The sequence below is a fragment of the Nymphaea colorata genome, chromosome 12 (assembly GCF_008831285.2).
Source record: "Nymphaea colorata isolate Beijing-Zhang1983 chromosome 12, ASM883128v2, whole genome shotgun sequence".
In the NCBI taxonomy this organism is placed as follows: Eukaryota; Viridiplantae; Streptophyta; class Magnoliopsida; order Nymphaeales; family Nymphaeaceae; genus Nymphaea; species Nymphaea colorata.
Window position 1 is genome coordinate 2309806 of NC_045149.1, and position 144179 is coordinate 2453984.

General features: G+C 38.7%; 3 protein-coding genes across 5 annotated transcripts; 1 reads left to right on the forward strand and 2 right to left on the reverse strand.

The window, feature by feature from the left end:
* Positions 1-40660: 40660 nt before the first annotated feature.
* LOC116265807 (anaphase-promoting complex subunit 5) lies at positions 40661-110917 on the reverse strand. The gene is made up of 20 exons (XM_031646752.2): positions 110423-110917; positions 108681-108840; positions 108465-108586; positions 107081-107351; positions 105134-105323; positions 104978-105056; positions 104791-104876; positions 88650-88782; positions 88533-88565; positions 87014-87268; positions 77698-77775; positions 77354-77616; positions 70636-70695; positions 70407-70474; positions 68569-68674; positions 68279-68420; positions 62285-62383; positions 61945-62209; positions 41173-41240; positions 40661-41095 (listed from the first exon to the last, which is right to left on the reverse strand). The coding sequence occupies exons 1-20, from the start codon at positions 110591-110593 to the stop codon at positions 40943-40945; spliced, it is 2802 nt and encodes a 933-aa protein (XP_031502612.1). The 5' UTR covers positions 110594-110917; the 3' UTR covers positions 40661-40942.
* Positions 43917-47170, forward strand: LOC126410601 (uncharacterized). The gene is made up of 2 exons (XM_050080773.1): positions 43917-46430; positions 46724-47170. The coding sequence occupies exons 1-2, from the start codon at positions 45395-45397 to the stop codon at positions 46765-46767; spliced, it is 1080 nt and encodes a 359-aa protein (XP_049936730.1). The 5' UTR covers positions 43917-45394; the 3' UTR covers positions 46768-47170.
* Positions 72312-77347, reverse strand: LOC126410600 (uncharacterized). 3 transcript variants are annotated; one of them, XR_007574888.1, is made up of 4 exons: positions 75161-77347; positions 73189-75042; positions 72894-73098; positions 72660-72797 (listed from the first exon to the last, which is right to left on the reverse strand). XR_007574888.1 is itself a non-coding variant. In XM_050080772.1 (3 exons), exons 1-3 carry the CDS (start codon positions 73712-73714, stop codon positions 72524-72526), a joined length of 1005 nt encoding a protein of 334 aa, XP_049936729.1. In that variant the 5' UTR covers positions 73715-77338; the 3' UTR covers positions 72312-72523. The 3 variants fall into 3 exon arrangements, 1 of the variants encoding a protein (XP_049936729.1); XM_050080772.1 differs by having other exon boundaries at positions 72312-72797; positions 73189-77338; XR_007574887.1 differs by having other exon boundaries at positions 73189-77347.
* Positions 110918-144179: the final 33262 nt, after the last annotated feature.

Below are 144179 nucleotides of genomic sequence, written 5' to 3' on the forward strand. Positions count from 1 at the left end.
CTATTTATGAACCCAGTCCCTCCATGTAGAACTATTCAACCTCTTTAAAATCCCAATCATATGAGATGAATAAAGTCCATATCACAAAAGGTATGATCTTACCATGATTAAACCACTTTATCTCAATTAAGCATGTCTCCAAGTAGGTTCAAACCTAGTTTAGGCCAGACTGAATCTAGTCCCTTTGACCACCTATCCTTAGCTCATTCAGATCTTGGATTTTAATTTAGGGTATTAGGTTAAAATAGTGATCTAAGTCATGATGTTAAACCCAATTCTCGCACATTTGATTTTAGATTTCAAGTATCGGATATCAGATATTGGACTCTAAATATTGGATAATGGATTTTTGATCATAAATCTTATATTATGTCAGATTTTGGATCTCAAACCTTTGGTTTTGGATCATGGATTTTAAATCTTGGATTTTGGATCAAATTTCAAAGAAAATGAGCATTTGATCATAAGCCTTGGATCAACTCTCATAGAATCATGCCCAATTCAAGATTTCAAACCATGACAATCATCAGTTTGAACTGTTCTTTCATAATTTGGATTTATAAGACCAAATTATAAGATACAAGTTCAAATTTATTGGATCCCTGACCATTGTATCTTGGATCATGAATCCTGAATCTCCGTAACATGGCAATATTTTAGACCTCTATAATATTTTCTATCTGAATTTAACACAAGAATCATATAATCAATCAAATCATAGTTACAAGTGCTGGATTTGGAACAAAATTTTCTCCCAATAGGTCCACGTCCTATACCCAAGTCTTAGTAGAGATTGGCCTCCAAGTATACATGACATAGATTTTGCAAGCATCATATTATATTTAGGACACCAATTTGATGATTCAAACATGGACATATATCATGATCTAATTCTTCTTGTTCATAAGTCTATTTCGGAGATCTACTTATATTTCAAAACATGCATGAATTTAAACTAGGGCACATTTGCTTTTCTTAGGATTTGGATGACATTTAGACTTACGAATTAGAACATTTTGTCTCGTCCTTGGTCTAATTACCCATGGTAAAGTTGCCAAGAATGGCTGGACCTCATACTATCAAGTTGGGTCCCGCCTATTTGACTCCCTCAAAAGGAAACAAAGGCGAGTACATGTGTTGTCACTAATTTGCTATGGTTTACAAGTAAGATTGAAAAAATTTATATGTAAAAAATCATATACTGGCTTAGGAACAACCATGTCATTGCCTATGCTTGACGGTAGTTAAAATCACATGATCGAAATTACCCATCTCAAATATGTTTTTTCTCAAAAAAGAGTTCAACATGAGACAATGGAGATGGATGGAATACCTAAAGGACTATGATTTTGAAATTGTTTATCATTCAGGTAAGACTAACATTGTGGCAAATGGGTTGAGTCATAAGGAAAAAGGAACAATACTTTGTATGTCAACCAGCAATGGAAACTAATTAAGAACTTCATAGCTTGGAAATCTTTCATGGCTACTGAGTCTATGATTGTTTTGAATGCACTCATTGTCAAAACAGACATTATAAATGAAACAAAAGGTAAACAAAAAAAGATCCAGATTATGAGCACCTAAAAGACATGTCAGAAAATGAAAAATCAGGTTTGTCTATAGATGAGAATGGGGCAATGTGCTTCCAAAATCATTTATGGGTGCCAAACATTGATAAGTTGCACAAGGTTATGCTAGATGAAGCTCATGAGTCTGAGCACACTATTCATCATGGCAGCACAAAGAAATATCATGATTCACATTAGAACTTGTGGTGGGAAGCTATGAAGATATTGTTGAGCATGTTTCTAAGTTTTGACCTGTCAACAAGTGAAGATTAAAAGTCAATGTTCAGGAGGTGTGATGCAGTACATTAACATACCACAATGGAAACATGAAGATATCATCATGGATTTTTATTGTGGGACTTTCGACGACCTATAAAAAAAACACAATGCAATATGGGTAATTGTCGATAGACTAACCAAATCTACTCACATTCTTCCTATTTGCACTAATCAGTCCTTAAAGAGTCTTGCAAAGTTGTACATTAAGGAGATAGTCAAACTTCATGGTGTGCCACGGTTGATACTTTCAAACAAAGATCCATGGTTTATTGGTGCGCAACAAGCTGTGGGTACATGTCTGAAATTCAGTACAACCTTTCACACTCAAACTCATGGTTAATCAAGACATACAATGCAAGCATTGGAAGATATGCTATGTGTATGTGCACTTGATTGGAAAGGCGAATAGGATAAATATATGAAATTGGCAGAATTATAACTATAACATTAGTTATCATGTGAGCAACAAATATGGGCGACCATGTCGATCACCTAGTTACTAGTCTGGTATTGGAGCTAAAAGTATTGATGAACCTATGGTGATCCAACATTAATCTGAGCAAGTACAAAAGATCAGACAATGACTCTCATTTACACAAAGCTAATAGAAAGAGTTATGCTGATAACCATTGTCAAGGACTTGTCTTTTATGTTGGTGAGCACGTTTTCCTTAAGGTTTCTCTGACAAAAGACTTTTTTTGTTTTGGAAAGAAAGGAAAACTCAACCCACGATATATCAGACCATTCAAGATTTTGGACAAAATTGGTGCTACTCCTTACAAATTAGCTCTACCACAACTTGAGCATATTTACAACATGTTCCATTCTTCAACATTGCAAAAGTATTGCCACGATCCAGACATGTGATCAATCACGTAGACATCTCAATAAAAGAAGACTTAACTTTTGAAGAAATACCTACAGAGATCGTGGATAATCTCACAAAAAGCTAAACAATGAAGAGATTCCCATGGTGAAAATATGATGGTTGCACCATGGAATTGAAGAATCTACATACGAACAAGAGGACACGATGAAGAGACAATACCCTACATTATTTAGCAACTAGTTTCTTTTTCTTTTTTCCTTTTTTGTTTTTAAATTTTGTAGACAAAATTTAATTAGGGGGAGGATAATCGTAAGACCTTCATTTTTATACACATTTCTTAAATGTGTTTATATTTACTTCTTTAGAATTACATTGCTCATCTATAAGAGTCTGGATGCTCATGGGTAGAGCACCGAGTGTGCTTCATGTAGGCTTGATGGGAATACGAATTAGACTTGTATGTTCCAAATTGTAGTAAACTTATCAAGAGGGATAAGGATGTCATTAATGATAAGCTAAGGTAAGGTAGTAAATTACCCTAGGAGACATGAAGAGAATTTTTGAAATTGTCAATGGTTAAATTAGGTCTTAAAAAAATGCTGGGACATGAACAAAATTTCATAAATTGACAAGGGCATTTTGATCCAAGTAAAAGATTAGGGTCTAAACACTAATTAAGTTAATTAAAACATGTTTTTATTAAGCTAAATAGGAATAATGAAAATTGAGCTTAATAGAATAAAATATAATATACTATATGATAAGTGTTAAAGATAGCACTGTCCCTTAATCGAAGGTGCCTTTACATGTGAAAGATTAAAGAAAAGGGGAGGAGAGAAAGAGAGATAAGAGAGGGAAAAGAGAAAAGAAGAGAGAGAAAATAGAAAAAAGCGTACTTGTGATAGAGTGAAGACTATGTAGATGCTTGGTAGCCTAGGTATCACCCTACGCACATGTGTACGGTTTAAAATTTTTGAAATTGGTTTTCTTTTGTCAAAAATAGACAAAAGGTGATTTTTTAGGTTGTACCCCATCTGTTTATGTTTATGAATGAATATTCGGGTTCCTCACCATTTACCCAGTACGCTCATGCAGGGACACTTTTGTAGTTTTAAGCAAACGGTCTAACTTATGAGAACAAAGGTCATGCCATCAGACTCATTTCATGATGCTGAGTCCAACCATACCACCTAGCCTAGTGTTGCCCATTGGCACTTGGCTGGGTTCGGTCAGCCGACACGAGCTGGGCAAGCTAGAGTTGACTGGCCATATTAAGCTAGTCGACTATGGCTAGCTGGCCGTGGCCATGACCAAGCCAAGGGTACGCCAAGCTAGACAAGCCAGGCCCAAGCTCGAGCCTAATGAACCTTGTTTAACCTCTATCTTACATTATAAAAATATAATTTTGTGGTAAAGTTAGTTTAACCTAATGGTGTTTAGTTTGCTTAAACTCACAAACTTAAGAGATCACCCATGTCAATTGTGAGCGAAGTGGTTAGGTTTTTCCATATCTATCTTCGCGTGCAATTTGATTATTATATTTAATGCTTAGCTTATAGTATATTGCTTGAAATGAGTGGCACATGCTTAGCATAATTGTCATTCATGTATGGGGAGTGAAAGATCATGCATTGACTATTAATCAAATGAATTAGAAGCTCGATGGTGAGCGGCACAGTTCGGAGGGTAGCAAACGATGGTTTACAGCTGTAATTGTACTAGGACAATGGTTCTTTGTCATGTACCACTGGAGAATACTCTTTGGGAGTGGTCCCTTGTAAAAATTAGGGTTGTTCATGAGCGAGTTCAAGCCGAGTTAAGCCAGCTTGAACTTGGCTCGTTTGTCTTGAAAGGAACTCGAACTTGCCTCGAGCTCGACTCGACTTGAGTTCTTAAAGCTCGAACTCGGCTCAATTCAGCTCAATTAAGCTCGAGCCGAAGATTGGCTTGAGCCAAGCCAAGCATTTTATTAAAAAAATTAATTTTTTTAAACGAAAGGGAGCATACAGACTTGAACATGGAACCTCCCACATACCAATTAAGTGTACACCCATTTGAGCAATCTACCTTTTTTTTATAATTTTATGAGATGTATTTTACATATTTTCTTTCTCAAGCTTAACCGAGCTGACCCACTTAACTCGAGCTCGACTCGTTTAGGTTGTCGAGTTCATTTCTTAACTCAAACTCGACTAGTCTAATAAACAAGTCAAGTTCGAGTCAAGTTCATCGAGCGAGTTCGAGTCGAGCTCGAGTTAGCTCGACTCGTTGAACAGCTCTATGTAAAATATGACCTTAAATGTCACATTAGCTAGTCATATTCCAATTTTCCATCCCCTTTATCACAACTTCCATTTTTGTTAATGAGCTTGATTATTACATAACTATAAACATTGTTTCTACAATTATTTTCAATCATTTTATGCTTTCCATGGGTGTATGTATAGCTTGACTTGATAGAGTTCTGGCTAGATGTTGTTCTAGGCGGCACCTTAAGGTTGAATGCATATTGTCACTCTGGCTTTTATTGAAGAAACATTTGTTCAACCTACTCATGACATTGTCCTACCTTGTTTTGTTATTGACTTAGGTGAATCACAAAAATCTATTAACAACTTCAATAAGGTCATTAAAATATACAAAATAAAAACAAGGGCTCCTCAATTTCTTTTGCCACTTTTCACTAAAAATTGCCTAGGGAGATTAGGTGCTTGGTTTTGGTTCTATGAAGATAACTAAGGTTTGAAAAAGAAACCCAAGTGTGAAATTTGGGATTGATATAGAATCAATAACATTGAAGTTAATCCACAAATGCCCTTCCTTAAGTGTGTAATGTAACTAGTAGAGATGATTGGTCCTGTGCAGCAACTATACTTCATTCCAAATGACACGTATCTGAGCCCAACAACCCTCTATCTCTACATTACATGCAAAATTTTTCATGGAAATTTGAGGCAAATTTTTGTAGATTGTAATGAGAAAACTTGGACTCACCAATTATTGAAACATTTTCGAGCATCTAATTTTTCAACATTTGTAGGCCATGCAGGCATGTTTGCTACCATCTTGCAAGCATTCCTTGCAAGGACTTCGGAAAACCAGTCAATTCCCTCTTCTGCAATGGCAATGCCACATGCTTGTCAGCGTTGATTTTTAGTTTAGACAAGCAACCGCCCTTCTAAGCTATTTGAGCAAAGATCTGCTTCCCTCTTAGCAACCTTAAGCATTTAATTTGGAGATTTTAAGCTCTCTCACTGTTGACTAGTTTTGTAGTTTGCACTGGGGTACGATTGGCTCCACAGTCAAAGAAAACCCCCTTTTTAGGGGAGAGGGCCCACTCTTTTTTTGAAAATATTAATGTCTTTGTACTTCAAGGATATTTTCTAAACTGCTTTTGCCTCCTAAAAGGTGTTGCTTCTCTTTGTTCTCCATAATTGGCAAGGTATGAGCTTAGACTAGGGCTGCGTTTGATTGTAAGGGAAAAACTTGAGGGGCGGGTGAAAACTTTACGATAAGGGAAAGATTCAACCGCTGTGAGGTGAAACCATCAAACGCCGGAAATTTTAACGCGGATTTTTCGTATGACAGGGTGAAAATTAAAGCAGAAAAAAGTCGGACCTCTGAGGTCCGACTTTTTTCCGCAGACAAATTTTTGAGCCGTTAGGGCTCAAAAATTCCCCCCCCTTCCGCCGAAGTCCTCGCGTCTTTCCCCTTCTGCCTATAGCCCTCTCGTCTTTCCCCTTCCGCCTGAAGCCCCCTTCTCCTCTGTCGCTGCCTGAAGCTCCCTTCTCCTCCGTCGAAGCTGTCCATCGCCGTCTCTTGCCAAAGCTGTCCTCTTGGGAAGTAGGAAGAGGAGAAGGAGGAAGAAGACAAGAAAGAAGGGAAGTAGGAAGAGGAGGAGGAGGAAGAAGACGAAAAAGGAGGGATAGTAGGATTCAGGAAGAAGGCAAGAATCGAGGTTTTTTTTTGGGTGATCATTTCATGTGACGGAGTTGATCGAGGGAAGCCATGGCTAGGGCACGGAGATTGACCCTGGTGAGTTGGACGAGATAATCGCCCGTCTACTCAAGGCACGATCGTCGTCGAGGGCTGGAAGGCAGGCCCGCCTTACGGAGTCTCAGATTCGGCAGCTTTGTGTTGCTTCCAGGGATATCTTCCTCAGGCAGCCTAATCTCTTAGAGCTCGAAGCCCCGATTAAGATATGCGATGCGGTTTCTCGCTCTCTGGATTCTCGAATTCTCACTTCATTTGCTCTGTGCCTTGGATATTATGCTGTGGATATTTCGGCCTTATGGTGTTCTCTTCCATATTGCTCTTGGTTTTGTGGGATTTTTTGACCGGTATATCTGCTGGAAATTGCAAAGTCCTTGTGTTCACTGTGGATTGCTTGCAAATTTTCCTGTTATTAATCCTATATATTTCTGCCTTTGCTTCGACCGGCAATGCTTATACATGGTTAAGATACTAAAAGGTATCTCATCTTTCATACCATCATCTTTCGACTGTCTGGTAATCATGTGAATAGGTCTTCAGTTTCTTCGGCCTAAAAGCCTCTGTTTGCCAAGCTCATTGAACTGAGGAATGAGACAATTTGTTTGGTAGAGATACTTAATATGGCTATTCATTTTTCAGATAAAGCAGATAGTAACTATGTTGATGCACTAACACCATAGAATCAGAACTTGAGACCGATTCTTTTTGGTAATTGTGCAAGGTGTTTCTTGAGAAAAAGATGGAAATCTCAAAGTTTCAATTTTTATTTACGTGAAATTGGAGGAGAATCAATAAAACAACAATTTCTAACGGTCAGGAAAAAAGTCTCTCCTAATTTTTACCCTGTGCATCAAACACAGTTAATCTTACCCTGCAAAAATCTACCTTGTACATCAAACACAGTTAATTTTACCCTGCAAAAGACTTCACTGCAATCAAACAGGGACTCAAATCGGAAGAGGGCTAAATTTCATCATGTATTTTTTTTCAGAAAAATTTACCGTGGTAAATTTACCACGTTAAATTCTTCCTTGCAATCAAACGCAGCCTTAGTCTTGCCAAAATAGATATTCATTAGTAATGGTTCTTCTCCTATCACGTTTCAATAAGGTTGAAGACCCCATTTGGGCAACTTGCCTTTCCATTCCCTCCTTCCACTTCATTAGTGGACTTTTGCCAAGACGTTGGGAGTTACATGGAGGAGTAGAGAATCAGGGTGATATAGGCCGAGCCAACCTTGGCCTTGGCTGACATTTGCGTCAGCTACGCAAGCTTGACTAGCTTGAAGATGATGCATTTGCCGGTGGATTCAGACCAGACTAGTATGGGACAACTTGATCTAGACCTGCCAACACTTTTCATGTTGAATTTGGATCTCGTAGCAAGGTGTGCCCCAAACACATCCTTGGATCCATACCACAATGGCCCCCACCACATCAGATGCATAGCTTGGCTTGCAGTCACCGAGATGGCCAGTGGTGTGTGGCTGTTCTAGCTAAGCACCCTATCTCTACAGCCCAACAGCTCGATGATATGACTCAAGCTGCTTGGTGCCGCACTTTATGGTGAAGTGACATGGACCCTCCCCGATTTTATAATCCAGAACACTAGTGCCTACAACATTCTACCGTGGCCCACTAGCCTTCTTCACCAGCTGCATAAACCAACTACCATTTTAAAGTCATAAACTATGATCTTAGTTAACCACATTTGCTGCATGAGAATGGTGATGCTCTATCCTATCAAATATTTTATGTTCTTGTGGTTTGTCTTGGTAATAAAGTATCTACCTAAAGTATATGGTCTCAATTTCCTTACTTCTATCCTATTGGCTAAAATTTATTTGTCGTAAATTTATGATGGTTTAGCTCCATATGTCAAGGTTTTGCTATCCGAAGGTCACTATCTGTTCCTATGATAAACTCCTGAAAATCAGGTAATGCTAAGATTAGCCTCTTATATAGCATATTTCTACTTGTTAAAATCTTTAGATGCTTTCCTGCTCCAGAGGAAGGAGTTTTTTTCAAGAGCAAGTGCAAATAAAACACAACCTTGACCACTAGCTTCAAGCAGTTTAAAAGGTTGTTTGGACCCTATATGCTTTTCAGAAAACGGGGCTTTAAACAAGTGTTTTTGTTTCATTTGGTAACGTCATAGTCATCTTGTTAAAATCCCATGTTACTTAGCCTAGGGTCATAAGCCAGTGCATTCCAATAAGAGTATTATCAACTCCTTTAATGGGTAATACATATAAATCCACTTCAAAATTAGCTTTCTTGAGTTGAAGATTCACATCCCTACCCATGTATTGACACCTTAAATGGGCCCCATCTCCTACAATAATATCAAACATAGATTGCTCCTTAAGTGGGTAGCCAATGGTTAGAGAAATCTTCTCATTGATAGAATTGCAGGATCAACCTAAGTCTACCGATGTGCTCTTATTTTTGTTTTCAAAAAGATGCGTGCAAAATTCATTCAACTTCAAAAAGATACTTTTACAAGTTGGGTTCAAATTTTTTTTATCAGGCAAACATAAATTATTGTTGTAGTTTTGAATTGGCCTTTAATTCTTCTATTCGATGTTAGCTCCTTTACAGGAGATTTTCTTCTTCATTTTCATCATCATTGTCTTTCAGAAGGAATATCGCGCGGAGTTGTGCCATCCATCTAATGTGACAGGTGCCCTTGTGGCACAGATGCAAGGATGTGTCGAGCTACACCTTGCTCCAAGTCCACATCCAACACAAAGGGTGCAGTTACCTTCCTTCTGATGCTACATCCAACAGTGAGAATTCAGGCAGTATGAGAGAACGCCTAACTTTATTGGATTTACAAACTTGTATTTCGGTACACTCCAAACTATCTGATGGGACGCTTATATAACTTTACGCAACAAAGAGTATAATAACTTAGGAATTTAGGGTTAGGTGTCGAGAACACACTATGGAGTAGCGAAACATGAATCGAGATCCTTCTCCAGTTTCAATCTTCTAAGAGCACAAAACCTATTTTTGTAAACCATGCTTTTAAGGAAGGGGAATTTTAAATCCTAAGCTCATCTCTTGACATGAGTTTAGTCATTTTTCTCACACTACACATTGAGCTTAAAGTGGCTTATTGACCTACACCTCTCAAATAATTTGATCTTTGACTTGTACTAATTTGCTTAAACAACCCTTTACCTTGAATTTAACTTGGATAGGGTTGATGATGAGAGACACTTGTAACAACATTCAGGCTTTTCCAAATTTGCCTTGCCTTTAATATAATTATTGATAGACACAAAACTGACTTCGATCAGAGAGCTGAAATCCGTGTTAAATTTCTGATTCCTAAATTGGGATGGTAGGTAAGAGAGCATTACCCAAATGAGGATGGTGTCGGATGCTTCTACTTTCTATATTCATCCAGGCAACACTTATTGGCAAGGAAGCATCTTCCCCAACATTTCCATCTCCTCATAGAGAGAATAAAATTTATCTTAGTTTCAGATGAAGGCCTAATGAGAAGTTTCCCTTAACCCTACTACGGTAAGTCTCACATATCATAACATCTTAATAGAGCATCTTTAGGGAGTTAAAAGATAAATGTCTACTCGAACCTATCCCATGCAATTTCTCCTACAAGCACATGATGGGTCAATTATATGCCTTCATGATAGATTTTGAAATTGACTTCACTTTGTTGTTGACTTCTGTATTCTCCAACTATGTTTGCTTCTCCACCTTTAATAATCTCCACCCATGAATGAATCTTGGATAGAACCAAGGCTTCATGATTGTCCTTCCTACACATACCTCCAAGGGCTTTGTTTGTGGGTTGAGTCCTATGCTCACCATCAGGTTGCTGCACTTGACATGACCAATGTTGCAAAGGAGCCTTGGCTTGGCATGCTCCATCTCTTTGCTCATGGCTCTCTCAACTTACCATCGCCTTCCCACACTCTGCCTAGCAATCAGTTCATCCTCAGTATGTTCTTTTTTCTTTTCCCTCCCAATAGGCAGACAGGTCAGCCCCTCTTTGTGAGTTGTGACCATTAATCATGTACTCTTTCCCAATATACTAAACTCATGTCAAGAGATGAGCTTAGGATTTAAAATTCCCCTTCCTAAAAAGCATGGTTTACAAAAATAGGTTTTGTGCTCTTAGAAGATTGAAACTGGAGAAGGATCTCGATTCATGTTTTGCTACTCCATAGTGTGTTCTCGACACCTAACCCTAAATTCCTAAGTTATTATACTCTTTGTTGCGTAAAGTTATATAAGCGTCCCATCAGATAGTTTGGAGTGTACCGAAATACAAGTTTGTAAATCCAATAAAGTTAGGCGTTCTCTCATACTGCCTGAATTCTCACTGTTGGATGTAGCATTAGAAGGAAGGTAACTGCACTCTGTGTTGGATGTAGACTTGGAGCATATTATTGATGTACCAATGGAAAATGATATGGAGAGGGGCTACAGTCAGCCTTCCGCTCTCAGACATACGCGCGCTCACCCAGAGGGCTATTTGTACAACCCATTTTCCATCATGAATTCACCTAACAGTTCCTATCTCTCGTTAAGCATTCACTCCTTTGAAGACACGAAGAGGGGCCGACCTGTCTGCCTATTGGGAGAGAAAAGAACATACTGAGGTATATTTGTTTTATTATAGTGTTCTCATTCATTTCCTTCAAAACTTTTCATTTTTAGAGGGTTTGGAGATCAACTATTTTTCTTTTACAAATCCTTTCATTTCATTTCTTCATAATTAGACATTCAGGCACAGTTTTGCCTATTGTTTCCCTTTTCTTTTTCTTCTATTTTCCATTGTGTTTACATGTAAAAGTTTAATCTTACGCACGGACCATATAAATGAGATGTAATTACCTATACTCACCTCCATTTCTTTAATAAGCGAGATTCCAAGAGACCGGACCAGCCCATTAGTAAGAGGTCTGAACATTCCTGACATAGTTCCTGACATATTTACTATGCGTAATCTGACCAAAGAGTAGACTAAATGTTATAAATTTCTAAGTCTAAATGAACAAAATGAGAATCAATTTGATATATTTTTCATGTCCAGACAGTCATAGATCAATGCAAATTGATGTCCTAAATCCAATATGATGCATGTGAAACTAGATCACATAGACCTAGAGTTTGGTCTCTACTGGGGACTTAGGGGTCATTCATGGACCTATCAAGAGGGAATTGGGTCTGAATCCAGGAATTCATGATTGAGATATACTAATAAAATTCTTGTTTTGAGTTGATTGAAGAGATCCAAAACACCATGTTCTGATCTAAATTTCAATATATGAAATCCTTGATCCTTAATCCAATCCTAGGAGGATAGAGCTAGGGTTTAGGGTCCAATGTTCAATGTCCCAAAATCTGTATTTCGAGATCCAAAATCCAAAATCCTAGTTCAGACATCCAAGATTTAAAATTTGAAATTTATGATTTGAAATCTGGGGTCCAATATCTGAGATCCTAAAATATAGTCCTTGAGTTCTAAGTCCAAATATGTGCGATTTGAATTCCATATCATGATTAGGATCCATCAAATTCAATCTCCTTTTGAATATGGATCCGGATTTTAAATAACTAAAGCTAGGTGAGTCATACATTGGGTTTGATCTTGCACTGGGCCAGGTTTGAACCTACTTGTGATAGGCTTAAAATAGGGTAGGTACACTTGATCCTCGTGAAACCATATGGTTCATAGCGTGTGCTTCACTTATCTTGTGTATATAAGTTTTAAAGAGGTCAGCTAGGTTGAGGCTATGGGACTTGGTTCATAGATGATGGGCTCTAAAACCGTTCATGGGTTAGGTCTTAGAGGACTTATACTATGTTTAGAGTCCAAGCGTAGATGATCTAGGCTTTTGAAGTACTCATGAAAAGCTCATTTTGAAAACATTTAAGAAAACTGTGATTTTGAAAGTGGTCTTTAGTGCGGACTAGGTCAAGTCTAGGTGTTCACATGTTAGGGTAAAGCCAAAGGGCATGCCACTAAACTGACCAGGTTTAGCTTCAGATAGGAGGTGCATGTGGGTGCAAGGTGATCTACATGCATGTTAAAGAAATTATGCAATGTTTGATGTTTAATTGAAGAAAAAATGAGATCTATATGCATTGGTAATTAAAAGGAAGAAGGGACAAGAGGGGCATACCTGACCCACGCGTCCAACCTAAATGAAATTAATTAAATATATCCTAGAGAAATAAATAGGCTCAACTATAGCAAATAAGAAAACCTAGGAACTAAGTAAGAGATAAACTAAGCTAAGCATGCTAAAAGCAAAAAAGAAAAATTAAAACATGCATAAAATCTAAGAAAAAAAGAAAAACACTAATTGCAAATAATAAAAGAAGCTGGAAGATAAAAGAAGTTACATGAACTTGGAGACCTGACCAAGCGCGCTCCCATGACGTCTACAATGAGACTGGTTGAGTCTACGTTGAGCACTAATGCAGCCTAAACAAAGACTTAGTCCAAGCCTCTAAAAAAATTAATTTGCGCTGAGCCAAGATTTTTAGGCACCAAACTTGAATTTTCCAAGTTTTATTGGGCCTTTTTAGATATGGAGAGAGAGGGGGTGTGACCCCCTTTTATAGGAGAAACAAGGGTCTATCCTCCTTGGAAGGATCAATACATGACTAAACTTCTCTCCTCCTCTTCTTCTCCAAGAGCACAAAACCATATTGTAAATTTGTGTTTTCAATCAAAAGTTGTTCGTTGTTATCTCATACTTAGTCTGATTCGATTTCATGAAAAGCAATGTTTGCATGGAAAAGTGTTGGTTGATTCATGATAAAGGATTCAGATTGACGTTGAGCATGGAGATTGAAGGGTATGAGAATATGAAGCAAAGAAAGCACACATTTAAAAGCACAATTTTAAATAAATATATTGGAGAAAAATGTTCATTCTGACCACATATGGACACAAATTCAGATTCCGTTTGTGCTGGAGTGCTCAAAAAAGAATTTTGCATGATTCACTTTCTTCCATATGGATGACATTAAGCATGGAATGAGAAAATTATGCTGCATTTTTTAAATATAATGTGCATTAAGCTCACATATGGATCTTGGATCTGAGTTGACACTGGGTATGAAATTGAGATTTGGATCTTGATCTAATACTGAGATCTGGAATATTAAACACTGGATCTATGAAATAGATTACGGATCTGAAATTTGGATATGAGATCCATATATGAAAATTGAACGTGAGTATGAGAGTTGGATTTAAAATCTGAAATGAAGATCCAATATGAGATTTGGATTTGAAATGAAGACTTGGCTCGACTTGGGTTAGGTGTGTTCATGTTGGGTGGCATGGGCTAGACTTGGGCTAGGTTAGTTTTGAGAAGTTGGTTCAGACCTAGGTTGGGTGCAGGTTTACTAGGCTTAGCCTAGGTGGTACTTTTGAAAACTCTGGTTCTGTAAAAATTGAGGTGGAACTAATCCTAGATTCGAGCCTACTCGGTTCATGAGATGAAATGCTAACATAGGTTCATGTGGCTCCTAAGTTAGGTTTCATGAAGAATACGTGGAAAGTAGCAAATGACCAAAATACCATAGCAGGAAAATTGAAAGTGGCAGGTCGTGTGGGTGATCTGACCAGATTCAGACATGTGCAAGGTGGAAATAAGGCATCCTATGAAATTTGGTTGAAAAATGACATCATTTCCCCTTCAAAAACACAAAAATTAATTTTATGAATATCAAACCGACTATTTTCTGAATTTTGGGCAAGGGCAAAATGGAAACTTTTGATTTAAGTCATATTCATCCAATCCAAAGCTAGCAATACTCTCTTGAAGTGTTGCTGATCGCAATCATTTCAGGAAATCAAGAAATTGACTCTTGAATTGATCAAAATTGAGCACGAAAGATTGAACTGCACCAAAAGTTGGACGTCTGAACCTTATTAAATTTGTAAAACAGAAATTGAGCTCAAATCGTGATGAACAAACTGAAGTCCAAGTCCAAAATATTCAGATTGACATTGAAGACTATGATCCTAACTCGACATAAGTTGACATGGGGTAGATTGTGAGAAATATAACTTGGACCTACTAGAGCTGGTGAGAGAGTGTCATTCTGATTTTAAGACAAAGCTCTAGAACTTGAATCTGGATTTCGGAAGTGAAAGTAACAAAGGAAATACTTTGTATGCATTGTGGAGAGCTTATATTTAGCTCAATTGGGATTGACATGGTCTCAACATTCCAAAATTGGTAGGTGAATGATCTTAGTGAGCTGATTGAGCTAGAATGAGCTAGCTTTGAGTTGAGAAGACTCTAACGAGCTAACTCTAACAACTCCTAAGGTCATGTAAAGTTGAGAAATGACCTAATTACTCAAATGTTAGGCAATTCTCGAACATCTGGTGAAAATCCCTGTTTTCAAATCTGGGTAATAGGCCACATAGTAAAATGATAGTGTTCAGCAATGGCGACCTAATATTAGTGGAAACATGCTTGCTTGGTCCAAAAACCACTATTGTACTTGAACTTTGGTTTTTATAAACCAATTTGAAAATTTCATGGTGAAGGATAAAACAAGCATTTGGACTTGTAAAAACTTTGAGTGTTCACAGGTGCCCCTCTTTTCTATGGAGCCAAAGAACCATGTTGAGTGGCAATGATAGAACAGCGACCATGATGAGATGTTGAAATTGGAATTTCAAAAGGAAAAACTTTTTGATATATAAAAAAAGTGCTCCAGTAAAAAAATATTGGTGCGATGCTTGTGAAGTGCTTGAGAAATTCATGCATGGGTGTGCATATGCTTGTATGCTTGTGCACTGAGATTCAAAATCTCACGTCAAAATGCTTGTAACATTTTAACAAAGATTCCTTTGCTTGTACTTCTTGTATCTTGTAAGGATTTATATGATCTCATTCTTGTAAGGACAAAATCTCTTCAACCAATGTTATGAAGTTCATCTAAAATGAATGTTCTTTCATTTCCAAATGATAAGCCGAAAAGTATTGCTCTCTATGTCATAAGGTTTCTTAGTACAAGAGTTGTCACTATAAATCTAACTCCCTTTGGGATAACAAGAATCACATTGGATCATCAGAGAACTTTTGGCTTGAGCAACTTTCACTTTCAAGCGGATATTTTTGCTTCTTTTTTTTCTCATTTTCTTGTACATGGCCATTTTGGCTCTTGTTCTTATGGTTCTTGTTTTCTTATTTTTCCGGCCAACCTTCACCTACATGGGAAAATACCTCACCACTCTACAAGCTACTACAAAGATCCATTCCTTTAATAGTCATGTAGCTTTGTCATGTGCAATGTCATGTTTATTGAGCTTTCTATTGTACTCTTGTAATGGGTTCTGAACAATTTCTATCAAACCAATTGGTCGTAGGGTAATAGAACACTTCTTGGATTTACTCAAGCTCAGAAGGCTTTAGAAGACATAACTAAATAAAATTTCATATATATCACATAACATTGCAAAATAGGCATAATTCTTGATTTATGCCTGCTTGGTACTCTTGATTACTGATCCAGTGAAACAACTACACTTATCCTAAGGATGATTCTTTCATTGAATCATTGAGCATAACAATAGCTCACTGACCTTGAAATTTCGTTTTATTATAGATTTGGCATAGTGTCGGGCTAACCTATGCCTACCTCTACATGTTCTATTGTTTGTAGTTTATACTCAATGAGCGCTTCTAACTATAGCATTCGCTGCTTGTGATACTGATCCATAGGAAGTTTAATGAGGGATGCAAACTTGTAGGCTGGTTTTTGCATGTGGATAGTCATACTATACATCAGTTCTGCTGGAGTGGCATTGGTGGGCATTCTGTAGGCCCACAAAGCATCATGTAGCTTCTCATGCTAGCCTCAGCCAGTTTCTACGTCCACGATCTAGATCAAGATCTTATTTGTTGTTTTTCCTTGGCCACTACTTTGTAAATTGTAGGGTGCTCAAAAAGTGACGCTTGATCCTGAATTATGAACAAAAGTTGTGCATCCTTTCATTCGGGAAATGCATTCCATTGTCAAACACAATGTCATGTGGCATCTAGAACCTATACAAAATATTCTTGTGAATAAAAGAGATGATGTACTTGCCTTCCATGTTCATCAGGGTGATGGCGTCCATACACTCAGTGAAATATACAATTTCAGCAAGGAGGTACTTGTGCCCATTCAATGGCAAAGCCATATGTAAATCCATTGAATTCCCTCTTGATGTGAAAAAGATATAATTCCTCGAACTATTGTACAAGAACTCGAGTGACTTCCCGATAAGGTGTCAATTCAGGTCTTTTACCTTCCATTCACAATTGACTTGGTTTACAATGAGTAGGGAATCACCATATGCATGAACTTTTCTGACATTGAAGCCGAGTAGCATTTAAGTCAATATATCAATGCTTCGTATTCAACCATGTTATGTGTACACATGAACTTATGAGAGAATAAGGGATCATCCCCTTTTCAGGTGTGAGCAAGAGTGTTAACACCCCGAATTTTTCCATCTTAGTTGATAGATGCAATTTCAAAATCTTACAAAAGAATTTCACAAAACAATTGTGAAAAACTTCAATTTCAAAGCCAATTTCGAATCTAAACACAACTTAGGTTCAAATCATGAATTTAATTCATAACACAAATCCCAAGACAAAATTATGAGTACAAATCCTAATCCAATACTCAAAACTGGATCCAAATTAAGTTTTTGAAATTCATATGCAATTGCCATTGTCATTTGGGATCCATGTTCAATTTGGAAACCAAATCTAAATTCAAAATCTGAATCTAGATTCAAATTTAAAAACTAGATATGATTCAAGATTCAAAATGCTTTGTGGGGCACACGTGCGGGCTCCACCTAGCTTGTAGCCCACCCAAGAGGCCATGCACCCCCTCCTTTTCAAAATATATCCTTTCATCTATCATTTTCAATGAAAGGTAAATAAGATCATAACTAAATCCATGAGAAAATAGCAAAATTTATCTCTTTCTCTCTCCATTCATTAGAAACATCCTCTAATCAAAAGTGGCTTAGTTCCAAGGAAGTTTTGATGGCTTCTAACTAACCTACTTAAACCAAGTAGGTTCATCTTAGCTGGACCCAAAAGTGGCACCACATTCTCACTAAGCTCAGTCAACATGAGCTTAGCTTAGTCAAACCTAGTCAAAAGGCTAGGTCTACCCCACGATCCAGCTATTGGACAGGGATAGACCTTGACTAGATCAAGTCTACTTTGACTAAACCTAGTTAAAGTAAAAATTCAAAATTGATCTCAATCAAACATAACCAAGTGCTTTCTAAACTCAAATCCAAGCAATTTACTCAAACCAAGCACACCCAGCTCATGTGTGTTGGCTAGATGTGCTTGGTTGAAGTGATTTAAAGGGATTAAAACTCATTTAATCCCCTTTTCTCAAATCATCAATCCATGTATCATGGATTAGACCAATAAGAAACAAAGCTTCCCTTAGCCATTGGTAAAATTAGAGGCTGGCTGAGGTGGCAGCCACCTCAGCCTATTTTATAAAATTTAAATTAATTTTAATTCCAGTTTAGTGCCTAGCTGGACCTATCCTAACCCTCCAGCTCAAAGATGGGCAAATTCCCCAAGCCTTGGGTGTGTTCCAAGGGGGAGTTAAGGAGGTAGGTGCAGCCACCTCCTCCCCTTCCTCATTTAAATTTCATCTCTATATAAACGCCCCTTGAGGCCAAGAAAGGAGACGATTTTCATTCTCACACCTTGTCTCTCTCTTCTCCTTAGTTGCAGCCAAGAGGAAGAAGAAGAAGTCAAGAAGATGAGGAGCTGAGTTGCCATTGTCCAAGCTCTCTCTCTCTCTCTCTCTCTCTCATTCCTTGCTTCTAAATTTGCTAAGTTAGGGTACTTCCTTGGACTCCTACTTATGATTTCTAGTACAAGGGAAATAATCTTCATTCCAGAAATTTTCGGCAAGAATACTCTCTTTAGCTTTGGTTAGCTTGAATCCAAGCTTGGATACTTGTTTAAGATTACTTGATTTAGACAACAAGCAAAGAGAAGTCTCAAGCTCCAAGGCCGAGTACAAGGTAGGGGTGATTCTAGTTTGATTTTCATTTATTTTTGCTTCTTGTAATTTATTTCAAGTTCAATATCCATGGGAGGATTACATTTTAGTTTTTATTCATAACTATGAACGATGTCCAGCTAGGGAAAATACAATCAAATGTACATTTTGATGCATGATGCATGTGTAAATCAGTTTTTTCAAAAGAAAACTCATGAATCAAGTTTTGAAAAGGGCCCCAAGGCAAAGCCCCTTTCAAAATAACTATGCTAAACCATTTTTAACTCCCCATCATGAGAGGATTCCATGGTGAGAGAGTGATTTATATTTACTGCAGCATATATAATTTAAATGCCTATTAGGGATGGATACATTCACAAGAATGTGATCCCCCATTGTATGGTAAAATTATACGCAAATGCGCTTGAGTATTCTCCTGTTTTCTTTCATTTTGAGTCATTTTGATTCATGCATTTTTTATTTAGTTGATTAAGGGTGGTACAAGATATTAGAAACTAGTTTTCAATCTTTCTACGTAAAAAAACCCATATATGAATAATCATCGATCACAAGGAAAGTGGTCCCTTGTCAAATATTCCATTTAAGATGCAAGATACATGTATATATAAATTATTATATGTATGCACGTATAACCTTTTATTAAAAATTATTTTTCTCTAAAGTTAGGTTAGAACACATTTCCAAACTGATTTTAAAGAAAAAGAACCTTTATTTTGATTTTCGTGCTTCAAAACTATAAGATCGCTCAGTATTTCATCCCAAAACTTTGCCAATTCCAGCAATACATGCTCAAAATGCATTTATATTGCTGAAATCACACCATGCTTTCATAATATTTAGCTTAAAACTTTAAAGTTTACAGTTAAGACAATGATAACTTTTAGCCACGAAGTGGATATTTTTCATAGAACTAGAAAAGTTTTAATATCATTCAAATCAATATTCTAGAATACACTTTTAGGAGTTTCTGTTTTCATTCATAAATTTTTAGATTTGCATAGGATTAATCCTTATCCCATAATGTTTCAAATCATATTAAGAATCCAGCTTTCATTTCATCCAAAAGATAATATCAAATATGTTGAAATCATCCAAGGAATGGATGAATCTTTTGGTATAGAATCTGAAATCCAATTTGGTTTTAGAAAAGAAAGTTTTCTAAAATTTTGTGTCTGAATAATACCCAACATGACGATTTGTCATCATTTTCTCAGAAACACGGTTTATTGAAACCAACATTTCTAATTTTCAGCTATATAAATGAGCAAAAAATTTAATGTTATGGCAATTTTGAAATAAAGTTGATGTCATTCATGTTTCTCATATATTTTGAAGTTTGATTTTTAACTTCATTTACATGATTTTTCATTATTTTGAGATTTTAGTTCATGTATCAAGCTTGTGGACTGCATCTCTAACTCTTGTGCTTAAAAATATGTCAAAGAAAGTCCTATATTATAATAAACTAATCAATCTTTATATGTATAGATTATGTATAAAATGTTTATGTTGAATAAATGTTGAGAGATCATGAGAGAAGGAAGAATGCATGTCTCATATAGTTTCCCTTTTCTTTCATTCATTTTCACATACCAAATCAGATTGCGTACATGCACATTCTCAAGAAATTAATTGCTTCTATTTCAACTTGCAAAAAGTGATTAAGTCATAATGCAACAAGAATTTAGAAATCTTACTTAGTTTAAAAAAATACAAGCATCATATCCTAACTTAGCCAAAATATGTTTGAAAAGAGCATGTTTTCTAATAGTTTGGTATCTTCATCAGAAGAGGAATTTTACTTGCTCCCAACTCTTGTCTAAAAGAGAACTCATTTGAAATCAAGTTCAAATCTCTTAAACATAATCACAGGATTTGGCATCAATCATTGGCTAAGAAAACTTAGTCACTTTGTCTGAAATTTGGTCTATTTGCTAAGTCATTAGCATTTTCTCTAAAAACTTGATCACAAGTTGATCTCATTTTCAATCCAAAATCACAAAATGATCTTAAGTTAGCAACAAAAAACTAAATCTCAATCTCCAAAATTTCTAATTTGTCATCTGAATTTATAATCTAAGTTGTCAAATTGACAATTCAATTTTCAAAAACATAGATCAAAGCCACGATGACCATTTCTTTTAAACCAATCTCATTAAACTCAAGTTGAAACATTTTCAACCAAAACAAAGGTCATCAATTCAAACCATTTTCAACATTTTTGCCGATCTTGAAGTTCAATTTTGACCAAAATAATGGTCTTCAATCCAAATCAATTTGAAACTTTTCCAAAGAAGTTATCCAAATTTTCATAAACAAGTTGAATTTTCAAATAACTTGACAAAACAAGTTAATTTTCAAAACAACATCCCCCAATTTTACTCCAATTTATCCAAAACAAGTTCAAATCACTTATTCAAAATTAAGTTCAAAATGTACTTTCAATTTCAAATTCAAAGCTTTTATGCACAAACATATAGGATTTGCATAAATCAAATGACTTCTACATTATCTGAAGAATCCTTAGTCTTTGGTCCGATTGTTCCTAAAGGCGACAGGAATGGTTGGACCTCGTACCGATGGGCAGATCCTTTTCTCTTAAAATTCCCAAAATCTATTTTCAAATTTTGCTGACTTGCATACAGGGAGGGAGTGTGAACAAAGAGAATCTCATTGTCTATTCTAGCCTTGTTCTTGGAGCCATCAAAGAACATTACCCATGGATGAGTGGTTTCAATATTTAAGTTTTGTTCATCTAGAAAATCATCATCACCATTTAGTTCTTCAACAGATGGGAAGGCTGCCAATTAATTACCCAATTGTTGTCCATTGATGAATTTCCGAGAAATGTACTAAAAGTCATATTGCATAAAGCGTACTTGCCATTTAACAAATCGTCCTATGAGAAATGTCTACTCTATAATATACTTGAGAGGATTTAACCTTCAAACTACTTTGACTTTGTATGCGAGCAGATGGTGTCTTAATTTCTAACACATCTAGACAAGAGAGACATATATTCTCCATCGTTGAATATATCTTCTCATATTAGACAAAAGTATTGCAAGAGAGACATATATTCTCCATCATTGAATATATCTTCTTGTATTAAACAAAAGTATTACTGACATAGTATATGGCATGTTTGCAAACAACATGTTTTCTATTATAACTTCTTGTTTTAGCCCTAAAAATTCTTGAACCTCATTATGTTCTTGTGTAAGTATTGACATAATATCAGAATTGAAAACTAATAACACCTATAAAAAGTACCCAACTTAATCTCACTCGTATTTCGAACCCTATGGAGAAACATATGTCTAATGGTTGCAAAACTCAGTCAAACTAGAGGACTTGAACAGTCCAAGACCCAGTGCAGCTTAGGCATTCCAGTTGTTGGTCAGTGGCATACTTGTTATTACCGACCATGACCAAGGCTACATTAGTAATTGGGTGATCTGATATTAGATTATGCTAATCATGATCAAGCTTGGTTAATGACAGTTTAAGAGCCTGAACACCTAACTAGTGAAGGATTAAAGCTCTTAAGCTAGGATTAAGCCACTAAGCTAAACTAGAATCAAAATTAATTACTTAAATCAAATTAATTTTTGTAACCTCTTTTTCTTATTTAATTAATTTTTTGTAACCTCAATTCAATTAATAATAATAATAATAATATAATAATAATAAAAATTACAAAACTTAATATTTTATAGTGAAGGGGTTGCCACCCCTTTTGGGAAGCAATTTGAGAAGAGGAAAGAGAGAAAAGAAGTGAAAAGGTAAAATTGGAGAGAAAATGAGGGACAAGAGAGAAAGTCCTATCGACAATGAAACCTTGCCAAATCCATTGGCATGTGCTATAACCATTTGGAATAGAAAGTTTGACTAAATCAGAAATATGATGGAAATTATTGCAATTTCATTGATTTAACATAAATTTCTAGGTTTTTGACCATAGGAATTCTAATTTCTCCTATTACACTGCACTCTATAGGTATTATCTACAATTCCTACAAATTGAAATCGTGAAAAATGGATCAGTAGGTGAGATTCTGCTAGGTTTTCATTTGCAACTTCGAAATACTCCATAGCACGTGTCGTGTGTGCAGGCAATGAACAAACTATCCCAATGTTCTTCTCATGCTTATTTGTCTAGGTCGCATCGAAACTCTTGTCAGTTTGCATGTCAGTTGGCTATACCGCGAACCTCGGCTATAATCCAAGCCACGGGCCATACGAGCTTGGCCTAGTGATGGCAAGACCATGGCTGGACCATAATCAGCTACGAGCTAGCCCCAGGTACACAACTTTGGGCATGCTAAGGGTTAATTTTAGGCAATGAATGGCAAATGACCACCCAAAGTTTTATTTTGAATTTATTGTTCATTGCACATAATTAGATTCAAGTGTCTTGCCGGATGTTTATATTAATAAAGTTGAGATTTAGTGGCTTAAACTAAGTTGCAAGAATAAGCAAATGGCTTAATGTATTTGACTCTCACTTGTTTCTTTAATAATAAAGACATGCAAACATGCATGCTATTTAGATAAAAATTGACCTTGAAGGAGAGCGCAACAATTGGATAAGGAACTCAAGCTATGTAAGTGATACATGCTTGTAAATTGAGTTTCGAGAGTAATATTGTTCAATGATAAGCCCGTATTTTGGCGCTGAGGTGATTGTAATTATTGAAGAAAGCCAGGTAATGTTTGTATATATGAAATTATAGCCATACAATGTCTTGGTTGAGAATGATGGTTGGTTATTTATTTTATGCAATGTTCATTCATGATTTGAGTTATTATTTTGATGTGGGCAATGGCCTAGGCCATGTTTTGTTTTCAGGATAGCAGCTTGGTGACTATAAACTAGTCAAACCCAACTGTAAAGTACAAAAAGGGGCTGGTTGGTTGGGGCAGGGGTTTGGGGATTCGAGGTAGTGGGTCATTCCCAAAGTACATGGTTTATTGTATTAAAGTGCTCCTTTCGGGCTACTTAAAGGAGCCCATCCCCAATGTGTGGCGGTAGAGAATGGGATAAAGTTGCTACAATAATGCAATTAAGCTCAACGATACTTGGAGTCACAGGTGTGTTTACCCCAAAAATGCTAGTTTCTGGTGACTTAGTGATTGAGACCATAAGCTACGCAGTGGTCTGCCCTAACTATGCCGACAAAGTAGGTGGCATTATATGAATTGCTCTTGTAGAATTACTTAGGCATGTGCATGTGTGCATCCTTGAAATTTGTACACTTATGATTTGTTTGTCCATTCATTCATTTATTTATTTCCTTTCACTATTGTTACTAATGTGGTTTGATTACTTGTGTGACTCAGAGTGAATCCTTTGGTTTGTTGTCATGCTGAAGAAACCGACAGACCAACTTTTGGAACCTATAGATAAAGGGAAGAGTGTAACGTGACTTTTGGGCAGGTCGGGTCGGAGCGGATCCAGACCCAGACCCGAGACCCACACGTGAAGTGTGCGACGTCTTCCCCTTCGTTCTTTCCTCTTCTGCGTCACGAAGAAGAAACAGGAGGCAGGAGGAACAGTCGATGACGGAGGGTGTGGCAGCGGCGACGCTTGGGCCAGCAGAGGAAGGGTGATGGCGGCGGTGGTGTTGGTAAGCCCTCTCGACCTCTTTGCATCTTCCTCTCCTTTCTATCTTCTCTTTTTTTCCTCCTCCCTTCTGCGCTACCCTCTTCCCTCTATGTCATCGCCCTCCTTTTCCCCGTGCGCTCTCTCCCTCTTTGCTCGAGCTCTCTCCCCAACTCCTCTCTCCTCCTCTCCATCTCCCCCATGTCCCCCACTTGTTTTCCCCTCTCTATCTATCTCTCCTCTTTGTTTGAACCCTCTTACCCATGCTCTCTCTCCCTTGCCACGTTTTCCCTCTCCCGCTCGTGCTGTCTCACTCCCTCACCCATCCTTTTTCTCTGCTCTAGCTCTCTCCCTCACCCGAACCCTTGGTTTTCCCTCTACCATTGTCTCTTTCATGTGCGCAACCTCACTCCCATCTTATTGTGCCCTTATTCACTCATTTTTAGCCTCCCTCACAACTACTGTGGGCCTCTTCTAACGACAGACCCCTCTCTTAAACCACCTTTCTGTTGATTTTGACTTTTGGTGGGTGTTGGATTGGATTGCAGTTTGGGATGCATTCTTCCCCTCTTAGCCACGAGGAGAGGGGGTTGGTGGTGGCGACATTGCATGATTTTAGCCGCTAGGGAATCACTCGAACTCTTGAGGTGATTGTCGGGAGCATTACAGCAGTTTAGACTCTAAATTTGGGGTGAGCGAGGCCTAATCGAGCCTAAATTATCAAATATTTATTGTTGGAGCGTGTATAATTATTAATTGAGCATGCTAGATTTAAGATTTGATGAATTAGAATGCATGCTAGCAATGTTACTATTTGGAAAAAGTTTAGGATTATTCTGAGAAGGACGAGAATCCACGTGTATATCTATCTCCTTAGCATGATGGGTTTATTTTCGAAGCCATTAGGAAACATGAGAGAGATTTGATGTGGTTGAGAAGATTTAGAACCATTTTCAAGAACATGTGGCGCATACTATTGTGAATATGTGAATTGTGGCGTTAGTTGGGAAAGAATACGTGAGTTTGGTGTAACTATTGGGAAGTCGCCTCAACTATGAAAGCAAGCGAAAAGTGTATTAGTGATTGGTTGAATCGAAAGTTCGGAACATAGATTGTTTAGTGACAACCTCGAGGGTTGGAAAGAGACCTTTTGGAGGGCTTTGTGGGCCGACACCCTCTTGAGGCGATAACATGCCTCAATGATTGTATTGTCAAATTTGTATTAATTGTAAAGCGATGCGAATAGAGAACTTATCGTTTGACTGTGTTGGCAGGTACACTGGGTACGTCAAGTAGACCTTGAGCAACGCGGGTTGTAGCTTGAAGTGTTTTGTGAACGCGTGACAGGTATGGCGGCATTCCAGGCGAACCTCTGCCTGGGGCCAACTTCTGAATATGTGTTCAGGATCGTTAGATCCTGCAATTGTGATGTGATTGAATGATTGCAATGTAATTGAATGAATGTTACATGATAATTGAATTTTTATGCGATAAGTTTTGTTTTGAAAGTTACTACACAATTATATGTGCATGCTAGAATTGATAACTGCTTAGGACAAATGAGGTGAGGTATCGAGTCAAGTATCTCCTCAACCCCAATTGTGCATTAGAAAGCATCCTAGAATGATAATTGCCTATGACAGCTACGAGTCAATCACAGATCGAGATTACTCTCTGTAGTTTGGCTAAATTTTGAAAGATGTGATTGATATATTTGATTAATGTGAATGTTGTGGTATGTGATACATACATTATCGTGGGCAATAATGCAATTGAATGAAATTGGAGGATAGTTGTACCTGTATTGTATGATGGCTAGCTAAGAATGTTAATGATATGTGTAGCCCTTGTGTGGAGGTAATTGGACGTGTGGGTGCACTCGTGAAGTGAACCAACCTCATGAGCTAGCCAGTCATTTTGTGAATGTGCAATTATAATGATAAGAATGAAAGAATAAGAGATGAGAGGCCAGTGGGTTGTGGCATTGTGTTTGGGAGTTGTCTCGCCTTCGCCACTGGTCTCGCCTGTTCGGAGCATAGACGGTCCAAGGCCCCAGGGTATTATTATGAGATGTGCTTGGAGCGTTGGGCTCCCGCCTTCTCAAACTGGGTGTCCTAGGGAAGGCTGAGTATCTCTCCTTGAAATTCACACATCCATGGACGAGTGCTCTACCATTGCAGCAAGAATGAATCCATACTGTTTCAGGTTCACACATCTATGAACGAGTGGCTCTGCCATTGCAGCGGGAATGGATCCATACTGTTTCGGGCCATCAAGGGGTTGTCTCCCGGCTGTAGACTACTCGCAGTGTGCACATGCCTGTGTTTGCATCCACAGGAACTGTCAATTCACTGAAGCTAATGAAAATAAAATGAATATGAATGAAATGTATGTGAATGATGCACATGTGAATGAAATGAATGAGAATGATATGTTTATGCATGCCTTGCATGTGAATTAGAATTGTGTTATCGTGACCATTGAGTGGCCTTTACATGTCGTGGTATATGTGAGGGGTCTTCTTGTCAAGTCATGTGACTATGCCCTATCACGACATGATGATGATTTGCTTTTATGATTGTGATTATCTCATAGTTGAGCCCCACCCAAGAAGGTTAGAGATTTTCTTGGCTTGTTGTCATACTACGAAGGCCAAGCCTTCAATTGTTTCTCCTTTTTCAGGTTTTGGTTGACTCAGGGCAGCAGGTTGATCAGATGGCTCTACTCACATCCTACTGGGGAGGTTTTGGGTCTTTTGTAGTGCTGACACGTCATGCTTAAGTCTCTTTGATGTCATGGTTTTGTTAGACATCAAAGTTGTGGTTTGGGGGCATTTTGTCATATATATTGATGTGATTTTTGTATGAATTTGAATTGTTATATAAATGAAAGTTTACCTCATTGTTTTGAATTGCATAGCTCCTCCCTTTTTGAATTGTTGTGTCATTGCACCTTAACGTTTTATGTTAAAAAAAATGTTTGCGGGTAAAAAAGGTTGGGGTGTGTCAAAGAGACCCATTGTCAATAGTTTGATTGATTGGAACGCACTGCCTTCTCTATCTAGATCACTGTAGTGACATATCTGTATTGAATTCCCCAAAGGATCATGTACGGCCAAGTGACGAGATTTCATGTCACCACCAAAATTAGTGTTCTTGCAGTGGTCCTTGAATGGGTCTTTGAGGACTTCTAAAATGGTGTTCTCAACCAATAGGTCTTTATCAATGCAAATCTTGGATGATGTGTTTGAGTGGTCTGCAGTCTTTTGTACTATAGCCCAAAGTATGAAACTTGTAGAATTGGTCCTCTCTTCTTCCCCTTCATTTATGGGGATTTGACACATGTGGAAGTCTACACAAACCCTCTGCTATGAGATAATCTGGAATCTCTTTTTTCTGCTTCAAGGGAATGAATTTAATGGCCTGCTTTCAGGTTGGGTTCTTTTTATTGTTAATATTGGAACTGTGGCACTTTCTCTTTCTTATTTTTTCCCTTGCCCTTGTAGCCCTGCTATTGGTTAGGCTGGCCAAACTGTGTGTTGGTAGCGAATTGTAGACGAAAAGAGTACAAACTTGTTTTTTTATTTGTCTTCCTGTAATACTCTTTCTAGTTATTGTTACTTTGGCTTGTTTTTGTTTTGAAATATCCATTATTAATGGTTGTCTTGATATGATAGGCCTTTTTAGTTAAGTCATCGAAGTTATCATACTCGTATTGTATGAAATGACGATGAATATGCCTTTGGAAACCCCCATGAGGATCATAGTTAAAACATGAACTTTTGGCTTAGGGTATAGAATTTTAAACTAGATGTTCACCATCTCTGAGTATACTCACAGACCAACTCTTTGGGCTTTCAATGGAGGTTTTATAAGGGCATCAATAATTGGCACTACGGACAAACTCAGCTCATATTTTTGACAAAGGCATTGACCACCTCATCAAAAATCCCTTCTTTTCATTGGATCGATAGTCTCCAAGTACCAATTTGCAGCATCTCTTTCCAATATCTGAAGGAAACAAATGAACAGTGCTTTGTTGTTGTCACAAAACTTCCCACATTTTGTGAAAAATAATCAACAGATAAGTGTGTGGGTTTTCAATTCTTTTGAATTTGTTGAATTTCCTCCAAAGTCCCTTGAGGTCATTGTCATCTATCCCTTCACAAAAGTCATACCTGAAGTATCTCTTTTTCCCTTACTTTATATCCATTAGATAGTCTTCTGCACATGCTCAATCCGATATTGGATTGGATTCGTGACACAACCAGTGGAGATCTCTGGATCTTTAGCTTGAGTAGAGCCTCTTGAATTCTTGCTACTTGGTCTTGTTGCCTGTTCACACCCCTTCCACGAACGAGAGCTATGTTGGTTTGAAAGATTTGAGAGAAAGAGATCCACCCATCGGTAGGAGGTTTGACATTCCTACCAATTTAACTGTGACATCCCGAATATACCCCAATGTTTTTTTATATATATTATCACATGACCTATGTAGTTGGCGTAGGTTCAATCTATCCAAAAGCATGTATAGATAATTTGCCAGAGTATTAGTGCATGGTACAATTTAATGTTTTTAATCAGTCTAAGGACCAAGTTCATATTCATCAATAGTGTGGTTCACAATCAAACACATGTATGGAAATCCATACCAATATAAAAAAATCTTATAATTTACATATTGAAGGTCTCACCTATCATTCTGGGCCAGTTATGGAGCCACAAACCACACAAATATACAAGTAAGTGAATATAATAGTCGCATAGATGTTCATAGGCCAAAACTGTCAAATATACCATGATCTCCCTTGCTCATTGTTGTGGTTTGCCAAAATCACATGAAAGCAATATAATTCCAAAGCATGAGTATGATTTCTCATATTCATTAGACCCACCTACAAAGTGAGCATGAAGATGTTGCTCACGCCTACTCGACAATATGTCGCAACATTATGGCGGGACGATATTCATACCATGAATAATAAATATGTAAGACTAAATCAATATCATTTATGCATTACTTTATTCAGTCATCATTGAATATTAACCTGTGTTGCACAACCACATGTGATACATTCGTTCTAGGATCATCTTGTACCTGATTCTACTTGTTTTAAAATGCTGCTGCAGTCAGTTTCATTGATCGAACCTAGGCTAAATTCTCAAAGTGAGGCAAATTTTAGATGCCTAGAAGCTTACTTTGGAAAAGAAATGGAAATAAGTTATTGACAAACTCCCCTTTATTGACAAGATATTGTGGAGATAGACGTCCATGGTTAAATTGCCTTAAGAAGGGGACTGAAATGCTAACCTATTTCAAATTAGCTGGTGTATCACTAAAATGATTTCATATCTAGCTAGCAATATTCTATGCATACATATTTCATTATCTCTCAAATGATTTTTTCCTTTTATGCAAATTTGTCATTTTTTTAATACACAGCTTGGAGTCAATTGCTTTTCTTAATTGTTTAGAATACTAGTAGAGTGCTTTTGCATGCCAAAGTGGTTTTAAACTTCGATCATGCCATCGGAACTTGAGGTCAAACTTGATGTGTGTTTATAACTTTGTTTACATAAAAAAAACATTTTAATAACTGCACCACCATGTGTATAGTGAGGCTTGCTAATGGCAGTTCCACAGACAAACTTATGCCTCCTCCTTTGGCGAAAGTCCCAAAGATCAAGAAATTCAGTTTCTTGCAAAGTTTTTACATGACAAGCATATACAGATATGCAATGTTTCCTGTTTTTATTTTTCCTGAAATGAACTGCATGAAAGTTTAATCCTATAAAATTACCATGGGAAAATAATATGGTAAGTCCTCTAAGCAGAGGTGTTATCTTTTCTGCATTATGGTGAGGTTACATACTGTGAAATTACCTCCTTTAAGACTACTTGGATCATCTTTAAGATACTTTTCTTGCTGCAGTATCTTACTCTTTAACCATCTCCTGCAGCAATAAGCACCATTTCCATATGTCAGCTATCTCTCTCTCTCTCTCTTTTTCTAATGTCTCACATCACTAGTGTAACAACCCTAATTTTGAGGCCATTTTTTTTTTCAAATCTAGAATCATTGTAAATTAACATCATAATGTGTGGAAATGACTTTTCAAACATCCACTTATCAACACAATTAGGCATTGTTACCAAAACTAACTTTAAAACCACCCACACTAAAATGGTAAATTAGAACATACGTTCGAAAGCAATATTTCATAAAATGACAAACTACAGAAGTTTGTCACATTGCAAAATCCAATTCTCGAAATTCATCGGTTTGGGCATCATCAGATCATCACAGCAGTACAACAACCTCTTCACCTTCTCTTCTATTCACAATCACTTGAAAAGGGAAAATTGGTGTGAAAACTTGGGGAAGGTTTCAGTATGATGTCTATCCTAGGTTTACACATGTCTCTGTGTGTGTGTATGTGTGTGTACATTCCAACATCAAACTTACCTTACTATTGCATGAAGTCAAGGTAAGCAATGCATTTTCTAATATTCAACATGCATATGGATAAAACAGTCAAGAAGAACAAGAGTTTAGAACAACAATGTCAAAAATCTACTAAGTACATATGCATGCAATAATTAACATATGTTGACATGCTTGCAAACATAGTTAAGTTTATCTTGTCCATTCACGGTGGGCACTACGCAGGCGATGTCTCCTTCGGAACTGGTATTTTCGCAAAACATTTTTATAGAACAACCAATAACAACCACAACACATACTAGTACTAGATTCATACATTGGCTGCTGTCATCCTCTATTGAGCCGGCCCTTCAAAAGGACAAGTTGAAGGGATGTTCCCTCACTCCTCGTGGCTGGGAACGGGTCACGCTATAGTGGGCATGTCCAAAATACATGTAGCGTGACTGCAAAATAACCTGGAGGCATAACACTGACCCGTTCGGACCCACCCAGGCAAAAGGGCAACCACCTTCCACATGCCGTGAGAGTTTGCGCCACCTTGCTCCACGAGCAGTTCGGACCATACACGGTCAGGCCAGATTATACATTAACCATTGTGAGCATTCAAGTACAATTTAAATATTTTAGTATGCTTTTCATGTATAAACTTATTTTGCTCATATGATTCATTAAATGCATGCTCAACATATATAAGCATCTTACATAGCAAGCCTAAACCATAATAACCAACAAAATCAAGGCCATCAGAATCAATCAGCAATTACATGCAGTAGTCATTAGAGTAGTCAACATGGATCCTGAATCCAAATCTACACAAGCTCATGATACAGTAAGATCACAATGACATCCATATGTAAGTAACTCTCGAACCGAGAGAGGTCCATGTCCAAAACTTTTTTGCAACGAGCATTCATGATAAATCTATATGCATAACCAAACCAACTGAATGACAAGAAATAACTCATTTTCTTTTTTAAAATGCAGAGGTCCAGATATCCATCACGTTATCGGGTCACAACACAAACAGTTGCATATTGCAAATATGTACATATATTAAAGTAAATCAAATCCAGAGCCACATGTATTTTACAACCACTAATATGCACATGGGTACATGGAAGGAACTCGATCCATTTCTAAAATATATGAGATCTGTGTCAGTATCCATTTGTGTATTTCAAACATTGCACACAAATGGTGTTTTATTATGAATTTAAGTTGCACAATAAAATACAAGAAACTAAGTTTGGACTTATGCATGTGTAGTTAATTTGGATCCGTATCCGAACCAAATATGTTCATAATAATGAAAAGATCCAAAATGCATGTATTCACAAAGCAAATCAAATTTAGTTCTAGACCTGAAAATGAATAAGTTCTAAACAAGTGAAATCCATATCCAAATACATTTGCAACACCCAAGACATCTATTTTAAAGCATATCGGATCCAGGTCCAATTACAGATCACAAGTATTAACAATAAAATTTCTAAGGAAACTGAGCCCATTTCGAAATTCTTTGGAAGCCATTAAATACTTTTCATAAACAACTGGATCCATTGCAAAATCCACTTACAACAAGGAGGGGGGGTGTGCAATTGGAAAAAGGTACGCACTTTGTCAGGTTTATGTGAAGTGACATCGTTGTATATTCCTGCACTATCTCTAGCCTGTGCAAACCTTACATTTTTTAATTTGAGTTATTCAGTCCTTCAAAGTACCGAGTTGGCTCAGCTGCTTGCTAGCTGCACTCAACTTCGACGCCTATGGGTATGTGATACGCGATGGAGGTTTGCAATATATGTGTATATTGTTGTGAAAATTTTGCATGGTTGCAAAGTATTTTGTGCTTGCCTGGTTTCCAGATTATTAGGAGCATGATTTCTACATGTAAGTTGGGTTTCTGTCTTTAGTGGTTCTTGTCGCTTTGTCTTTTGGCTTTTGTTTCTTTTTCCCTCTTCCTCTTTCTCCTGCCGGTGGATCGGTCGGCGCCTGTTAAGATCCTCCGGATGCACCTTCGGTCCTTTCTCCATGGTTAACTCTCTTTTTCTCTCTCCCCACAAGGGGGAGAAGGTTTCACTGGTCGAAACCCTCCGCCGGATCTCTTCTCTCTCTCTCTCTCCTACCAGTCCGGTGAGGAATCGGTCAACAACCATTCAAACTCGGTCTCCAGCGTCATGCAGCCATGTTGATGCCAAGGAAATAACAGCATCTGACTCCAAGTTTGTTATTTTAACCCAGGAAACACAAGAGCTCACTGTTGGCTCTGATACCATGTAAAGTTGCAAACCACAGACAAAGAAAAGAAAGAGAAAACAATATATATATATATATATATATATATATATATATATATATATATATATATGTGTGTGTGTGTGTGTGTGTGTGTGTGTGTGTGTGTGTGTTGAAAACATGTATGATCTAAACCAAGATTTGGTATCAAATTGAAACTCTTTGAACATAATTCAAGACCAATAATTCATAAAACAGTATTTAAAATTATAAGAAATTATTTCTGCCTGTAAATTATGATTCTTTGAATCAAACCCACAACAAGTTTCAAACGTACCACCAAATGACAAATTTCTTAAAAACTCCTTAATTTAATCTACCTTGGTCCAAACTACTTAAACTCGAAGTCTAATAGGTTCAAGGTGATGTATTTCAAACCTGTTTTCTACAAAGAATCATATTTCAAATGAAAACAGAATCTGGACCAATGGGTATGCAAAGCATCACTAGTAGGATTAGTTGAAATCATATTTGATTTAAATTTATTTGAAGCAAAACGTCTGTTTAAAACAAATCACATCCAGATCCAATCCTTGGGTTTTCTATATTACAAGTCTTGTATATACTTCATGGCAGGTCATTCCAAAATCTGCATCTATGAAACCAACTTACCAAGAAAAGTCATTAGTGGAATTAACTAAAGTTGATCTAGAATCATATCTAGATCCAAGTTTTTAGTTGGCCTCAAAAGAATTCATGCATTAAACCGCTGCTTTATAGTTAGAAATACCTTAGGTTAATTCGACCTAATCTGAACCCTTCACAACCTGTTGGTAATAAATAAGTGAGACAAAAATACTAACAAGAAATATTCATAAATTAAAAGAAAAATGTATGAGCAGTAGAGCGATCAAATTCTTGAAACTCAAGTTGCGGCCAAACTGACTTTTCAAGCATAAACCTCATTTTGCAATTTAAATCCTCTCTCGCCTGATTCCTCCTCTCTCATCACTTGATTTCTCTTCAAACCGTGAGGCGGTGAGGCCCATGAACATTTCTGGTCCGGCCTTCGACGACGCATTTGAGTGACGGCGATTCTGTCAGTTGCCACGAGACACCCGTTAACGGACCCAAGGTGCGTCTTCTCACCCTCTCTACTAATTAACTTCTTTTTTTTAATTAATTTCTTTTGTCCCCCTCTTATCTCCCGGTCTCCGCCTCAGCCAAGTGCTTTTGCAGAAACCTATGGCCGACGCCGGCCACCTCCCGTGACTGGCGAAGCCCGTGACCGGCGTTCCACAATGACGACTCGGTACAGGCCGAACGACCGACCACGTTTTATTCATTCTCATCCTATTCGTTTCATCTCTCTCTCTCTCTCTCTCTCTGTCTCTCTCTCTCTACAATGGTTCATGCTATCATGGATCATACATATGCATGAAATGCAAGTACGATGACATAAACATGGTACAAGGGTACAACAGGCGTATGATGAAATTATAGTTTCAAAATTTTGACACAGTTAATTTTTTTTTTAAATTTACATCTAAATTTTTAAATTCTTTTTTATGACGGGAGGCCGGATCCGGCCAAACACGTCAGCACATTACATAAATCAATCATATTATCTTTAAATCATGCTCAGAACAACGCAGATGCCCAATGTTGGTAGCACTTAATCATGAACACATACATTGCCTATCATTATGGATATAATGGATGCATTCACATTACCATTAAAGCTGATAAACCCTAGGTAGGCAAAGGTACCTCAACCAAAGTGGATGCACGAGTAGATAGGATAAGACGGCAGTAAAAGAGGATTAAAGGCTTTAAAGAGAGTAATGAGGCGGTTTTCATTGGATTCTCCCTATTGATAAGATAGTGGCTAAAATGGGAACTGAAACCAGCCACTGACTCAAAGAAAATAAATAAAAGCTAAAAAGTTTAATTGGCCAAGTAATTATCGGTTAACAAGCTGTAATTAAAAAAAGGAACAAGAAAAATGCAAATGTAACATCCTACCACCCTACAAAAAAAATCATCCGCCAAATTCCGAATGTTACTCAATCACATGTAATAATTTGGTTCCAAATCCGATGTCATATCAAGTTTGAGCTGAAAGTCTCTATCAAACATCCTCTTTATGACATTTCAGTTCGATAAGTACAGTGGAACGTATCTTCCAACTAAAAAGCCTTGTTTTGGATTTCAAAGAATACTATGCTTCTAGATATATAGAAAGCATGTCTAGGAAACTTGCTGAACTCTAAAACTTTGTTTCAGGAATTTATATGCTTAAAATTCTGAAACCGCAAAACAAATGGCCACAAAACCGCTATTCTTTGTGAAATTCCGGTAAATAAAGCAAAATGCCCTTTTTTTAACCCAATAGAATCTATTTTTGAATTAAAGAGCTTTATTTTGAACTACACAGAAAATCGTATTTTGAGATTTGCAAAAACTCATTTAGTAACATCCCTCACAACCTTGTAAACTTTTTTGAAATCGTAAAGCAAGCAGTCAGCAACCCCATTAGACATAATTTTCTTTCTTATGGAGGTTGCATTTGCCTCGTTAGGCTTAATCCCCAATCCTTGCCTCTGTACTGGATGCAGGCCTACATACTTCCAAAAGAAGTTCTGGATGAATAATGGAGATGCATTTTGGACAATACTAATACAAATAAAAAAATATCTCACATGGTAGTTGTTCACGCATACTGGAGCAGAGCATATTGTTTTCGCGTCAACAAATTGGGACTTTATGTAACCTAAAATGTCCTTTATATCACTTACTCATGTATTCTTTATCTCAACGTATAAAAGCTCTCTTGGGTGCATTGTAAAGTTGATCAAAGAAAGAAAATTATTCTTCGTTTCACTCTACTCATCTCCCGTAGTGATAATTAAGGCTGCATAGTGGTGGAACCTAGACTCACAAGAAGTCTTGAATTTCAGATTAGTGATCTAAAAAAATTATTCATTTATATATAGTGGTGACCTTTAAGATCTGAGGGTTTTTTCATTAATGCCCCTGAGCCCAAAATTTCTAGCACTGCCATTGCGGATGCAAAATGCAAGTTTTAAGCCTCCATTGTTGCAGCAAGAACTTGTAAAAATTTAAACTAGCAACTCTAATAAGCAAAGAAACAATGACCAGGAGTTGGAGGACATTGAGATCTTTGTCCTAAATTAGTGACAATTCACAAAACTAGGTAACTATAAATAAAGTTCATACAAGCACTCTGAAATATTTTATTTCTAGGAAAAGCGTCTAACCACCACCTTGGATGAACTTTTGATGGAACTTTGATCAAATGTCACATGGATTTGGAGCTTCGTTAGATCGCATGTTCTAAGATGGTCCACCATCCACAGAGTAATGAGCTTGATGCAGGTCTAGATCTAGTTCTTCTTTGATTTTGCTCGAAGTGCAAAAACACATGTATCTTCTTCATTTTAGTTGTAAATTTGACGAAATTTGGCCAAAGACTTTTAATACCAGAGACAACAAAGTGACAGAGTTTAAACTATAAAAACATGGATAAGTGCATGCATTTAATGTCTAAACTATAATCCATTTCATACACTATCACTCACAACCCCAAAGTTTGGGATTAGAAATGTTTAAGACACAATGGTTGTGCAGTTATAGTATCTTCAAAATCAGTCAGAAGAGAAGCACATAGAAACTCAGAAGTAAGAGAGAAAAAAAAATTCTTCTCATAGTCATGAACTTGTTGATTGGATGGTGTTAACAACCTTCAATGACCAGAAATATTGTTCAAACGTAATCCACACAAACTCAGTCAAAAGAGTACCAAGACTAGAACGTGACTCTTCCTAGCACGGTGCCAAGAAGGAGAAGCTGACCAATGGCAAGAAGTGACCATGAAATTGAGTCATAGCTCACATGCCTAGGGTAGAGGATAAGTGAGAATTTATTGGTTGAGCAAGCTTTGCGTGTTTACATGTAGGCGAAAGCTCTGAGTAGGTTGAGACGCCTCTGAAGGCTCTTGGGCAAGGCCCCTAGTGGTTGGCACTAGTAGACCTTGACAGGTGTGGTAGGCAGATTCACTAATAGGCATTGGCCATGTGGTCTGAGTTCCTGCTTGGTGTGGATAGTTGCATATGATTAGGCTCGAATTCTACCTACGTAGTTGGGGATGATATCTGTCAGATTGGGTATGAGATCACCAATTGGTTGTTCAGCTCCCAAGAAACGCATCATTGCCTTCAGCACTACGAAAAGCCACAATTTAGATGCTCTAGGTGCTTCATTGCCTAGAAGCTTTTAGCCTTACTGACCATTTCAGCCAGCCAGTGCATGGCCTTTGGCTCACTTTGTGCTTGAGTTTGCCTGTAGTCTAGTCCTTGTTGGTGGTGACTTGGGCTTTCTTGGCCTTTTTCGATCCTCTCAACACCCTCACTTAACCTGATATTGACTGTGGGCAAAGTGGCCTCATGTTATGCCCTTCTATGTTAAACCTTCCTAGGTTGGTCTTATCAACCCTTTTGGACTTTGCAGGCCTCGAGGAGGAACTATATCATTTTCACCCTCTTAAATTGGTCTTAGCCAAAAGACCAAAGTTGGAAGGAAACTAGATGGATATTTCAGTGTCATTCCTCCCAAATAGCTCTAAGAGACCTTCCCATGACACTAGTACTTGTTTACCTAGTACTCCTTGGTCTACCTTTCTGGTTCACAAGATCTTTCAAGGTATAATGTGTTCCTCTTCAAACGGTACTTCCTCGTAGGGTGTCCATGATATGGTTTCAACCTACCAATGCGGAATACAAAATGGACTTTGGTGTTTGAAGGCATACATAGTTTGTATGTGGCCTTCCAATATTTTGCAAAATTCGAAGGGGATAATAATGTCTGGGTGGCAGTTTCAAATACATTTGCTCAAATAATGTCTTTTGCTTTCTAGGCAGGCATTTAATAAATACTAAATTTCTCATTTTAAATGCTCTCACTTTTATTTTTCCTCAAATATTTGTTTCATCTTATTTTGCACCCTTGCTTGTTTCAAGGTCCTAGGAATTTCATCGCTATCCTTGAGGTTCCATTCTACTTCAGGGTCTAATACAAAATCTTGCTCATATCTAACAATTAAGGTGGGCAGATAACTGTATACTTCAGAAAGTGTCATTTGTATGGAAGAATGGAAACTCATTTTATAAGTCCATTCTTCCCATAATAGTAGTTCAATTTATGGAGTCTCGTTGAAGAAGAACTAAAGGTGAGTTTCCAGCACTCAGTTCACCGCTTCATCATGCCCAATAATCTAAGGGTCTATTTGGCACCAGTATATTGTTATTATGACTGGAATCTACCCCAAAAATTGGGGAAGATTCATGAAGAACCTGTTATAGTGTCCCATGAATCTGATCTATTTTCGTAAGCAGATTCATGGGATTGTAACAATGTGTTACTATTGCCAAATTACCTCTAAGAATGGCATGAAATGCTAAAATTGAGCTCAATGCCTAAAAAGCCTTAAGTACTCCCCCTAGAATCTTCTAATGAAGATGTCATGTTGATCACATGCAATTGATTGAGACATACTTTGGAGCTTTTCCACATTGGTTTAGAATGCTTTCACCATGTGGGACACTGAATATGGCTTGGGTAGGGTCATAAAGTGACCATACTTGGTTAGACCATCAACTACGAGTACTGTAGTCTCTTTAAAACTGAGGCAAGGTGTATATGAAATCCATAGAAATGTCCTGACAAGGTACTTGCGAAATTGGCAAAGGAATCATTAAACCACGAGGCTTCACTGTTGCTTATGTTCTGCGCATCAAGGCATTGTCTCAGTAGAGGCTTAATTATCTTCCTCGTTTCCTTCCAATAGAATTATTCTTAAATTCTCTCAAGGATTTTTTGCACACCACCATATCAAACCATAAAATTTGCATGGTAATGTGAATGATGTCTAAAGTTAACCTAAATTACTTAGGCAATACGAACCTATCTTTATAATATAATATCTGGCTCCTCAAGCTAAAGTTCGGGACCAAGTTTGGTTTGTCTACCAAGGCTTCCTTTATTGCATTCAGTCGGATACTGAGGTTTTGGTCTATCTAAACCTATTTTCACATCTTAGAGCTTATAGTTGTAAGGTTTAGTAGTAAATTTTCTATAATCTAGACAAAGAATAAAAAACTTGTTTTTTATTGTTGCTTATATGATTTTGGACCCCAAAATCATGCCCTGTAGCTTTCTAACCACTTTTGTCGTTTGGGTAAGTGACCCATTGTTTAAGGATAACTTTGAGGATGTAGTGGTTGATCATCTCCACAATCCTCCTTTTGAATAGGTAAAATCTCCAATCTTCTATGGTTGTCGTCACGATAGCCAACATTTTGTTGTTGCATGTAGAGAAGGGTCAAGCTATATGAGCCAATGTCTTTTACTCATGAATGAAATAGGGTGGTTGTTCTATGGAATGACAACTATTCGTACCTCACCTGGGTTTACTTTTAGTTCTAATGCTTGTAAGAAATCTACCACAACAAACATTTATGCACTAGTGATGGCCTTCTTGAGTCTGTCTAAGGATTTTCATGATTCTTCAATCTATGTTAAAGATCCTTCCCTAAGAATTTTAGATAGTAGAGCCGCTATGATTCCATATTCCTAGGCAAACCAAATGTAATATTCGGTGACCTTGACAATCCTCTTAGATCTTTGCCGTTTTTTCACGGAGGCCAATCCACCATAGCCATGTAGCTGCTTAGGCTCGGGTTCAACTCCATTACCATCAACAATATGGTTTAGGTACACGACTTCATTCTGTCAAAGTTATATTTAGATATTTTCTCCATAATTTATTGTTGTCTTTAAGTATTTTTCATGTCCTCTTAGTATCTAACTGTAAACTTAGATATCATCAACAAATACCATGATGAACTTGAGCAAAAGATGAAGATATACGTCATACATACATTGTTGGTGTATCGGTTAACCCAAATGACATCATCACAAATTTGTGGTGTCCATAATGGGTTCAAAACATGAGTCCGAATATCACCTCCAGCTAGTAACTTGCAAATGGAGCTCGAAAAGGTAATGTGCTCCATAGAGCTCATCAATCATCGGGATAAAAATTGTCTTTAATTGAGACTTTCTGTAGTGCTGTAATACACAAAATTGCCAAGTGTTATCCTTAATATAGGTAAAGAAAAGGGGCTGAAGCTGTGATGTATAACCCTTGACTCTATCCCATTATTTGCCAACCACTCTATGTCATTTTTTTCATGTGGATTAACATGGTTGCACATTAATAAATTTTGTTCCTTCAATCAGTTCTATCTATGGTTCTAGTTCGGCATAGACATCAGGGGATTCCTTTGAGACTTATTTGCTCGCCTTTGAAACCTAATTTTTTCCTTAAACTTGAGAAATTATGATCCATTGTCAAGGATAATAGATTATAGTTGGTTGATTCAAGAAGGTCATCTTTATGGTCTCACATTAGGACGTGGTTCATGAGAGCTTGAAGGGAAACTATGCCACCTCTTCCAGAAATGACAGCCATCTAGAAGAAATCCCATACAGCTTCTGCGGGTCTCAACTACTTAATCCCTGTCGGCATCAACCCCTCCAACAGCGACAATATAGAGATTGAACTTGAATATAGAGTTTAGAGTTTATCATACAAATGTGTAATGATATACATACATAACTCGTATTGGAGCTGAGGCTGTCATTAATCAACTACGGATGGAGGATCGGCCAATTAACTAGTACAAATTCATTACACAACAAAGAACATACACAAAAGGGAGCAGAGCTACAGCTAAGCTAATAACTGACGATGGCTCCCACTTGCAGAGGAAATATAATACCATAACTAAGCTGCATCATACAAACATATTAACATGGAAAGCACTATCTGCATCATAGAAAAGAATCCTCCTGGTCTCCAGGATTTTCTAGAGCCAACATATGCTTTTTGAAGGAAGTTGCAGCTGCTTCTCTTTCTTCAAACTTCCCAAGTGCATTGTAAATGAGGGCTGTCAGGTAAAATGCTTCTGTAGCCAACTCATGATACTGTACAATCATCACCCGAAGGTTTCCAACATTAACAGTCATTCAGATTTTGCATATGGACAAAAAACTATGCATACCTGCAAAATTTCAAGTTCCTCAGTAGCATGGTTCAGAGGATCTAACACGGAGTTAGGATCTTCAACAACTGAACAAAGGTAGGAAGCAGTTAGACATGATCCATACTTCACAGAAGATTAACTATAGTATTGAGTAAAAACCCACAAATTTAAACACAAATGAGCTGACAGACAAACATGTCATCAAAAACTGTAACTCCCAATCCTCTACACCGAAGGACCAACACCACAGAATTTCAAGGTTAAATTCCAGCCACTACTTGATAAGTTAAAAGAAGCTGGATACATTGGGGAAGACCCCCTTCGCCACTGGTCAAAGAATAAAGTCAGCTGCAGGATTACATTGAAAAATCCTGACTTTATTATTGAAGACCGACCATTAAAGCACGTTACGCTACAGATGAAGGAATCATTTGCAAAGCATATAGCAGCCTTACTCAAACTCCAAGTCATCAGACCATCACAGAGTAATAAGCACAGGACAACAGCTATCATCGTCTACTCGGGAACAACTCAGGACCCGAAAACAAATGAAGTAAAGAAAGGAAAGGAGCGACTGGTCTTTAACTACAAGAGGTTGAATGACAACACTGAGAAAGACCAGTATTCGCTACCAGGGATTAACACCATCATCAGAAAAGTATCAGGTAGCAAGATCTACTCCAAGTTTGATCTCAAGAGTGGATTTCATCAAGTCATGATGGACCCAGAATCAGTACCCTATACAGCTTTTTGGGTACCACAAGGCCTCTTTGAATGGCTAGTCATGCCATTCGGCCTTAAAAACGCACCTGCGGTCTTCCAACGAAAAATGGATGCCTGTTTCAAAGGAACAGAAGAATTCATTGCAGTATACATTGATGACATCCTCGTCTTCTCAGATTCCGAGGACTCGCACGCAAAACATTTGCGTGTTCTACTGGAGAGGTGCAGACAACATGGGCTTGTCCTTAGCCCAACCAAAATGCAAATTGGGCAACGTAGAATCGAGTTCCTTGGTGCAATCATAGGCCAAGGAAAAATCAACCTACAGCCCAACATCATCAAGAAGATTTTAGAGGTTCAGGAAGTCGACTTAACCTCTAAATCCGGTTTAAGATCTTGGTTAGGGATCTTAAATTATGCCCGAACATTTATCCCTAACCTTGGCAAATTGCTAGCCCCTTTATACAGCAAAACAAGCCCAACTGGAGAGAAACGGCTCAACCACCAAGATTGGAACCTTGTTCGACAAATCAAAGAACAGGTGGAAAACCTCCCTCCATTATCAATTCCACCACCTGGCAGTTTTATGGTCCTAGAAACCGATGGGTGCATGGACGAATGGGGAGGAATTTGCAAATGGAAGCCGAAGAAACTAGATCCAAGAACAATGGAGCAACCTTGTGCATATGCCAGCGAAAAGTTCAGCCCTCCAAAATCAACAATAGACGCTGAAATATTCGCCATGATGAACAGCCTAGAATCTATCAAGATTTATTATCTTGACCAAAAAGAGTTACTGATCAGAACGGATTGCCAAGCAATTATCAGTTACTTCAATAAGTCAAACATCAACAAGCCATCAAGAGTGAGATGGGTTGCTTTTGTGGACTACATTACAGGACTAGGCATTAATGTGTTCTTTGAACACATTGACGGAAAGGACAATGTTTTAGCAGATTCATTATCACGGATGATCACCCTTTTAACAGGCTCGCCACTCAATATCTTTGAGCCTCAGCTTCAGTTACTGACAGTCTTTGAACAATGTCTACAGGAATGGCAAGACCATCCAGGACCTCCATGCCAACAACAAAAGTTCCACAGCCTGTGCAACCAGATGACCCAATCACTGAACGCTACAAAAGCATCCTCAACGAGCTCCATCCAGAAAATCTCAAAGAGGATTGGGAGTTATCCAGGCAACAGAGAAACGAACTGCTAAATGAACTTTCCAAATTAGAAGTCGAGATCCACAATCACGTCCTAATGGATCTCGAATGTATTCAGAGGATACAAGAGTTAAAATGGACTGCGGCTTCTCGGTCATCCACCAAACACAACTACTGGCGCTACGTTTGCCAACCTGTCTTACCTCAAATGATGGAGATCGAAGACGTCATCTCCTACGTCAAGGAGATAATAAAAGGGATTCGCAACATACGAATCTAATTCTTTATTGGCAGTCGTATGCCACTTGTGTAATTATTAGCCTAACACATTTATTCTTTGTAGATGCTACGCCATCTTGTAAAATCCTCACCCCTTTTCCATCTACAGTAACCTTCTGCGCAGCTTCAGGCGGTGGGAGATGGCTCAAGCCAGAAGACTTTCAGAGCCAGAATTTGAAGGCCCAAATTTTATGCAGTCCGGCCCCATGATAGTCAACCGATACAAAAATCTCACCCGACTTCGTCACCCAGAAGTCGCAAGATACTGGGGATATCCGGTTGATAAAGAGTTCATGCTCTCAATTGAACGCTTCAACGAGCTTGGTCAAGATCTGGACCACCTCGAGGAAGCCTTGTGCAACAGAATCGAATCAGACATTCAAAGCCTCAAAGGATTAACTAAGATTAAGCTGATGATTTGTACAAAATGCTCCACCAGGGACAACTATTGGTCTGATATTAAAGACAGCGTCCGAATCACCTTGGACCGATTGAAGACCATTTCACAATACATCATTCAGCTCATGAAGCAATCAAAGAAAATCGACATCTGATTACCGAAAGCATAAAGTGGGCCCACAGTATGTAATAATGATCTGTGTCATCAGCAATGACGTCACTACACATATGACGTAAGCAGTGACGCATTAGCTGAATTATTGCTTTTATCCTTTAGCGTCAGCAACACATGAGTAGTGCTGCATGCGTTGTCATTTGTCATCTTGTGTCGGCAAGCTTCAATTATTGTACTAGTGGCAATAATCCAAAAACCCTGCCTAACCGGTATCCATACCGGCTTGACAGGTCGCCAGACTTCGCTGCCTATAAATTCAGCCTTAAGCTGAGCATCCGGGCATCAGAAGTTTATCAGAGTTCTAGCTTTCACTTACTTGTATTCGAAAGGTTGGAGCACCGCCTCCTCTTTCAATAACAGCTCAGGCTTTTCCTTCATTCTAGTTTGCTGTTACCTCTTTTGTTCCCTATCTTCCGCACCTCGCATTTCTCGCAACGCATTTCTTTTGGTATCAGAGCCTGGTTTGCAAGTAAGTGTGGTTTTCCAGTTTCTCTTATTTTCCTCTTGGAGTTTGTGGTTTAGGGTTTCATTGCCAAAAATCTTTGTTAAAGACCCAGGTCAAAGAGGCAGTAGGTAAGCCCTCGTACAAGATCATAGGTTGCGCATAGGTTTTTGAAAACTAAACCCAAAATCCTAAACCCTTGTAGTCAAGATACGAGAAATTCAGAAAGTCCTCTCTGCTCTTGCAGACATGCAAGCTAAACTCTTGTTCTTAGAAAACCATTGTTTTAAGATAGAAACCCAAATTAGTCATCTTTCAAATACAATTTCCCATAGCAAACCCATAACCTCGTCTACCCTTCCCAGTGCAACCCCCTTGCAAAATACCATACTTGAACATTTAGTAGTGTTAAAATAGATTGTAATGGGGAACCGGGTCCATATCTGGACCCGGTCCCATGGGGCACGGGTACCAAGGCTGACTAGGTACCCTAGGCGGCACTCTTTCTCTCCCTCTTATATATTCTTCACTTACGTGTAATTGTTGAGTTAAGTGAATAGATTTTCTCTCTCCTAGGGTTGCGGTGGTGCACCTAGGTTAGAGCTTCCCCGTGGTTTTTTCCTCTTTCTGAGGTTTTTCCACGTATACCGTGTGTTCCTTTCTTCTTCCTTCGTGTGTTGCGTGTTTCTACATGGTATCAGAGCCAGGTTGGTGAGATCGTTCGTTTGCATCTCGTGTTTCCGCCGTCGTCCCTGCGCCGCTGCCGCCTTTGGAGTTTTTTTTTCGGCCGCCATTGGGGTTTCCTGCGCCGCCAGTTTCCGCGCACCCGCTGTCGAAGTTCTTTCTGCGCCTCCGCCGTCAGACGATCCAGCGCCACCGCCGGTTGCCTTCTGAAGTTTCCGCTGCCGTGGGTGTCTCTCTTCTCCGCCGTCGGACGATCCAGCGCCATCACGGCTCTCGCCGCCGCCTTGGTTTCCGTGTGGCGCTGGTGTTTCAGCTGCTGCTGTGTCGTCTTGTTGCTGCCTGGTGTTGCGTCTGACTTGACTGCTTGTGATGGCGGAAGAGATCGCACCTAAAAGTGATGTGGCCTTTGACGCGGGCAGCGCTCCCAAGAGCGAGAACTTGCCGGTCCAGGTCACGCCCATTCGTCTGACTAAAGATAACTATCTCTCTTGGTCTGCTGCTCTCGAGATTGGGATAACGAGCCGTGGTCGTCTCCCCTATATCACAGGCGACAAACCGGCGCCCAGCAAAACTGATCCTCAATGGGCGACTTGGGTGTTGGAAGACAGTCAGGTTAAGGTGTGGATCATTAGCTCTGTGTCCGCTGATATTCAGCCTCTTATTCTGCGAAAGCCGACTTCGTTTGATATGTGGACTGTGCTTGCGAGGATGTATGGTCGCAAGAAAAGGGTTCTGCGTACGTACCAGATTAAACGCAGTATTTATTCTCTGAAACAGGGTGACTTGTCCGTTGCCTCCTTCTATGCAGCCCTGAAAACTAAGTGGGAGGAACTTGATTATCATGTGAATGATAACTGGGACTGTGGTTCCGATCATGCCCGGTACTGGGAAAAGGAATGGATGGACCGGACGTTCCTTTTTCTTGGAGGCTTGCGTGATGAATTTGAATCCATTCGGAGTCAAATTCTCAATTGTGATGAGATTCCTGGAATAGAAGATGTATATGCCAGAGTGGAATCCGAGGAACAAAGACGCCAAGTGATGCAGATTGACCCCAGTCATGGGAGTGGTCCCTCGGCCTTTGTTAGCCGTTCTTCTGTGCCTGGCCAGCGCCCTGTTAGGCGATGTACCCATTGTCATAAGTCAAGACATTCTGTTGACTTTTGTTGGGATCTTCACCCTGAGAAGAGACTTGTTCGTGGTCGCCCTCCGTCTAGTCGGCGAGGTTCTCTTGTGCAGGACTCAAATCAGAGTGGTTCTTCAAGTGGTGAAAAGTCGAGGCTTTCCCCGGATCAAATCAAGGAACTACAAGCTTATATCAGTCGTCTTTCTACTACGTCAGAGGACACATCTACGTCTGATGGAGCTAAGTTAGCTCAGGCTCTTGTTGCTACTAGTGATCAAGGTAATTCCTCTCTCGGTGATTGGATTGTTGACAGTGGGGCTACTCATCATATGACCGGGGACCCTAAGATGTTTCAAGAATACAAGTTGACTTCTGGGCAGCAGCGTGTATCTATGGCTGATGGTTCTTCTATTTCTGTGGCTGAAAAAGGGAGTTTATCATTACTGAACAAATATTGTCTTCATAATGCCCTGCATGTTCCTAATATTCCCGTAAATTTGTTATCTGTCAGCAGTATTACCAAAGAGCTAAACTGTAATCTAATATTCTCTGTTGATCGTTGTTTCCTGCAGGACTTGGGGACGGGGCAGAAGATTGGGATTGGTTCGGCTATTGATGGTCTCTACAGAATGCCAGTACAGGTTGCTTCTGCTTTGATTTCAGCCACCAGTGGACAGTTGTCTGGCGTGGAGGACAGATCCGTTATTATGCGCTGGCACGAGAGACTTGGTCATCTTCCTTTTCAATTGATTAAACAGTTGTTTCCTAAGATGTTTCAGTCTGTTTCTTTGGACACCTTCGCCTGTGAAGTGTGTCAGTTGTCTAAGCATGTTAGGGCCTCGTACCCTATTTCGTTCAACAAAACCAACCGTCCATTTGCTTTGGTTCACTCTGATGTTTGGGGTCCTTCGGGAGTACCCACTTGTCGTGGTTTTCATTATTTCATGACTCTTATTGATGACTACTCTCGGTGTACGTTCGTGTATTTGTTGAAAGAACGTAATGAAGTTCCCGGCATTGTCAAAAACTTCATTGCATTTGTTGAAACTCAATTCCAGACCTCTGTTCAGGCCCTTCGTACTGACAATGCTCGAAAGTATGTCTCCCAATCCCTTGATGACTTCTTGCGAAGCAAGGTATTATACATGAAACATCCTGTAGCTACACACCTCCTCAGAATGGCGTGGCTGAAATGAAGAACCGTCATTTGTTAAATGTCACCTGGGCCATTATGTTTCAACGTCGTGTCCCTAAGCGATACTAGGGTGATGCACTTCTCACTAGTGCTCATCTCATTAACCGTATGCCTACTCGTGTGTTGAATGGTCATTCCCCTTATTTTGTTTTGTGGCCTACTCAGAATTCTTGGCCTTTGACCCCTCGGGTGTTTGGGTGTGTTTGCTTTGTCCATGATCATAGTCCCACTCTCAAGAAACTTGATCATCGGTCCATCAAAACGGTCTTTTTGGGGTATTCCTCCACCGAGAAGGGATACAAGTGTGTCAATCCTAGCACTTCCAGAGTATATGTCTCCAGGAATGTTACCTTTCATAAACATGAGGCATACTTTCCTGCGAATCCTCTTCAGGGAGAGTGTCTAGGTGAGAGAGTGGAAGAGTATTCTTCGCATCAGTTGATTCAGTTCACGGATTTCTTGGATTACACGGCTAGTTCTCCGAGTGTGGTAGACACAGTCAGTGAGGACAGAGACAGTCAGATGAAGGGGGGCCCTGTGGAAGAACAGTCCCGTGATCATTTGTTTGGTTAGGTATACAACAGGAAGAAGAAAGATGTGATGGAGGTTGTTGATGTTACCAATCCCAATCTTGTGAGCTCCCAGGATGATCCAAGTCCAATGAATGAAGATCTTCCCATAGCCCTGCGCAAAGGCACCAGGTCATGTACTTCTCATCCTATTCAGAGATTTGTTTCGTATGCTAAACTCAGTAAAGACTATAAGTGCTTTATTACCTCTTTATCTATGGCTGTTATTCTCAGGTCAATGGAAGATGCCAGGGAGGATCCTAAATGGCTACAGGCCATGACAGAGGAGATGGACGCCCTGGCAAAGAACAATACGTGGGAGGTTGTTGATATTCCCAAGGGAACTCACTTAGTTGGTTCCAAGTGGGTGTTTACTGTGAAGTACAAACCTGATGGCACTGTAGAATGCTATAAAGTTCGTCTCGTTGCAAAGGGGTTTAGCCAGAAATATGGGATTGACTATCTTGAGACGTTCGCTCCCGTTGCTAAACTGAAGACAGTAAGGGTCATCTTAGCTCCGGCAGTGCAAAAGAAGTGGGGCATGGACCAACTTGATGTCAAGAACGCCTTCTTGAATGGTCACCTTGAGGAAGAAGTCTATATGAGCATGCCGCCTGGATATGCGCAGAACGGAAAGTGTTGTTATCTTAAGAAAGCATTGTATGGTCTCAAGCAGTCCCCTAGAGCGTGGTTTGAAAGACTAAGGGTTGTGATGAAGACTAATGGATATAAACAGGGAAATGGTGATCACACCCTCTTCATCAAGCAGAGAAATGGTCTGGTGAGCCTTCTACTTGTATATGTTGATGATATGATTGTCACAAGTGATGACGAAGAAGAAAAAAGGAAGATGAAAGAAACGTTAGCTGCTGAATTCGATCTCAAAGATCTGGGTAAATTGAGGTATTTTTTGGAAATTGAGATCGCACGATCTGAGACTGGACTTGTTATGAGCCAAAGGAAATACACTTTTGATCTTCTAAAAGAGACAGGTAAACTGGGATGCATGCCCTTTCTTACTCCAATGGAGTCTGGCACAAGGATAAGTATCAAAACTGGGACGATCTTGGATGAGGAAGGAAAAGGGAGGTATCAGCGGCTGGTTGGTAAACTCATTTATCTCACTCTTACTTGCCCGGATATTACGTATGCTGTGGGTGTGTTAAGTCAGTTTATGCATGTCCCTACTGATTGTCATTGGAAAAGTGCTGAAAGAGTATTGGGATACTTAAAGAATGACCCAGGGAAAGGACTGCTCTATACTCGACAAGGTCAACTCAACATTGAAGGATACTCTGACGCCGACTGGGCAGGATGCACAGATACTAGAAGGTCTACCACAGGATACTGCATCTTTCTTGGAGGTAACCTGGTGGTATGGAGAAGTAAAAGACAAGAAGTTTGTTTCAGGTCCAGTGCTGAGGCTGAATACAGGGCGGTTGCTATGGGGGTTACAGAAATGTTATGGCTCAAAATTCTTTTAGCAGATATTGGGGTGAAAATGGAAGAGAAGATGAGGATGTATTGTGACAACAAGTCGGCTATTAACTTGGCAAACAATCCAGTCCTGCACGACAGAACCAAACATGTGGAGATCGATCGCCACTTCATACGGGAACGCATAGATTCAAAGGAGTTGATCCTGCCCTATATGAAGTCTGAAGATCAAGTTGCTGATGTCTTAACTAAGTCTTTATGTACATCTCAATTTGAGAAAAATGTTAGCAAGCTTGACATGTATGCCAAGCTTGAGGGGGAGTGTTAAAATAGCTTGTAATGGGGAACCGGGTCCATATCTGGTTCCTAGGGTTGCGGTGGTGCACCTAGGTTAGAGCTTCCCCGTGGTTTTTTCCTCTTTCTGAGGTTTTTCCACGTATACCGTGTGTTCCTTTCTTCTTCCTTCCTGCGTTGCGTGTTCTACAAGTAGCATTAGAAAGACGAACCTTAGCCATAGAGGCCAAAATCCTAGAAGTTCAGAAGCAGCTTTCATGAACGACAACTTAGCAGTGAAAAGAGCTCTTTCGGTAACAAACACCATCGACCCTCCTTCACTTGCATACACAGAGCCTTCTGACTACTCATCAGTTGGAGTTGCAACTTCTGCTTTAATTAAGCAAAACAACACGTTGATTCAGTTGGTCACGCAAGTGATCGACAGCCAAGTGCAGCTAGCAGCAAAGCTTGCGGAACTCTCTGATCAACTCAAAGCTTCAAGCCCTAAGAAAGATCTATCAGATTCCCTGATAGACGAACTCGGAAAGAAATTCAAAGACCTTTCCATCGGCAAACCCGTCGAAAAGAAAGGAAAATTGCACGTTGTTCGAGATCCTTACTCCATTCTCAAAGACGAGAAAAAGAAGATCAAGGATGGACAAACGACCGTCAATTAGCTCATCCCAAACCCAGGCCTCACAACCTGAGTTTGAAGACCAAATCCGAGACTACAGTAATAGCCAAAGAAGGCGCCATATCTTCCAAAGGAGAGTAAATTCCTATGTCACACGGACACGGGTACGGGTATCCTATGGGTACGGGTACGGGTACGCGCATACGGCAATTTTCAAAATTTTAGGATACGCGGATACGGTGAATTTTATATTCTAAAAAAATAAAAAGGATAATAAAATAAAAAAAAACATTAAATTAATCATTCACTCTTACAATCTCATAAGTCATAAGAAAGAAAGTCTCAGATTCTCAAACAAGACATTGTTCATGACCAATCTTATAAGTCATAAGAAAGAAAGTCTCAAACAAAACAAAGAATGTCGGGTTAGTAAAGTGGTTCGGATCGGGTCTGACTCAGACCCAATCCAAAACGTATCCTGCCGTGTCCAAGTGTCGGTATCCAGGTGTCGGAGTGTCGACACCGGTACGTGGCCCATTTTGCCGTGACCGTGTGACATAGGTAAATTCTATTATCCGGCGCAACTATCGCGAAGTCCTTGAAGAACAACTGCTACCAGAACAGCAGTTGAGAAGGTCCCTACGAGAACGTGCAAACATGGTACCTGCAGAAGTACTCTACTCCGCACGCAGCAATACGGACCAACATCGAGTCTACCAGCACCTATCCGAAGAGGCAATCTCCTGCCTCGACGATCAACAAGTAGACCGACAATTCATCCAACCGGAAAGCTATCAGGCACTATACAGAAGCAACTTCCGGTTCATACATGTTGGATTAGCCCAAGTCCGACTACAGATCTTACACAGAAGAGACGAAGGCACTCAAGCCTTGGTAACCTTCCGTGACAACAGGTGGCAAAACGACCAGTCTATCTTTGCCACCATGAACGTTGATCTATCCAGAGGAAATCAAATCATATTCATCATCCCGGATACGATCTTAACATTGGGCGACTTCTACCGCCACTTCCAGATCTCTATCCAAACCAGGGGATACACCAACTAGAGAAATGGAGAGGCGAATTTAATCCTCACCCGAGGGTTAATTGGGAGGCTATCAAACACGCCAAACATGACCTTTGCATATCAAATAAATCATGTTACTGACTATTTGACCAGCCATGGCGTAACAGCCCTCCCTGGAAGAAGGCTAGACAACCGTGAAATGCAGGGCCTAAACTAGCTTATCCGGCCCTCAACAGCGTCCATTCAAATGCAACCAACACAAATGGAAACAACAAATTTGCTTGACAGACGCATATCCATTCGGTTCGCCGAATATCAACCTGATCCGGAAAATGACAATGAGCCCCAAATTTCGGAGCATACCATACTAGCTCTCCTCAACGGTGATGAAGAGGAGGAGGAAGATGAAATGGCCTATTATCAGTACCTGGCCAATAAACAAGAGGAAGAGAGACAGGTGCCAAAATATGACACCTATGATGATGACTCAGAGCAATTCCTTAATCCTTGGGCTACTGAAGGACAGGAACAGGAAAAAGTTTTCATACTAGATGAGTATGATTACCCACAAATGAAGGAACTATCTTCAGTCATCGCGTCTGCAACTTCAGGGACCACCACAGCACAGTCCCCCTACAACCCTCCTGCGGATGTCTCCATGAGGATGCCCGGGTACGCCCCGGCAACAGGAAGAAATCCTCCGATCAGACCAATGGTAGATCTTCCATCCAGCAGCCGCACCAAATTCAAAGGAGGAATGAATGACGAAATGTGGAACCTGCCCACTGCAGCACAATCAACAGGGGCACTTTTCGTCATCCCCAAACAGATCGGCCTATTCCATGATGTATTTTCGAGATGGGAATCTATAACCAAGAATTTGGTTTCAGAAAAAGGATTCTCAGATGCTAAAGACAAAGCTGAATTCATGGAAAACTTACTCGGAGAAATCGAAAAGCTAATCTGGATCCAGTGGAGGATGCAATACCAAGCCGAGTATGAAGCCCTGATAGCCACTGCTGATGGCAGAGAAGGCACTCAGAACATTCTATCACAGATGCGCAAAGTCTTCTCCTTAGAAGACCCAACACAGGGATCAACAGTGATCCAGGATCAAGCGTATCGAGACTTAAAAAACCATCTTGCAGCAATGTCAAGTATATCATTCAATACATGAATGATTACCTCAGACTCGCTGCAAAATCCGAAAGAATGTTCATCAGTGCAGAACTATCAGAGAAATATTGGCTAAAAATGCCAGGAGACTTGGGAAACAGGATCAAGCAAGCCTTTGATGCTAAATACCCAGGAGTAACAATAGGACTAACTCCGCGAGTCCTCTTTACATACCAATATCTCGAGCAAGAATGCAAATATGCGGCATTCAAGCGCTCCCTGAAGAATTTATCCTTCTGTTCACAAATCCCAATTCCCAGATATTACAAGGATACAGAAAGAAAGAGATACGGTATGCATAGGTCGCCAACCTACAAAGGCAAGCCTCATCCTACTCATCCAACAATTGAGAAAAGGAAACATTTGTTAAGAAATAAGAAATGCAAATGTTATCTGTGTGGTGATGAAGGCCATTTTGCTCGAGAATGCCCAAATGATAGGAGAAACATGAAGCGAGCAGCCATCTTTGAGGGTCTAGAATTGCCAGAAGACCATGACATAGTCTCAGTCCAAGAAGGCGATGAACTTAGTGACGCCATTTATTCTATCTCGGAAAATGAAGACATGGATGAGTCACTAGAACATCAGCTACAGACTCTCAGCATCAATATGCTGGGGGAAGAAGATGGAGGCTACCGCCCCTAGATCCAATTACCTCCACAACAGATGTCCTGCAGCCATGAATGACAGTTCAATCAACAAGTTGACAATCCAACTTGTATATGTTGCAGACGACAATCCATAAAAAGGGCAAGAATCAATTGCCCACGATGCTTAATAGTAGCCTGCAACCTCTGCGGCCCCTACTATTTCCAGAAAGCGGTCCCTGTTGAGCCTATTCGACAGATTGCTGAAAATCCATCATCCTTCCGCAAACTAATTCTGCAACAATCCGAATACATCATATGGTGTGAAGCGGAGATGACACACCTCAAAAAGGAAATTCAGTATCTACATGACCAGCTCCTTACCCAGCATCTTACAGCAGACCTTGAAGAACTCTCTCTAAATAAAAGGCAGGGAGAGAAAGGCAAAGAAATTCTCCTCTCAGAAGAAGAAGGCGATTGTTTCATCTTAAAAAGTGAGGCCGTACACAGCCTCCGGAGGAGTGGGAGGAGGTAGGATTATCAAAAATCGCCTCTACAACCTCACTGTTGACTTCGAAATTTACGGAGTCAAACCCTTCTCCGTCACAGCCATTCTTGACACTGGTGCAACCACCTGTCGCATCATCCAAAACTCAGTCCCAAAGGAGGCTCTGGAAGATAACACTTTCATAGTCCAGTTTACAGGCGTCAACTCCAAACAAAGCGCCAACAAAAAACTGAAATATGGAAGAATGAAAGTAGGGGAAAATCAATTCAAAATCCCCTACACGTATGCTTTTCCACTACATCTGGGCGGAGAAATACAAATGATCATCGGATGCAATTTCATTAGAGCCATGCAAGGAGGCTTGAGAATTGAAGGTGACGTAAACACTCTTTACAAAAATGTCACCATCATCAACACTCAGCAGCAGCAGCAGGCTGTTATCTCCTCCTTTGCCAAAGAAATCGATGATCTAGAATACATCCAACTCCAAGAGGCAGTCCTCTACACAGAAGGACCAACGCCACAGAATTTCAAGGTTAAATTCCAGCCACTACTTGATAAGTTAAAAGAAGTTGGATACATTGGGGAAGACCCCCTTCGCCACTGGTCAAAGAATAAAGTCAGCTGCAGGATTACATTGAAAAATCCTGACTTTATTATTGAAGACCGACCATTAAAGCACGTTACGCTACAGATGAAGGAATCATTTGCAAAGCATATAGCAGCCTTACTCAAACTCCAAGTCATCAAACCATCACAGAGTAATAAGCACAGGACAACAGCTATCATCGTCTACTCGGGAACAACTCAGGACCCGAAAACAAATGAAGTAAAGAAAGGAAAGGAGCGACTGGTCTTTAACTACAAGAGGTTGAATGACAACACTGAGAAAGACCAGTATTCGCTACCAGGGATTAACACCATCATCAGAAAAGTATCAGGTAGCAAGATCTACTCCAAGTTTGATCTCAAGAGTGGATTTCATCAAGTCATGATGGACCCAGAATCAGTACCCTATACAGCTTTTTGGGTACCACAAGGCCTCTTTGAATGGCTAGTCATGCCATTCGGCCTTAAAAACGCACCTGCGGTCTTCCAACGAAAAATGGATGCCTGTTTCAAAGGAACAGAAGAATTCATTGCAGTATACATTGATGACATCCTCGTCTTCTCAGATTCCGAGGACTCGCACGCAAAACATTTGCGTGTTCTACTGGAGAGGTGCAGACAACATGGGCTTGTCCTTAGCCCAACCAAAATGCAAATTGGGCAACGTAGAATCGAGTTCCTTGGTGCAATCATAGGCCAAGGAAAAATCAACCTACAGCCCAACATCATCAAGAAGATTTTAGAGGTTCAGGAAGTCGACTTAACCTCTAAATCCGGTTTAAGATCTTGGTTAGGGATCTTAAATTATGCCCGAACATTTATCCCTAACCTTGGCAAATTGCTAGCCCCTTTATACAGCAAAACAAGCCCAACTGGAGAGAAACGGCTCAACCACCAAGATTGGAACCTTGTTCGACAAATCAAAGAACAGGTGGAAAACCTCCCTCCATTATCAATTCCACCACCTGACAGTTTTATGGTCCTAGAAACCGATGGGTGCATGGACGAATGGGGAGGAATTTGCAAATGGAAGCCGAAGAAACTAGATCCAAGAACAATGGAGCAACCTTGTGCATATGCCAGCGAAAAGTTCAGCCCTCCAAAATCTACAATAGACGCTGAAATATTCGCCATGATGAACAGCCTAGAATCTATCAAGATTTATTATCTTGACCAAAAAGAGTTACTGATCAGAACGGATTGCCAAGCAATTATCAGTTACTTCAATAAGTCAAACATCAACAAGCCATCAAGAGTGAGATGGGTTGCTTTTGTGGACTACATTACAGGACTAGGCATTAATGTGTTCTTTGAACACATTGACGGAAAGGACAATGTTTTAGCAGATTCATTATCACGGATGATCACCCTTTTAACAGGCTCGCCACTCAATATCTTTGAGCCTCAGCTTCAGTTACTGACAGTCTTTGAACAATGTCTACAGGAATGGCAAGACCATCCAGGACCTCCATGCCAACAACAAAAGTTCCACAGCCTGTGCAACCAGATGACCCAATCACTGAACGCTACAAAAGCATCCTCAACGAGCTCCATCCAGAAAATCTCAAAGAGGATTGGGAGTTATCCAGGCAACAGAGAAACGAACTGCTAAATGAACTTTCCAAATTAGAAGTCGAGATCCACAATCACGTCCTAATGGATCTCGAATGTATTCAGAGGATACAAGAGTTAAAATGGACTGCGGCTTTTCGGTCATCCACCAAACACAACTACTGGCGCTACGTTTGCCAACCTGTCTTACCTCAAATGATGGAGATCGAAGACGTCATCTCCTACGTCAAGGAGATAATAAAAGGGATTCGCAACATACGAATCTAATTCTTTATTGGCAGTCGTATGCCACTTGTGTAATTATTAGCCTAACACATTTATTCTTTGTAGATGCTACGCCATCTTGTAAAATCCTCACCCATTTTCCATCTACAGTAACCTTCTGCGCAGCTTCAGGCGGTGGGAGATGGCTCAAGCCAGAAGACTTTCAGAGCCAGAATTTGAAGGCCCAAATTTTATGCAGTCCGGCCCCATGATAGTCAACCGATACAAAAATCTCACCCGACTTCGTCACCAGAAGTCGCAAGATACTGGGGATATCCGGTTGATAAAGAGTTCATGCTCTCAATTGAACGCTTCAACGAGCTTGGTCAAGATCTGGACCACCTCGAGGAAGCCTTGTGCAACAGAATCGAATCAGACATTCAAAGCCTCAAAGGATTAACTAAGATTAAGCTGATGATTTGTACAAAATGCTCCACCAGGGACAACTATTGGTCTGATATTAAAGACAGCGTCCGAATCACCTTGGACCGATTGAAGACCATTTCACAATACATCATTCAGCTCATGAAGCAATCAAAGAAAATCGATCGAAAGCATGAAGTGGGCCCACAGTATGTAATAATGATCTGTGTCATCAGCAATGACGTCACTACACATGACGTAAGCAGTGACGCATTAGCTGAATTATTGCTTTTATCCTTTAGCGTCGGCAACACATGAGTAGTGTTGCATGCCTTGTCATTTGTCGTCTTGTGTCGGCAAGCTTCAATTATTGTACTAGTGGCAATCATCCAAGCACCCTGCCTAACCGGTATCCATACCGGCTTGACAGGTCGCCAGACTTCGCTGCCTATAAATTCAGCCTTAAGCTGAGCATCCGGGCATCAGAAGTTTATTAGAGTTCTAGCTTTCACTTACTTGTATTCGAAAGGTTAGAGCACTGCCTCCTCTTTCAATAACAGCTCAGGCTTTTCCTTCATTCTAGTTTGTTGTTACCTCTTTTGTTCCCTATCTTCCGCAGCTCGCATTTCTCGCAACGCATTTCTTTGGTATCAAAGCCTGGTTTGCAAGTAAGTGTGGTTTTCCAGTTGCTCTTATTTTCCTCTTGGAGTTTGTGGTGCAAATGATTGAATTGGAGGGTAGTCGTACCCATATTGTATGACGGCTAGCTATGACTGTTAGTGTTATGTGCAGACCTCGTGTGGAGGCAATTGGAGGTGTGGGTGCACTCGTGAAGTGTACCAACCTCATGAACTAGCCAGTCAGTTTGGAAATGTGTTAATCTAATGATAATAATGAATGATTAAGAGATGAGAGGCCAGTGAGATGTGGCTATGTGTTGGGAGACGTCCCGCTTTTGCCACTGGTCTCGCCTATTCGAAGCGCAGGCGGTGCAAGGCCACAGGGTACTGTTGTGTGTTGTGCTTGGAGCGTTGGGTTCCCGCCTTCCCAATCTGGGTGTCCTAGGGAAGGCTGAGTATCTCTCCTTAGAATTCACACATCCATGGATGAGTGCTCTACCGCTGCAGCGGATGAAATGGATCCATACTGTTATGGGCCACCACGGAGGTTGTGTCTCGGCTGTAGGCCGCCCATGGTGTGCATGTGCCTGTGTTGCACCCACAGGAACTGTGAATTCACTAAAGTTAATGAAAATGTAATGTATATGATTGAATGTATGTGATTGATGTGCATGTGATTGAAATTGGGTTACTGTGGCCATTGAGTGGCCCTTACGTGTCGTGCTCTGACACGACATGATGATAAATGATTTTGATATTTGTTCTCTTATTTGAGCCCTATCTAAGAGGGTTTGGTATTTTCCTGGCTTGTTGCCATACTGCGAAGGCTAAACCTTCAGTTGTTTCTTTTTCAGGTTTTGGCAGACCCGGGGCAGCAGGTTGATCGGATGGCTTCACTCACGTCCTACTGGGGAGGTTTTGGGTTTTGTTTTCTTATGTAGTGCCGGCGCGTCTTGGTTTATTTGTATTGATGTCTTGTTTTTGTTAGACATCAATCATACAATTTGGGGGCATTTTTGTCATACACATAAATGTGATTTTGTATGAAACAAAGTTATTATATAAATGAAAGTTGCCCCATTGTTTTGAATTGCTTGGCTCATCTCTTTTGAACTGTTGTGTAGTCGCACCTCGATGTTTGATGTTTAGAAAAAAAAAAAAAAGTTTGAGTGTCAAAAGGTCGGGGTGTGATAACTGTGGCCATCGAGTGACATTTACATGTCGTAGTCTATGTTAGGGGTCTTCTTGGCAAATGATGTGGCTATGCCCTGACAGGACATGATGATAGATTGTTTTTATAATTGTGATTGTTCTCATATTTGAGCCCTACCTAAGAGGGTTTGAAATTTTCCTGGCTTGTTGTCATACTGCGAAGGCTAAGCCTTCTGTTGTTTCGTTTTTTAGGTTTTGGTGGACCAGGGGCAGCAGGTTGAGCAGATGGCTTCACTCACGTCCTACTGGGGAGGTTTTGGGTATTTTGTAGTGCCCGCACGTCTTGTTTTGGTTATATTGATGTCTTGTCTACATTATGCATCAATTTTATTGTTTGGGGGCATTTTTGTTATACACATAGATGTGATTTTGTACGAACTGAATTTGTTATGTAAATGAAAGTTGCCCCATTGTTTCAAATGGCATAGCTCCCTCCTTTTTGAATGGTTGTGTTGTCGCACGTCAATGCTTTATGTTTAGAAAAAAATATTTTTTGTTAGTAGGTCAAAAGGTTGGGGTGTGACAAGAGGAGACCGAATTGGGCATTGACATTGACTAGAATGATGATGAACAATGTTTTGTAATGAACAATTTTTTTGTTTGAGACTTTCTTATGACATTGAGATTGTAACAGTGAACTCTTAGTTTTAGTTTAATGTTTTTTTTCATTTTATCATTTTTGAGAATATAAAATTAGTCGTATCCGCGTATCCAAAAAATTTGAAAATTGTTGTGTCCACACCCGTATCCCCGTACCCGTACCCGTATCGTACCTGCACCCATGTGACATAGGTACCACAATAGGTCTGATAGAGATACCACAATGATACACTTGTTCCACAACGACCAAAAGATATGTTTTCATACTTCATAAAATCTGCACTGAAGCCTCTTGCCAAAGACAACAGAACCGATTACTCCAGCATTCATCTACAAAGCGAGAAATGAAAAGGAAACATGAATATGAGCAGGTATGGTGGGTTGGCAGTAGTGAAGAGTAGGGGCATGGATTACCTGCCGCTGGAAAAATCTGCAGTAGCTGTCGCCAAAGAAGGTAAGGCTGGGCTGAATGGAACAGTGGAGCATAAGGAGTAGGTAGGGGCGGAAGGCAGTAAGGAGTTTGGGGTTTTCCTGATGCCGAAAGAAGCTGCATGGGATGGAGCACAATACAGTAAGGTTCCATCGGCGAGAAAGAAGATCTGCAGGAGGTAAGAAAGGCGACGCCATAGAGGACAAGGCGGTAAACGGGCAGAAAGAGGGACGCAAAAAGGCAGAGGGAGGGAGAAACAGGCGGTAAGTATACATGTCTATGTATATTCCTTATACCTTGTTGTATCCCGTGTCCACAATTTTTAAAATTGTTGTGGCAATACCAATATCCCTGTACCAGTATCCCTATGACTAGGCCTCTAGGGATCTATAGGAGGCGTAAAAACACCAATGCCAACAAATGGATTAACAAATGAAAGCAAATACAAAGAGAGAGAGAGAGAGAAGGAAGATGCAAAAATGGAGATGGTTAACCCTGGGACTTTGAGGATGATAAAGATTATGAATTTCTTAGTTATGATCCTAATATGGGATCAGCATATCATGTTGTGATCCTTCTAATGTCATAAACTCAATTTCATTTCAAATTATGCCACTTCTAAAGATCCTAAGTATGAAATGCCCTCTTGTTATCAATTAAGGGGCAAAATTTTTCATCAAACTATGAAAATAGTGAGGGCAAATTGTGATGAATAAAGAATAAAGTAGAAAGACACGGAGTGCATAATGAGGCAGATGAATGGACAAATACGACGATAGGAACATCGATAAACTTTCTTGTATATTGCCCTAAAAGCACATTGACGAACTTTCTTTCACATTGCCCTAAAAGTATTCATCTTTTTGAAGCCTATGATTTGTCATATACATCCAAAAATTACTAACATATCACACTATGTTTCTCCTAATCTGAAAAAGGAGGGGCCTGATAACATTTTTGCAGTTCATCACGAACAACACAATCAATGATAGGGCAATAGGAAGAATATTAGATGTTTTCTTGGACTCCACATGCTACTCAGTACATTAATCTAATATTTGACGATTTTGGTGAAATGGAATGAGAAACTACTCTACGATCCTAAAAAGTCACAAAGTATGTATATAAACATTTACACAGCTTCAGTCTGAGGATGAAATATACTCGTGGAACCAAGTTTGGCTACCCTATACAAACTAGTTTTCCTACAAATATTCTGATAGTGGAGAGTATAGTGAAAAAGAAAAATGCTTCGAGAAAATTTTGTCGAGGAGTTGTGCACCTACATGCACAAATGAGAGTATAATTTATGGATATGGTATTCAATAATTAGATTTGAGAATCACATGTGAAATTATTAAAAAATAGCATTTCATTGGCGAATATTGGCTATATACCTCCATAAAATCATGGACTAGCTGACTAAGCAAAAGAGGCAACTAGAAACTCCTTAAGGGAAAGAAGAAACTGCTTTAAACATATCCAAGAGAGTATAGATTAGATGTATTAAGCAACTTCATCATGCCTTTCATACAGTAATATTTCATCTCTGGTGATTTAGTTTTGTGTGTGCACGGCTATGTTCCCATGTCCAAATTTTTTTAAAGTGCTTTGCGCCCGTACCTGATGCAGAACGGGTACCGGACCCTATGCCCATATCTATGTGACAACTGATGGGTCAAACATGGAAATGCTTATCTTACTCTTTAATATCTTGCTTTGAGATTGTTAGATCAGCCTCTAACATCTTCATGTGGTGAAAGAAATTGGAACACGTATTCACATATTTAGAATATTAAGAGAAATAAACTTACAAGCAAAGATGCAGAAGATTTAGTTTATATGCATTCTAACCTTCAGTTACTTTCACGAAGCAAAAAAGAGTACAGGTAAATCAATATTTATTGATTTATAAACTTCTCTTAAAATCTTATTTATATAGCTCTATTTATTGGTAATAATTATATTTTATTGTTTGTATTATAGGGAAGGAGGCAGCAAATATTGAGATGTGAATGGTGAAGAATTTGACTTGGAAAGAGAAAATGAGTTTCAATATCATAATGTAGAGTGGCATGATCCACGTCCATTCCAATGTGCAAAAGAAGGAGGCAGCGAGAGATGATGAGGAGATAAGGGAGGAGGAAGTGGATATCGAGGACTAAGAGCTATAATGTCATTGATTTTGAAGACTTGCACACTGTTTTCAGTTTTAAATTTTTAATTTGATGGGATTATGTGTATGAACTATGAAGAGACTATTAATTTGAACTTTCAGTTTTAGTTTTTGAATTTTTGTGGGTTGTTATGTGTGCATCATATATCTATACATTCTACATCTTGTCGTATTCCCCTAAGCACTTTTTCAATATTCCCCTACCCATGTCTATGTGGAATGGTTGTTCATATGAACTATGTACTTTTCACTCTGGCAGGCCAAATAAATTTTCATAAGAGGTGGAGGCACCACTCATTAGAGGCAAGCCTTAAGATTAAGACATTTCCTAGGAAAGTAATTTCTTATGGGTCTCTATTATGAGAAACAACTTCCATTTCAGGAAATGAATTCATAGCAAGGAGGTGGACAATCCACCGGTGATTTCTCTTGTAGGGGATAGAACACAGAAACATGCAATTCCTATATACAACTCTTTAGCAAACTCTATTCCTGTGAAGTGTGAAACAAGAGAACATGATAGGCACAATAGAGAACCTGAAAATGTTGAATCTGCAAGATAGCACTTCGCAATTGAAATGTTGGCACGTGCGCGAAGCTCTAGCCCTCCATGGCCAAGTATCATTGGCAGTACCTGATGTAGGAGGCTTAGTGCTCGTTTTGCATGAACAGATCCAAGACACAGCCACAGATCTGCAAGCGTCAAAGTTGCTGAAGCACCAAGAAGGTCAAGATTAAAAGATTGACAATATGTCAAGCTTGCTAGTGCATAAGGCAGACCGGTGCATGCATTCTCTGCTTTCTGAAGAAACATACTAAAAATGTCAGTTGAAAGAGAAAGAAAATAATTAAATTGACAGACAAACCATGATGATACCTTGTGGATCTCAGCCATCAAGAGGAGAGCACTAGCAACCTTAATCTGCATGTTGAATTCGTAACACATGCAGAACAAAGAATGGGCCACAGATGCTGCCTGAACAAAGATCTAAATGCATCAGCAAGCAAGTACACATAAAACATCTAAAGTGGAGACATTGTTTGTCTGTCACCAGAAAAAGAAAGAAAAAGTTTGTTTGTAACACTCTTCCCCAGTATCGAGTAAAACAATTTATGCTCACTAATGAACCTCTCAGTAGCATTAAAAACCATTAGAGATGTTGCAAAAGTTTATCAAACATTAATTTTCATGAAGAAAGCTCCATATGCTTTCTAATGCTTCTACCTTTTACTATCTCATATAAGCATGTTATTGTAATGGTGTAGATATCTTCTCAAACTCTCATTACAATACTCATATAGAATCTGCCAAGCTTAAATGGCCGTAGAACCATCCATCGTTAACACCACAACTAAGAAATTAAAAATTGTTTGCAGCTAATGGTGAGCATGACTTAGTTTGGATTGAGTTTTTTTTCCTCTGCGAAACTCCGTCCTCGCAGGTTTTATAGGTTCTATTAAGGATTTTTATGGTGAATTCTTGACAATCCAAGCTTGTACAGGGAAAGCAGTGTAGCCACCCAATTATCTTCTTAGGAAACTGCCTTCATTGATGAGATTCTCTTTCACCAATTTCACCCTGTCAGAGTCGGGTAGGGTAGGCCTGCACATGAGCTGAGTCAAGCTCGAGTTGAACATCTAGAGCTCAACTCGACTCAGAAAACTTGAGCTTGAACTTGACTCAAACTCAAGTCGAGCTCAATAGAACAAGCTCGAGCTCAAGTCGATGATACAACATCGAGCTCGAACTCAACTTTTTAACTTGTTTATGTTAAGCATGTCTCGTTTCTTTTAACTCGATTAACTCAGTTAGATGCTACTTGTTTAACTATTCTCTTATTACAATTTAGCATTTATTATGTAGTTGAGCTGAGTCAAGTTAAACAAGTTGACTTCTTACAACTCGAACTCGACTCGTTTAACATTTCCAACATACGTTCAAACTCAAGCTCGACACGAGTCAAGTTTTGACTAGTGAGTTTGAGTCGAGATCAAGCTGACTCAACTTGGTGTGCAGCCCTAGGGTCAGGAAATGGTTAAATGAATGACAAATCCGAAAATTGCCTATAAGTGTAACATTCGTTTTTCTTGGTGGGCTAGATCGGGTCCAGACCCGGACCCGAATCCAGCAGCGTGGGAGCCCGACGACGCCCTCTCCTCCATCGTCTTTCCCTCTTCTCCCTCGTTTCCCCTCTTCGTCTCTTCCTTTGCTATGACCACAACGCAGAGAAGAGGAAGACGGAGGTCGGTGCAGCGGCAACGGAAGTGGACGGCAGCGATGGGGGCTCTGGTAAGCCTCTGATTTCTCTCCGCCTTCTCCTTCCTCTTCCTTCTTCTCCTCCCTCCTACGCAGCCTCTCCCCTATGCGTCAGCACCCTCTGCCCACACGTTATCTCTCTCTCTCCCTCTATGCTCGAGCTCCCTCCTCGTCTCATCTGTCTCCTCCGCACCATCTCCCCCATTTCCCTCGCCCGTGCTATCCCTCTCCCTCTGCCACTCTCTTGCTCTCTCTGCCTGCACTCTTTCCTCACTGTCAGCACCCTCAATCGAACCATCCATCTCACCATTGAATGTCTTCTTCTCTCGACAAACCCTCCTTTTTAACTCTCTTATGCTATTTTTTTTCATCTACTTATTGTCATTGGGTTTGGAATCGCAGCTTGGGGATACATCTTTCCCTTATATCAGTGGAGTCAAGGTGTTAGTGGTGGAGGCAGCGATCAATTTTGGGCATTGGCACTTGATCGAATGCTTGAGGTGGCTGCCAAGAACATTGCGACAGTTTGGACACTAAGATTAGGGTGAGCAAGTCCTAATCGAACTTGAGGTGAATCCGAATCAGATTGAATCTCATTTCCTATATCCGATGTTGTACATATCGTACGATACGACCCCGTATCGTATGATACGTATCGTCTCGTTTGAAAAAAACGGTACGATACACCCCCCGTATCGTAAAAAGGGGGTGTATCGGCCCTGTATCGCACGTATCGTACGATACAAGGCCTGTATCGTACGATACGAGGCGATACACTCCGTATCGTATGATACGGCCTAAAAACGCAAAAAGGGGCCCGAGACCTGCTTATTCGGCTTCTTTTTGAAATTTTTCTTCCGTTCTTCATTTCTAACGCTTGGATAGTGCCGTGAGGGAGGGCGATCGTTCATTTTCACCGTGAAAAACTTGATTTTCATCGTCAAATTGAAGATTAAGTGGTCAATTTGTGCGTGGGTGCTTGATTTTCGTGGGAAGGAAAGGGGTTTTCTTCATTTTAGACATTTCTTCTTCGTAAGGTATGAAATCTCATGTTCTTACCATGTATTCTTAATTTTTTACCGTATAATCGTAGATTGGAAGACTTTGAGTGTTTTTCATTAAGTTTACCATAGGATTTCGTTTTTTTTTTTGAAGATATGGATCCTACATGGCAATGGTGCGAAAGGGTGAAGGAGAATAACCGTTTGAAACTCAAATGTAGCTTTTGTGGGAATACACTTTCAGGAGGGATTATTAGAATGAAACACCATTTGGCAGGGACCTCCAAAGATGCGTCTCCTTGTGTTGGAGGACCAAACAAACCTTTGCCTCCATTTGTGCGTCAACAATGTTTAGATATGCTTCATGCTTTACGTCAAAAGAGAATACAAAAAGAAATTGAAGATGCAGATGTAGGATATAATGTGCCTTTGGAAGATGAAGAAGAAGAGGAAGAAGCTTATGAATGTGATGATGAAGACGGTAGCAGCCTAAGAACAGATTTGGAGACCTCAAGAGGCAGAGATCGTAGAGGAAAAGGAATTACGTATGAAGGAGGTCGATCTGGCATAACGGGAAGGAAGAGGAGAGGCACAACAGATATTAGGGCCAGGCGTGGTATGCGACGACCTAGTGGTAGAGTTTCTACTGGTAGGTCTAGTGTTGGCTCTATTAAGAGTTTTTTCCCTTCATATACCAGCCCAGGTGGTCAGCCGCAGATTCGTGCTGCTATGACATCTAAAGATATGCTATATCATGCACAAAAGCAGGTAGGGAAATGGTTTTATGATGCATGTATTCCATTTAATGCAGCTAATTCTTTTCAATTCCAAGCCATGGCAGATGCAATTACTTCTATAGGCCCCGGATTCAAAATGTCATCATATCATCAGTTGGGCAAAATTCTTCAGGATACAGTCAAAGAAGTGTCTGAGCATTGCAATGAGTTGAAATTATGTTGGAAGGAAACATGTTGCTCCATTATGTCAGATGGTTGGACTGATACAAGGTCAAGAACACTTGTAAATTTTATTGTTTATTGCGCTAAAGGTACAATGTTCTTGAAATCTCTTGACTTGTCTGATGTTCCTAAGACTGCTGAGATTTTATTCAATGTTTTTGATAATGTCGTACAAGAAGTTGGACCTGCAAACGTTGTACAGTTTATTACAGATAATGCTGCAAATTATAGAGCTGCAAGAGATTTGTTATTTCAAAAGTATAAAACATTTTATTGGAGTCCATGTGCCACTCATTGTGTTAATCTAATGCTTCAAGTTCTTAATGAGATGCATGATATGAAATCAGCCATTGACCAATGTCAAGAGGTAACAAAATTGATCTATAATCATGCATATGTATTGAGTTTGATGAGAAAATTTACAAAAGAAGTTGAATTAATACGACCTGCACAAACTAGATTTGCCACAAATGTATTGACTGTGCAGAGTGTGGTGAAACAAAGAACTCCTTTGAGACAGATGTTTGCTAGTGAAGAATGGGCTGGATCTATATGATAGTTGTTTTCGGAACATGAGACTACCTGCCGCCGTTCGAGCCAGGACAACGATGCGTCCAGGTAAATACATAGAAATTTTTAATTTACTTTGCATTTGTTACATTTGATTCTTTTAAAACTTTCACATTGATTTGTTATATTTTTGTTTAGATTTGTGGTGGAATAGGTATGGGTTTGATTGTCCAAACCTAGCACGTTTTGCAGTCAAAGTCCTCAGCCAGACATGCAGTGCTAGTGGATGCGAAAGAAACTGGAGTGTGTTCCAACATATCCATAGCAAAAAAAGGAATAGGCTCGAACATAAAAGGTTGAATGACCTTGTCTTTGTTCGATATAATATGAGGTTGAAACAAAGGTAATATAGGCATATAGCTTAATTAATGTTTACATTTTTTGTACAATATATTTATATGAAATTATATACTAACAAATTTTCTCTTATTTAATGTAGAGAATTAGAAAAATCATTAGCAAGGAAGCACACATCTCAGTTCGATCCTATCAGCTTGGAAAATTTTGACGATCTAGAGCCATGGATTGAAGAAGAACCAGCTACAATATTTGATGATGAAGATTTTGAATGCTTCAACCTTGAAGCTGAAGCAACAGAAGGCTTTGTTGATGAAGGAGAGTCTGCTACTGCTGGTGCTGAATATGTTGGTGAAGATCTTCCAATTCTTGACGATGAAGAAGAAGAAGAAGAAGATGAAGATGAAGATTATGAATGATGAATCATGAATGAGAGTCAAGTCAAGAGTGCTTTCATTTTATATGTATCAAAAACTTAAAGAGTTATGAATCTATGGTTGTTGAAGTGTTAACACTTGATTGAATGTTTTATCATTTATGACTTTATCACTTTATGGCTTATCGTCTTATGCTTTGTTGAATGATATTGTATTATTGTTATGAATTTTGATGTTTATGAATGATGAACGCGTAAGTTTATAGCAATAATAAGTCTATCATTATCTCAAACATGTTTTCTATGAACAATTTATTATTTTTAATTTTTTCTGATTTTTTTATGAATTTTCCGAATTTTTTTAAATTTTTTCTGATTTATTAATAATTTTTAAAAATATTTACGATACGGTTACGATACGTTACGATACGGCGTATCTTAAAGCCCGATCGATACGGCTTACGATACGCGTTTTACAACATTGATTTAGTGGCCTTTACATGTCGTGATCTATGTGAGGGGCCTTCTTCGCAAATGATGTGACTATGCCCTGACACGACATGATGATAATTTGTTTTTATGATTGTGATTATCTCATATTTGAGCCCTACCTAAGAGGGTTTGGGATTTTCCTACCTTGTTGCCATACTACAAAGGCTAAGCCCTCAGTTGTTTTTTTTTTTTTTCAGGTTTTGGCGGACCCAGGGCACCAGGTTGATCAGATGGTTTCACTTACATCCTACTGAGGAGGTTTTGGGTCCTTTGTAGTGCCGGCGCGTCTTATTTTGATTTTATTGATGTCTTGTTTTGTTAGGCATCAATTACGTGGTTTGAGGCATTTTTGTCATACACAGATGTGATTTTGTATGAATTGAAATTGTTATATAAATGAAAGTTGCCCCATTGTTTTAAATGACATAGCTCCCCATTTTTTTTTGAATTGTTGTGTAGTCGCACCTCAATGTTTTATGTTTAGAAAAAAAAAAAATTGTTTGAGGGTCAAAAATGTTGGGGTGTGACAATAAGGCTCACAAACACTAAACCTTATGTCAAGGGAACAAGATCCCCATTGTATGCAACTGTTTCAAAATGTGACACCAAAAAATTCAATTTATTTTAGAGTTTTCTTTAAGAAGAATAAGTTACTACAACAATGAGGATGATATAAACAGGAAAATTGATTGAATAAAGATAAAACATGGTACTTTCAAGCCAAGCAAAGTAGATTGAAGGATCCTTCAAAGGAAAAATGCTAATACTCAAGAAATAAAGCACTGGTCAACTAGGCCCTACATAATACCACGCTGTTCTTTTGCTCCAAAGTTTAAAATGCAGCATTAGTCTGACAAAGAAACATTCCTAATAGCTTCAAGAGAATGCCCATGTACATCCAAAATAACAGAATGCAGACCTGATCAAACTGCTTAGCAGCTAAAAGAGTTCGAGCATGACGAAGGTTGACTTCAGCCTTCAGATCCATGTCCACGCCAGATGCAGAAGAAACCAACACTCCCAACTCATCGCAAACTTGTTGAGCACGTTTTATGCAGCCTCTGATTTCATTTGTTGAATGGAAATTAATATATGTTGATAATGTGATATTTATGCAAATCATGACTTCAAAATAAAAAACAGCATGGACAACAATATAGGACCACAAAATTATTTGTAATAAGCATGCGAACAGAATGATACAGATACCTATGTATGAAATGCTCATGAAGTAACTGGAGCCTTAATAGCTGGATGTGGAGGTGCGACAGAGGTGGAAATCTCTTCTCAACCAAAGAAAGTGCAGTAAAGGCATCTACATAGAATGAGCAACATGAGTATTTTTATTGTTCTATTATTTGAAGAACTTTTGAAAAACACAGGACATGCTTTGCAATCATGGATTAGACAAACACAAAAAGAAGGCAAAGCAAGTTTTTCTTTTTCAAAATCCTAACCAAAAAAAATAAAGTCAAAACTGAAATAAAAAGGACAAGCAGCTAAGATTAGCAGTAAAACTTGGCCTCTGCATGCTAGGCAGTAGCTTGGATGGAAGTTGAGAGTTTACATTTAAACTCAATCAAACTGCATGGTGTGGCAAGGTTAAAGGGCTACAAGAGATCCCAAACAGTGTGATAGTGTTAGCATTAAGTCATATGTAAATACATATACGTTCACCCTTTCTATTATCCTGAGTATAGGACAAAATAAATATGCAATTTTAGTAATTTTTGTTTTCTATATTTTCTTTTTCATCATGTATCTCAGCTCCTGTCAGCCCTTAGTTAGCTCCAATTTCTACATTCATTAACCATAGCCATTGGAGCTGGCCCAATGCTATATCAGCATGTTATGGAGATCGTTACTTGCTTTTTGATGATCATACAATACTAACCAATTTTTCTTTTCAAGAGAAAAATGTTGTCAGGGCTTCCTCTTTTTTCCTGCAATGTGTTTGTTGCTTTCTGATTTTTATAATTTTAGATGGATTTTAACTAAAATCTCATTTTTTGGACAATAATTCAATTCAGGAAACAATTGACAACAATGTATTCCAGAATGCTTCAGGTGCTGCACACTGACAAAGGAGCTTCATTTTTTACTCGTATCGTTACTGTTATCACTTAGCAATGATGATATATAATGACTAAGGCTTCCTATTCATGGGGGAAGAGAACATTAATGCATAATGAAAACTAATTGTTTCCATTCTTTCCAATGCATTTCTCGGTGCATAACAGAAGGCATCATCAAAGCACAAATCGATCCATGAACCTTGCTTTAATCTTCTAGTTTTAGTGGTCATAGAAATAATCCATGGCCTACATACCAAGCACAGGAAAAACTGTCAAAAACAATGATCAATCGCTACTGGTTAAAAATTGTATACTTAATCCCACGAAACAAGGTGTAATTGTGCCCACTGTTTGTGACATATGGCACATTTTGCAGCATAAAACTGCCAAACATCAAATAAAGGCCATAGACTACTAATCATATAACTATGAGTACAAACATATGGTTAAGACCTGGTGAATGATCATATCATCATTTATTTGTATTATAGGGAAGCAAACTTTATGATTTAATAACAACAAGGAAGATTCTGATCCAGCAGAGTTGCACACAGTGTTGAAGATATGAAAACCATAAGAAAGATGACAATTCTAAACTAATCAAAACTAAATTTGCATTCCTGCAGGCCACTCAGATACCAGGTTAGGAAGAACAAAGAGAGGAGAGAGAGAATACATGCATGGACAGTCATATGAATAACATCCTTTTCATCTAGAATTGGCTTCAAAAAAGACAAGTCACTACAACACACAATACTTGATAAATGATGGGCTTATAAGTTGGACACAAATTGCTGTCTACAACCTAGAGAAGTGTTATTTCATTCTGATACCAACAAACCTTGAGGCCCACAACTTAAATAAGCGCCTTCAATTAAAGAGTACTAGAAAAGAACTTTATGTTCGATTTTTGCTCTAACATAAGAATTTACTCAGTTTTGTGCACATCGCGAGATATGAAGACTAACTGACCTTGGTATCCTTTGTATGTTGCTAAATATTGGACCAGCTTAACATAAGCCAGGGATGAATCAGAAGAACTGAAAAAATATATATATATATACCAGAAGAAAAAAAGGTCAGAGAGCAGTCAGGAGAACAAAAGGCTATCCAACAACATTAGAAGTTAAATGAGAACTATTCACAAGAAAAATAACATAAACATCTTTAACTTAAAATCTGAATGAGAAAAAAAGAATACCTCGAACAATCAGCAAAACAAATTGCATGGACCAGTGCATTCAGGCGAACAAGTGCTGAACTGTCATTTAAAATATCAAGAATAGGGAGAATCATTAGTTAAGACCATAATTCTGTTGCCACAAAAAGGCATGAATGTCTAACTTTTAACATGGAAAAGAGGCACTGTGGCACCCACAAAATACATGTTGCATAAAAAGTGACCCTAAGTCATGACTAAGGTTTCCTGGAGAAGTGATCTAAGACACCCGCATTAAGTCGATGGTCCATGATCTAAGGGATGAAGGGGTCTCTGCCTCATGTTGGAAAATGCGAAAAGAAGCACAGAGTAAACCAGATAGGAGGATGAATCATGTGTTCTATGGTCCTTTGAGCATGAACAACTGAAAGAGCTTAAGTATACTCTCAATGATGACATTAAATTCGCAAGTTTGGTCATGGAAGCAGTGGCACCTTTCAGACAATAAAGACAAGAATGAATTATTTCAGTCAGCCAGTAAGCTAATAATGTCCAAAGGCAGCATCCATCTTCCACAGGCTCAGAGAGACTTCTTTAGAGCTCCATAGAGTCAACATTCGAAACTGTTTGAGAATATTATCCTTTCTCCTGGCCGTCTCTTTCCTTTTGTTCCACTTGACAAGGAAGGAACTATCAAGGAAAAGCCTTTGGAACTCACATTCAGAATTTATATTGGCGCTTCATCATTTTCATAGGAAATGTTAATATGAGATTGTTTAATACCTTACCATCAGCAGAGATGCAAGTGTGGGCACTACAGAATCAGCAGTAATTTCCTGAAGATGTGTGTGTGGTTATGGTTCAGCATCTAGGCCTATACCCACACGTGAAACATGGAAAATCTTCCCCACAACCAGACTAAGTGCATGTGACAAAGATAAAACAGGCAAAAAACAGCTAGAAAGAGCACAGAGAAGGGGCAACAAACGCTCACAGGAACAACCCATCTAATACAACTTCAAGCAACCTGTTGATGTTGCCAACTCACCATTGATTGCTGAGCAGCAAGCTCTAGCAATTACATAAGCTTGAACTTACCCTAGCAAACAAGATAATCCTTCAAAGACCTTTGCATTTTCTTTCCAACAAATTAAATCCCATAGTTGAATTACCATGCAGTCCATACATACTGACAGTTATCACTATTTTTCTGCTGTCCATGGAGATCATGCACCATCAACTTTCCAGACAGTCCAACAATTTCCAGTCTGACCACCAACCAGCATGCTTCAACCATACAGTAAAGTGTTATACAGTTGGCATCTAAAAGCACCATGACTGCAGATTATTTGGAGTAAACACTTCATTCAATTATACCAGCGGAATCATTTGGGATGTCAATAAATCCGATTTGGATCCAATATCCGACCGAACCATTTTTAAAAAATCAGACATGGAGAAAAGTTTAACATCCGATTAACAAATTGGATAGGATCCAGATATAAGCAATGTCGTAAAACGCGTATCGTAAGCCATATCGGTTGGGCTTTAAGATACGCCGTATCGTCAATTTTTTTAAAATATTATTAATAAATCAGAAAAAATTTAAAAAAAAATCGGAAAATTCATAAAAAAATCAAAAAAAAAATTAAAAATAATAAATTGTTCATAGAAAACATGTTTGAGATAATGATAGACTTATTATTGCTATAAACTTACGCGTTCATCATTCATAAACATCAAAATTCATAACAATAATACAATATCATTCAACAAAGCATAAGGCCATAAGCCATAAAGTGATAAAGTCATAAATGATAAAACATTCAATCAAGTGTTAACACTTCAACAACCATAGATTCATAACTCTTTAAGTTTTTGATACATATAAAATGAAAGCACTCTTGACTTGACTCTCATTCATGATTCATCATTCATAATCTTCATCTTCATCTTCTTCTTCATCGTCAAGAATTGGAAGATCTTCACCAACATATTCAGCACCAACACCCGCAGTAGCAGACTCTCCTTCATCAACAAAGCCTTCTGTTGCTTCAGCTTCAAGGTTGAAGCATTCAAAATCTTCATCATCAAATATTGTAGCTGGTTCTTCTTCAATCCATGGCTCTAGATCGTCAAAATTTTCCAAGCTGATAGGATCGAACTGAGATGTGTGCTTCCTTGCTAATGATTTTTCTAATTCTCTACATTAAATAAGAGAAAATTTGTTAGTATATAATTTCATATAAATATATTGTACAAAAAATGTAAACATTAATTAAGCTATATGCCTATATTACCTTTGTTTCAACCTCATATTATATCGAACAAAGACAAGGTCATTCAACCTTTTATGTTCGAGCCTATTCCTTTTTTTGCTATGGATATGTTGGAACACACTCCAGTTCCTTTCGCATCCACTAGCACTGCATGTCTGGCTGAGGACTTTGACTGCAAAACGTGCTAGGTTTGGACAATCAAACCCATACCTATTCCACCACAAATCTAAACAAAAATATAACAAATCAATGTGAAAGTTTTAAAAGAATCAAATGTAACAAATGTAAAGTAAATTAAAAATTTCTATGTATTTACCTGGACGCATCGTTGTCCTGGCTCGAACGGCGGCAGGTAGTCCCATGTTCCGAAAACAACTATCATATAGATCCAACTCATTGTGCACAGCATCTTGTTCTGTAGAATCTTCCACTAACACATTAATACAATCTAACAAACCATGCATAACTTCTTTGTCTTTCTTAAATGTAGGAGAAAATCTAATTGCAGGATTTAGATAATAAGTTGCTGCATGAAGAGGTTGATGAAGCTGTCCAGTCCACCTTTTATCTATAATCTTCCAAATGGGCATATATAACTTTTTCTTTTCCTTTAAGTTGTCTCGAATTGCCTCTTTTGTTTTGTCCATATCCTCATATAAGTACCCTATGGAAGGTCTGTCTTCGCTGTCAGCCAACCTGAGAACCTTAACTAATGGAACACAAACCTTCAATAGCTTCACACATGATTCCCAAAATACGTTATTGAATATAATATCCACAACTAAAGAAGCATTTCTTTTATGAGCATGTGGATATGCAGCCCATTCTTCACTAGCAAACATCTATCTCAAAGGAGTTCTTTGTTTCACCACACTCTTCACAGTCAATACATTTGTGGCAAATCTAGTTTGTGCAGGTCGTATTAATTCAACTCCTTTTGTAAATTTTCTCATCAAACTCAATACATATGCATGATTATAGATCAATTTTGTTACCTCTTGACATTGGTCAATGGCTGATTTCATATCATGCATCTCATTAAGATCTTGAAGCATTAGATTAACACAATGAGTGGCACATGGACTCCAATAAAATGTTTTATACTTTTGAAATAACAAATCTCCTGCAGCTCTATAATTTGCAGCATTATCTGTAATAAACTGTACAACGTTTGCAGGTCCAACTTCTTGTACGACATTATCAAAAACATTGAATAAAATCTCAGCAGTCTTAGGAACATCAGACAAGTCAAGAGATTTCAAGAACATTGTACCTTTAGCGCAATAAACAATAAAATTTACAAGTGTTCTTGACCTTGTATCAGTCCAACCATCTGACATAATGGAGCAACATGTTTCCTTCCAACATAATTTCAACTCATCGCAATGCTCAGACACTTCTTTGACTGTATCCTGAAGAATTTTGCCCCTCAACTGATGATATGATGGCATTTTGAATCCGGGGCCTATAGAAGCAATTGCATCTGCCATGGCTTGGAATTGAAAAGAATTAGCTGCATTAAATGGAATACATGCATCATAAAACCATTTCCCTACCTGCTTTTGTGCATGATATAGCATATCTTTAGATGTCATAGCAGCACGAATCTGCGGCTGACCACCTGGGCTGGTATATGAAGGGAAAAAACTCTTAATAGAGCCAACACTAGACCTACCAGTAGAAACTCTACCACTAGGTCGTCGCATACCACGCCTGGCCCTAATATCTGTTGTGCCTCTCCTCTTCCTTCCCGTTATGCCAGATCGACCTCCTTCATACGTAATTCCTTTTCCTCTACGATCTCTGCCTCTTGAGGTCTCCAAATCTGTTCTTAGGCTGCTACCGTCTTCATCATCACATTCATAAGCTTCTTCCTCTTCTTCTTCATCTTCCAAAGGCACATTATATCCTACATCTGCATCTTCAATTTCTTTTTGTATTCTCTTTTGACGTAAAGCATGAAGCATATCTAAACATTGTTGACGCACAAATGGAGGCAAAGGTTTGTTTGGTCCTCCAACACAAGGAGACGCATCTTTGGAGGTCCCTGCCAAATGGTGTTTCATTCTAATAATCCCTCCTGAAAGTGTATTCCCACAAAAGCTACATTTGAGTTTCAAACGGTTATTCTCCTTCACCCTTTCGCACCATTGCCATGTAGGATCCATATCTTCAAAAAAAAAAACGAAATCCTATGGTAAACTTAATGAAAAACACTCAAAGTCTTCCAATCTACGATTATACGGTAAAAAATTAAGAATACATGGTAAGAACATGAGATTTCATACCTTACGAAGAAGAAATGTCTGAAATGAAGAAAACCCCTTTCCTTCCCACGAAAATCAAGCACCCACGCACAAATCGACCACTTAATCTTCAATTTGACGATGAAAATCAAGTTTTTCACGGTGAAAATGAACGATCGCCCTCCCTCACGGCACTATCCAAGCGTTAGAAATGAAGAACGGAAGAAAAATTTCAAAAAGAAGCCGAATAAGCAGGTCTCGGGCCCCTTTTTGCGTTTTTAGGCCGTATCATACGATACGGAGTGTATCGCCTCGTATCGTACGATACGTGCGATACAGGGCCGATACACCCCCTTTTTACGATACGGGGGTGTATCGTACCGTTTTTTTCAAACGAGACGATACGTATCGTACGAGACGGGGTCGTATCGTACAATACGTACAACATTGGATATAAGAAATGAGATTCAATCTGATTCGGATTCAGCACAACTATCTGATCCGATTCGATCTGATTTAGTTTTAAACAAACATCCTATATCTGATGTCCTTATAAATCATATGGTAATGTGGTCCGGATTCAGTTTAAAAATCGGATTCGAATTTGGATGCATCTTTAAATATCAGATTTGGATCGTGAAATTCGGATTCAGATGCATCTTTTTGTATTCATATGTGAGTTTGAATTTGAATCTAAATATGTGAACATCCGAAAAGATGGATATGGTTAAGAGTACACCTGGTTGGAACTTGGAAGTGTTGACATCCCTATAAACTAAGGTTCCAAGAGCATCTAAAAGCACATCTCCAATTAACTTCCCATTTCCAGCAGACAACAACCACAAATAGCAACCATAATGATATATTTGCATCAAAGCACCTGGAATAGCATTCCTAACACTAAGGCAGCACACTCCCATTCACAATGAATTATCCACATGACCTAGGCAAGCGTCTATCATGCATCTGAAATTTTAAAGCATTCTTTTTGTCATTTTTTTAAGTTAATACCATCATTCATTCAAATTTGAACTTCAAATAAATTTTTTTCATCATTTTTATCATCATTAAAGCATTCTTTTTGTCAATTTTATCTAGTTTGATTTATGTTTGATCATTAGTTTCATTTATTTTATTTTTACCTAATTTCTTGGAATTTTCTATTTTCTAAAGTTTCCGATTTTTTTCATGAGATTTTCCTGAGAAAACAAATTTGCCGAAGGATACCCAAGAAAAATCTCATTGTTAAAAATTCGAGAACAATATTTGTGACAAATGTTATGTATGTATGTATTTATATAGCATTAGATCTTGTTTGGGTAGATGAACAAATGAAATATTGAATCCAACAATATGGGCATCTTTAGTCTAGTATGGTTCGTTTATTATCATCTTAGCTGGCTTAATACTTAATGACAGCAAATACATCATAAACTGTTGATATAGTAATAAAATCAATCTCTCATCAGGTGGAACTGCTTCAGAAATTATGCAATAACCTTGTTGGTACTCAATTTTTGCACATCAAGATAGTAGTCATAAGCATGATTGAAAGGTTAGTTTTCCATTATGGAAATTAGGGTCAGACCGGATACATTAAAATAGGTACTTAGTGCCAATAAGTGTTTTTAAGGATGTGAAAAATCAATGGCTGATAGGTACACTAAAATTAGGCAATAGAAAATTTAGGGGGTGTTTAGATGACACTTCGAAACCAGGTTTTTGGAGTGTTTGGGTGTTATGAAAGCTGGGTTTCAAGAAAACCTGGTTTTGTAAAAGGGAACGAAAAATCTGCGCCCTTTAGGCTATTCAAAAACCAGATTTTGGCTGTGTCACCAAAAAAAAAAAAAACAAAACAAAGTTTCTAAAACTCAATAAAAAAATTGGTTTTCCACAAAATGTAGTTTTGACAAAATTGGGTTAGAGGAGGGTGTCATCCAAACACCCACTTAGGCTTTTTTCATACAAGAGGCAGGTTAGCCAGTGTCACCTCTCTCCGTCCCTAGACATCAAGGGGGATGATGATAGTGGAAGGGGGAAACAATCACCCCCTCCCATACATTAAAGTGACAAAACTGTATGATCTATATCTAGTGACATTGACAAGAGTGACCAATGGCTCTAGCTGTAACTGCATGATGCAGGTTCTTAAGAAGTTAGGAAGATCGCCTGGAAGGAGGTGGATCAATACAGATATGGAGCCCATATTTAGCTGGTTGTGAAATACATATTTACCTCCCATACAGCTCCCATGAAGCAGCTCTGGCCAAATAAGAAGCACCACATAACTGCAATATACAATTAGGAAGCACACTTGGTTCTGTAGCAGAGCTCAATGAGTCATCATTACATCCTGATCCAACCTCATCCAACAGAATAGATGAACTGCCAGATTTTTCAAGTTTTTTGAGCCATGATGTACAGAAAGAGCCATCAGTTGGCAAGGATGCAGCATCAGATCCAAATTCACTGAGCAAGTATGGACTAATTCTCAATTCCTGAAAAGTTTCAGAAAAACATAGTGAGGATAGAGAACCCTCATTAGGACATCAAAATAAGAAATAATGAAAGAAAAGTACCTCACAAACACTGATTGGACAAGTTCGGAGCCTGGTTGAAGCATTAGGACCAAATGAAAGCAATGGCCGCTTAATTTGCTGGAAGAGAAAGGCCTCTTAGTATACTTCCACTAGCATTTAAAAGCTCAAAGACAGCATTATTGGAATAAAATGTTGCTTCGAAGTTCAGCAAGAAAAGGATGAGTGGCATCAAACAGCAAAAGTAGGATGTGTTTAGATGGCACTAAAGTTTCAAAATCATGACTCACTGACTGAACTTTGGTGCCCTCCACTCGACAAAATAAGGCTACTCTAGGATTCAACAAACCTCCTTGTTCAAGAGTATTTCTGAAATATTAGAAAGTTAAAGAGGATGTCTTTAAATATTTCTTTATAGTTATTGGGCCTTTTTTGTAAAGTGTGTACCGCCTGCCCTAATCTCTTTTAAAGGAGATTAGGGTAAAGTTAATCATAATCCTTTTTGGCTCTCTCTATCCTATCGCAACATCTCTCTCTCTCTCTCTCTCTCTCTCTCTCTCTTCCTCTCATTTCCTCAACATCTCTCTCGTCTCCCTCAATCTGCAACATGGTATCAGAGCCCTAGATCTAGGACTGTGCTATCTAGGGTTTCACGTTTCTTCCTTCATCTCTCACCTCTTCCTCCAAGTTAGGGTTCATGTCTATTTTTATACTGATTTCAAGAAAACAAGCAATCTGTTCTGATCAGGATGTATCAGATCTGAGTTTCTGTTGTTGTGGAAGAATATCTATGTCGCTTAGATATGTTTATCCGATCTAATTTTCTGTTGCCATGAAAGAAAGTCTATGAAGTCATGTATCAGATCTGCCCTAAACAGATCTGATTTTTCTAATTTTTTGTAGTCGTGGAAGAAGATCTGTGATGTTATATATCAGATATGCCCTCTTGCTGCTGTGTGTGGGGTCACGTTGCTGGTTGAAGATGCAGTTTGACGTGAAAAGCAATATCTACAAATCGTGAATGTGAAATCAGTAAAGTAAGGCTTTGTGAGGTGTGGACTGCTGCTAATCGTAAGTACAAGATATTTCAGTTGATGTCGTTGATTTCTTTGTCGTGTGGACAGCAAGTTTTATGAGAAACAACTGTATTTAGGAGTAGCAGCAGTCTTTTGTCGTTGGATGAAGAAGTTTCAGTCATAGACTGAAACAGTTGGGCCCATATTGCTGCCTATTTTATAAATTTCCAGATCTGATATCGGAATTATACAGTTGGTTCTATATTGCTGCCTGTTTTATAAATTTTCAGATCTGCCTGTTTGAGAAAGTTTCAGATATTGCTACATGTTTGAAAAAGTTTCAGATATTGCTTCCTGTTTGAGATATTGCTGTCTGTTTGAGAAAGTTTCAGATTTGTCATTGGAGTCAAAAGCCTCTATTCCAAATTTGTCTGTGTTGTCGTTGATCCTTTATCTCTGATATTAGTGGACAGTATCTCTGATATTAGTAGACAGTATATTACGTTTTTCAAATCTGTGAATTACAGCTACATCCTAGACTCTTAACGTGTACACCAGTTGGGTCTTCTTCATTTGAAGTAAAGAGCTTGCTTGGGGGTTAGGCCCCCTACATTTATTCCAACAAAATGGATATATACAAGGGAAAGACAAAACAGACCTCAACTATAACACAAAGAATTGACCCAACCCTTCACCAAAAAATGAGGACAAACATATCCTACAGGCTATGCATATACATTTTCAAGTTGGCATGCTCCATAATCAAACGTCCTATGTCAACTGTCGCAGGCCCCTGGCTGAAAACAATAAATCTAAGGGCTCTACTGAATACAAGATGGCTGGAAATTCCTTTTCTTATGGAACCACGATCAAGCTTAATGGTTCAAATTAAGAAATATGGTCTAGGGTGTTGATAATGGTTGTGACTGGTCATAAGAAGAAATATGTACTTGAAGATGATGAACCTATTGAGGAAAAAGGAAAATAGGCAGTGTGGGTATGTCTTGGATTATGAATAGTATAGAGTCTCATATAGCTCCAACTATTGCATATTATACCAAAGCCAAAGATATGTGGTCTTTCTTGAGGAAGACATACATGCCACTAATGTAATTTGTTACAGCCGGAAGCCTTAGAGAGAGAAAACGTAACTTCATTCACTAACCCTAATCTCCATAATAAAGAGATTAGGGTTGAAGAGAGATTTACAAAGACATCAATAGAAAATAGAGAAATGTTTAAAGAGACTTCCTAACTATTAAATATTGCAAAGAACCACCTAGAAACATAAACTCTTCTAATTCAACACTCCCCCTCAAGCTGGAGCATACATATTAATCATGCTCAGCTTGTCACAACATCTAGAATAGTCACCAATAGGAAGAACCTTAGTGAAGACATCTGCAGCTTGATCTTCTGATGATACATGAATGGTGGTTATGGTTCCTCCTTGAACGAGATCCCGAATGTAATGGCAGTCCACTTCAATATGTTTAGTTCTCTCATGAAAAACTGGATTATTCGCAATGTATGTGGCTGCTCGATTGTCACAATACATCTTCATGGGAAGCGAAATAGACACACTTAGGCTAGATAAAATGGATTTAGCCCAAGTCATTTCAGTGGCAGTTTGAGCCATAGCTCTGTATTCAGATTCTGCACTAGATCTTGACACCACACCTTGTTTTTTGCTTCTCCAAGATATAAGGTTCCCTCCCACAAATACACAGAATCCTGTGGTAGATTTCCTGTCTTCGACTGAGCCAGCATAGTCAGCATCACTATAGGCTTCCACTTCCAGGGTCTTGCCTTTTGTGAACAAAAGTCCTTTGCCAGGAGATGATTTCAGATATTTGACCACCATTAAAGCAGCATCCCAATGAACTTTCCTAGGTCTTTTCATAAATTGACTTAGTTTCCCCCTATGTCACATAGGTACGGGTACGGGTGCCGCTGCGGGTATGGGTACTGACCATTTTCAAAAAACTTGGGTGCGAGGGTACGGCCGTATATATATAAACAATAAGAAATACTTGGAAAATATGTATCAAAATAAAGAATATACATCAACATAAACAAATAAATAACATAAAAAATATATATCAACGGCTCTTGCAGCAGTGTGTTTAAGAAACCTATGAAATACTTTAAACATATGAACAACCAAGCAGCCCCCTAGTCAAATATGAACATCAATAGAATTTTCACATCCAAAGAATAGAATAAAAAATAAGGTGAAAAAAATTAAATCAAAGTAAAATTAACCAGTTTGGATCTATAGGTACCCATGTGACTTAGGTTTCCCCACTACAAAACTAATGTCTGGTCTGGTCACAGTAACATAGAGGAGCTTTCCAATAAGAGACCTGTATGATCGAGAATCGACTAATTCTGATTGGTCATCATAAAGATGTATGCGTGGATTCATAGGTAGATTGGCCGGTTTAGCTCCTAGCATCCCGGTGTCTTGCAATAAATCCAGAACATACTTTCTTGAGAGAGAACTACACCTTCCCTGTTGCGAGTCACCTCTATTCCCAAGAAATATCGTAGTTGACCAAGATCTTTCGTCAAAAAGTATTTTTGAAGGAACAACTTTGTATCAGAAATTTCTTGATCGGAGTCACCTGTCAGGATAATATCATCAACATAAACCACTAGAACGGTCATACCCCTGGAATTCTTCTTGATAAACAGAGAATGATCAAGAGGGGATCTCGCAAAGCCACAGTTTGAGACTACCTCAGAGAACTTATGAAACCAAGCACGAGGACTTTGCTTGAGTCCATAAATAGCTTTCTTCAATTTGCACACTTTTCCACACTCCTCCTGTCGTTCAAACCCTGGTGGTTGTTGCATATAAACAGTCTCATCGAGATCACCATACAAAAAAACATTTTTGACATCAGGTTGATACATGTGCTAGAGATGATAAGACGAATGGTCCCCAACCGAACAACAGGAGAGAAAGTCTCGAAGAAATCAATCTTGTAAGTCTACGTGTAGCCCTTAGCAACCAACCGAGCTTTGTATCTTTCCATAGAACAATCAGAATTATATTTCACTATGAATACCCACTTGGAGCCAACAATGTCACAACCAAGAGGATCAACAAGTTCCCAAGTGTCTCGCTGAACTAATGCATCCATCTCTTCTTGCATAGCTTGTCTCCATTGGGTATCTAATAAGGCCTGTTGGTGACAAGTAGGAACTGCATGGGCCACCAGAGCTTGAATAAACTGTTGCATACTTTGACCAACACCGTCAGTAGAAACAAAATGAGATATAGGATGCATAGTACATTGTCGCTTGCCTTTACGAAGAGCAATAGGTAAGTCCTGATAGAGATCAGATGGACTAGGTATACGATGTACTTACCTCCTGAGAAGCGGTTGGGGAAGGATCATGAGAAGGGTCCTGTCGATGTGTGTAGAGCAGCGGAGGATCACGAAACTTGGACACTACAACGGGAGAATCCCCAGAAGGAGACTCGTAAGAGAATGACTCCAAAGGAATAGGAGGAATAGGTAGTGGGTAAAATGACAATGGCATCTCAGTAGAGGTAGGTGAGGAACTATAATAAGGCTGAGACTCAAAGAATGTCATATTTGCACTGATATACTCCTTTTGAGTCAACGGGTCAAAGCATTTGTAACATTTATGATTTCTGGAGTAGCCAATAAAGATACACTTAATGGCTTGGGCACCCAATTTATCACGTGTGGGTCCAAGTATGTGAACGAAGCATGTGAAACCAAATACTTTGGGAGCTACTGGAAACAATGATCGTTGTGGGTACACAAGTTTAATGGGAACCTTGTTGTCAATGGAGGATGAGGGTAAACGGTTGGTCAAATAAGAGCAGTGACGATGGCATCTCCCCAAAAATATGCAGGTAGATTAGTATGAAGCATTAGGGAGCGTGTCACATTTAAAAGTTGGAGATGTTTCCGCTCAGCTACTCCATTTTGTTGGGAGGTATGGGGACAAGTAAACTGAGGAGAAATGCCATTATCAGAGTAAAATTTCATTAAGGTAGATGCCTTGAACTCAAGAGCATTATCAGTGCGAACGCTTTTAACAAGAATACCAAACTGAGTCTTTATTTCAATAATAAGGTTCTTGAGAGTAGATATCACCTCAGACTTTTCTTTCAAAAGAAAAACCCAAGTGACTCGAGAATAATCAACAATGATGAGGAAATAACGAAATCTAGACCTACTAGCAACTCTGCTAGAACCCCACACATCAACATGAAGAAGATCAAATAGTCCACAACTGGATGGACTAAGACTCGATGAATAACTGCTACGAGTGTGTTTGCCAAGTTGACAAGTCTCACACTAGAACGACTCTGGAATTGATAGATGAGGAAGTAGGTGACGGAGCTTGGAGACAGATGGATGACCAAGTCTAAGATACCACTGGAAGGAGGAGGACAATGAAGAAGTCGAGACGGCTGCAATACCCACAGAATCAGACATGAAGTAGATGCCCCCTTTCTCATAGCCTCCACCAATCGTCTTCCCAGTTTGCAAGTCCTGAAATGAACATACACCAGAGTCAAATGTAACACGACAATGTAAATCATTAATCAATTGTCCAACTGATAAAAGATTAGTGGGAAACTTAAGAGCATATAACACATTAGGAATTGTCATAGACTGAGAAATCTTAATATCTCCATAACCCATAATAGGAGACCATCTACCATTTGCAAGTCTCACATGACGTGAGACCTACTACAAAAGTGTCTCGATGCACCTGAATCAATAATTCAAGTAGTACATGTATCATGTGGAGCAGTATCAATGGACATAGCACTGTCTATCATAATTGTAGAGGTCGACAGTCGAGTAGATCTGTGTGCTAAGAACTCCTCATACTCTGACTTGTTGATATTCACAGTCACAATCTCAACATTGAAAGAAGGTAAAGACCCCTCTACTACTGATAAAGCTGCCTGGATAGATCCAATAGGAGACTGTAATGAATTCTTGTCCTGCTTAGATGCAACACCTTTTCTTAGGGGCAATGTTGTAAAACGCGTATCGTAAGCCGTATCGGTCGGGCTTTAAGATACGCCGTATCGTAACGTATCATAACGTATCGTAACCGTATCGTAAATTTTTTTAAAAAATTATTAATAAATCAGAAAAAATTTAAAAAAATTCGAAAAATTCATAAAAAAATCAAAAATAATTAAAAATAATAAATTGTTCATAGAAAACATGTTTGAGATAATGATAGACTTATTATTGCTATAAACTTACGCGTTCATCATTCATAAACATCAAAATTCATAACAATAATACAATATCATTCAACAAAGCATAAGGCCATAAGCCATAAAGTGATAAAGTCATAAATGATAAAACATTCAATCAAGTGTTCAACACTTCAACAACCATAGATTCATAACTTTTTAAGTTTTTGATACATATAAAATGAAAGCACTCTTGACTTGACTCTCATTCATGATTCATCATTCATAATCTTCATCATCTTCATCTTCATCTTCTTCTTCTTCTTCTTCTTCATCGTCAAGAATTGGAAGATCTTCACCAACATATTCAGCACCAGCACCAGCAGTAGCAGACTCTCCTTCATCAACAAAGTCTTCTGTTGCTTCAGCTTCAAGGTTGAAGCATTCAAAATCTTCATCATCAAATATTGTAGCTGGTTCTTCTTCAATCCATGGCTCTAGATCGTCAAAATTTTCCAAGCTGATAAGATCGAACTGAGATGTGTGCTTCCTTGCTAATGATTTTTCTAATTCTCTACATTAAATAAGAGAAAATTTGTTAGTATATAATTTCATTTTTCTGCCATCGCTGCTCATAAGATGTAGAGAATTAGAAAAATGAAATTATATACTAACAAATTTTCTCTTATTTAATGTAGAGAATTAGAAAAATCATTAGCAAGGAAGCAATTATAAACGAAATTTTCCCTGCAACCTAAATTGATTGACTTAACTTTAACGGGAATTGAGACTAGTAGGCAGACGGATGCTGCAAAAAATTGGAATTTGTGCCCGCATTGTCCAACTCCAACATAATCTTGAACCAGGACTCTTGATTGAACAAAAGCAATTTGGTCTCGCTGTACCTCATATGCTTTTCCCACTTGCACATCTCGAGCAAGCCCCTAATGCACCGACCCAACTTCATTTTTTTGTTGAGCCATTATTTCCTCTATTCACTCCTGGCTTGGCATGGCACAACTGGTTGCAAATGATTAATTTGATTAATTGACAGCCTACACCATTGTCGTCCATTAGTAGGTGCTTGCGGTCTGCCTCTTTTCTTGCTCAGCCTGTAATTGGCCTTCATTTTCAACTTTAATGGTCTGATACGCATCAACACTCTTGCACCCAGACGTCAATAATAGGTCTTTGGGTCTCATTGCAATGTTCTTACATGTCGTGACAACTATGGCCCGTAGCCATGGGGGTCTGCCTTTTCCCCCTATCTCGTTGCAAGGAATGCATAGGAGCTTCATGGGGCTCGAGCATACCTAGATTTTTTGGTGCTAGTGTAATCACCATTCTGTGACCCTTGGTTGATCGAAAGAACTCACCGCCGCCATGATGCATGAGGTGCTCCCCTGCACCAGCAATGGCTTCATCGAATCTTCACGTTGAGACGTTATTGACTTGTTTTCTTTCTGTTCTGTAGGGACAGCCATCTCCTTCGTTGCTCTCGTTCGCTGGGTACTCCATGTCTGCTGATTGTTCTAGATCCTTTCCTTCAGATTCTTTGCCGAGTTTGCAGCAGTCTGATTCAGATGGATCCTTCTTCCATCGATTTTGCTGGTGCTCCTCTAAAGGTTTTAAGACCTGGTCACGACATTGCTGCCTCTCTTGCCTGGTAAAATTGGGGTTCATCGGAGCCCCATATTCTCTGGTTGCTGCAAGGGCTCCATTCCATGGGGTTTTTTCATAGGCTGTCCTAGTGACCTCTCACCCCACTCTCCAACTCTATTCCCCTTTAGCACCCAACTATGTACGGCATTGGAGTGTCACATTAGATGAGCCTGTTAAGAGGAAGGGAGACTGATCTTGGAATGGTTAATAGGTAAGAGACATATCAAGTTTCAAGAGTTTAACTTGGGGGAACACCTTTGAAATACAGTCCAGGTTCCCCCTATTATCACCTTGAGGAGAAGGTGCTTCTGAAGGAAGAAGATATTGCTACAAGAAATAGACTGTTAAACCTTAGAAGCTCAGGAGTTACAGGTAGTAAAGAATAGTTAGGCTTCTTTTATTTGGACATTAGGTCATAATAACGTGAAGACCCAGACTTGTTAGGCTTGATTGCATGTAGAAAACCTTTCAAACTTGGTGGATTGGGCTGAGATAAGATAAACTTCTGGCGGCTCGGATCCTTCTTTAGAACAGGGCAGCTCCTCCCTTGAAGCATGGGCAGCTTACTTCTTCTTCTTCTTCTTCTTCTTCTTCTTCTTCTTCTTCGTTTCATCATCATCATCTCTATGTCTCTTGTTTGAATGTCTCTCTCTTGTATGGTGGTGCAGGTAGGCAAAGGTGGTGCCAATGGTTCATTAGGGTAACATGAAGATAACCTCTTTCTTATAACTGAGAATAACCGAAGCATTTCAGAGCTGAAACACTAAAAGCTTACGAATATTGAAGCTGCAAATGATCAAGAAAACATTAAGAAAAAGGAACGATGACGGCCATACTAGTAATGCAATTGCTGATTGTTTGTGGCATTCAAAAACCAGCCTTATGTGTACTAACAACAAAGTACAACAAAATACAGAGATTATAAATAATTAGTAATGATTTGATAGCCTGTCACCAACTCCACACATACAGACAGAGCGAGAGAGAGAGGAAAAAGTGATGAAGAATAAAAAGGACTTCCAGGTAACATAGGGCCTTCCTATATAATAATGACATTTGTCATCCTTGCCTGGGCAGGAGTTGGGGGTCCGGGAAATTGGCATTCAGTACGTCTGAATTTTAACAGATAATGATAGAATATTGAAAAAATATTTTTATTATGTTTAATAAACACTAACATTTTGATGCTAAATGGTGGCATCTATGAGAAATTAAGAAATGACAATGTGTGGCCTCAACAATCTCAGCTTATCATTCTTCCTCGAGTAGTGCATCCTGTATGGCCATGTGCAGTCTCCATTTTTCTAATTGATAAATATGTGAATTGCTGAGGTGAAAATACTGTATGATCACATTGATCTATAGTTGCAATTGATGGTGGATGAAATAATCCTACTTAAAGCTCTAAAACAAGCCATCCAGGAAATAAATGTATAATACGATCCAACAATTTAAGCATGCACAGAAAAATCACCTCAAGATCAAATTTAGCCAAAGCAAGGCGATTGAAAGCAATCAAGCGTGCATTTTTCAAACTCTCTGCTCTTTCTAGGGACTGTTTTAGAAGTACAAGCAGATGCCGTTGGGTGGATAAGGAAGCATCTAAACTAGCTGGAATTGCTGAACAGTAAGAAGAGCCCAATATCCCATTCATGCTGGAGACGCCAATATTAGACAAGAGATCACAAATTGCAGCCAACGTACATGCAAGACCAAAATCGTCACTATTCTGCAACAAGATATTAGAATTAGAACCACTGTACTAAGAACTCAAACGTAGTAAACTTTTAAAAAGAGAAGCAAAAACTAGATAAAGTAAAAGAAATTTTTTTCTCTCCAAGAGTGATTATAATGAATTTGAATTTTCAACACAAAGAGTGTAAAAAATTCCTAATAGGAAAACAGGAACAAACTTACAAATAAATGTCCTAAACCCCACTGATTAAGATCCACGTTGCTGCAAGAATGCAAACATTCAAGCCACTGTAAATATTCAAACCTCCTCCATGCACCAGTGAGACATTGGATATCACATTGTAGAAACAGTTGGTTCACAAACTATTCCATTCTTCAACAACCAGCTTTTTGGAACAAATATATAAAGCATAAAAACCATTTCTTCTGAACATCTCTCTTCTAGGAGAAATCTAACAAGTACATTTATTGTAACTATTAGAAAACAACTTTAAGGAGCCTAGAGGTTGGATATGTACAAGTTTGCTTTCTGCAAAACTTTTAGCCGAAGAAATGTGGTGCCCACACATTTTGATTAAGATAAACAAACACAACCAAAAGTTTTGAGTGCACAGAACTTTTGAGCCTTTGACCAATGTCCAATTTGTTTTAGAAAAAGGCAAAAGGTTCTTCCCCTTAAATGTTGTTACTTTCAAAGGTTTCCATAAGCAAAAGTTTTTCCAAATGCAAAAAGCAAAGCTTTTGCCACCAAATCAGAGAGGCCCTTACTGGATTTGACATGTCATGAGTACCTGCAATATCTGCTACATGACCCACCCTTTCATTACTGTAATGTAGATGAGCAGCCTTCATTGTCCTTAATTTAAGTCTGTCCTCTTATGAGCCACGATAAAACATATTGAACAACCACCAAGTCTAAAAGTAAAAGAAAAAGTTGGCTTGTGGTGCTTGAATGGTTGAAACCATGCTAACCAATACACTGAATCAGCATATGACTAATAGTCAGATTGTTTTATATCAAGGATGACGGTGGGTTAAAATTAAACACAACCACTTCAATGATGGGGCTTAAAAATAAGTAAAAGTACTAATTTCATCACCCAATCTGTGGAATATCGATCAGGAAATAAGAATGACTCCCACAACAAGAATAATAGATTATATATGTGCTAAAATAACGGAATGTGGGATATTTTTATGCTACACAGCGTAGATAATTTAAGTAGTACAGGTACAGAGGTCAATGTACGAGTAAAGCAAACAGATTCTTCTACCTATCACAATCTGAAATATCATACCTTATGACAAATTTGAACAGCTTCAGTTAATGCCTGGAAATAATGTAAAAGAGTCACAAAAGATTAAAGGAGGAACCATTAGAGCAAAAGCAAACAAACAAATTCCAACCTGGTTACCTGCATTGCCAAATTAAAATGTCCAAAATGGCAGTGCAGGATTCCCAAACACAATAAGGCAGTCTCATATTTGCCATCACGCGGATTAGATGCAAAAGAAGAAGAACTAGTATCAATTCCCTCTAATCCTGCACTGTAAGAGCAAATATTTCAGGCTAAGATTCACTGCAGATTTTGCTGTTAGCAGTAAGATATGCATGCAATATAGCAAGTGTCAAAATGGCATTAAACAAACCCTGATGAAAAGGATCGGAGCACTTGATAGTATAGCCTGAATATCCTTTGTTATTAAATGAAATGTGCAGCAAGATGGCAGTGGAACTTCATGTTAGTGTCCAGGTTTCAGGTCTAGAACTGGGTATGAAGTGGGTCTATGGGACTGACCCAAAAGATGGATATAAATAAGAGAATGCAGGGGGATCTTTAGGGGTATGGATGTAATAGGGATTTTCCTCTGGTGAGGGTCGCTCTAATTGGGTTAGGGCAGTGCATGTGGGTGAGTGGTTTCTTGTAGCAGGTGGTGGCTAACGATGGTATCAGCCAGTCTCCGATGGCAACATGATGGAGGTCGTTGAAGAGCAATTGGGTTGGATAGATAGATGGAAGGTGAAATTAGAAGATTCTTTCAATAGGCTCGACCAGAAGATGGTCGACGCCGATCGGAGACTGCAAACGGTCAGCTCGATGCAACTCGTTATCAAAGAGTTGTTGCAGCAATTTCTCCACCAAGTCTCCAATACCTCTGAGCAGGTACAACTGAGGAAGGAGACCCAGGCACTAAGAACGGATGACACGTCAAGGATCGCTACTTCAAAGACCATGCTTGCAGCCAAGGAAGAAGAGGCAATGTCTGATCATATAGCAGTGCAAAGCACTTCAAATGACAGAAGTTTTAGCACGAGATGTTGTGAAGAGTGACAGACTTCAACGAGAACAGGAGGAGTTGGGGACTCGCAAGAAAAAATGGAAACAAATTGGGTCAGCGCCAGCTTGTTCCTTCATTCACGTTAGCCGAGGCAAACAAGGCGATATTGGAGAGTGGGGTGAGAGGTCACTAGGGCAGCCTATGAAAAAACCCCATGGAATGGAGCCCTTGCAGCAACCAGAGAATATGGGGCTCCGATGAACCCCAATTTTACCAGGCAAGAGAGGCAGCAATGTCGTGACCAGGTCTTAAAACCTTTAGAGGAGCACCAACAAAATCGATGGAAGAAGGATCCATCTGAATCAGACTGCTGCAAACTCGGCAAAGAATCTGAAGGAAAGGATCTAGAACAATCAGCAGACATGGAGTACCCAGCGAAGGAGAGCAACGAAGGAGATGGCTGTCCCTACAGAACAGAAAGAAAACAAGTCAATAACGTCTCAACGTGAAGATTCGATGAAGCCATTGCTGGTGCAGGGGAGCACCTCATGCATCATGGCGGCGGTCAGTTCTTTCGATCAACCAAGGGTCACAGAATGGTGATTACACTAGCACCAAAAAATCTAGGTATGCTCGAGCCCCATGAAGCTCCTATGCATTCCTTGCAACGAGATAGGGGGAAAAGGCAGACCCCCATGGCTACGGGCCATAGTTGTCACGACATGTAAGAACATTGCAATGAGACCCAAAGACCTATTATTGACGTCTGGGTGCAAGAGTGTTGATGCATATCAGACCATTAAAGTTGAAAATGAAGGCCAATTACAGACTGAGCAAGAAAAGAGGCAGACAGCAAGCACCTACTAATGGACGACAATGGTGTAGGCTGTCAATTAATCAAATTAATCATTTGCAACCAGTTGTGCCATGCCAAGCCAGGATTGAATAGAGGAAATAATGGCTCAACAAAAAAATGAAGTTGGGTCGGTGCATTAGGGGCTTGCTCGAGATGTGCAAGTGGGAAAAGCATATGAGGTACAGCGAGACCAAATTGCTTTTGTTCAATCAAGAGCCCTGGTTCAAGATTACGTTGGAGTTGGACAATGCGGGCACAAATTCCAATTTTTTGCAGCATCTGTCTGCCTACCAGTCTCAATTCCCGTTAAAGTTAAGTCAATCAATTTAGGTTGCAGGGAAAATTTCGTTTATAAGGGTCAGCGGTAACCATTGAAGCCTGCATCTTTCCATCGCCTAAGGAGATGGTTAACCCTTTACACACAGACAATAGTAGAGCAATGCATACTTTTCAAGAAAGGAAACTTTGGACTTTAGGTGTCAGCTTCACTAGGCCTTCCATTCGTAGAGGAAACCCAGCAGCAGCATGTTTGGAGGTTTTGACCTTTAACTGTTGTTTAGACCTCTTAAGTGCCTACATGGTAGCTGTACCTTCAAGGAGAGATTCATCTGTTCATGCCCTCGAGGAGCTAAGTAATCCCTCTAGGAACGGAAAGAGCAAATGGAAAGATGAACACACAAATGTAACGTGGAAAACCCCTCAACTAGAGGCAAAAAACCACGGGTGAGGAGGACTGGTGCCCACTAGCCACCAGACACTCTCTCTCTTGAATTATCATTCACACACTGAAAATTAGGGTTTACACAGGTTAAGTAGGGTCATAACCACACACTGGATTGGATCCAGATCCAGACCCAGATAAGAGACCCAAATACCACATATATCAACACTCCCCCTCAAGTTGGGCATACATATCAAACATGCCCAACTTAGATACATTTCTCTCAAACGAGTCACAGGTAAGGCAAGGCTTTAGTCAGAACATCAGCAGTTTGGTCTTTAGACTTCATATATGGTAGAAACAACTCTCTGGCATCAATTCTCTCCCGGATGAAGTGACGGTCAATCTCGACATGTTTTGTTTGGTCATGTAACACAGAGGTGTTGGCCAGATTGATAGCAAACTTGTTATCACAGTACATCTTCATATGTCCTTTCTGACACTCCAGTAGCAACAGCCCTATATTTAGCCTCTGCACTTGAGCGGGAACAAACATCTTGCTTCTCCAAATAACAAGATTTCCCCCCAAGTAGACGCAGTACCCTGAAGTAGATCTTCTGGTATCAACATAGCCTACCCAGTCTGCATCTGAATACCCTTCGATCTCAATAGGCCCTTGTTTCACATATAGAAGTCCCTTGCCAGGATTCCTCAAGTAACACAAGATTCTGTCGACAGCCTTCAAGTGAGTATCTGTAGGCGCGTGCATGAACTGACTCATTACATTTACGGCAAAGGTGATATCAGGTCTAGTCAGAGTAAGGTAGATCAATCTTCCCACTAGACGTTGATATCTTCCCTTAGCTTCTTTACAAAAAGGTTCTCCATCCTTAATACTGAGTTTGTGTCCAGCATCAAGAGGAGTAGAAGCCGGTCTACACCCTAGTTTTCCTATCTCCTTCAGTAAATCCAGAGTATATTTTTTTTATTTAGCACAAGGGTCGTACCTGATCTAACAATTTTAATACCAAGAAAATATCTTAGTTTGCCAAGGTCCTTGAGATCAAATTCAGCAGCCAGTAAACCATTTAATTTTGTTATCTCATCTTCATCATCACCTGTAACAATCATATCATCAACATAGACTAACAAAAGAGTAACTTTACCCTCCTTCCTCTTTACAAACAAAGTATGATCTCTGTTTCCTTTATTGTAGCCATGTTTTCTCATTACAAGTCTAAGACGTTCAAACCATGCTCGGGGAGACTGCTTGAGCTCATACAAAGCCTTCTTCAGTTTACAGCATTTTCCCAGTTTCTCGTATCCTTAGGGCATACATATATATTGTTGATAGATCGTATGTTTTGGGTCCGGATCCATACCTGACCCGTCTTGTAGCCCGTGTTGGGCACTACTTAAGTCATGTAACCCTAATCCTTATGTGTTAATGATAATCTAAGGAGAGAGAGAGTCTGGCGGCTAGTGGGCACCGACTCCTCCTCATTCGTGGTTTTTTCTCTCTCGTGTTGAGGGTTTTCCACGTTACATCGTGATTGTTGTTCATCTTCCTCTCCTTGTTCGTATTTCTACACGGTATCAGAGCCGTGAAGTTCCGGCATTAACGTGTTGGAGGAGGCGTCCTGCACTGTTTATCGTCCGCCCTCCCGTCGCCTGTCCGTCTGCCGCCGTCCGCCCTTCCGTCGCTCGTCCTCCTGTGCTCGGCGAGCGCCTCTAAGCGCCGCCCTCTGCTCTTGCGCCGCCAAGGGCTTCTGCACTGATCTCTGCTCCCGCCGCCGTTTTCTGCTCCCGCTGCCGCCAAGCGCCTCACGCTCCGCCCTTCTGCCGACGCCGCCGTCTTTCACGCTGCAGTTGCTCCCTGCCCTTGTTGCTCTCGTCGGTGTGTGGGTCTGTCATTATGGCAGCCTCGTCTTCCTCGTCGATGGTCAGTCAAACTGAAATCAGAACTGTGAGACCCGAGAACGTCCCTGTGCGGGTTATTACTCTTCGCCTCACAAATGAGAACTATTTCTCGTGGTCGCCAGCTATGACTATGGGGATTGCTGGCCGTGGTCGGATGGCCTATATCGACGGGAGCAACCCTGAACCAGCAAGAACAAGTGGTGTGTGGCACACTTGGTTCCTTGAGGATAATCAAGTAAAAACGTGGATTGTCAACTCTGTCTCCGCTGAGATTCAGCCTCTTATCCTTCGGAAGAAGACTGCACGGGACATGTGGGTGGTCCTTGAGCAAATGTATGGCCAGAAGAAGACAGCCATTCGCACTTAAGTAATGAAGACTGTTTATAACCTCCGCCAAGGGACCTCTTCTGTTGCAGAATACTATGGGGCTTTGAAAGCCAAGTGGGAAGAACTTGACTATCACTCTGATATTCCGTGGCACTGTCCCCAAGATCAGGCACTTCACATTGCCCAGGTATGGGAAAACAGAGTGTTCCTCTTTCTAGCTGGCTTAAATGATGAGTTTGAAGGTGTTCGGAGCCAGATTCTGAATTCTGGAGAGGTGTCCAGTATTGAAGATGTATACTCGGTTGTTGAAGCAGAAGAACAGAGAAGGCTAGTCATCAATGAAAGCCAGAGGGATCCTGGTCTCTCTCATGAGAGATCAGCCCTTGTGAGCCGTGGACCTGGAGGCTTGGCTAGACCCCCTCGCCGATGCACACACTACAAGAAGACGGGTCACACCGTCGATTACTATTGGGATCTCCATCCAAACAAGAAAGGAAATAGAGGAAGGTCTTCTAGTGGGAAGACACCTGTGCCTGAGGCGCCCAAATCCAGTGGGGAAAAACTCTCTAATTCGGCTGATCAGCTTCGTGAACTAAGGGCTTATTTGGGCAGGATCGATGTGAACAAGATCGAGACATCAGAGGAAACTACAACTAATCATGCTCTTGCAGTTATTGGCGATAAAGGTAACTCTTCTGTGGGGGAATGGATTGTCGATAGTGGTGCTACTCATCACACGACAGGTAATCCAAAATTGTTTCATGAGTATAAGTTGTCCTCGGGAAGGGAACGTGTTTCCCTTGCAGATGGTTCCTCTACCTGTGTGGCAGGCGAAGGAACTCTGTCCTTGTTGGACAAATTTCATGTGCAGGGCGCATTACATGTCCCCCAGTTTCCTTTAAATCTCTTGTCAGTCAGTAGACTTACTAAAGAATTGAATTGTGAACTTATTTTCTCTGCCAATCGCTGTGTTTTGCAGGACTTGGTGACAGGGAAGAGGATTGGGATTGGTTTAGCTTCTGATGGATTATATCGTCTTCCCATACATGTGGCTACTGCTCTGATGACAGCGATCCGCAAGACAGATAAGAGAAGAGAAGATTGTCTTCAGTCCTTTACGTACTGGCATGAACGTTTTGGGCATTTACCTTTTGGGATTTTGAAACATTTGTTTCCAGACTTGTGTTCCTCCTTTGATTTGTCTTCCATTTCTTGTGATGTTTGTCAGTTTGTCAAACATGTGAGGGCTTCGTACCCTCTTTCTACTAGTTGTGTTAATGAAGCTTTTTCTCTGATTCACTCTGATGTATGGGGACCTTCGGGAATTCATACCCGTCAAGGTTTTCAATATTTTATCACTTTCATTGATGATCTCTCGTGCTAAATTTGTGTACCTGTTAAAAGACCGCAGTGAGGTTCCTCGTATCATCGAGACATTCATTCTTCTTGTGCATACCCAATATGGTGCGAATGTTAAAACTTTCCGGTCTGATAATGCCCGTGAATACATGTGTCAGTCTATTGAGGAGTTTCGTAGACAAAGGGGGATTGTTCATGAAACATCTTGTAGTTACACCCCTCCTCAAAATGGGGTAGCTGAAATGAAAAATCGTCAACTTCTTAATGTCACCAGGGCTCTTTTGTTTCAGAGAAATCTTCCTAAACACTATTGGGGTGATGTCGTTCTTACTAGTGTCTATCTTATTAACCGCATGCCCAGTCGTGTTTTGAATGGTAGGACTCCCCACTCGTTACTTCCTGGCAGTCGTCCACCATTCCTACTTCCTCCTCGTGTTTTTGGTTGTGTATGTTTTATCCATGATCACAGTCCAAATGTCAAGAAACTTGATCCTAGGTCTATCAAAGGTGTCTTTGTTGGATACTCTCCTACGCAAAAAGGATACAAATGTATTGACCCTATTACTGGTCGAGTTTATGTTACGAGGGATGTTACCTTCTTGGAACATGCCTCTTACTTTGGTGAGAATCCTCTTCAGGGGGAGCAGTCTGTGGGCAGGGAAGAGTATTCTCAGAGACAGGAACTTCAGTTTATAGATTTTTTGGACTACAAGAAAGTAGAATCGCTTACTGCTGTTGATGTGCCTGAGAATGAGGAAAGGTGTGACACTAGCATTGAGAAGGAAGGCCCTCGGTTGTTTGGACAGTTTTACTCTAGACGAGGTACTCGGACAGAGATGATGACTTGTGATGCTAGATCTACTTCCAATCCCAATGCCACTCCTTCCCTCGATGAACCAAGTCCTACCGTGGAGACTATGGAGACTCATGAAGAGGAATGAAGATCTTCCCATTATCCTGAGAAAGGGTGTCAGGTCATGTACTCAACACCCCATTGGTAATTTTGTATCTTATTCCAGACTTGGAAAAGATTACAAGTGTTTTGTTTCTACTCTTTCTTTGGCTGTGATCCCCAGGACTGTTGCTGAAGCTCAAAGTGACTCCAAGTGGGCTAATGCAATGAAAGAAGAAATAGATGCCCTGAGAAGAAATATCACATGGGAGGTGGTGAAGATTCCTGAAGCCGCTCACTTAGTTGGATCCAAATGGGTGTATACCATCAAGTACAAACCAGATGGAAGTATTGAAAGATATAAAGCTCGACTTGTGGCCAAGGGATTTAGCCAGAAATATGGAATTGATTACTTGGAAACCTTTGCTCCTGTTGCGAAAATGAAGACAGTGAGAGTGGTTATATCCCTAGCTGTGATGAAGGAGTGGAAGATGTATCAACTAGATGTTAAGAATGCATTCCTCAATGGTGACCTCGAAGAAGAAGTATATATGCATATGCCTCCAGGATATGAAGAACCAGAAAAATGTTGTAAGCTAAAAAAGGCCTTATATGGCCTTAAGCAATCGCCCAGAGCGTGGTTCGAACGACTGAGAAGAGTGATGATACGTCATGAATACAAACAAGGAAATGGAGATCACACTCTGTTTGTGAAGAAGAAGGAGAGCAGGGTTACTCTCCTGCTGGTCTACGTAGATGACATGATTGTCACAGGAGATGATGAGGAGGAGATTATCAAGCTAAAAGGGTTACTGGATACAGAATTCGATCTCAAAGATCTTGGCAAGCTAAGGTATTTTCTTGGTATGGAGGTTGCTAGGTCTAGCACTGGTCTTGTACTAAACCAAAGGAAAGACACATTAGATCTGCTAGAAGAAACTGGTAAATTGGGATGTAGACCTACTCCTACCCCATTTGACACTGGGCACAAGTTGAGTCTTAGAGATGGAGAGCCTCTCTGTGAAGAAGACAAGGGAAGATATCAACGTCTGGTTGGGAAGTTGATTTATCTTACCCTCACGAGACCTGATATCACCTTTGCGGTGAATGTTTTGAGCTAATTCATGCATGCACCAACCGATGCACATCTGAAGGCTGTGGACAGAGTACTATGCTACCTGAAGAAAAATCCTGGCAAGGGACTCTTGTATGTGAAACAAGAGACTGTGGAAATCGAGAGCTATTCTGATGCGGATTGGGCAGGTTGTGGTGATACCAGACGATCTACTACAGGGTACTGTGTCTACTTGGGAGGAAACCTTGTTGTATGGAGAAGCAAGAGACAGAATGTTTGCTCTAGATCTAGTGCAGAGGCAGAATATAGGGCAGTTGCTATGGAAGTATCAGAATTACTATGGTTGAAGATATTGCTGACTGACATTGGAATGGAGATTGAAGGACCTATGAAGATGTATTGTGATAACAAGTCTGCAATCAACTTAGCCAACAATCCTATTCTTCACGACAGAACAAAGCATGTTGAAATTGATCGTCACTTCATTCGAGAAAGAATTGATGCGAAAGAGTTGATCTTACCTTACATGAAGTCTGAAGACCAAACTGCTGATGTTCTGACGAAAGCTCTTCCTTCAGCTTCATTTGAGAGGAATGTATCCAAGTTGGGCATGTTTGATATGTATGCCCAACTTGAGGGGGAGTGTTGATAGATCGTATGTTTCGGGTCCGGATCCATACCCGACCCGTCTTGTAGCCCGTGTTGGGCACTACTTAAGTCATGTAACCCTAATCCTTATGTGTTAATGATAATCTAAGGAGAGAGAGAGTCTGGCGGCTAGTGTGCACCGACTCCTCCTCATTCGTGGTTTTTTCTCCCTCGTGTTGAGGGTTTTCTACGTTACATCGTGATCGTTGTTCTTCTTCCTCTCCTTGTTCGTATTTCTACATATATACTTCTTCTTCAAGATCTCCGTTGAGAAAAGCATTCTTAACGTCAAGTTGGCACATCTTCCACTCCTTTAACACTGCTAAAGAAATAATAACTCTTAACAGTCTTCATCTTCGCAACATGAGCAAACGTCTCCAAGTAGTCAATCTCATATTTCTGACTAAACTCCTTGGCAACCAGGCGAGCTTTGTACATCTCAACATTCCCATCTGGTTTGTACTTAATGGTGTAGAACCACTTGGATCCAACCAGATGAGCCGCTTCAGGGATCTCTACCACTTCCTATGTCTGGTTTCTGCTCAAGGCTTCCATCTCTTCTTGTATAGCATGAGTCCACTTGGGATCACTCTGAGCCTCTGTAACAGTCCTGAGAATCACAGCCAAATAAAGAGATGATACAAAACATTTGTAATCTGTGCTCAGTCTAGAATATGACACAAAGTTACCAATAGGGTGTTAAGTACATGACCTGACCCCCTTTCTGAGAGCAATGGGTAATTCTTCACTTTTAGCTTCTGCCTGAGTACCTTCAACTAACATCTCTTGAGCACGACTTGGGTCATCCAGGGAAGGAGTAGCATTAGGATTGGGAATAGGAACTTTGTCACTAGAGGGCCTCACTTCGTCAGCTCCACCAATGGGTCCTGCCGCAGGCAACCTTCGCCTAGAGTAAACCTGCCCAAACAAACAGTCATGTTCCTCCTCATTCACAATCGAACAATCATCAACCTTATTGTGCTCTAGAGGGTTCGTAATTTGAGTCTCTTCCTTCTTGTAATCCAAAAAATCTGTAAACTGAATCTCTTGATTGGGAGAATACTCTTCTCTCATTGTAGACCTCTCCCCTTGAAGAGAATTCTCACCAAAATAGGAAGCATGTTCCAGGTTGGTGACATCTTTGGTGACATAGGCACGACCAGTGGAAGGATCTCAACACTTGTACTCTTTTTGAGTGGGAGAATAACCTAGAAATATGCCCTTAATCGACCTTGGATCAAGCTTTTTAATATTAGGACTTTGATTGTGAATAAAACAGACACAACCAAAAACTCTAGGTGGAAGAGAGAAAGGTTCACGACTCCTCGATAACATAAAATGAGGCGTTTGCCCATTCAACACACAACTAGGCATACGGTTGATTAGATACGCACTGGTCAACACAGCATCCCCCCAATACCTTTTTGGAACATGACGTTGAAAAAGAAAAGCCTGAGTCATATTCAGTAACTAGCGATTCTTTCGTTCAGCAACTCCATTTTGAGGAGGAGTATAACTACATGAAGTCTCATGAACAATTCCCTTTTTTCGAAAGAAGCTATCAAGAGACTGGCATGTATATTCATGAGCATTGTCAGACTGAAAGGTCTTAACAGATGCTCCATATTGAGTTTCCACACAAGCAATGAAAGTTTCTATGACAGTAGGAACTTCACGACGGTCTTTCAACAAGTAAACAACGGTGTTTTGAGAACAATCATCTATAAAAAGTGATAAAATATTGAAAACCATGACAAGAAGGAATTCCCGAAGGCCCCTACACATCAGAGTAAATCAAGGCAAACACCTCATTAGAACGATCGATAAAAACAAGGTATGAAGCCCTAACATGTTTAGCCAGGTGACAGACATCACAAGACACCATAGTCATATCTAACCTGGAACATTAATCAAGAAACAACTGTCTAAGAATTCCAAGAGGAGGGTGTCCAAGGCGCTCATGCCAATGCATAACCAACCGAAGGGAGTCCTCTCTACTCTTCTTTGTCTTGTTGGCAGCCGTCATGAGAGCTCTAGCAGTATGCATGGGTAAACGATATAGCCCCTCAGAAACCAAACCAATCCCAATCCTCTTTCATGTCACCAAGTCCTGCAGAACACACCGATCAGCAGAAAAAATAAGTTCGCAATTCAACTCTTTCGTAATCTTGCTAACCGACAAGAGGTTCAAGGGAAGATGAAGAACATGTAGAGCATTGTGAACTAAGAACTTGTTCAAAAGTGAGAAGCTCCATTTTCCAGCCACATAAATAGAGGAACCATCGGCAAAAGACACGTGTTCCTTTCCTGACGAAAGCTTATACTCATGCAAAACCTTAGGATCGTCAGTCATGTGGTGGGTAGCACCACTGTCAATAATCCACTCTCCCATATGAGAATCTGCCATCACAGAGGTCCACCAAAGCAGCGAAAGAGCAGTTGAACAGGCGCAACAGTGGCCAGTTACAGTTGAACAAGGACACGGAGCCAGCAACACAGTGGGCGGAAGTTACAGCTCAAATCTGAAGGACTCTGTGGCAGATCTCATTCCAACAAATACTTAGACAGGATCGCCCAGAAAAGAGCTCTTCCACGGCCAAAATCCAGCCCAAGTCAACCAAGGACGAAGATGGGATGAGAGCAGCGGCAGAGCTGGCGGCGCTCAGGCGACGGCAGAAGCTTGACGATGACTAAGGACACGCGGACGATGGGCAATACAGGGCGGCAGCAGAGGAAGGGCAGCGGCGGCGGCGGCAGCAGCGGTGGCAGCGGCTGCAGCAGCGGCAGTGGCGACGGCAGCGGCGGCAGTGGCGACGGCAGCGGCGGCAGTGGCGACGGCAGCGGCAGAGGCGCCGACGGCGGAACAAGGACAGCGGCGGAATCTGGTTGACGGTACATGCTGGGCGACGCGGATATCGGAATAGTCGAACGATGAAGGACCAGCTCCGAATGATGAAGGGCGTCGAGTGATGGAAAGGTCAGGGCCGGAACTTCACGGCCGGCAAAAAATTTCACAAACTAGTCACGGACTCTGATACCATGTAAGAATGGTAAAAGCAAATGGAAAGATAAACACACAAATGTAACATGGAAAACCCCTCAACTAGAGGGAAAAAACCACAGGTGAGGAGGACTGGTGCCCACTAGCCGCCAGACACTCTCTCTCTTGAATTATCATTCACACACTGAAAATTATGGTTTACACAGGTTAAGTAGTAGTGTCATAACAACACACTGAATCAGGTCCAGATCCAGACCCAGATAAGAGACCCAAATACCACATATGTCAACAATCCCCATAAATATGCCTCCCTTAGAGATGCATTGGGTGATATATACACAATGTGGAGGTGCATTAAAAGAATGAGGGAAGGCAGGAGGGGAACTTCCTGAAATGTGATCTCATGGAATGTGTTGACGGGTTTTGTTGTTCGGGTCCGGATCCGTACCCGATCCGGTTTGTCCTAATTAGGACTACTTATACCTCTGTAAACCCTAATCTTTGAGTTAATGAAGTGTTGAAGAGAGAGAGTGTCTGGAGGCTAGTGGGCACCAAACCTCCTCACCCGTGGTTTTTCTTCCCTCGAGTTGAGGGTTTTCCACGTTACATCTGTGTGCTTTCTTCTACTCTCGTGCACATTTTGTTTCTACATGGTATCAGAGCCGTCGGACTTGGAGAAAACAAAATCTGTTTTTTCTATGGTTGTGAAGTTCCAACCCTGACTGCCGCCGCCGCTACCACCGTCGCCGTCGCTACCACCACCGCCGCCGCTGCCCTTGCTGCGCCGCCACTGTCGCCGCACCGTGACCGTGACCACCGCCGCTGTCGCCGCACCGTGGCCGCGTGACTGCCTCCGTCGCTGCCCCGCCGTGGCTGTGACCGCTGCTGCGTCGCTGGTGTCGTGACTGCCGACGCCAACGTCTCTGCTGACGCCTCTGCCGACGCCGACGTCCGACCACCGACGCCGACGTCCGACGTCGTCGCCTCTTCTCGGCGCGCGCTGCCAAGCGCCGCCCTCTGCTTCCGCCGCGTCCTGCTGCTTCCGCTGCTCCCGCCGCTCCCGCCGTTGATCCCCGACTGCGTCATCTCACCTCTTCTCTAGGTTACTGCTGTTGTGTGTGTTCTTTGGCAGCCACTTCTACCTGGTGATCATGGCTGACTCGTCGTCTTCTTCTTCAGTCAACACTACTCTACCGGATGTTGTGTCTGCACGGACTGATCATGTACCGGTTCAGGTTACCACCATTCAACTTACCAAGGAGAACTATTCCCGATGGTCTGCTGCGATTACCATGGGGATTGCTGGGCGAGGACGCATTGCCTATGTGAATGGGAGAAAGGTTGAACCTGCTGCAGATAGTCTGGCTTGGGATACATGGTTTCTTGAAGACAACCAGGTCAAAACCTGGATTGTCAATTCAGTGTCCCCGGATATCCAACCCCTCATTCTTCGTAAGAAGACTGCAAGGGATATGTGGATTATTTTGGAGCAGATGTATGGCCAAAAGAAAAGGAAAGTTCGGGTGTATCAACTTATGAAGGATGTGTATTCCCTGCGACAAGGTGCTCTCTCGGTTGCAGACTTTTATGCAGCATTGAAATCTAAGTGGGAGGACCTTGACTATCACTCTGATATTCCATGGAGGTGTCCTCACGACCAGATGCAGTACATGACTGATAAATGGGAAAACAGGGTATTCCTTTTCTTATCCGGACTGATGACTTTGAAAATATAAGGAGTCAGATTCTTAACTCTGACGAATCATTTAGTATTGAAGATGTCTATTCCCGTGTTGAAGCTGAAGAACAGAGAAGGCTGCTCTCTAGTGGACGAAAGGGGGAAGAACAGTCTGCCTATGTTAGCCGTGCCCCTGTGGGAACTCCTCGTTCTTCCCGAAAATGTACACATTGCAAAAAACTTGGTCATACTAGGGATTTTTGTTGGGACCTGTATCCAGAGACGAGGGATAGTAGGGGGAGGTCTTCGAGTGGGAAGAAGCCTGTATCGTCTGCAACAAGTCTGAGTCTTGCATGTTAATGAAGTTTTCTAAGTGAGAGAGAGTCTGGCGGCTAGTGGGCACCAGATCTCCTCACCCGTGGTTTTTTCCCTCTAGTTGAGGGTTTTCCACGTTACATCTGTGTTCGACCTTCGTTTCTTGTGCGTCTATTATTGCTACAGTGACAAAACTAGGAAGCATATTTTAATGTAATCAAATTAGATGAGCTTAATCAAGCTCAAATGAGGCGAGCCAAGCTAGCAAGAGATCAGCTTGTTTAATAGACGAGTTGACTTCTAGGCTCAAGCTCAACTTGTTCGAGCTCAAGCAACAGTAATAGCCCAAATTCAAGAAAGCATTGGAGGAAAAAGTGGGACCCTTTTTTGGGCTGACTGACAGCAAGCCCCTCTCTCTCTCTCTCTCTCTCTCTCGCTACACTCCGCCACTTTTTCATTTCTACTCACTCTCTCTCACAAACACACACATCTGCCACACTCCACTTTTCTTTTTCTATTAGCACTCCTGGTGAACAAAATTATTCATATTTTTTTATCCCAAACAAAACTATTTTATGAATTAACTGCCATCTTTACCATTTTATTCATCAACTCAATTCAAGGGAAAAATTACAGAAATTGTTAATAAAAACATTACATTTTTCATTAGAACATTATTTTGTAAAGGTTATAACGGACTCAATTTGGGAGTGCAATATTATTTGCGGCTGAGCCGCTGAAGTGTAACACTCTTATTTGGGGAGGGTTTAGACAAATTTAACTAGGATTTTATTTAGGCCCATCAAATAGGAGAAAAAAAATCCAGATAACTTTTATGTGCCCATCAAGCACTAGGCTACTAGCTGAATTTGGAATAAAGGAAAAAATTTCCCTTCCACCCTATTCCAGGAATTTTTCCTTGATAAAAAATTCATGCTATTGCTTTTGCAGCCACCAAATGCCCCTTTAGTGAGTTTGTGGGATAAGCACATCCTCACTTATCAATCCTGGAAAAGGTGATCCACTGTTACCTAATTAATAAGGAATTATTCTCACAAGTAAATTTGAGTTTCAAAATTAAATGGAGGAGATAACCAATATTGCATGCAGCAAGCTTGCTTGAGAGAAAGAGAACCATAACCTGTAATTATGGTAAATAGAATATATTTTGTGAGAGATAGCAATTTCAGTAAGAGTTATAGAGTTCTGTGAGAAATAATCTACAGTAAATATGGTGGAGTTTTGTCAAAAAGGTAATCTTAGAGAATACAGAAGCCACCAGGGAGATGTGACAGGTCCTCCATCGCATCAGAAGAAATAAGGCATTCTTCTGTGGCTGATGGATTCCTTTTTTCTTGTTTCATCAAAACCCCATGAAATGAAGCTTATGGCATCCAAGCAAAACCAGGTGTTTTGAGTCTTTGACAAACCTGATTTGTTAAAAAACTGATTTTCAGTAGAACATGTCATGCAAACAAGGACTAGTGACACAGAGTTTCCTGTTTGACATTCTTGAGGTTATTAAAATCAGTGTTATCCGTACCGTACGATACATGGAGATGTGACAGGTCCTCCATCACATCAGAAGAAATAAGACATTCTTCTGTGGCTGATGGATTCCTTTTTTCTTGTTTCATCAAAACCCCATGAAATGAAGCTTATGGCATCCAAGCAAAACCAGGTGTTTTGAGTCTTTGACAAACCTGATTTGTTAAAAAACTGATTTTCAGCAGAATATGTCATGCAAACAAGGACTAGTGACACAGAGTTTCCTGTTTGACATTCTTGAGGTTATTAAAACCAGTGCTATCCGTATCGTGTATCGTACCGTATAGGTTTAGAAAACCTATACAATACGCTTACGATACAAGATACGCTCATGTATCGTAAGCGGATAGCCCGTATCGTACGATACAGGGAAAAACATAAAAAGGGGCCCAATGGCCCCTTTTCGCATTATGTTTTAAAGACTCTACACTCCTCCCTCTCTCTCTCTTCTTGTTTCTAAATACTGCAAGAGATGTGGGAGAGAGAGATTTTGTCCCCTTTTCGCATTATGTTTAATATTTTTTTAAAATTAAAAAATTAATTTTACGATACACTACGCTACGTTTTTGATACATTACGATACAACGTATAGGTCGGCCCAACCGATACATGTTATGCTACACCTTTTACAACATTGATTAAAACCAACTAAATGTGAGCCCTCAAGCAACATAATAGCAAGCATCGACAATGCAGACGGTCATTCTTCTTAAAAAAAACAAATTACTACAAGCAAAAATAACATACTAATGTTGACCTAATAACAAAGCTTGCATTTAGTTGTCCAGTGAATATTTACTTTATTGACGACTTTGCCCAGGCTAAGGACACGTTGCTTAAATATATAATTCGCAGGAAGAGACATGGCCAGCAATGTGCTCAATCGAAAATAGGTCCAGCAGCCCTTTCTTTTTTGTTTACAGAAATTCCTTCAATTATAACACAAAAGCAGCAATGAGAGTAAAAACTAGGTTCATACGTGAAGCAGTAACTTACCTGTAATCAAAATAACGACGAAGATTATCCAAAGAATTAATGTAATCCTCATGATAAAGGCTATTCAAATGACGTAAATAGTGCACCTGCATATGCAAGCTCATAAAACTGCAGTTTGCTGAAAAATAAGACTTTAAAATAAACTTGAAAAAATAAACAACTTTTGCAGATAAACTCCAAAACATACACGATGCAACTCTGGGGCTAGTTTCTCTAGTAGCTTTAGCATGTTTTCGAATTCATGTAACCTGAAAAAGGCCTTTTTGCTGAAATGACATTATAAAATTCAGTCAGATAATGAAAATGAAAAATTGCAGGGAAAAAAAGTAAAAGATTCCCATACTTCTCAAATAAGTCAGCTTTTTCCTTTAGAAACCCTTGCACTTGCCAATTCGTGCGCAAGACAAGATGCCCAGCAGTGTCATTCGTTCCAACTTCATTGGGTTGACAAAGCATTCTGTCTTCAATCTTGTCCTCAAGACTGCTTATTTTGGGTTTGACAGGCACTTGTGCTTGTGTAGGTACACGTTGCACTGCCACACAATAAAGTAAAACACTTAGCTTTTTTCTAAGGTATTAAAATATCAATTGGCTCTAAAGTATGGCAATATCCATTGACTCTATATGACACAAAAGACAGAATAACACCTAAAATGAGAATAATTTTATTTGTTGTCTAACAAAATGACTATTACATGATTAGAACTGAGCAAGGATTTTCAGGAAATTGGTAACAAGAAAATATCCCTAGTGCCCAATTTTGCCTTTTTGTCTTTTACACCTCTCTGATCACAGGCAAGTTATTAATAAGATACTTATGTCCTTTACTATTCTGCCATGTATGAAGTTGACATCTACCTTGTGATCACTAATTTGTTCAAGCACATGCACCATGTTTTATCCTTATGCAAAGTCAGCTTGAAAAGTATTTGATAATCAAGACCATTTTGGTTGTTAGAGCCGTAAGAATATAGAAAAACAATTGCTGACCTCATAAGACAGCAGTCTATTCCTCCAATTTCTCAAACATACAATAGTCACAAACATTATTAACGGATTTTAAACGGCAAGGTTTTTCTCGGGTATTTTTTGGCAAAGCTGAAATCTGGGGAAATCTCAGAAAAAACAGCAATTTTTTTAGAAAAGAAAAAATCCTAAAAATTTGGAAAAAGTAAAAAAATTGGAAAACTAACAAAAAAACATTAACAAAACTCGATAAAAATGATGATTTAATAATAATAGAGATGAAGATAAATTGTTAAACTTAGCTTCCAAACTTTAAAGCAAAACCAATGTAAAACTAATGAGAAAAAGACATGATAAAAATGTGAACATTTCATTTTGGACCTTCTTTTAGAAAAAAAGGAAAACAATGGGTGTTTTTCGTTTTCATTGTTTTTAAAATTTTTATCGGGTCATTTTCAAAAAAAGAAACAAGGGTTTTGTCACTATGACACCAACACCTTATCTGATATATAAAAAACCATAAGTTCCTTCTTCTTTCTTCTTTATTTCTCATTTATTCCCTCCTTTCTCTCTTTTCCTCTAAGTCTAACTTGGCCCTTCTGGTTTTTGCCTTGATTTGAAAACCTATGCTACTTTGCTTGTTGCTAACCACCAACTGTCTTACTCTTCCTTCTTAATCCCTTAAATAGAGCAACAAAGTGCCCAGAATTTATTATTTAAGGCCCACCCCTGATGTGGCCACATGGAAGATAGAAAATAGTATGAAAGTAAGCAGTTTCTTAAAGGTGTGCAAACCGAAGCTTTTTTCAATGGACAATTCTGTAATACATGAAACATAGATCAAACTGTCAAGGATGGCATCTGATCAAAGATAATACAAACTCCAATTTCAAGGTCTTCTTCCTTTTTTTTTCCTGAAATCCACACAAGTAGTAAACAAGTTACATAATGCAAAAGGATTATCCATGGTAAGATCATGTTCTAAAAAAAAATTTTCATGGTCATGGAACCATAAGCTCTCATGAATTTACTTGATACACTAAATCGTATATGGTAAAATTGTATGTCAGATTTACACTTGCCTTCAGCAAAATAAAAATTTTAAAACACTATCAGAATAAGATCCATTTTTGTGGCCATAATTTTTTTTCTTATTTTTATTTAGTTCTGAATTCCAATTTTGCCAAGATTTTCCCCCTGGGGAGAAAAACAGACCTGAAGCCTAAAAATAACTTCTTAGGCAAGAAAGCCCAACAACAAGATCCAATGACTGTTGCCTAAGCATGAGGATGATTTTCAAAAGAAAGAGACAGAAAAGTCATACCTTCTCTTATACGAAAGAAAGAACTGCAGTCTTGAGTTCCTGTCAATAAACCAGCACTGCTTCCAGCTTCTAGTCTATGTGGATCATGATCCGGAACATAATTTGCAAGCCGTAGTTTTTCAGGGTCTAACAATTCTGCTTCTTTTTTGCTATCATTTACAACAAAAACAGAAAATGTTCTTCGTATAGGACTATAGTAATGTGATAAATCAGAGCAAGATGAGAACTGATCACAATATGCTGCAATATTTGTCAGAAGATGGCACGCCCCCTGCATAGATTAAAGTCATCTCATCAAGAACATAGAGGGATCAGAGCACATTTTCCTGCAGATAAGGTCTGAAAAAATGCTAAAGAACATGTACACATGCAGCAAAAGCACTAGGGCAGGTGAAGATTCATTTGTTCAAACTTCAAATAAATCACTCCATTGACATCCCTCAACTTCACACCATCTAAGGTGAAGGACACACCATGTCCAATTTGGTAAATGCATTTCCAACTACGTACATGATTCATAACATGTGCAGAAATAGTGATGATAACTCTGCTTGCTGTTTTCTTTATTTAAGGCTTCAGAGAAATTTCTATACATGGTTAGATGAATTTATCCTCCCCCATTTTCTCACTTCGGACACTTTGGACACCTAGCCTTTCCCCTTGGTCGCTTCCACTTTTCCTCTTGAAATTATGCCTACATATTAATGTAGCTGATATATGTGCATGTAAGACATAAGCATACAGTGCAAAATATAAAATAACAAATCTGTAATATTTGTTCACTTGCTGGAATGAAAATGACTCTGATGAGTTAACCCCCTCAGTTGAATCAGCTATAAACTTAAATGGCTTGGCAAAGACATGATTAGGTCATGTCTTACCAACTTCATGGTCATTTTTTCTTCTATAGGTAAACGACTGCATCAGATGAGTCAACAGTGAAGATAGCTGAGTTCTAAAACATCTAGATTTTCATCACCCTAAAGGGAAATATCTTTTCCAAATTCAAGCTAGGGCCTTCACCAATTGACAAGCTCATCCATGCTCCATGACTAACAAATCCACCTCTAAGATTTCTTTTTCGAGACTAAAAAAAGCCACCTGAAATGAAAACAAGCTGTTGTAATAGATGCATTCACAAATAACCATGTTAAATGTTTGTCACCTATAATACAACTGAGATAGCAGTGAACAGAAAAACAAAAGAATGTCATCACAGTGTGCACATCACAAACTAACCTGAGTGCTGAAAATGACACTAACCTTCTATCATCTATTATAAACGCAGATGGGGAATCTATTTGAGTGCCAATTATTTCCCAGCTCAAATTTAAGAAAACGAGACACTGTTGTTAACCACTAAACCAAGCTTCAAAATGTCTACCTCAAACGATAAAACATTGAAGGTAAGTGTGCAACGCCGAACAAACATGCCCAAGATGCTATTTGTGTCCAATGATATTTGTTCATCCTCCAAATTTGTTGTTTCATTGCTCCCAAAAACAACTGTAAAATTAATACCAACAAACTTCAAATCCATAAAATTAATTTATCTACATAAAAATGCTAAATTTGCTGCTAGATTAAAAGAATAGCTAACCTTGCAACCCAGCAAAAAAGTTAAACAATTCATCAGCTGAAGATAATGATGAGAGACGTTCAGTTAATCGGTGTGCAATAAACATGTCAAGTTCTCCTGTAACTGCCTTGAGTTGCATAATAAGCCGTTCAAGTGATTGCTCCACAAAATCATCAGTGGCCTACAATTAAAAAGGAGACAATATTTATATTCAACCAGACAACACCCACACCAATATCCAAGCCCAGGATTTATACATGCACCCATGCTACATAAGATGGAAGCTAGTGACAAATTCCTGTATGAGAACTACCTGTATTTGAACCCCTGGATGAACTCGCATGATTCTACTGTTATGGAGATAGATAACAAGAATTTATGTGTATCCTGGGACGGGTTAAAATTTAGATTCGTAAAGCCACCTGCATTCAAACCCTTGAAGTAACTCCTGTGGTTCTACCATTATGGAGATGGATACCTTGAACGAGCCAAACATGCAGGGAATTTTTATGATTCCATGACCTTGATAAAATGTATAGCAGCTGCATCTGGCTACTCAGAAAATATATCCAGCTAGGAGTTTGTAATTATACATCTGGAAAAGTCATGATTCAATAGTAACAAAACCTGAAGTGCTGTCAGCAAGAGACTTGATATTCATACTTGAACTCTTTAAAGTTTAAGGAGTCACTTTGTGTGAATCTCATGTTATAAACGTGTTGTGGTGGCTGCTAAAGAGACCTGAAGCAGTCATCCAGGTTGGTAGAAAGCTACACGTTTCGAGGTGTTTGAATAAGGATTAATTTCAGTTTGAAACCTCCCAAATTCATCATATATGCTACGTAACAGCCTAACAGGCGCATGCCAGTTCGGTGCTGTGCACAAAAATGATGATTTAACATGAGTGGTCTATTTTAAATATTTTTATTGCCTGGAGTTCGCTGTCCAGTGTTGATTTCTCTTTTCCTGTCTCTGGAATATCTACTTCATATAGAAACAGCTAACACAGGCCCACACCTTACTGACACTTTAGGACACGGTGTGGACACGTGGCACACCTTGGACACAATTAAACCGTTGACGCACCGTATGTCAAGTTTCTTTCCAAATTTTGCGCTTGATCGACTTTGACCTAGTTCACTATTATCTTTTCTTTTGTCAAAACCTTTAAACCCTCTCGTACCATATCAATTTGATAAATAGCCCCGTCCTTTTCTTCTCTTCAAACCTTTTATCGGTTAATATTTTTATCAAATTTTTTGAAATTACTCTCGACTGTTCCAGCACAACTGACTTCAACATCAAGCAGATACAAGTAGGGAAGGGCATAAAAGATATGGTTCCACCGTAAGAACTAACACAGTTTACACCGATGAATAATTATGCAGAGGCATGAGTGCCACCAAAGTCCAGAACTCATATGCAAAGAACGTCATTATACTATTTGTAATTGTCTTCCCATTTTGTTTGCTTGCATTAAACACCACGTGAGTGAGACTCCAGCTATTCATAGATACCCCTGTGAATAGACGAACTCGGAGAATACCCACACCTAAAACAACCAAAAATTTGGATAGATAACAGGAAAGCAATCCAAATACGATGTAGCGGTTCGTTTAAGGACTTAATCTCCAAAATAATCAATCAAACGCCATATTTTGGGAGTGAATGTAGATTTTTAAGGAAAAGAGAGAGAGAGAGTGTGTGTGTATATATATATATATATATATATATATAACAAGGCTAGGTTTCAAACGGATTACCTTGATCAGTGAAATCAAGAAGATTGCGAAGCAATTGTGCTGGGATACGGACGAGAAGGGGAATGGGACCGTGTCCGGCGACGGAGTGGCGTACAACTGGATGAGGGCGCAGACAGATATCTTGTGGGGGGTGAGAGTGAAGGATGTAGCAGGCCTCCAGATGGTATCCATTGTAGCTGATCAGGTCCAAGGTTAAGGGTATTGCGGCTCTAAATCGAAGCGAGGACGCGATTCGCTTCGTGGATTCCAACCCTAGGCCATTCGCGAGAGAGACAGAGGGAGAGGGGGAAGGAGAGTCTCTGAGAAAGAGGAGGAAAGTGCCTGTGCGTGTTTCCCTCCCATTTTGAGGTTTTTGAAGAATAAATAATTCGGCCAAAATGAATCGGACTTTGTATCGCAGCGGATCGTCTACGCTGGCATTCGCCGCGTGAGCTGCAAAACCTCCCGAGGACCCCAGCTTCCAATCACTCTTCTGGTCGAGGGGATGTGCGGCAAGTGGTATTGGTTTTGATTCGCATTCGCTTCAAAAAACTTATTCGTGTTCAACTCATTTATAATAGAGTTGAAGTTTACATTTGGGCAGATATTCCATACAATGTTAGAGCTCCAAAGTTGTTCCCAGGCTCAATATTCCGTTGTCTAAAGCTGTTGAAGTCAGCGGGAACAAGTAAAGGATTCCTAAGTTGTTACATGTACATTAGGTTTGTGTAACTTATATGCATGTATTATGCAGTAAGTTAACTAAACATTTGATTATATGTTAATAGGGTTCATTTTTCAATATAACAAATCACTAGCATTAAAGAGATTCACTTTGATATCCATTTTCAACCAATTTGAGACACAAAGAGTATTCACCATTTGTGGCATACAAACAGTTGTCCCATACAATTATAAATATAGGATGCTATCTAATTCATAGTTGTGCTTGAAAAGTCAAGCTCACTGCTGCCACTGGCTTGATTGCCACCACTGCCCCAGGACAAGCCCCCTTTCTCTTCCAAGCTGCAGCATTGCTGTTGCATGGAGTATATATGCATATATGATTTGTTGTCTCTTTTCTCTTTCTTATTATTTACTTTTTCTTTCTCTCTCACTTCTTTTCTATTTCTTTTTTTTCTCTTTTCTTTTCCTTGCTGCCGTATATAGTAACTAGCTGCTAACACTACAAATATTGTAGCATTCTTTTTGTTTTTTTATATTTTTCTAATTCTCTCTATTCTTTCTCTTCCTTTCTTTTTACATTCTCTTTTCTCTTCTTTGGTTGCAATACAATTATTGACCATGCAACTTTTGCAATCTTGCACATTATGACCGTTCATATGAGATAAATAGAAAATTATCAAAATATTTACTCACCTTCGTATTCTCATTGCGGGAATCCACGAGGGATAGGACTCAACTCTTTTGTATGAGACTTGGACATTCCTGCCGCCTTTAACAGGGGTAATCAAATGAACGACTAAATTAGGTGTTTAAAGCCCCACCAAACCTAAATTAAAAAGGGGTCCTGAATTTTGAAATAGTAAGTTTTTAGAAATCTAAGTGGATCATCATACAATGTCGAGCATGAACTGTATCATCACAAACCCATGCAAGAGTTAAATCATAGGTCTAATAGCCTAGTGCTTGATGCGCACATGGAACTGCCACAAAAAACACCGTTTTTTAAAAAAAAATACCGTTTTTTTTTTAAAACGAGAATAAGACGCGTTCTTTTAAAAAAAAACGTTTAAAAATAAAAGACGCGTATAAAACACGTTTTATACGCATCTTTCACGTTTTTTTAAAGATACACAGTCAGTTTTTTTAAAAAAATGGCATGCGTGTAATATTTATAAAATAATTGGTTTTTTTTAACTTGGACGCTCCTTTTAGTGGCAAAAACGTCTTTTTAAAAGATGGCACGTAATATTTGTAAACGAAATGGTTTTTTTAAACTTGGATGCTCCTTTTAATGGCAAAAACGTCTTTTAAAATATGGCACGGTGTCATATTTGTAAATGAATTGGTTTTTTTTAATTTGGACGCACCTTTTAATTGCAAAAACGTCCTTCCCGTCATCCTCTCCTTCGTTTTCTTGTTCTCTTTTTATTTTCTCCTTTTCCCGCCTATTGCTGGAGTTCACGTTGCAGGGAAAGAGTTTATTAACTTTATTTATTTGAATTTTTAAGTTAACAAATTGTTTCAAGGTGTACCTAAAATTTGTTGTTTATCTAGTTATTTTTAGTTTTTTAAATTTTTCATTTATTTTATTTTTATATGATTGTTAGGATTTTTTATTTATTTTTTCAAAATTTATCATCTTTTTCTCGTTTTATTCTCGAGATTTTTTTCCTCGCCGTATTATACCCGTTTTTTTCCTCACCGTATTATACCCGTTAACATCTTTTGTGACAGTACTCTAATATGAATGCATGCAAAACTAGAATCATTAAATAATCAAGATCTGATTTCTAAGTTTAGGACATAGACCTAAGAATATCTTGATTCAAAATTCAAATCCAAATGTTAACTAGGAATGATCCAAACATTCAATATTTGATGCAAATACAAGGTTTAGACTTAGGGTTATTCTAGTAGAGTTTTAGGTTCAAAACCTAACTCATGGTTGATCCAATTCAGAAATCATTCCTTAATCCAAATTCATGATCTAAATCCAAAATGAGGTATCATGATCCAATTTCAAGGTTTAGATTCTAAAGTCCATAATAAGGATTTCAAATCTTGATCCAATTTGTCATGAGATTCAAATCCAAATGGTTGATATGGAATCCAAATCTAGAATCCAACTCTTATATGATTTGAGTTCAATAATCTGACTCTTTTGATCCAAGTTATATCCAAATCCAATCTCATACCTGAACTCGGATTTGATATTTATTTCCAATTCATTTAGATCAAGATCCAATTCCTCCAAGAACCACACGTCCAGCCTTATTAGGCTTTGGGTCAAACTTGGCTAGGGTTTGAGTCTAACCTAACTAAGGTTTGGCTTTGGCCTAACTAGAGTATACATGCATCCCAACTAAGGTTCAAAGTTAGCTACATAATTGTAGACTAATATTTGATCTTGGTTAAAATATTGAGAGAAGCCTATGGTTTTAAGTTGGTTTAATACTAAGGACCAGTTCTCAATTATGAATGAATCTATGTTTGAAATGGGATAGGTTGAAAAAGTGCAGTTGAAAAACTGTGATTATAAAATCTATATTTTTCATATAATCAACTTAAATCAAGTATACATATGAGATATTGTCGCAAATGTATAGTTGATGACCTTAACTTAATTAAAACTAAGCAAAACAGATATATATGAGTGAATGACATGATATTTCAAAACAATTATGAAATTTAGATTCAAACTAGGGCTTTCACTTCATAAATAAAGCTTAATAATAAAGGCATATTGCTACAAGTTCATTCAAAACCTTAAATTTATATACTGAAGTCCAAATGCAATATTTTTGAAATAATGCACATTTAACGATGCATTAATACAACAATCAAATAAATACATCCTAAAACCCTAAAATGATGATTCACATGATTAGCTATGCCAATTTGGATTTTACCACCAAGAAAGTAAAAATATTTAAGTTAAAGTTCAAAAATTGGATGGAAAATCTCTAACTATGTGGGAAACAGAAATTTGTAACTCATAGAAAATTGCTATTAATTCTCTGCAACTAATTTGATGGATTCTAAAAGAAAGACAAATGGAATTCAATCTTCATGAAATTTTGAGTGAAAGATATCCCATATCAGATAATCAGGTCCAAGTGATAAATCAGAAAAATCTATTTTCTAAAAGAATATTGATAAAGAAATCTGGTACGAAAAACAGTTTTTCTATAGAAAATAAAGTAGAAAATAGTTTTGCTGCTATAACTTTTGTACATTAAAACATACCTAAACAAGTTAGATTGATTTGAACAGTGGTCTGCACTTTGGTCTGTACTTTCTCAGCATAACATAGAATTAAAACAACTTTGTAAATGTAAAAAATAATGAGAGATGAAAAAGTTATTGATATGCATAGGTGCTACAAAAATCACAATTTGCAGAGTCAGAATTTTGGCTTAAGTACTAGAAAATATCAAAACAGTTTAGCAATCCAATGATCATGAAACTTGGTATACTTACTCTTTGTATATCAAGATTCTAACTGCATTTGATTTTTTTTTAAAGAACTTTTGATGACAAAAGATATAAGCTCAAAAACATGGGATATTAAACAGTTTTTTCAAAATTCACAAAACACACAAATACTTCAAATCACAAAATTCAATTATGTTTTAAAGTAAGGTTAATAGATCCATCTTGATCTGATTTTTTTTTTGTATATTGTCTACATACTAGAGAAATCTATAGGAACTAATATTTTCTGTAATGTATTGTTCATGCATCCGACTTTGTGATCCTATTTGAAATTGATGACAAAACTTCATTTTAACAAAAAAAATTGAAGATGGACTCATGATATGACAGAAAAACTAAAAAACTTAAAAGAATCCAAAAAGATTCACTACGCAAAAATTAATGCATGTGCAAAGTTGAGCATAAATAATATTTTCTGTAGAGTTCTGGAAAAAGTTATAGAAAATAGATCTGACCAAAACGTTCAATTATGGAGTCAAATCAACATAAAATCCTATAAAATTTTAGGAGAAGGAATTAGACACCTATGATGAACACTTGGCTCTTACAGAACTCAATTTAGACCTCTGGATTTAGAGAAATAAGTTGATTAGTCCACGAAAAATTTAAGACTTAGTTATGTCAGAAATTTGACGTAGAAAAAACAATTTATAAAATTGACATGGTTGAAAGGCCAAATCTTAATGAAAACGGATGATAGTTTGTAGGCACACACTAGGCATATGCACAAAACCTTTTTTTTTTTTCACGGATTACAAAAATTATTTCTGCTTTGAGAGATATAGTTATTTAAAGTTACAAAAAAATCAGGCTTATGACAGCAAGTCTGATTTTCACCTAACTCAAAATTAAACATCTCCTAAACTAGATTTTATTGAAAAACCCCAAATGTGACAAAATTAGCACATGAATCAATCAACTAAATAACATCTAAACACATAAATCATACTTAAACCCAGATTGAATCAAGCAATGCAAGTACATATGCATGGAATTCATGAACTATGTGCATGTGTATGTGCATTGTGATCTATGTAGAAAGAGAAAAATCTGGAAGAAGGAAGGGATATGGAAGAGAGGGATGATGTCCACGTGGGATCCATAGAAGAAAATAGAGAGAGAGAGAGAGAGAGAGAGAGAAGAAGAAGAAGAAGAAGAAGAGGGAAAGAAAGAGAGAGATTGTGCTTTTTCTTCTTCTCCTTCTTCTTTTCTTTATCCTTCTTCCTTTTTTCTTGCTGGTCCATTCTAGATCCTTTGGAAAGATCTTATAAAACGTTAGAAAAATGTATGAAGGAGTAGCTCTTATAAAGCACTTGCCTTAGAAAAATATAGCAAAGAAGAGGAACAGGGGTAGCACGACACCCAGTTCCTATTTATAATGATTTTGGCTGATTTTCAGCCAATTATAACCAATTAAAATTTTAGAAAATGAAAACAAAGATTGACGAAGTGTCAAACAGGTCGACGGTTGATATTTGTTTAAAAATTTGTTCAAAGGCCCATATTTTATGAGATAATTTTTATTTTTTAGCTTAATAACAAGAAAACAGGAGTGAGGGTGGCACTCCTAGGGTTGGGTTTTGAAAAATATAAAAACCCTAGCCAGCCTAAGATGGATGGTAAGGATCGATATGGATCACTTCAAAGCCCTAGATTGAAGATATGATGTTTGATCTGGATTCATATCTGAATTTTAAGCATGGATTTGGATTTTGGATTTAGATCGAGGTTTAGATATTGCTTTAGATCAAGAAAAATGATTTTGGATATTAGATACGAGATCTAGATCTGAAACAATGTAGATTATTGATCTAGATTGCAGATTAGGAGATTAAATTCAGGATCAAAGAATCATGTGTAGGACCTAGGCTCAAATGGGATCAAGCTCAATGTTAGGAGGTTGACCTAGGCTTGTTCTAGGTTTGGGCTAGGTTGGACATAGGTCCAAACTGGGCTTTAGTCAATTGGGTTCATTTTTTGGTCAAATTGACCTGATTGACTGCATGTTGGATCCAAGGTAGGTTTATGCTCTACTTGAGTCATACTGAGCTCAATCTTCATACATGAAATATCTAAATTAGGTTTATGTGGTTCCTAACTTACAAAAATGTGAAAATAATGCACATTTTGCTAAATGATGATTTTGCCTCTAGTGCAAAAGCCATGTTTTGCAAGTTATGTTGGGCATTTAAACCATCTAGGGTCATAGACAATGTGAAAATCTTTGCTCACGTAAAATTTTATGGAAAATGACTTGACTTGCCCTTGAAAACTTCAAATTTTAAAAATTGACCAGCCTGTAAATTTAAAATATGATGGACAAAATGGGAAAAAGTAATTTTGGCCTTGTTTGTGAGAAATAGATGCATTGATACCCTCTCCAAGTGATGTTAAATCCATCGTTGTGTTTGGATTGAAAATCAGAAACCCAAATTGACCAGAAATTAGCTCTAAAACCACAAGTGATGCTCCAAATGATCCAAGGCTTCTCTATTTGGATGAAAACTGATAATACTCTATTGAGATGTTTCTGATCACATTGATGTGAAGAAATTAGCAATTCGAATTCCGGATTTTGATAATTTTAGGTCAGAAGCTTGAGCTGTCCCTAAGAGCCGTAGACATGAAGGAGAAACGAGTGGGAAAAAAAGAATGAACTAGATTCATAATGAATTAATCCAAATTGGGCTAAAGATAGTCATTTCTGACACTAAAGAGCATATTACTAGCTCAACACGAACTAACTCCAAATTGAGAGAATTTCAGTTGAGAAACTCAAAATGGAGGAGAGAGAGTGACTTTGGTACCACGACAACTTTCTAGATCTCTAATCAAGAAGAGTAAGCATAAAATGACTTTGAAAACGCTCTCCTAGCACTAAGAAAACTTTAATGTGAGCTCCACTGGTACTGTCAATAAGTCAATGTTGAGAATTATGTGAATCATTGATCTAGTGAGCACATTTCAACTGAAATAGAAGGAAATGAGAGGTTTATGATAGAAATTTTGCCCCAGAAATTGAGGATTTTGTTGAAAATAGTCTGCTAACACTGATAGAGGTTTGAACGTACAGTTTTTGAGATCCACACATGATCTAATGTGAAAAGATTGCTTAAAAAAGAGAAATGGGCCATTTTAGCAAAGTTCGACCAAATGTGAATTGAAAAATGGGTTAGGAAGCCCCTGGTGGTTTGCAAATGTGGAAATTTTTATAATTGAAATGGTGGTAAATATTTCTTAGAGGTTCTAGAGCTTTTTTCTTGAAAATTGGATCAAATTTGGGAAAAATGAGGGCAATCAAGGGCAAAATGGTCATTTTTAACCAGCAGCGGGCTGCGAGATCTGGTTCCAACCGCCTAACATTTGAATGATGAAGTTCCTGCCTGTGTGATCCTTGGCCTATGCAATTGGAATATTTTGAAAAAATCAGCACAAAAAACCTCCATTGGGTAGGGTAAAATGGTCATTTTAATAAAGAAAATTTTGGGGTGTCTACAACAACATACTTTTTTTTTTCTTATTCATTTTCTTTACCTTGTTGTCCAAGCAGCCTCTGACTACTTCTCTTCTCTTCTCTTCTTGTCTCTCACTTTTATTGTTTTTTGGCTTCCGTTGTAGATGCAAAAATACTACCTTCTCTTTCACTCTTGCCACTCCTTCCCTCTCCTTCTCTACATTTATTTATTTATTTTTTTCTATTTTTCTCCTTACCTCATGTGGTGGTGCAGCCCTCTTGCTACTTTTGCTTCTTCCTTATTTCTCTCCTCCTGCTTCTCCTTCTTCCTCTTCTTGCTTCTTCTCCTTCTTCTTCTTCTTCTTCTTCTTCTTCATATTCTTCTTTCAAGTGCCTCGCCACTGTTGCCTTCTCTCTCTTGTTGACTCTCCTTACCCTATAAAACCTTAATCTCTCTCTATCTCTCTCTCTCTCTCTCTCGTGCACGCGCGCACATGTATCCTCTTTTCTTTCTCATTAACTCTCTCTTCTACAAATCTCTCTCTCAGTCTGTATACTAATTGAGAGGCTCAAACCACAACACATATCTCTCGTCCCATATTAAAAGGTGAAGGTACTAAGTATAATGTTTCATTTTTAAATGGTAGTCTAAATCCAAACTTGTTTCATTTATAAACAGATATATACCGACACAACTCCATGCTCTACACTCGTATGTCTATAAAAATTAACTTTCAAAAGTTTTTTCTAGAAATTGTAGCACTCTCTCATCTCTCTCTTTATTTTTCACAATGCCCCAACTACACACACACACACACACACATATATGTATATATATATATATATATATATATATATATATATATATAGTATATCATTTTGCATATTTTAAAAAACCGATTTCTAACCTACAAATACCTTAAGCAGATTTTTTTCTCTATTTATTAGAAATTATATATATCTTGATTTACCGATGTTGTACTCCAAAACTTTCTTCTTGCCCCTCATACTCTAATATTTATAATTATGATTTTATATGCATTTTATATGCATAAATACCTACTTTTGGCCTCAATGGGCATAGATTCATTCATACTTACCTTCATTGCCACATGAAAATTTTCATTATTAACCATGTTTATAATTAATAGTCAAAAAGTCAGAATTTTTACTTAGTAAATCATCAAGCATTGCACTTTTATGGGTAAATAAACTTCAATTGTAGGAGCATTCACTAAGAGTAGGGTTCTTCAAGACCACATTGCCCTTGCTCACAAGATTTTCCACTCCATAACGGGGCTGTCCACAAAGAAATGGATATGTCAATTACCACAACCAAATTTTGGTATTCAATTCCAAATTTCACTCTTTTGAACATAGCTTCATCATTTTGGTTCATTTTGAGAAAAAAACTGAACCAAAGTTAAGAAGCAATGTTCAAAACAGCGAAATTCAGCTCATAAGGGCAAAAACATAATCCTATCATTATAGCCCCCATTTGTGGTCGAGCCTAGGCCCTTGATTCATTGTTTTGTGCATGACCTTAATTTGGTTTTACATTTTTGTTACCAGTTATTTAGTTTTAATGAAGCTAGGACGAGTTTTCAGTAAAGAGAAGGACAAAAAAGAGGAGAAACCCTAGCTCATTAGAGTGAGGAAGATGGCAGCTTCTCTCCCTCTCTTCTTCGAGCTCTCTTGGTGATGCCTCGAGAGGAGAAGCATCACCCTGCTGCCTAGGTGATGCCTCTTTGTGAAGACCCTTCAACCCACTATGACCCCTTTCTTCTTCCTTGTGTTGTTTCTCTATGAACCTACCAGCCAAGCTCGGTGAGTAGTGTTGATGCCACCGAATGATTCTAGGAGACAGATGGAGGCGAAACCTAATATTGAAGGAGCTCAACACCAAACTTTTAAGTCGTCTTGTATTTTTACTTACATTAAATGTAGGTTTTACATGATTTTATAACTTTTTATTATCTAACTAGATATGGATTTCTGAGTTTTTCTAATTTAATATATCTGTTTTTGCACTTTTTTTTTTGCTAAATCTGAGTTTGGGTCTTCAAAGTTATTTGTGCATTTTACATTTTTCTGGTTTATGTAGTGCATTTTCAGTTTGAATATCCGATTAAAGTAACACATTGTGTAGATTTGTTGTTCCCCATCGTGTAGCTGTAGGATGTCTTACTTTACGGTGGCTTGGATCTATGTCTCAGTGTTCTCCTATAGTTTTACATCGTAGTGGCTTCTATTTATGTATTCATGCTTCATCTTTTTAGGTGGGTATAGAACTTAGGAGACTCATGGGCAGCTCTCTAGCCCGATACTTAGTTTAAATACTTTTCATCTGCATATTGTTAAATACTTAGTTTTTGGCTGGTTCTAGTTAGGCATCTCATAGTGGTCGACAAGAATAGCCTAAAACAAAGTGTGTTGGCTAAGCATAGCAGCTGATTTTGGAATATTTCTGGAGCAACGCTTTACCTAAGGCTAACATTTAGCTTGTTCTTTAATTGCTTAGATCATGTAGATCAGTATTTATTGAATTATTTACATAGAATACGTACTTCATAGTGAGTAAAGTTCAAGGGTTCGTGTGGTTGGGCGGTTTCTAGCTGTTCAATGAGGCAGCAGCTATATTCAGCAGCAGTTGCTGTTTTTCTTGTTACACACTTCCAACAACATTTACGTGAGTTTTCATGTGTCTTGGCATATATTAACTTGTTCTTATTTGTAACTTGTGAATTTCGCAGTAACTAAGTTGCTAGATTTAGGTAACTTGTGATTTTCAGCTAAAAGCAAGGTGTTCATTGCGGCATGCACCTAATTTCAGTAAATTAATGCCACGTATTCCAGTTCTAGTATTTCCCTTTTTGGTGTTTGTGAATGTAGGTTGGGAAGTTATTAATTGTTTATATTAATTTTTTAGTGTTTTTTGTGGGTTAAAATTTGGTTTGGTACTTGGATGGCAGGCTATTGCACATAGAGCATGCCGAGCCCGTAATCTTCTACATTTTCTGCTAATTCCATAAGCTTTTAGTTTCCCTTTAATGCAAGCTCAAGTGTATTAATTAGGGCTGTTCCTAGTCAAATTCTTGGTGTTTTGTCTAAGTAAAATTAGAGGGTTTGTAGTTTTCATAGAATGCAATCAAAAGCCACTATCTGCTACATGTTGGCCACACCCAACAGCTAGTTGAGATTTTGGGTACATTTTATTGTAGGCTAGTTGGTTTGAATGTTTCCTGCTATTTAGTTTTTTAGAGCAGAAATTTCTGGTGGTATTATTTATTTTATAGCCAATCCTAAAGTTTGGATGGCACTAAAGCCAATAGATGCATTATTTTCTATTTCTCTTGGCATCGTTTTAGTTTGTAGCAGTTTATGTTATGCCTTTCCTATGCTTTATGTTATAGCAGCCCTTATTTGACTCAAGTGTAATCTTATTGCTTGATTAACTTCCGTTGTAGACACTTAGTTTAGAGAAGTGGATAATAGAAAGGAAAACACATCTCGGCAGCTAAATTGGTCTGCCGACTGGTGTGGATGTAGCTTACAATAGTCAACAGTACTGTTCAGCTTAAAATTTTCTGTTTTTAGTCCTATTAATTAGTTAGCATTCATTGAATTTGTTTTTGGATGCATATGAGTTGTTAGTTACTAGTTACAGCTAATTTATATGTTTGAACTGTTTTGCATTACATTTTCTGGTTTTGACTTAGAGTGTGTGTGTCCCATCTTGTTATTTATTATGATTCGCTAGAAATTTCGTTGTAGTATAGTTTATTAGATAATAGTCACTTTATGTTCAAATCAGTTTTTAGATAAATATTAGTTGGTAATCATTAAATATAGTTAATTAAAAACAATGGACTGCATTTTCTTGTTTTAGATTAGTGTGTATGCATATTAACTTGTTCCATATTTGTGTGTTATTGTAATTCGTAGTGTAGTTTAGTATGTCAAAAAGATATCTCTTGTTTGAAATAGTTTTTAGACAAAAATTGGTTGTTCATTTTAGTTATAGTTAAAGTAAGCTTGTGTACTACCACTGTAGTTTTAGGTTTGTAATATGGTATAAGTGGTTTCACTTAATTTTTTATTAAATTTTAATATGTTTTATGTTATAGTTTCATAAATTAGATAATTATCTTCCTAATTTACAACATTTAGTATAATTTCGAGTTAGAAATAGTCATGCGGGCTATTTTATTGTTGGATGTTGCTCTTTGGTATAGTTATTACTGTAAATTTACAAATATATATATTTTACAGCAGGTTTGCAGTCTACAACGATCTATAGTTGATAGCCTTAGCTAATTTCCTACTATAGTTGTTAGTTGTTGATTCAATTTTGCATGCTAGTAATGCAAATCTGTGTGGTTTTGAGCAAATACTTTTTACAAAGTATTGCTAACTGCCGATGTGTAGTTCGCACCCAACATTTGCTACCTATGGCCATATGTGTGATTAGCATATTTTGGGGTTAACCATGATCAACTTAGGATTTATGTAACATGGGTACTGCTTTGAAGGAGCAGTAACCACAACGTACCGACTGGTACGGGTGAGGGTGCAGCCTCGGGTGCGGCTCAAAAATGTCGTTGACCATACTGGTCAACATACCCAAGGTCGAATCTGATCATTTTCAGACTCGATCAAAATTGACCGAGTCCAAAATTATTCGCTTTAGGTTTTTAACGCGGTTTACATTTTTCACATTAAAAATATCATAACCACTTAACTTTTCCTCGATGGTTCTGCCTCTGCATTTTGTGAGATTGACGACGGGAGGTGATTCTCCACTCCGACGAATGGTGAATGGCGAGCGGCGAGCGGTGATTCACCTTGATAGTTCTGCTTCTTCCTCTTCAGCAATCCTCCACTCCGACAAATGACGAAGCTCTAACGATTTATTAACTTCGACGAACGACGATCCTCTATTTCTTCCCCTTCTTCCACCGCTCTGCCTCCTCCTTGTTCTTTGTCCTTTAACTTATGCTTCAGCTGATCCGGTTTTGTTCACATCCCCAAAAAATATTTTGGTTTTTGCAGCACTCAAGAAAAATGAGGTTTGTTTTGAAATGAAAGAGAAAGAGACTCGCCTGTCAATACAAGGAATGACTGTTCCCGGTGCTTTTACTGGGGGATAATCAATCCAAAGGCTATGTTTATTCTTGATGCATTTAGTTTTGTCTTAAACATTTTTTTTATTCTAAATGTGGTGTACTGTTTGAGAAAGTATTGAAGATTTGATGATTCAAATTTTTGAGAAAATTTTAAAGAATCATTTGAGGGTGTAAAATATTTTGATTTGCAAAATATTGAATTGAGAAATATTTACAAGTATCATTTGGACATATTTGAAGATCTCTTTTGAAAATCAATTTAGTGTTTTCTTAAGATTTTAAGTAGGTTCGAGGTTTTGCTTTAATTCGATTACTACCTAGTTAGAGTTTCATTTCATCTTGCTCAAGTTCTTTCAGAGAGGTGTTTGTGATTATTTATGGTGTTAAGTGAATGTGTATGATTCATTCCTACCACAACATTCATCTAAAGTCATTTCAACAATCACATACATCTAAGCTTCCCATTTTTATTTAAATAAATTTCATAAACATTTTTATAAAAAGAGAAAAGTTTTTGAAAATAGAATGAAGTTGTAGACCATCAAGTATGATTTCAATATTGGGTCATTACTTGAGTTTTGGTATTGGTGAAATTGACAAATAAGAAATTAAAACCTTAAATCATAGGAGAAAAATATTTGAAAAAATGAAAAAGATGAAAGATTTAAATAGAGAGAGAGAGAGAAAAAAGAGATTTAGAAATCACAAAAATACAGGATTTAAAAGACAAGATATATATGTATATATATATATATACATGCATGTATGTATATGAAAGCTTGTAAAAAGGAGGTTCAAATCAAATAGAGAAGGAAAAAAAGATTTTAGAAAAAAAGAGAAAGATTTTAAAATGGAATACACATATATAAGAATATATATACGTATATAAGAGTTTGTAAAAAAATATGTTAAATCACAAATAGAGAAGGACAAAGAAAGATAATTATGTGCATGTATATGTATATAACATGTACAAACAAATATGTCTTCATGAGAGTTAAAATTAAAAAAATTATTTGAAAATATCCGACTTCAATTTTATATAGGTCAGAGAAGAACTTGGACTATGCTCTCTAAAGTCTCATTAGAGAGGTATTTGCTTTTGAAAATCTATTGGAAAACGAACTTCCAAATGTTTTATATATTGTTTCTTACAAAAGAATATGTTTCTTCCACCACTGGGTATGAAAAAAAATCAAACATTCATGAAATAGAAAGCAACGTAAGAAAACACACATTAGGGTTTCTAATCGGGTGATTAGAAAAGAAACTAAGCGTGAAAATAACATAAGAATGCACTTTAACATGTACATATTTGTGATGGGCTTCTCGATTTGAACAAATCCCAACCTCAAAAATCGGCATAAGAACAAAGAAATCCCAACCCAAACCATCATTCTCACTATGCATTTGCTCATCAATTAAGGAAAATTAATACATCATGCATAGAAATCATCTCAAACATAAATGATGAATAAAGCGATATATCAAGTATATTTTTTGAAATGAATGAAGAAATTGAATTTATTTCGCCTTGTTCATACTTCCGGTGCACTCAAGATATGCTCTCAATTCGGATAGGAAATCATTTGAGTCTTCTTACACGGCCATGAGGAGGTGGCAAGAGAAAATGTTGACAAAGAAAATGAGGACTACATACCTCAAATATAGATTATATTAGGAATGAAGCTCCAAGATGGAGAAAGTATTCCTCCAAGATATCTTCTTGTGCTCGCTTAAGGAGTTTGAACTTAGAGAGGTTTGCTCCCAAGGTTAGGAAGAAGAAGAAGAAGAGAGAAATAAAAAAGAAGAGCTAAGGGGAAAACTCTAAGTCTTCAAGTGAGAAAGTACTAGAAGTTCCCTAAGTATTAGCTCATCCCTAAGAGAGAAAATTTTGAGGGTATTTATAGAAAGTTTTGGAACCAAAACTCAAAATTTAAATTTTTTTGAATTTAACAAGATTAATATGCGACTTTTAAATAATTTTGAATTATTTTCAATTATTTTTTAAAAAAATAGGTTTGACTAAGTGGGATTAGCTATTAGCCATGCAAATATCTCTTTGGGGTGTGGGCAAGGGCTAATGCCCACCAAGCTCAAAACAGCCGCCCAAGGGTTCGTTTTGCAAGAAAATAGGGAGGTCTCGGTGTGCCAAGCACTATTGCGCTTGGCGCGCTGCACACAGCGCGTAACGTGCTGTGTCATATCACACAAAGCGCTGCACATAGCGCACAGCGTGGTAGCATGCACCAGTGTGTTGACATGCAATTTTTTTAAAAAATAACAAAATAAAACAAAATAAAATTAAATAAAATGAATGAAAAAGGGTGTTTATATAAGAAGCATAAAGCATAAAACATTTTTTATTTAATGTGTAAAAAACGGTTTTTGTTACAAATGGGTAGCCAACTCTGTTTTGAGTGACTTTAGGCTCGTTTTGAATTTCGATTCGGTCCAATTGGTTGTCGACACATTCTAGTAAGTGATTTAAGCTCAAAAACACATTTTGGCGCCAGAGTAAAGCATAAAACAAAGGGAAATCTGTGCACGCGCGTGCGGCGCTCATAGTACCAGACTTTGTCGTTTTGAACTCGATTTTGGATTTTGAGTTTGAAATGCTTGATTTGGATTTAGACTTGGGTTTTGGATCTAATATGGATCTGAGAGTTGGATTTTGGATTCCAATCTCGTGTCTGAAGTTTGAGTTTTGAATTTGAATTTTGTGCTTGGATTCAGACAAGGGTTTAGAGATTCATTTTAGATTGAATAGTTGTGAATTTATTTTGGGTCTAGATATGGGCTTAGGGCCCAGAAATTAATTCTAGATAAACTAATTGAGATTTGAATGAAAATGAAATGCATCCCTTTTTGGAAAAAGTTGGGGTGATAACAAGTTTCCATAAAGGTCTGTGAGCTCTTTCTTTTGGTCTTACTTGGTTTTTAGGGTTTTGCAATGAAGTGATTGGTTTCATTTGAAGGATCTTTCGTTTGTTTTGTGAAGATCGAGCTCCTTTCTTCATTTTTTGTTCTTTTGTTTTCTCATATGTGTCTATCTGCTTGTTTGAAGAGTTTGAGATCATCGTAGTTATCTTGCATTTTCTCTCAATTGTTTTGTGACGGTTCTGCTTATTTCGTTTTCCTCTCTTTACTTTGTTTCTTTTCAAGAGGAGGCAAAAAATGTACAGCTTTAGCGGATTATAAATCTGAAGGGTTTGTTTTTGTTGAAATAATAAAACCGGGTAGAATAGTAAAATACGAAGATGAATGTAAAGTGGAAAAGCCTCGACTCGAGGGAAAAACCATGATGGAGATGACTCTGGCACCCACTAGATGCCAGTCTATCTCTCTCTTTTAATTTTCATTCACACACTAAAAATAGGGTTATAGAGGCTTAAATAGAGCTCCACATGAACAACGGGTCAGATAGAGTCTAGACCCGAACCCAAACATACAAACACATCAACACTCCCCCTCCAGTTAGGCGTATAGATCAAACATGTCCAACTTGGATGCATTTCTCTTAAATGAAGTTGATGACAAGGCCTTGGTTAGAGCATCAACTATCTAGACTTCGGACTTCATGTAAGATAGAACAAGTTCCTTAGCATCAATTCTCTTTTGAATGAAATGACGGCCAATCTCCACATGCTTCATTCTATCATGTAATATTGGATTGTTGGCTAAGTTGATTGTAGACTTGTTATCACAGTACATATTCCTTGGTCCCTCAGTTTTTATTCCGATGTCGGCCAATAGCACTTTCAGTCACAACAACTCAGAGACTCCCATGGCCACATCTCAATATTTAGCCTTAGCACTGGAGCGAGAGCAGACGTCCTATCTCTTATTCCTCCACACTATGAGATTCTCTCCCAAATAAATACAATAGCCTAAAGTAAATATCCTAGTATCAATACATCCTACCCAGTCAGCAACTGAATAACCTTCAATTTCAAGAGAGCCTTGCTTAACATACAAGGGACCCTTGTCAGGATTTCTCTTCAAGTAACATAAAATCATGTCGACAGTCTTCAAGTGAGTAACCTTGGGCGCATGCATGAACTGACTCAGCACTTTCACCGCAAAGGTGATGTCAGGTCTATTGAGAGTAAGATAAGTCAACTTCCCAACAAGAAGTTGACATCTTCCCTTGGCTTCTTCACAAAGAGGCACCCCATCTCTAAGGCTAAGCTTGTGTCCAGCATCTAAAGGAGTAGAAGCAGGTCTACATCCAAGTTTCTCAGTCTCCTTTAATAATTCTAGAGTGTACTTCCGCTGATTTAACACAAGACTTGTGCCAGACCTAGCAATTTCAATGCCAAGAAAATATTTCAAGTTGTCAAGGTCCTTGAGGTCAAACTCAATAGCCAATAATTCCTTTAACTTTATTATTTTATCTTCATCATTACCTATGACAAATATATCATCAACATATACCAACATAAGAGTAACTTTATGTTCCTTTCTCTTTACATGATATTGGTGTTGTCTCATTATAAGTTTAAGTCGTTCAAACCATGACCGGGGAAATTGCTAGAGCCCATACAAAGTTTTTTTCAACCTGCAGCATTTTCCAGGTTCCTCATATCCTGGAGGCATGCACATATACACTTCCTCTTCAAGGTCTCCATTAAGAAATGTATTCTCAACATCAAGTTGGTACATCTTCCACTCTTTTATTACAGCTAAGGAGATAGTAACTCTTACTGTCTTCATCTTTGAAACAGGAGCAAATGTTTGTAAGTAGTCAATCTCATAGTTCTGACTGAACCTCTTGGCAACCAAGCGAGCTTTATATCTATCCACACTCCCATCTGACTTATATTTAATGTGTAGACCCACTTGAATCCTACCAGATGAGCCGCTTCGGGGATATTTACCACTAAGCATGACTTGGTTATGCAGGAAAGGTGTAGCATTGGGATTGAGATTGAAATTCTTGTCACCAGTCAACTCACCAGTGAGCTCTGCTGCAATCAATCTTCTCCTGAAATAAACCTGCCCAAACAAACAGTCACGTTTCACCTCATTCCCAGTTGAGCAACCATAATCCTTGTTGTGTTCTAGAAGGCTTGTAGACCGAATCTCTTTTTTTTTGTACTTTAGAAAATTTGTAAATTGAATCTGTTGATTTGGTGAATACTCTTCTCTTTGTGGACCTCTCCCCCTGAAAAGAATTCTCAGCAAAATAGGAAATATGCTCTAGGAAGGTGACATCTTTGCTAACATAGACATGACCAGTGGAAGGGTTTAGACACTTATATCTTTTTTGAGTAGGGGAATAACCTAGAAACATGCTCTTAATCAACCTCGGATCAAGTTTTTAATATTAGGACTGTGATTGTGAATAAAACAGAACAGCCAAAGACCCGAAGTGGAAAAGAGAAAGGTTGATGACTCTCTGCTTACATAGAATGAGGTGTTAGCCCATTCAACACGCGACTAGGCATACGATTAATCAAATATGCACTGATGAGCACAACATCCCCTCAATACTTCTTTGGAAAATGTCGTTGGAACAAGAGAACCCTGGCAACATTTGGCAACTGACAATTCTTTCTTTCAGCAACCCCATTTGGAGGAGGGGTATAACTACAATATGTCTCATGAACAATCCCCCTTTGCTGGAAGAAACTATCAACATAATGACACATACACTCACGTGTATTGTGAGATCGAAAGATCTTAGCAGGAGTTCCAAACTGAGTTTCCACAAGAATGATGAAAGTCTTTATGACACTAGGCATTTCACCAAAGTCCTTTAGCAAGTACACAAAGGTGTTATGAGAGCAATCATCAATAAAATTTATAAAGTACTGAAAACCATGACAAGAAGGAATTTCTGAAGGTTCCACACATCTGAATGGATCAAAACAAAAAATTCATTAGAATGACTTGTAGATATAGGATACGAAGTCTTAACAAGTTTAGCCAAATGACACACATCACAAAACAATAGAATCATATCAAGACTATAACATAAATGAGAAAACAATTGTCTAAGTATTCCAAAAGGAAGATGCCCAAGGCATTCATGTCATCGCAAGACCAGCTGGAGGAAGTCCTCTCTACTCTTCTGTGTTTTGATAACTGTCGTCACGAGAGTTGTGGCAACATGCATGGGTAGTCGATAAAACCCCTCAAAAACCAAACCAACCCTAATCATCTTCCCCATCACCAAGTCCTACAAGACACAATGATTAGCAGAAAAAATAAGTTCGCAATTCAACTCTTTCGTAGTCTTGTTAACTGGCAAGAGGTTTAAGGGAATGTGAGGAACATGTAAGACATTGTGAACTAAGAACTTGTTTAAAAGTGAGAGACTTTCTTTCCTGACTACAGAAATAGAGGAACCATTGGCAAGAGAAACTCGTTTCTTCCTAGACGAAAGTTTATATTCATGAAAAAACATAGGATTGTCGGTCATGTGGTGGGTAGCACCACTATCAACAATCCACTCTTCCATACCAGAATTACAGTTTTTGCCATAGATTGCAAGGGTGTGATTGAGTTTCACATCATCTGATGACTCAGCCTGACCAGTGCCAGTGCGACTCAGGTATGCACGAAGCTCACAAATCTGATCGACAAAGATGGTTGGTTTTCCCCATCAAAATTTGCAGTTTCAGAGATAGACTTCTTCCCACTAGAAGCTCTTCTATGACTATTTTTTCTTTTAGAATGAAAATCCCAACAAAAGTCAATGGTGTGACTAGATTTCTTACAATGAGTGCCCTTCTAAGAGGATCAGGGAGTTTTCGTAGGAGCTCGGCTAACTAGGGCGGATCACTTGCTGCTTGAGGAACCCCCCCCGGCCCCTTTCCCTGTCATAACGAGGCGGCACTGCTCTTCAAACTTGATGCAGAATAGACATCCTCAATGTTGACCATATCTTCTTATTCAAGAATTTGGCTTCTAATGCCTTCAAAATCATCATTCAGCCATGCCAAGAACATAAACACCCTGTTCTTCCATTCTTGGGCTGAATGCCGCATCTGGTCTTGGGGACAATCCCAAGTATCCTTAGAGTAGTAGTCAAGTTCCTCCCATTTCGATTTTGGAGCTATATAATAGTCAGCCATAGGAAGCTCTCCTTCCCATAGAGCATATATATCTTTCATCAGTTGATACACACGGGCATCCTTTTTCTACTGACCATACATTTGTTCAAGCATAACGCACATATCTCGGGCAGTCCTCTTCCAAAGAATAAGAGATTGAATATCGGATGACATAGAGTTGACAATCCATGTAACTTGGTTGTCCTCAAGAAACCACATGTCCCATGTAGAGTTGTTCTCAGGTGGTTCAGTCTTGTTCCCATTGACATAATTAATTCGCCCCTGACCAGCAATTCCCATAGTGATGGCAGCGAACCAACGCAAACAATTATCCATGGTGGGACGAATAGTGATGACTTGAACAAGAACATTTTCAGTTTTGAAGAACCCAACATTTGCCTGGTCAATACTAACAACCGATGCCTCTGATTCAACCATCACAACATAGGAACTTTAACAATCAAGAGTATGAGAATGAAAAAACCTCCAGTAAGAAGACAAATAGAGCACCAAGGCATAAAACTCTGCTATCAACAACAACAACAAACTTACGAAGCAAGCACTAAGGCCAAACCAATGAAGATCACACCACAACAGTGGCAAAGAAGACAGCAACAACAACTGCACAACAGAGGCAGAAGCTTCACATGGGTTTCTTGGCTAACCAAAGGACTCGAGCAATGGATGGCTCAGGCAGCAGCTCCTAGCAGTAGCAAAATGGTCCATGCAATGCAGGCAGCAGAGACAGGGAGCGACAGTGGCGGAGCTTCATGCCAAGCAACCATAGGAAGTGGCATCGGGCAACTGCAGCAGGAAGTGGTGCCAGAAGACTGCAACAAGAAGTGAGGTCATGTGACAGCATGGGGCAACCGCATGAAGGGAAGAGACTTCACGTTGGGCGATAGCAGGAAGGCGTCAGACAGTAACTGAGCATTGCTCGAGCAATGACAACAGCAAAGGTGAAGAAGACTCGCGTTACAGGATCAATAGAGGGGTCAGACAAGCACGCAGATGATGGGCGCTTAGGGAGCTGCTCAGGCGACGACAAGGTGAAGAGGGCACAAACAACCAATGACATCAGCTTAGATGGCCAGTGCCAGCAGCTCATGCGGCATGAGCAAATGACGATAATGGTGTAGAAGCGTGAGGACGATGGAAGACAAAGCAAACAATGATAAGTCAGGTGACCATGGAAGAACTTAGCTGATGGCGAAAGGGCTCGAGCAACGGTGGCAGAGAGCAGCGACAGGCAACGTTGGACATTGGGGTGAACAGACAGAGATGGAGCAACATCAAATGTTTGGGAGACAGAGTGGAGCAAGCGGGTTGGACAATGGCAATGAAAAAAAATGACGATCTAGTGCCGATGAACGGAAGAGGGAGGCCACAATATCATGCTCATTCAAGAAACCCAAACTCAAAAACTCGTCGACTCTGATTCCATGTTGAAATAATAAAACCGAGTAGAACAGTAAAATACGATGATGAATATAACGTGGAAAACCCTCAACTCAAGGGAAAAACCCACGATGGTGATGACTCTGGCGCCCACTAGCTGCCAGTCTCTCTCTCTCCCCCTCTCTCTCTCTCTTAATTTTCATTCATGATAAGATAATCTGTGATAATCAAGGAGAGGATATGATCTACGGTTATGCCAACCCAACGTCATCCAAAACTAAACAATCTCCTCATGATAAGGAAAGAACAATTTCTAAAACAATCTCGTGTAATCTTGCCAAAGTCTATCGTGTGAATGCAGATCCTAAAATCAAGGATCTCAATTGTACACAGTAATTATAAATACTTGTACTCTCTTGGTTGAATCATTGAAGAATAGAAGACAATGTCTTTCCTGTGGATGTAGGCTAAATTTAGCTGAACCACATTACATCTGTGTTCTTCTCTTTTTCTTAAGTTCCTATTCTCTTCTATTAACTTGGCATCAGAGCCAACAGCTCTAGGATTCTGTCATTACCATTGGATCTGTCACTGTTGACAGATAGGAAAATAACCAGGTTGTAATCAGTTAGTGTTGTACTGCTGAACAGGGAGAAGATTGGTTTTTTATGGCAAGGAAATCAACTGGCGCTGTCAAGTCCGACCACTTTAACTGTTGAGCAGGGTGACAATAGAATCGTTTGAATATGAGGAACCACTCCGTGAAATCTCAGATTTTTTGGAGCTACCAGTGAAGAGAAATCAATTTTTGAAGTACCACTTGTCTTGAACAACACTTGCGACTGCCTAATTCTTCATGGCATGAAAATCAGCCGGCATTGTCAACTCCGGCCACCTTAGTTGTCAAGCAAGGATTCTATAGAATCGTCTGCATCTGAGGATCAACTCTATGAAATCTTAAATTTTTTGGAGCTGTCGATGGAGAGCAACCGGTTTTCGAAGCTCCGCCTATCTGCAAAGACCACCTGCTGTGATTTTGCCGTCTCCCCTTTTCTATCTAAATCTCTCGGCATTGTCTCCATCGGAGGTTTTCCACTACGATTTTGGACATCCAGCATCCTCTAGGAATCACATTTCCAACGAACTGGTCCTCGGCTAGAATCAGCATCAGCGCCGACCAGATTTGGTCTTTTTCTGGCCGCCCCTTTTTGTTGTTCCTTGCGTCCCCTTTTTTTATCGTGATATCTCTCGTATGAACGAGGGAGAAGAACCAAGGCAATCATCTTATCCAAACCGAGGCTTATTATTCAAGAGAGGGACAAAGGCTTTATATTCAGAGGAGCTATTGTGCTCATTGACTATAGTTATGTCGAGGGAGGAATTTCAGTATAGAATGGCTGCATCATCTTCTAACATCTCCTGAACTACTTCTGCTACACCATGTACACAATGGAATGGTTTCTCAAGTTGGGTTTCTGTTAAACTTGATTGATCAAATTATCTTCTCTGGCGTTTTCAAATTGAAAGTATTATGAAAAGTCAAAATCTGATCACTATGTTAATAGGAAATGTTCTGTTCCACTTGAATTTCTTGATGAAGCACACACACAAGAAAATCCTGCTTATGATTTATGGTACTGTGAAGATCAATTTGCATTAAGTTGGGTCAAAGTCATGGCAACTCAACCGGTCATGTCACAACTAGATCGTGTTAGCATGGCTAGAGATGCTTGGTGCATTCTTGAAAAACAATATGCCTCACAAAACAATCTTCGCATTATTCAACTAAAAAGAGAACTACAAAATGTCAAAAAGGGAGGAATATCTTTGATTGATTACCTTCAACATATTAGTTTCTTACATGATTCTCTTAGCACTGTGCAGTATTTTGTCTTAGATATAGATCTTGTTTTCTATACTTTGAAGGGCTGAGTTCTGGATATGAAACTTTCATCACCACCACTACTACATTTAAAGATCTACCTTCATGGTATGAATTATATGATATGTTAATTACTCAAGAGCAGCGACTTGGAATGTTTTCCTCTCTCCAACTGACTTAGGTTGAAGCCACAACCACTGCCTTTATTGCTAAACAAGGGCATTGGCATGCCTTTGTTGCTGACCAGGGGCATGGGTGTGGTAACTATATTGGCAGCAAGGGTAGAGGCCATAATGGAGGAAGAGGAAATTATAATGGAGGGAGAAGAAACTATGGTAAAAATAATAGTACTAACAAGTTTAGCTAAGGAATAACTTGTCAATACTGTGGAAGAATGAATCACACTGCTCGATAGTGCTATAATATTCCAAAGGCATTAATGGCCATAGCACTTAACATGGGAAAGTCTGACACTACATCTAGTAGTCATGAAACTATCAACAATACTCATGACTCATGTGACAAACTCAGATCACGAAATGCAAGGTAAAGTTACCTATCATGGATCTAATTCAATTATTGTTGGCAATGGTAATAAGATGCTAATTAAAAATATAGGGAACGTATCCCTACCTAGCAAAATGTCTTTTGTTTTTAAAAATATGTTGCATGCTCTTAAGGCACACAAGAATCTTATGTCAGTTGCAAGGTTTACCAAAGACAATCAATGCTCTATTGAATTTTCCTTTAATGGTTTTACTGTTAAGAATGTGCAGACGGGCAAGATTCTTCACACAGGGCTGCTTGAGAAAGGAGGACTCTATAAATGGATGAGAGAAAGAAAGGACTCAATAAGCAATACTATCAGAGATGAAGATGATGGTCAACTAAAGATTGCTAATACTTCTTTAGTTTCACAAAATTATTGCTCAAATTTTCAGCTATGGCATTTGGTCTAGGACATGCTCATTTTCAATTATTGAACTCGTTGAAAGTTGTTGGTTTAACATCTACTAACGACAAAGATAAATTGGATTTTTGTTTTTCATGTGTGCTTGGAAAAATGCATAAAATTGCTTTTTCTAAGACTGAGTTTCATGCAACTAAACCACTTGAAGTGTTACATGCTGATCTTTGGGGCCAACACCATGTGCTTCTCGAGAAGGGTACATATATCATTTCTTAATAGTTGACGACTATTCTCGCTTCTCATAGATTTTTCCCTCATCCAAAAAAAGTGATATGTTTCCATGTTTTAGAACCTTCTCTATCATATATGAACCTTTGGATGTACCATCTATCCATTGAGTGGGCCTAGACGTGCTTCAAAATTAAAACCCAAAGCTCAAGTTTGCGTCTTTATCGGCTATGGAAGCTGTCATAAAGGTTATGTCTATTATAATCCAATCTCCAATCTTGTTATCATATTTAGACACATTAGATTTGACGAAATAAGCTTTCTATACTCTCATTGTGGTCCCTCTATTACTCCTTCAAACATTTCAAGATGGCTTGAATCGTCCGTATTTGAGTGCATTGAACCTAGACCTATTGACAAGCCAAAAGAGAGTTTGCCCAGAATCATTTCTAGGCCCCCAAGTTCCTCAGTTGTTCGAACTGGTGCCAATCCCTCTGAGTCTCCCTCTAATGATAAACCTAACAACCAATTAGTTGAGCCACCCGATGGCCTAAAGTCTTCATCTACTTGACCCAAACCACTCCTGATACTGAACCTACCTCACTAAAAGAGGCCCAATAGGACCACAACTGGGTTAATGCTATGAAAAGTGAGATGGATGCTCTTGACAAAAATGAAACATGAGATCTTGTACCGAGAGAACCTCACTTTAATGTTATTGGATGTAGATAGGTCTACAAAATCAAGCGTCATTTTGATGGTACTATAACAAGGTATAAGGTCAGATTAGTAGCCAAAGGATTTAATCAAAGAGAATGAGTGGATTACTTTGATACTTTCAGTCCGGTAGTCAAACCAACCACTGTTTGACTTGTTTTGTCTATTGCCTTCAGTCGTAGGTGGTGCACTCAACAAATTGACCTCAACAATGCCTTCCTTCACGGAATGTTGAAAGAAGAAGTTTTTATGATTCAACCACCAGGGTTTGAAAATTCAGAGTTGTCTAATCATGTTTGCAAACTCAAACTAGCTCCCTTGGTTTGACAGCTTGAAGTAGTTTCTTGTCAGTGAAGAATTTTAGGAATCACAGTCTGATTCGTCACTCTTTATTTGCAATTCTGGTTCCAGTACTATTTATTTATTGATCTGTGTCGATGACATTATTTTGACTGGCAGCGCCAAGATAGAAATACACAAATTTTCAGCAAAGCTTGGACAACACTTCTCCCTCAAAGATCTAGGACAAATCCACTACTTCCTTGGAATTTAGGTATCCTTCAACAAAGATCATCTTGTTCTCTCACAAAAGAAATATATTCTTGATATACTTAGCAAAGTTGGGATAGAGAAATGTAAAGATGTTTTTACACCTATTGTTCCCAACTTACCCCTCTCACAACATGAAGGGGAGAGATTCATGGACGTTACTCTTCATAGGAGCGTTGTTGGAGCCTTGCAGTATGTCACTTCACTGGACCTGATATTGCCTTTGTTGTTAATAAAGCATGTCAATTTATGCATGATCCTACTAATTTTCATTGGGGTCATGTCAAATGCATTCTTCGGTACCTACAAGGCACGAGCACGTATAGTCTTCAAATTTGAAGAAATCATTCTATCACATTGTAATCATATGCCGATGCCGATTGGGCTGGTTGCTCAGATGACCGACAATCAACCAGTGGATTTGTTACTTTGCTTGGAGAAAAGATTATTTCTTGGGGATCAACAAAACAACATACTATAGCACGTTCAAACACTGAAGCTGAATATAAAGCCCTTGCGATTGTCACTTCTGAAATTATTTGGTTGAAATCTCTTCTCAAGGAACTCAAGGTTGACATTACGAAACCACCAATACTCAGATGTGATAATCTTGGAGCTACTTACCTTGTAGCCAATCTTGTTTTTCATGCAAGAACAAAACATATTGAAATCAATTTTCACTTTGTTAGATTGAAAGTCACCAAAAAGGAAATTCAAATTGAATTCATCACCTCTCAAGAATAGTTCGTTGATATCTTGACCAAAGTGTTGGCTGGACCACGGTTTCATTGTCTAAGGAGCAAGCTTAATCTTGTTGACACCAAGATCGACTTGAGGGGGAATGATAAGATAATCTACGATAATCAAGGAGAGGATAAGATCTACGGTTACGCCAACCCAACGTCATCCAAAACTGAACAATCTCCTCATGATACAGAAAGAACCATTTCTAAAACAGTCACATGTAATCTTGCCAAAGTCTATCGTGTGAATCTAGATCCTAAAATCAAGGATCTCAATTGTACACAGTAACTATAAAAACTTGTACTCTCTTGGTTGAATAATTGAAGAATAGAAAAGAGTGTCTTTCCTGTGGACATAGGCTGAGTTTAGCCTAACCACATTACATCTATGTTCTTCTCTTAAGTTCATGTTCACTTCTATTAACTATTCACACACTGAAAATAGGGTTACAAAGGCTTAAATAGAGCTCAACATGAAAAACGGATCGAATAGAGTCCAGACTCGAACCCGAACATACAAACAAGCCAACAGTTTCTTTCAAGGGTTTGTTTCTTTGTTTAAATCTTTCCAATAATAAAATTTCTACAACATTCTATATGCAAATACAATTTCCATCTGTTTGGTAGATCATCATTTTTTTTGTGTTTTTCTTCCATGTGTGCTGGCACTATTTTCTGGTAGATCATCTAATTTTTTTATGTGCTTGAATATCAGTTATCGGTTATAGTTTTTTGGTTTTCAGACATACATTGTAATGGTTGATAAAGGAAAAAGAATGATGTCATCAAGTGGAAGTGGAAACATGGCAAGCAGCATTAGTAGTGTTAATACCACTACTGTAGTAGAAATTGATTCATCTCAACCTCTTTGGTGCTATGTGAATAAACTAGGAAAACCTAGTGGTGGCGGTGGGAATATAATTTTTACTTGCAATTTCTGTCATAATCATTTTGTTGGCTCTTATAGATGTTGCAAGGCACATTTATTGCATATCAAAGGCCATAGAATTAGACCATCCGAAGAAAGTAGCAAAGAATTGATGAAGGTATTGAAAAAAAAACAAGATGTAGCTAAGACGAAAAAATCTTCAGCCAAGTCAAGTGAACTATTTGTTCCTCTTTATGCTATTGAAGAAGGTAAAGATGCTTCAAAGAAAAGAAAAATAAACATAGCGACTGGACCTACCAAAACATCAGCACAAACATTCAAAATATGGGAAGCGTAGAGATGGATAGAAGAATTGGAAGGTTTTTTTTTGCAAGTTCACTTCCTTTTAATGTAACCAAAAGTCATTGGAAAGATGTTGTTACAGGTTTCGCTAATAGCAGTTTGGTTGGTTATGTACCCCCTGAGTTCAGAGAAGATGAGAACAGTAATTCTTGTAGAAGAGAAAGTAAACATCGAAAAATTATTAGAGAAGAAGAAATTTTCATGGACATAATATGAAGTATCCATTGGTTTTTGACGAGAAATTTTATTGCTTATTCGCTTAATGGACCAATCTTTTTGAAATGTGTTGATGCATCTGGGGAGTATAAAGATGATGAGTATTTCAAAGGGCTATTTATAGAAGTCATCAAAGAAGTGGGTGAAGACAATGTTGTGCAAATTATTAATGATAATGTTCTAGTTTGCCAATGAGCAGGGATGAATTTGGCAAGTGATCCCAAGTGTAGTCACATATTATGGAGACGTTGTGTGGCACACAATATAAATCTAGCACTTAAAAGTGTTTGCAACACATCAAAAGAAGGTACAAACACTATTAAATTGTATTTATGGATTGAGGAGCTTGAGCATGATGTCAGAAACATCAGAAATTTTTGTTGTAAACCACCACAATGCTCTTGCTATATTTAATAAGCATTCTGTTTTGAAATTATTGAAGGTAGCAGAGGCTATTTTTGCATCCATTATTGTAATGATGAAAAGAATAAAGCATGTGAAACATGCTTTAACACTTACAGTGACTGTCAATGATTTGGGAGTTTTATCGGAGTGATGACATTGTGAAGGCTTAAGAAATTAAAAAATGTATTTTAGATGATGAATGGTGGGATAAGATTACATTTTTTCTGCAATTTACAGAGCATATTTGGCATATGCTTAGAGAAGTTGATAAAGAAGGGCCCATGCTTCGTAGAGTTTATGATATGAGGGATAACATGATTGAAAAAAAATTCAAAACATCATTTTTAGATATGAGAAGAAGAATGTTGCACTTGATAATTCTGAGTTTTTTTATCATGTGCATAAAATTTTAGTAAGAAGATGGATTGGAAGCAATAACCCTTTGCATTATATTGCACACTCTTTAAATCCCAAATATTATGGACAAACATTGTTGGCAAAAGGTACTGGTCGTATTCCTTCTAATCGAGATCCAGAAATATCAAATAATAGGGAGATATTGGGAAGTCTATTTTCTGATTTTCATCTATTGAAGATCATAAATAATGAGTTTGCGAGCTTCTCTGGTGGAAGAAGTGATTCATTATAAGCTGCAATGGCAAGAGATGAAGAAGGTCCTATTAATTGGTGGTTATGTTTTGGAGCATCGACATCAAATCTCCAACAACTTGCGTTGATGTTATTATCTCAACCCACAAGCTCTTCATGTTGTGAAAGAAACTGGAGCACTTATTCTCAACTTCACAACATCAAGAGAAACAGGCTAACTAGTAAGCGAGCAAAAGATTTAGTTTATGTCCACTTCAACTTATGCTTACTTTCACGTACTTCAGAAGATTACAGGTATTTCTTTCTCTTTTTTTTAATCTTTGATATGTATACATATATATATTATGTTGGTTGTTTAAAGTTAATATTAACTTAAAGTTAAATCATATTGTGATTTTGTTGCAACTTGCGGTTCAGGATCATCCAAGTATTGAGATGTTAATCCAAAGGACATTGACGTGAAACTTGAAGGAGAACATGATTTGCATGCTCTTAATATGGACCTTGCAAAACCTTTTGTTCCTTCTAATGTTGATGATGCAACTGAGGAGAATCAAGAAAACTGATATATTTTGTATGTTAATTACTTCCATACTTTGTTTAGTAGTATGATAATATATATAAATTTTTTATCATGATTTATTATTATGTTTGTAATTTATATATATGTGTGTGTGTGTGTGTCTGTGTATGACTGTACCCCCACACCCAAGTTTTTTGAAAATGGTCTGTACCCGTACCGGCACCCATACCCGTACCGGCGTGACATAGATTAAGAATAAAACCTAATGTAATCCAGCTTATATTTGGATTAACATCATTAACAAAGTCTTAGACACTTTTGCCATGATAAGACACTAAGAGGTTGTTTGATAGCAGCGAAACACGTGAAAACTGAACACATGCATTTGTTGTCCACGGAATGATGCAGATAAAGCGTGGACAACAAGACAAGAGTATAATTTTTTTTTGTCTAGTGCTGTTCTGTGGGTAGGCATGGAACTCATAGGACAAAATGTAGCTCGAGCAATTTGCCCTCTCCCCCTTTCTCTTCTATGTCTCTGTCTTCATCTCCTTCTTCTTCTACCCTCTTCCCACCCACCCCCACCCAAAACCACCCCACCCTCTCTCTTGCACTCGCCTTCCCTTTCACTCTTCCACTGCTTTACCTTCCTTGCCCTTATGTGTTCTAGTGACCTGTCCAGCGGCATAGACCAGCATTCTGACAACTTATTCCATGCTACCAACCGACATTTTGGCAATCTATTCCCTGCTATGGACAATTTATTTTCTAGGTAACATTCTAACTCAGACCAGCTTCATTTCTTCCATTTTGCGTGCTCTAGTTTGGGGTTTATCTTCAGAAAGACATCGATTAAGTTTTTCACAGATTAGATAGGAACTAACATCTGCATAAAATTAATGGATTTTAGTTTTTTTATTTCTTTTGCATTGTTCAAGGATTTAGGTTTAGTTGCAGAAAAAATGTTTGATGAAATTTCTTGTAGTTGGCAGTAAGCATTGAATGGTCATGCTTTTCATAGAGCATTTGTCCCCATTCAGACCATCGGTCTATTGTTTTCTTATTAAAAAGTTTCAAAATTATGCTAGTGTTGTTTATCACCAAGATAACAATGGATGAATGGATCCATTTGTTATATCCTTAATCCTCATTCTTATTATGTTTTCCTGGTACTATGGGAGGCAGAAAAAAAGGAACCATGGAAAAGACCATCAGATACTTTCGTAAGCTTTTTTCTCAGCCAAATATGTATAGGGTTCCAGGTTTTTTTGCTTTTTCTACTTTTCTTTCTTCGTTTGTTTTTCTTACTAGTGCATGAGTGCAACGAGTCTATGACATACGACATCCTATCAGTTTTACCTTATGCATTAAAAGTTGAGGGGAGTGAGGAATCTTGTGTTTTTGAATGTTTTTTTTTTTTGTAATTTAAAGTGCAATTGGAGCGCTCAAGAGAAAAAGGAAAGCATTGGTGAAATCATTTCTCAAAAAAACAACTTTTAGTGCCTAGTGGTTGTATTATGGAGGGGCTAGATGGCAAGTATGTTGGGCCATGTTGCACCATAGTATATAGCATACTGATGCCTGATATATGTATCCAACACAATAGTGAAGACACGATCAAATGTGATATAAAGTTCTGAATATGCTTAGTTATTTATTTTTAAAGCTATCTGGGACTATTTTGTAGACCCATATGAGATTTTGCCACCAACATTGATGCATCTAAATATTAAACTCGACCTTTTCAACTTGAGGGTCTCAATAGTAGTATTGTAGCAAGGGGAAATGAGTTGCTGACATATGTGATTGTACTAACATGGACAAATTTAATTATTATTCACTTGACCTTCTTCAACTTCAAACTCTTTACTTCAATATTGTGAATCAAGTTCTTGCTAATTGGCTTCTTTAATTCAATTTTTCTAAGAAAACCCTTGTTCAATAATTTTAATAAATGATGTAGTTGACAGTTTAAGATTACACATGCAACAGAAATAGAAATCCTTTGAAACTTGGAGCTGGTTGTGCGTACTATATACCTGTTTGTGTGTGAAACTCTTAGCTCCCTCTAACTGTAGTTTATTGTAACTTCTAAATTTTTTGCCTTTCAAGATTTACAATTATTGAGAACTACAAAATCTACTATGTAATTATTTCATCAGGAGATTAAGATTTTCAAAGATTAATTCCCCATAGAAAAATAATAAACTTAATGATTTAGAAGGCTGAATTGATGTCAAAAGGCAAGGTCCAATGTATACATGATTTAGAATGTCTATGTTTATGAGTGAAATGTCTAAAATTGTGTGAAATGGATCATTCTGATTTTTTAAGAGATCTAAATTCTCCACATTGGAGTGTTGCTACATATTTGCATTAATTTAATGGTATTTAAATTTTTGAGATACTAAAATGGGACGTGACTATTTTAGTAGATGGAGTTTTGGTAACTCCTACTTGTACAAATTAGTTGTCAATATAAATAAACAAATAAATAAATAAATGCATGTGTATACAGTGAAATAGAAATCAGACCAGCAAAAGATACAAACATTGGACAAAACATATAGAACAAACAAGACATGAAACAAACACTTGACAAAATAAACAGGTTGGACAAATGTCTTACATGAAACAAACACTAGACAAAACAAACACTGTGCTCTGTTCCTAAATTCATCAAACAATAAACAAAGAAATGTCTTGTCTGCTATGCTGAGGTAGACAAGACGTCCTGTCTGTCATGTCCAAATGAATAGTAATCAAATGGCCTCTAAAGGTTGGTTGATATTTTGTATTAGCAATCAGTTAACACACACACACACACACACACACATTATAGGGTGGCTAGTTTTGTGTTTGGGCAGATTTATATAGCTATTTTTTTGCTTTCTAACACATTATGCAGTTGAACACCTTGTGCAATTTACAACCCGCTCGATAAATAAGTAGAGTGATAGTAAGGCAATCAAGAGCTAGCCATGTTGGAGATTAAAAGATTTGTTAAAGATTAAAGACCTTTAGCATCTTCAAAAGGATACCACCTTTAGATTTAGGATTTTTATTTATTTTTATTTGTTTTCATCAAGTGTGAAGATTTTGTTTAAAGAGTTTATCCAACAGAGTTGGACATTTTGTAGAACTTTAGTTTCTTATAGTAAAAGTATTTCTTTTAGTATAACTATTCTTGTTATATCTTGATTCCACTTGAATACACTTTGTATTGGTTATATACACTAGTATCAAAGCAATTATCCCTGGAGTTTGACCTACACTCATTGTTGGTGAAATCTAAAAAGTATAACTGGCGTGTGGCTTCGCAAAGAGTATTGTTTTGAAATATTTGATATTGATAGAAAACAAAAAATATTTAGATCTAAAACCACACTAGTCATGCAAGAGGAATTTCCTTAGGATTAATTGGACAAGGAGGAGGGCAGATGTAGAACATTGTAACTTGATATTGGTATTATTCATTCCCCAAAGCGCTCCCTCACAGCCAATGCCATCTATTTAAATTTTCAAGTCATCATTATTTGTGGGCATTAGAATAGTGAGAAGATGGCAAACGGAAGGCATTTCTAACTTCCTAGCGGGATTTCTTTTTCTTTATTTTGAAGATCTATGTTTGCACAAAAACAAAAAAGTGCCACATTTGCTGCATCTCTCAGTCATTCATGCCACTACATTCCTTAACTTTCCACAATCAACATGTGGGAAATCTGCTGCTGGCCTCATGGGTTGGACTCTTGAAGTAGAATGTCTAGCCTACCATTTAGAGAGAGAGGGAGAGAGAGAGAGGGAGGGAGAGAGAGAGAGAGAGAGAGAGAGAGAGTTGTCAACATTACTCAAAGCCAACAATACAACTAAGAGTTGATAGAAATTAATCTAATTTACGCCAAAGGAGGGGGCAACTCTCACCATTCGGCAATAAAATCGTGATTTTTCAAGTTGCAATACGCAAAATAAGAAATATGATTGGAAACGACAATGAGAGTTGTCTATCCACTTTGATAGAGGATGGACCTGCAATAGGAAATATGAGAAATATGATTGGAAATGGTAGTGAGATTTGTCCATGCACTTCGATTGAACATGGAGTTTCACACATTCCAAATGACCCACAAAAATACAACTAGCTTCCGTACAACCAGAGAATCTTCTAATCATTTATCACATAGAGATTGAAAGATGCTTCAGCTATTTTTATTATCATTCAGGATTAACAGAGTAAACCCACCACTGATGAGAGTTGACTGTGCCCTGTCTCTTCCCTTTACTCATGTTTCCAAGGTCCAAGACGGTATTGGGGCGGGCCTTATTGTGGAGACAACTTTGGTACAATACGGCTCGAGAGTATGCCACCCACAAAAATCAAACTTTAAGATGTGTGGGCTACAAACGTGCAATATAGTCTATGCCCCTTGAGGCACTGAAGGCTCGTCTAACGGCAACCGTGAGTGCAACCAGTCCATCACTATGGCTGCACACGAGCGGAGTTGAACTCGAGCTTGAGCTCCTTACAACAAAATTGAGCTCAACTC

Bases quoted from the DNA above. Each gene is read 5' to 3' on its own strand.
- LOC126410601 (XM_050080773.1), top strand. From the start codon at position 45,395: ATGGCGGAAGAGATCGCACCTAAAAGTGATGTGGCCTTTGACGCGGGC. The intron at 46,431-46,723 runs GTAATTCCTCTC...TGTTTCCTGCAG, and splicing joins TGTTGCTACTAGTGATCAAG to GACTTGGGGACGGGGCAGAA.
- LOC126410600 (XM_050080772.1), bottom strand. From the start codon at position 73,714: ATGTTTGCTAGTGAAGAATGGGCTGCATATCCACATGCTCATAAAAGA. The intron at 73,099-73,188 runs GTAAATACATAG...ATTTTTGTTTAG, and splicing joins CAGGACAACGATGCGTCCAG to ATTTGTGGTGGAATAGGTAT. The intron at 72,798-72,893 runs GTAATATAGGCA...TATTTAATGTAG, and splicing joins AATATGAGGTTGAAACAAAG to AGAATTAGAAAAATCATTAG.
- LOC116265807 (XM_031646752.2), bottom strand. From the start codon at position 110,593: ATGGATACCATCTGGAGGCCTGCTACATCCTTCACTCTCACCCCCCAC. The intron at 108,587-108,680 runs GTTAGCTATTCT...TTAATTTTACAG, and splicing joins CTTTTTTGCTGGGTTGCAAG to TTGTTTTTGGGAGCAATGAA. The intron at 68,421-68,568 runs GTATCTGTATCA...AAATGAAATCAG, and splicing joins CATGAGCATTTCATACATAG to AGGCTGCATAAAACGTGCTC.